The sequence below is a fragment of the Cibotium barometz genome, chromosome 6 (assembly GCF_041138505.1).
Source record: "Cibotium barometz isolate CiBa-2024 chromosome 6, ASM4113850v1, whole genome shotgun sequence".
NCBI lineage: Eukaryota > Viridiplantae > Streptophyta > Polypodiopsida > Cyatheales > Cibotiaceae > Cibotium > Cibotium barometz.
The window spans coordinates 31637386-31781564 of NC_141051.1; the positions used below are offsets into that span (position 1 = coordinate 31637386).

At 44.5% G+C, this 144179-nt stretch overlaps 1 protein-coding gene across 1 annotated transcript; it reads left to right on the plus strand.

Annotated features, from left to right (window-relative positions):
* Positions 1–19640: 19640 nt before the first annotated feature.
* On the plus strand, positions 19641–92728 carry LOC147637642 (pentatricopeptide repeat-containing protein At3g16610-like). The gene is made up of 2 exons (XM_086799467.1): positions 19641–20023; positions 89230–92728. The coding sequence occupies exons 1-2, from the start codon at positions 19917–19919 to the stop codon at positions 91916–91918; spliced, it is 2796 nt and encodes a 931-aa protein (XP_086655593.1). The 5' UTR covers positions 19641–19916; the 3' UTR covers positions 91919–92728.
* Positions 92729–144179: the final 51451 nt, after the last annotated feature.

Below are 144179 nucleotides of genomic sequence, written 5' to 3' on the forward strand. Positions count from 1 at the left end.
CAAAGGAAATCTACACTAAAACATTGAATTATCTTGGGTTGATTGCAGAGCTTGATGCTCTAGAATTTTTGCATCGATTCTTGGACAATCACCTTCGTGATGCATCTTGCGGATAACACTCATACAACAATCCATGAACTTGTGTGGTACCTTCTCGTGCTTCTATAACAAACACATACATTGCATGAATACAATATCCAAATGTTAAAGCATGATTTCAAACTATTCATATCCGACATAGTCTAAACCATCACAAGCTCCATGAGACATAGCAGTTTTCTAGTCAAAATTGTGAGCAATAGAAAGTGATGTTTCTATTGTCTTGTGAGTTTATATGCCTTAACTTTTGAGACTCATGTTACACGGATAAGTAATTTAAAATGGATGGCAACTTCATTTAAGTAATACTCCTCATCCTCGTCAAAGTAAAGTTCTCTAGAATGGTTTGTAATTTCAACATTATAATCCCTCAATTTTTATGGCTACTTTTTAAACAAGAATACCCATACTTTTTGAGTTGGAAGAGGAAAAAGAAAGCAAAATGTTTTCGTCATTGCTTGATATGTCTTCTTCAGTTTATTAGACATGTATGCACGGCTTTGAGTATCCATCCATTGGATATTCATCTTTAATTTCACATCTAGAAGAGTGTTCCATTATATTTTAAACTTGAAAACATGAAGCCTTAACTTGCAATCAACTATGGTCTAGAGAAATTGAAGAGTTGAAGTTTAGCTCACAAAATTTTTTTTTTGGAGAAAGATTGTAAAAATAAAATTAAAAAGAGAAAATCTACATCAAGCTTTTTATCAAGAAGCTTAACTTACACAACACAAATTACTTCTGACACTAATAATCATTTCAACAGAAGCTACTAACCATTTAAATAGAAGCTTGCATCTCTACTAAACCCAAAATGTAGTGGATAAGCTTAGTGTCCTTAAGGCTGTTTGTAATATCACTTGTGAAGTTGGTAGACTCATGTCCATCTTTTCCATTTGGATGGTTTCCAATTCTGTAATCTCTGCCATCAGTATCCTTCAGCATTGATCTCATGTGCACATTTATACAGAGCTTCAATCCTTGCATCAGATTAGATAGAGTTTCATAAACATATAGAAATCCTATTAGCCTCCCCCCTAGAAGGATTTCCTTCCAATTAAGACTTGAGGTATGGACAGGTAGGATGAGGTAGTTCAAAAATTCGAGAGCTGCCTTGTTTTTAGGGCAGTTAATGAACATCTCCATCTTGGGAAAGCTTGCATTGTGTATTGTGATGTATCTCTATGAAGCAACTGAGCCTAGTCTTCCCTAAAGTTGGATAAGATTCTAATCAACCACTTTATAATAAATCTATTAGCTACTTTCCCTAAGTTAGGCAGACCAAGTCCCCCCTTCTGATTTGGAGAGTGTATTCTTTTTTCCTAACATAAGGTGGGAAGGCACATCATTGGTATCAAATGCTTTAGCCAAAAGATGAAGTCAGTTTCACTCAGCTTAAGAATGTCTTTATGTCAAGCTTTGCTAGGAGGAGTGACAAATGGAGTCCAATGGCACAACTCAAGTAGCAAGAGCATGAGCCAGTGAGGGATTATGTCTCTCTTTGAAGCACTTGAACTCTTGGTGCAAGCTTCAAGAGAGGCTCACTGATGAACAATTATTGACGTGCTTTCGCACAAGCGAATATGAGACCCTAGAATGCATGACTATCTGCGATTGTCAAAACCTGCCAACATTGAATTCATGCCGCAAATTGGGCATAGAATTCGAGGATAACATCTTAGAAATTACCCTAGCTTGAGGACCATCTTTGGTGCATCGTCTGAAGTGTCGAGTCATTATGACTCAGACATTAGAGACATGCAGGTAGAAAATATGACGGACGATGAACTAACATCAATAATTCTTGAAAAGGTCAAGCTAAAATAGGTAAGGGAACCTCCTCGAAATGCACACCTTTATCCAAGGAGGGAGTTAGTCTGGTGCTCAATATGTAGACATAATCATATAAGTGGTAAATGCCCGCATCTGCATCCCAGACCATTACTCTATTGTGCACATTGTAGATGCCTTGGAAATCATGAGACATCTATGTGCAGGTAAGGTGCTTAGCTGCCCACCCACTGATGTCGCTAGCATAAGTACTAGACAAACTATAGAACTACTGGCATAACTAACCCCATAAATGGTACTACTGAACCTACACCTACACCAAGACAAGGATACACATAGGGAATTTACAGGGTACCCGACCTTAACACCACTTGTCCTGCCACCACAACTGCCTCTACCACTAAAGATTACCCTTCATGAATCAAGCTTTAGTGAAAGAAACGCGGGAAGAAAGTGAATATCCACATGAGTCTGAACTTAACCATGACTATTATAAGGAGCTGCACGATATTGTGCCCGATTTCTATGTTATGCAAGGAGCGACACCACTGCCCATGTTTCAAAACTCTACCTGATTTCTACGTTTCTACGTTATGCAAGGAGAAACACCAGTGCCCATGTTTCAAACCTCTACGTAATTTCTACGTTTCTATGTTATGCAAGGAGCAACACTAGTGCCCATGTTTAAAACCTCTATCCCATAGAAGGGGAGAGACATGAACACAATAACTCAAAGCAACACCAGTGCCCATGTTTAAAACCTCTATCCCATATAAGGGGAGAGACATGAACACAACAACTTCCAGGCCCCTAAAACAATATTTTCATTGTCAAGAACCTCATATGATAGCCTAGTGCGTCCACTCAAATTAGGTGCTCCTGCTTAGCTTCTTTGCAGCATAGCTCTAGCATTTACATGTACGAAGTATGGAGTGGACCACCTAATTAATGACTGTACATACAAAACAAGTGGGAAAGCGGTTACTTCCACCAATCCTGCAACATGCCTCACTTAATTAGTGTACAATCAAGACGTATTGTATCACCATTAAATTGTTGATGTGTGTCTAGACCCACCAAATGAACAAAGACAAGGCATCATTTTAAAAGGTAGGAGGAGACGACCAAAAAGAGTAGGCAAGGGTGAGTCAATGGTCCAGATCTAGGATGGTTTTGATGAAGGGATGATAGAAATAGGATGAATACGGTTGCGCCAAGAGAGTATCCCTATAAAAACAATAATCCCTAAACAAATGGCCCTAGAAAGAAGGCAAGTAACCCTAAAAGGAATTGGAGAATATACTAACGCAGAAAAAGAAATTAGGAAAATCAAAATAGCCAAGGGGTGGATTAGAGAATCCCAAGGAAAAAATGAGCAAAAGCTTAAAAAGCAATAAAACCCTTGAGGCAGTATACCCTAGAGAAGATTTGAGATGGAGAAGAGAATTGGAAATTCCAAAGCCATTTCAAGAACAAAGGGATGCGCAAGTGCTTAGCTCCATGAAAACAAGTCACAGAATGACCTCATGAACAAAATGTTTGAAATGCAATTGCTCACTATTTCTAGTGGGCAACCAAAACAAGTAATCACATTTTCATAAAGGAAGTTGGAGGTAGATCTTGCATCAGATTTCTATATAGCTTTGGCCTCAATCCATTTTATCAAATAATCTGCGATGACTATGATGAAACGCACCTAGTTCCCTCAGCGGTGGCTAGGCTAATGGGAGCCATAAAGCCTAAACATGCTTGGGTTCCCTTAGTGGTTGGGCTAATGGAACCATAAAGCCTAAACATGCTTGGGTTCCCTTAGTGGTTGGGCTAATGTAACCCTCAAATTCTAAACCTTATTTTTCAAATGGTTGTTTTGAGATTACTAGGGCATTCGATCGTTCTCTTGGACTTTCTTTATGAATGCATTTCCTCATGTTGCCTTCTTGACCCTTCTTGTAAAGCACTTTTTCTATCAATTGATGGGGGTCCACCTTCCTAATGAATCATCTAGCTAAATTCATTGGTCAAGGGAGTGACATCTTCACTCCATTCTAGTACATGGTCAATTTGGAACAGTGGAGTGTTAGGGAAAGGTAGTCGACATGGACATGCATATACTCCATTTGCACTATGATGGTGAAATTGAACTCTAAAAGAACGAGAAACCATTTGGTGATATGCCCCCTTGGTACAAGACTTATTCACCAAATACAATAATACTTAATGGTTCACAAAGAAAACAAATTTGGTAGCTAAGGAAGTAATGCTAATAATTCTTCACATCATACAACACCATGGCTAACCTCTCTCTTTCAATGCTTGTGTAATTGCATTTAGCATCATTGAGTTGATGGCTAGTAAAGGTCACATGGAAGTCCATGTTGTGCCACCCTGATTGGGCCGACACGCATTCAATCTTATTCTCATCTATAGAGATGTCGTTCTTAGAAAAACTCATGCCTCCATAGGATAATTAAGGTCTAGATGGAGATCTACAATATCTAGGAATGCAAGTAAGAGGATTGCCAAAGCTCGATCAGAACCATTTGTCTTAAAGGGAGAGATAGTTATAGTGCCATTGTAGAAGAGTATATTTCATGTAATATCAACAAGCTCTGACATGGATGGTCTACAATATGATGTGCATGTCAAAGACCAACCTTCTTGCACATGCCTTGATTTTCAAAAGAGAGAAACAGGGAATAAGGCATATCTAGCTTGCAAGCACATCTATTTTATATTCCTGGTTATCTTGGGCCTTGATGAGAATCAACATATGTTTGTGCATCAAGCAAACATTTCTAGCAGAGATCTTGCAAGAGTTCTGAGCTCAAGAAGGAACCATCCTTGAGGGTGGGGTACAAATATGGGGATGCTTTAAAAGACTCTACTTTTTGGAAACAATTGTCTACATTTTGATGATTGTCATGTACATATGTGAAAGAAATGTTGGCTACTGTTTCCTATAAAGCAACTCCAAGAGAGTTAGGTTCCCTTATAGATTATCATTTTTGCACACTTAAGCAAAGACATGATGATGTTAGATACTCCTTTTGATAAGTTAAATGCAAAGGGACTTAATCTATGTCTCATCTCAATGGCCATATTTATGTTAGAAAATCTAAAAGGTTTCTCTTTTTGATAAATTCTACCTTTGAGAGTTTCATTTTGTCAAACAAGTGTCATTTAGAGACTACATGATATATTGCCTTTCATTGTTTTTGTATTTGTTGCAAACATGATATATTACCTTCCATTTATCTCGTAATAATAGTTTCTTTCTTGATGGGTGGAATAAAAGCTCACAAAATTATCAAAAAAGCTCATGGCCCAAAGCTCGCAAAAATATCCCCCCTTAAATGTTAATTCTAGGTTAAACAAGGTGTCAGCTTCTTGCATAGTTGTACCGGCATCCTCAGATTCTACATGCATAGTTAGACATGCCTCTCTTGGTTGTGCTGTGGACGTGCCCTCAACTTTTGCTTGCATACTTGAACTTCTAGACTGTTTATTTTGTTCTTGTGTTTGTAACCTAAACCCTACTTGCATAAGAATTTTTATCTCCTCTTTGGTGATGCTTGTGTCCTCCTCTATAATCCAAATGCTTTGAAGCTCAGGAATATGCATAATGTTGCGATTAGGATGCCACATGTGTGTGACATCATCATTGCAAAAGTACTTCATCTGAGCTTTTTGCCGTCCTAGAAGTTTGTGCAACCCAAGTAGACTTATTTTATAAAAGAAAAGAATGTAATCTTAGTTTATACAAAAAACATGTGAACCTCTTGTAGGCATGAGCCTAAATACGTGAACCTAAATACATGAACTTGGACATGCAAGCCTGTAAACATGAGCCTGAATATGTGAACCTCTTGTAGACGTGAGCCTGAATATGTGAACCTCTTGTAGACATGAACCTGAATATGAACCTAAATACATGAACTTGGACACGCAAGCCTATAAACTTGAACCTAAATTGATGAACCTAGACGTGGACCTATAGAGATGAGCCAAAAAAAAGAGTCTAAATCCATTTTCAGACTTGATCAAGAAGCATTAAAAACCCTTGATGTAAACCTATTCTGGACTAATTATTAGAAACGATAATACAATCGTGCATCAAGCCACACTTTCTCAAACCCACCAAGACTTTAATCTCAATAGTAGAGTGCTCCCCTATTAATATGGCTAGAGTCCTTTGGATCCACCTCAAGCGAGGAGCCTTGGGTAGAAATGATAATGAAATACACATGTAAGCAGAGGAATAGTGAAACAACTAAAAACAGGAGCCACCATACAGTCCTTCGAGCTCTGAATTTGTCAACATGCACTATAAATAGCACCATAAACTTCATGAAAAAGACATTAAAATGCCCTCTTTTTGGGCAAAGCTCAAACAAAGAGGCATGAAGAATAGGCGCAAGAATCTCAAGGTTTGCTCCCTTAGAAAGTGGTTAAACTATGGCAGAATAACACCACAATGTTTTAAACATTTGTTGTCAATCTTGAATGTGGTTTATCCCAACTTGACCATGACCAATAAGCAGCCCCCACCAACAATTGTAATCAAGACATGTCTATTTTGCTATATCACCAAAGATAAGTGTTCCTCAATACATCCAGTAAAAATCACACACAATGCAAGCAAGAGTCGCACTCTCCACAAGAGTGGGACACAATGCAAGAGGAGTCCCACACTCCATAGGATCTATTTTTAGGCAAACCTTAGTATGATCGGGACTAGAAACCTTAAGATTCGCTCCCTTAGAAAGTGGTCAAACCATGCCAATGCCATAATGTTTCAAACATTTGGTGTCAATCATGAGCTGGGTTTATCCCAAGCTACTCATAACCAATAAGCAGCCCAACAATCGTAATTACAGCAATCGGGACATGTCTCTTTTATTGTACCATGATAACCAATAAGCAACCCGACAACCGTAGTTACGAACAATTATGACATGTCTCTTTTGTTGTACTACATGTATCACCAAGAATAAGTACTCCTCAACATGCCTAACAACATGCGTACACAGCGCAAGTAGGAGTCCCACTCTCCATAAGAGTGGGACATAGCAAGTAGGAGTCTCACACACCACAGGATCTCATTATAAGTGCACCTTTACCATGGAACCAAGTTCTAGTTCTTCTCCATTTGGAAAAGAAACATAGAATACAGGGAAGGATAAAGAGTGAGTGTCTAGGAATACCGCAACATAAAGGAACCCACAAGTGTATTCTCATAACGTGTCCTCATCCCCACAATGATTGTGCAGCCTTAAAGCCAAGGTGGGAGAGGAGATAAGTGCCATTGGGAACCACATAACTCACCCATACGGCAAGAAATCTCATACCTCTGATGAACCATAGGGTTTCATGCACCCACCGCCACACGTGAATACACTGAAGACATGTTGAGGATGGTGTTTGAAATGGGAAGGGGGGTTACATCGAACATAGCACCTAGAGACTCAAAGTTGGGCAAAACCAAGCCAATCCACATCTCAAGGATGATGAGCAAATTTTATGAAACTGGAGGTCCCCTTCAATGCCTAAAGAAGTTTGATCAAATTTGTGAGGCCATGGAATGGATTGACGATCCCACACAAAGATCTGTTCATTTGGACTTTTCCTTGAAGGCAAAGTAGGCTAGTGGTTTAGATCACTAAACCTACTTGAAAAGGGTAGTGATGAGGTCTTGAGACACACTTTCATTTTGGGGTTCTCGCCCAATGGAACCAGATGGAGCCTCATTGCGCACAGATCTATAATCTCACACATGAGGTTAGAACTACAATGCGGGATTACATTACTAGAACCAAGTATCTCCATATCTATAACCTTAAGTAGGAGGAGGGAGAAACAATGCAAGATTACATTACAAGAACCAAGTATCTCCATATGGGATGCAACACCCGTGCAAAATACTAAATAATTTATTACTCATGGATCAATTTTATGATCGACCTTAAGAGCAAGAGGCTTTGTGAACATCTCTAAATGTCTCGGCACTACATCTTTGATAATTGTTATCATGAGACAATAGACCTAGTAAACAATCCGCAAGAAAGGAGTCATCGTCCACGTGAATCTAGAGATAGGGGATGCACCATCCAAAGCCTCATTGGCAAAGGGTGCCCAACCAGCACTATCTAGATTCATCTTAGTCAAGGACATGAGAATGGACAAGTTGGCAAAGAATTCACTAAACCATTTAGGCCAGAAATGGTAAGGCCAGCCCCAGCTAGCATCCCAAGCATGACACTCACACCTATTCCCACAAAGATATATGGTTTGGGGTGGTTTGGTGCACAATATCTATCGAGAAATTCATACAAGTATAAAGTGTCCAATGATGAGGCCTAGACAATAACATTTTTATGCTCATTGCCAATGCCATGGGAACCACAGCTCATTGTTTTGGTACCAAGGAAACTCACCAAGGTGGATTCTGACACCACATGACAAATTCTCCCCATGCCAAAGCAACCATTGGCTTGGCCAATCCCACTGTAATCATTCCTTATTAGTAGGCATAAGATCTAGTGTCGACATATCCAAACCCCTTAGTGCAAGGTATGTACACACTACCCCAATAGTTGCCATATCCACCTCTGGTACCACCACCTCAACCAATTCCTCCTAGGACCACACTAGTACTACTACTCGGTGACCCTACCTCTAGAGAGAAGCCAGGAATAAGAGAGCTATGAATCTATTGACCAACAAGACTCATATAACAACATTGTGATCCCTATGGGTACCTTGAACAGGCTTCACCCATAGATTACGCCTCTCTCTTCGAAGCCACGGTGCAACAAAGAGCAAGATACTTCAATAATATGGTATATGGACAATTAGTGCAATGCTTTCAATGTAAAGGCCCACACACTATATATTGCAAAGTGCCCTACAAAGACCCTACCTACAAACACCATGCACCAAATCCCCCAAGTGCTCCTAGCACTTCAAATCATGTGCCAAATCCCAGCATAATTCCTTATGAGGCACAAGTTATGTGGATTTGACCATGCTTACAAGGATTGTCCCAACAGAGTGACGATCGCCCCCATGACATAAGCATCTACTACCACTTCAATGAGGCTTAACCAAGGAGGACTTATCTACACAACCCTCCTTAATGGCCCTTCTTAATTTTATCCCACAAGGCTCTAAGCCAAGATAAGGGCAAGGAACATCCAAGGCTATTATCTACACAACCCTCCTTAATGGCCCTTCTTAATTTCATCCCACAAGGCTCTAAGCCAAGATAAGGGCAAGGAACATCCAAGGCTATTAGGAGGACTTATCTACACAACCCTCCTTAATGGCCCTTCTTAATTTCATCCCACAAGGCTCTAAGCCAAGATAAGGGCAAGGAACATCCAAGGCTATTAGTAAGCAAAAATCCTAGGCTTCAACTTCGAAGTAAGGAGACAAAGAACTAGAGGTGCAAGCCCCAAAAGTTGTAATAGCCCCTAAAATGGCTAATGAACTAAAACCATGGAGGTTCAAAAGTAAAAGACCTCAAAGATCATAGGAAAACACACTACACAATCAATTGTCAAAGGCAATGACATCGTAACCATTTAAAGTGGTTCGAATGAGAGAGCTCCAAGGCTTCCCCTTTGTTTGCCAAGATAGCCACCATCAATCTTCCATACAAACACACCTTCCTTCTATGCATAGAATTTAATTCTAAAGAAAGTAACACTTTTTTAATAAAAGGAACTTATAGATTACAAAACTCTTCTATATAAACTCAAGGAGTACTTCAACCCCGTGTCGGAGAAAGAGAGAATGAAACTAATCCTGTGAACTTGTGAGGAAGAGGTAGAGCAAGTGGTCAAGTACGAACCACTAACCTCGCCTAAACAGATCCCACACCCTATCCCATAGCCAATGCTAGAGCTAATCATAGACATAATGAGGAAACCTTAGCGTTTACCATAGGTCTTAGACATGACCATTCGTAAGAGGCTCCATACAAAATGAGTTTCAAAGCCTCTAACTCTACCTCTGAAACCAATCCAACATTGCCCTATATTACTAGATGTAGAGGCTGCATACAAAATGAGTTTCAAAGCCTCTACCTCTGAAACAATCCAACATAAGTTCTTTTTTGTAACGAAATTTGCAACTTTGGAGAGACTTGTCCGATTGGATGAATGGGAGCTTAAGATCCTACACCACTGAACTTGAGGAGGAGGCAGACAAGCCATGCCTTGTAGAGCACACTCCCTCCATAACCAAAACCAAAGGATAACCAAAAGTGCCCATGAACAAACTGGGGTACTATTTTTAAAAAGAATCAAAATGAACATTATGTTGCCTATATCATGTATAAGGCCCTTATGGTCTCCATAATCTTAGAGGGTGTGCTACAGGACATAGCATGCCTCATAGATTTCTTGTCCTTGGAGGTCCGAGTTCCAATTAGTTCTCTTTTGTAAGGAAATTTAAAAATTTAGAGAGAATTTTTCGAGTGGATGAATGGGAACTTAAGAGCCCCCACATCATTGATGAAGAGGAAGAGCATGCCCTATAGAGCACCCTCCTTCCATAACCAAAACCAATGGATAGCCAAAAGTTCCCATGAACAAGCTAGGGTACTATTTTGAAAGCATCAAAATAAATAATGTGTTAGACTTCTAGATGAATGGGAAATTAAGAGCCCAGTTGAACAAATGAAAGAGGACTATGCCCTGTAAAGCACTCTCCTTCGATAACCAAAACTAATGGTGGATAGCCAAAAGTTCCCATGAACAAGATGGGGTACTATTTTGAAAGCACCAAAATCCAAAATAAAGGATGAGTTACCTGTCATGTACAAGGGCCTTACGATCTCCATGATCCTGGAGGGTAGTGCTGGTGTCAACATAATTTACAACAAGGACTGTTGGGAGGATTGGCGAAGCCCACCACTCGTAGGCAAGAAGCCTTGTAGTAAAGCTTTGCTGATAGGAGCACAACCAAACCCTTAGGCATCCTACAAGATGTAAAAATCAAGACCTTCGAACAAAGCATCCACCACACATTTGTGGTGATAGATTTTTAGAGAAGAGGGTCATACACAATGATCCTTGGAAAGCCTTACATGAGAGAAGCAAGGCTGGTTCATGATTTACAAACCAATCACATTTATATATGCAAGGCTAACTAGTCCTTGAAGATAAACTTGAGAGAAGCAAGGCTGGTTCATTATTTACAAACCAATCACATTTATATATGCAAGGCTAACTAGTCCTTGAAGATAAACTTGAAGACAAGAAAGACTCATCTCATGGGTCAAGGTATTCTTGCCAATGAGTTTGATACAACTATCAGAACTGCTTCGATCGACATATGTAAATGTTGCAACAAGTTATTAGATAGTAAAGATAAGATCCAAGACTACAAGCCTCTTCAAGAGCCTGACAACTCTAACGACTCGGTCCATTTCGTAGAAACCATGGACACTCCTCCACAAAATCTTGGAACAAGGGTTGCATGATTGGATAGGACAAAAATAACCTCCATGTTCATGCTTAGTGTAGCAACATCATTTTAGGAGCTAAAAGCGATTTCAAACCAAAAGGAGAAGCTAGTAATTCATCTAGCAAAAATAACCTCCATGTTAATGCTTAGTGTAGCAACATCCTTTTTATGAGCTGCAAACTTTGAACCAGGAGAAACTAGTCATTCATCTATCAAGGACTCCATAGAAGGATCAACTTGTGCATTGCCCATAGTCACCTGGCCAAGAAGGAGAAAACCACATTGAAAGCTGAAGAAGTGTCTTCTCCCCATGGAAATGGATCTTCATTGGCTTCCTTATGTTGAGGCCACAGATTCACATGAAACTTACACCCACTGACATTGGAACGCTAACCTACACAAGGTCACCATTCACACCAAGATAATGGAATATAAAGGTGGCAGGAAGCCCATGAGCTCCAAGCAAGTCAAGCTCTACCGAGACATGACGCAAGCTTAATAAGGTCAAGGTCAAGGTAGAGAAAGCAAAACTCAAAGAGCTCGCCATGCCTCAAGAGGAAGATTTGAGGCAAGTGCATGAGTACTTTAAGTCCTACGCCATCGAGAATAGAGTAGTACTCAGTGTGAGAAGGCTCAAAGAAGCCCAGGTTGGAGAGCCACATACTTCATATGATAGCCCCACCAAGGTTAAAGAAGTAAATTTTGTTGGAGTAGGTAAAGAACTTAAGCCAATATTCATCACCCCTGAGCAAGAAGGAGATTTGATAGCCTTGCTCAAAGAATTTCAAGATGTGTTCACCTAGAAATACACTAACACATGAAGGGAATTCTTTTGAAAGTGGTGAAACACATCATCCTCTCCACCTTAAAGCCGTAAAACCATCCAAACAAAGAACGTGCATGAAACCCAAGTACGATCAAATGGTCAAAGAAGAGCTAGATAAGCTCATTGACCTGGGATTTATGTACGAGATCAAGCACACCAACAAGTGGGTGTCGATAGTGATCGTTTGCAAAAAAATGAAAAGATTAGAGTGTATATCAACCTCAAAAATATTACTGCGACCACAGTTTGGGATCACTACCCCTTGCCTTAACAAGTTAGAAAGAGTCGCTGAAGCAGAAGCGTACAGCTCCTTGGAAAGATTCTTAAGCTACAACCAAGTGATGGCAATTGACCCAACTAACTAATATAAGACATCATTTGCTATGAAATGGAAAACTTATGCATATTGCATCATGCCATTTGGCTTGACCATGCCTTGTCACCTTTCAATGCTTAATGTGTACATACTTTGAAAGATCCTAAAGATATTCACTAACTGCATCTGCATACACACTGCAAGTGGAAGGAGCATCTTGCTCATCTTCGACAAGTCTTTGATAGATGCAGAGTCTACTGCATCTCGTTATTCCCCCTTAATTTGTTTTTTTGTGAGCTTTTTTTTAAATTTTTACAAGATTTTTTTTTCACTTGTCATAAACTAGAAAAAAAGACAAGACTTGTACAAAAAAGAATTGGACATATCCCTTGTCTTGATAAATTGAAAATTCACAAGCTAGTGTATGGTACATATACAAACTCAAACATAGCTCATAAATATAGTTGCACATCATACACACATGCCTTCTATGTTGTATCCTTATAAAGCATTCCAATAAGCTCAAATTACTTGCACATGTTATCAATGACATCATTTGTATTTCCATGACTAACATTCACTTCACTTCTTTCTTCCTTTGTTGACAAGACATACACGTCGGAGATGTCGGAGGGCACTGGCGGCGGTCGGAGATGTCAAAGGGCACTGGCGGTGACTACAAGTGGAGTGGTCGGATGTGTTTGAGGGCACCGACGATGACATTGATCGGAGCCATCGGAGGACACTGGCAGGGTCAGAATGTTCGGAGGTGACGCCGGTCGGAGCCATTGGAGGGCACCAGTGGTCGGAGCAATTGGAGGGCACTGGCAGTCGGAGTGGTCGGAGGGCACTGATGGTGACGATGGTTGGAGCTGTCAGAGGGCACAGGCAGTCAGAGTGGTCGGTAGAGTGTGAAGGACTTGGCTTCCTGTCCACAGTGAATGTAGACTCAAACATAAAGCACTATATATAAGAGGGAATTGGTCTGCCAAGCTACATGTAATGTACCATCCCTCACATCAGTAGTGTAGTTAGCTGCAAACTTCGAAACCTATAGGAAAACAACCTCTTAATGATGACTCTACATAAATAGAGTAGTGATTGAAGACATTCCATGTAAACATTATTCTGACCTGAAAGGAGAGATCACGATTAAAGACATTCCATTCCAAAACCTCATTTAAATCCAATAGCTCAACCCGCAGACCTGTGGGGAAGTCAACCCATACCAGGTTCACTACCTCTTGACTAGGTGAGCCATTGTATGATAGGTCCTTTGCATCCACATTGTCAAGAAGTCAGATATCCTGAAAGAAAAAATTATTTAATAACCTACATGTAATAGGATTAAGACAATAATTTTGGTGCAAACATGCAATCCTTACATGTCATGTTGTCTATTTACTAGTATAGACAAATCTCCTCCAAGCACATGTATGTATGTACAAAATTGCACACTTGCTTCAAGACACAGAATCAAATCATGAAGGTGACAAAGCCACAAGCCTTACTAATACTTTATAAATGAGGTATTCATACATGTTGACCTTGTAATCTTTCCTTTTTTACTTGCAAAGTCTAGGGCTTTTTTTGTACGACGCTCTCTACAAGAAGATGAAGCTACATATTAGAAGTAAAGACACTCAATAACTAATTGTAGAAGACCATAAAATGATAGCATGGAAACTTAAATCATAAAGTTTTATACCTGCTCTTGTCTTCATTGTTGCAGATCCCTCCTCATGAAGTTAGGGCTCATTCTCCCCTATTATAGCCTCCTCATTAATCTACTCATGATGATCTACATCTTGTTCATTTTCTTGGTGGGCTATCATATTTTCAATGAAGCCTTATACAAAAATTCATCTATGAAGAACATTAAGAGATGAAAATAATGGGTGGAAAAGAAATGGAGGTCTACGGATATGACACTCACTTGCATGCAAGTCATATTCCGTTAGATGTCGTTTTCCTATTGGGTAATCCACCCACCAAGTTTAAACATTGAGTTCCCATCATCGAGAAATACCAAAGTCCTTAAATCTAGGCAAGTATATGCTCTCATCATTGTGTAAAGATTAGTCCAAGCTCTCACAATATAGGGCATCACATGGAAGTTTTTGTCCCTCCACAACACCCTCATCCACCTACCATGGGTAGAAATGTGTTCATGAGTCACACAATGTATTCTTTTTTTATCAAAAACAAATTTCTTTATATATGAGAAATACCTATAAACCAGTCGTAGTGTCGATTTGTCTAGTTCGGGTTACTTGTCTGGCCCACAAACACTCCTCATGTCCTTCCATAGATTAGGGAAGGCATCACACATATGTAATCACTTTTGCTCCTTGTATAAGGTCTTAAATGTAGCACACAATGGAAGATCATGTTGCACACGTAGTTCTTCCACAAGTGTCTTTCCTTCATCAAGCATAAATCCCCAATATGTCTCTTTCTTTATGTACAAGCGGAACCTGTTAGTACCACTTAGTTGAAGAAGAGCAAGATCCTCTGTTCCATACATCTCCTTGGCCACTTCCTTGCATGCTCCCTTGCCCTTTTTCTTCTTGACATATTTCTTAGTGGTGATCAAGAGATGGAGGACCTCTTTTTTTAGCATCTCTTGATCAAGAGATGGATCTTTTTAATATAAAAGCACATATAATTAGGCATTCTAAACCAGAACAACACACATTCTTACCTCTTTGGAGAGATTAGTGAAGTACACAATATATGTAGCTTTTCCTTGGAAATAAGAGCATCACTCTTTTTTCAATCGTAAGAAAAAAGAAACTTGAAGAAACTAGTGCCATTTGCTGGATTAGAGATTGGGGCCATCTTGTAAGCATGATCCGTGAACTGAGTCTCTACTTCATCCCGAGCTTTGTTGTAGGATTTTGTGTACTCTTCTCGTGTCATTCACTCTTTATCCAAATGAGTGGTGGCTTTTTGCACAACAGTTGTAAATTCTTCATGTACGCACAATCATAATGAACTAAGAGAGTACTTATACGTAACAATGTCCCATTGATCAATAGCAATAGACACCACATACCTTCCAAATGAGTTGTGTGAGAATTGACGTTGGAGCATTATAAGATAGGTTGCTGCTTAACTTCGTCTCTAAGGCCATTTCAACCTCCACCCATTTCTTTTCCTCCATTAAGAGATCGAGTAGAGTAATTCCCCAATAATTGTGAAGAATGAGAATTTTCCTTGGAATTTATAGTGATATAGATTGTATGACGAGAAAATCCTCAAAGGACGTGAGTGGGTATGTCCTTAATGATTCTTCAAGCTAGTAACAATTTGCTAGTATAATGTAAGGTATACCTATCTCTATACTCACATCTCCAGGCTCATGTGTCCAGGCTCACATCTCAGGTGTCCAAGCTCATGTATCATGCATCTAGGCTCACGTCTCATGTTTCCAAGCTCACGTCTCGTGTCCAAGTTCACGTATACAAGGTTATGTATCATGCATCTAGGCTCACGTCTCATGTTTCCAAGCTCACGTCTCACGTCTCGTGTCCAAGTTCACGTATACAAGGTTATGTGTCTATACTCACGTGTCTAGACTCATGTTTTCTTGCGTGGGGCTATGGGCCTACGTGCCCTACTCGAAAGCCAGTTTACCATGGTTTTTTGTGATTTTTGAGATTTGATGAGAGGTGATTAAGGATACTAATCCAAGTTAATGGTGGTTATACAAGTGTTTTAAGTGTTTTGTGATTGTTTTTGATGGATTTGCATGCTAAGCTACCAATTCAAACAATACATGAAAAAATATGAAATGCATGAACACAATTGACTATCCAACTCTAATCCACCTTAATGGAGCTTAATGCCTATGTTTCCAGTGAATTTCACTCTTAATCACACACATAATTGCTAACCTATTTCTTGGCTTAATGCTATGAAATCTACGTCTCTTGGGCTCCAAAATCATATAAAAATCATTAATGAAATCAGGGTTTTTCCTTTCCAAGTGATGCTATTGGAATGCCCTAATGTAAATAAATTTCAAATCTAAATCTAAATCAACAACTAGACACATCGAATGACTCCAAAACCGTATGTTTTTTAGAATGCAGTATTGGGTGCTCCCAATAGCTTGGAATGAAAAGATAAATGGAGCTAAGACCTAGGTTTATATCTTCAAGTTAAGAGCTTACCTTAGTCTTGTTATGTAGCATGTGTTGTTGGGTCTTACCTTAGAGCAATGCATGCAACTTCCCTATGTGGGTTTGCTAGCTTGTCCGCTTTTGTGTTTTCACTTCATTGTCGCATTGGAATGCTCCTTTGCTAATGGGGCGAAAGGAGAGCTCTCTATGCCTAAATGGAGGTAACAAGAGATGGTCCTTTGCAATAGTTCACAAAAGGTGAGGGATGAAGGGAACGATAATGTAAGCAGAAAACCTATAACCAATGCAAGCTAATCCAAGCAAGAAGGGGGGGAGGGATAAAAGGGGAAGCTAAGTAAGCATAAATCCTACAACTAATCTAATCTAGCAAATATGTAAGATTCAATAGTATACATGCAAGCAAGGAGAGGGAAGAGGAGAGCTCACAAGTATTCTATTGCAAGCATGCATTACTTATTGCAAAAAATGATTTATATATAAGTGACTAGTTTTCACACTAGGCTGGGCAACCTCCATAACTACTCTTAAGCAAGTATATATACACGAAGTCCATAGACTTTCTCTATTTGACATTAACCACAAGGTAAGGCCGCTTATATGTTTCAATGCCATCTTACAATAGGTAAATACCCATTCGAGTAGGTAAGATGGCAAAGCGCCTTACGGTAGGTCAGACAAGTGAAACCATGTTAATCTATGGAGTGGTTTAACAGTGGGTAACATATGTGCTCTATTTTGTAAGGCCCCCTATATGAGGAGTAGCCACTATGGCATTTGAACACCCATCAGATCTTAATTTAGATAGTGGTAGAGCCAAATGTGGCCAGATGGTTAGGATATGGCTTATGTAGACTTGACACTCTACCAAGTAGGATACATGCTTGTGCGGGCTATGTGACCATATTTGTGAGCAAACCGAGGATACACTCACGTTACGAGAGGCCCATTTGAGGCTCTAGACAGTCTCAAATAGCCATGGGAGCTAGGCACAATCTATTTAGGACCGCGTCATAATCTAATATGGTCCTACACCGATGATATGGTCAGTTGGTCATTTTAGACGTCGTGGGTTGGTTGACATGGCCGACCTATACCCTGGGCTATACATATTGACTAAGTTTAGTAGCTTTTATTGATCACATCGAGTTCATTGTGTTCAAGCGCTCTTATAACTAGGACATCTTCCATTTAGATGATCTGTTTAGATGCCATCAAAGCTCCTTACTTGAAGCACACACGTGAGCTGCCTGTTGAAATATACAAGTGGATGGGTGTGTGCGGGAACGAGCCCTTAGCAAGAGGCTATAAAAGAGAATCTGTAAATGAGTGAGAAGTAGTGAAAAGGTGAGAGGTATCTACTGGGAGAGAATAAAGGGTAGCATGAGAAGATTTAGGATATGTAGAGATATTCTGGGAAAAGTGAAGAGGTGGAGAGAATCAAGTAAAAGAGGTGGAGTGAATCAAGGAGAAATTAGTGGGATTAGATGCTTGGCATCTTGTAGATGTAAACTCTATAAATTGAGGCATTGGCCTAAAGAGAATTTGCTAGTTTTTGAGTATCCATGCCTACATTAAGCTATCAGTTAATTGCTCACTAATCTCGTCTTAATCATCGTCTAATCTCTTTGTTAATGATATTGATTCTTGCATTTGATCCACCATAGCTCATCACTTTGCTTGCATTTTAACACTGCCAACCATTAGTTTTTGTAATTAAATTTTACAAAAAGTAGTAATATTATTTACTCTCCATTTCTTTCTACAATCCAATGCTTTGTATTGTGAATATCCTCCTTTCACAATTGTGTTTTCTTATAGTTCTCTTTTTCATAGGCACCTCTTTGTGACTTTTGAAGATATGCCTTTGACATAGAATAGACTTTAATATCATAAAGTCGATGTGGCTATCCCGTTTTCAGTGAGATAAGAGGCATCTTTAGGAGACCTCTAGGTTGGTGATGCGAGGATGTGATCATCATTAGGAAGGGGGTGATGCAAGGATGTGATCATCATTAGGAAGGGGGTGATGCAAGGATGTGATCATCATTAGGAAGGGGTGATGCAAAGTTACGATTATCATTAGAAAGGGGGGTGTGCTAACCACTCTTGTTAGCCTTGTCCTTTTCATAAGACATAGCACTATCTTTTTGTAATGAAAGTTCTTAATAATGTACTCAAGGGATGACTAAGCCAAGTAAAAGAGCTGGCATCCCCATAATGTGTGCTTAGATTGGCCTATGTACGGTTAACCAATAAGTTTGGCGCCCAACTAGTTATTAGGTGTGGACGTCTAAGCTTATCTCTCTCTTGTATATAAGTTAATTTCTCTAATGAGAAAGGAGAATTACCTTGAGTGTTGAATGAGAGTGTGCTCTTGCTTCCTTGTGCCCAAGTTCTCTTGCCCGCTTGCCTCTTTGTGTGCATGCTATTGCTTGTGTGTGAGTGTGTGTGTGATCCACTTGCCTTTGTGCCCTTCCTTGGCGTGCATATGAGTGGATGTGTGAGAGAGTATGAGAGAGGATTGGTGTCTTGAGAGGCTAGCATGGTCTCTTCTCTCTTGAGGCTCCCAAGTTCTACATAGACAACTCTCGCGGGGTGACAATGGGAGGTGGGTCCTGGTGTTAATGCGGTTGCCTCTTCTCCAAGATGACGGGTGAGCATCCAAGTTTCCCACGACATGAGAAAGGTAAGTGCACTCCACTTGGGTAGTCTTGTGCTAGTGAGTGTGGTGTGTTTGAGCTTTCCAATCCTCAGTCACATTTGCTTGCAAACACATGTTCTAATGCAACTTTGGGTTGTGGGGGAGTTGCATTAATCATCTTTGTTAACACAAGCACTTGATCAAGAGCCTTACATGTGGTATCTAAGTAAAGGGCTTTGGATTTTTTTAAAACAAATTTACCTTACATTTGGTATCCAAGTAAAGGGCTTTTTTTAAAACAGTTTTTTCTCTCTTTTTAGAGAGAGTTGGAGAGCATTAAATTTTGTAAGTTACCCTCGTATGACCTCATCGTCTTATAAAACATGGTTGCCATCCTTCAGCACTGGGATGCAAAGCAGAAGCACACGTAGGCGATAAATAGAGTGCTTGCAAAATATGAATGGACGGAGGAGGCACACGCGTAGGTGCTGCAAATGAGATAATAAGCAGAGAGGGGGAGATTTCTGAGACCATGGAAGATGCATGCATGCCTTCTCTATGTTCTCATCAAATTTCACCCCCTTTTTGTTCGAATTGCAGCGTAGTTTTTCTCTTGGTTAAATGCAGATGGAGAAGCTGCTGGTGGGTGGTTCTCCTCTCAAGCGTAATTTGTCTGAAGTCGGTCGGAATGGCCAATGCACAGGTGGATCGGGACATAAGCATAAAAGGTGGGCTTCAAGTTTTTGTGTGCACATCACATTGTTGCTCTATGTAGGTGTGATTGTTTACTTGATCAGGGTGCAATATTGACAGAAAAAGGCTTGATGGTTGGGTCTGCAAGCACATAGAGCTTTTTTTGAAGAGCACTCTATGCATCCATAGAGTTCATAAAATGCCCTATGCAAGCACATAACACCATATTAGATAATTTGGGAAAAGTCCCATTCCCATTTGCAAAATGGGATCATGGTGAACTTGTCCAAAAGTTTGTCAAAACCCCCTCAAGTAAAGATATTGAAGAGTAGAATCTAAATCTATGATCTCCGAAAAATTTGGAGTTGGTATGTTTAAGATATGTCCAAAACTATAAGGAGTAATTGATTCCCAAAATATGAGATTTTTCCTAAATTTCCTAATATTGACTTACATAGAGACTTTTAAAAGAGAGCTCTATGCATGCATAGAAAGCACTCTATGCATGCATAACGCTCTAAGAATGCATAGAGCTCATAGGGCATAGAGCCCTCTATCCATGCATAAGGTAGAGCCCTTATGCATAAAGAGCACTCTATATTGACTCATCATTCTGAATGGATCATATTCTGATAAGCTTAGTGAACACATCCTTAAATGGTTGAGCATACGGTGTTTATGCTTAGTGACCACATCCTATAATGGTTGAGCATACAGTGTCTATGCTTAGTGAGTTCCCTAAACTCTTTCATTATTACCACAACCTCCCCATAGATGATTCTCAAAGCCCCTCCCCACTCAAACAATTGGATGGCTCAACAGGAGCTACTGAGACGGAGGCTGTATGTAAAAAAGATACAAGGTTGCACCAAATGACCACACCACCAACTCTAGGTAATAAAGGGCCAAGAAATCAACCAAAGGACTTGGCACAGATTCTAGGTCCATTTGGAGACGCATGTGTGTCTTGCAACCCTAGGAAAGAGGGCATGTGGCAAACAACCTTCTAGACTCCAACAGCCCCACCCGTTATTCAAAGGAGGTCTGCACAAACATGGGCTAGCTGCTACCCATATAATACATACACAGGGTGAATCAATGTAAAAAGAAAACCTAGCCGTGTCAAGTGCACCATTGAAGGTATTCTCCAATATTTATTGTGGGCTTTAAGTAGGCCCACATTGAGCACATTTCTAAGGTGCAGGAAGCCACATGGAATTCAATATATTTCCATCTCTAGTATTATGCAATTTCCACTTCAGCTTTGCATGCAAAAAATCCTAGTCATTTACACCACAGGTTCTAATTTTGTGTAAGTTCTTCTTATTGAAAATATTATTGCCACATGTGGGTGTTGAATTGAGGGTATCTCACCTGACATATCTTGCACATGCTTTTTGTAGAGTTTTGATAGTAGCAAAGGATAGAGAGGGTTACAATTATATCGACAGATCTAGACCTGATTTTAAGGCCCTACAATTTTTTGGAAGTGTCCGGAAAATAGACCCATGGATGGAACACCTTTTGGGAACAATTTGGAGGCCAAATATGACTTTCTGGACATTATTATGTAGGTCAAAAAGGCAAAACCGACATGAACACAACTTTCCATCCTCTTCCTATATAAAGGAGGTCAAAGGGCATGGAAAGACAGATATCTTATTGATTTCTTAGGCATCTTTCAGGTGTTGGCAGCTCGAGGCACAAAGGCAAGCATTTGGAGAGCACGATCAAGCTGTGGAATCAACAAGCTTTTGTATGCACGTAGATTAGCATGCACGAGCCGGATCTAGATCGAGATCGAATATTATTGTACATATTCATGTTTTGGAATATTCAGTAGATTAGTCTACCTTGTCTTTTGTGTCACATGCGGAAGCTCTGGGAGTCTTCTTTCAACCCTAAACACCATCCTGGAACATGCTTAATGCAAAACGCATACAGAAGATAGAGAAGAGAGAGAGAGAGAGATAGCTTAGTATTTAGTATATTCTATAGTACAAAAAGACACACCTTGGCTAGCCCATGGCTGCCTCTCAAAAGGTGGTAAAACACCTAATCTATTGCTAATCTAAGACCCAGTCCTTGTTAGACTGAATGAGTCACAACAATGAGCAAAGATGCCTTATATAGGCCTTGGAAAACACCTATGGACTAGCCGACTTGCTGTTGGCCAAGTCCTGGACAAATAAATGTCCACATGCCATAGCCGACAAAAGATGGGTCCACTTCATGTGCTGGCCGACAGCCCATGGTTCTCTCCACAAGGTTTTCCCTGCCCATACAAGCAACACAAGCTCCTGATTTGGATCTATTCATGTTCTTTATCTGTTGGTCCTTCAGGAATCAGCTATGGGATCAGCCCTGCACATGTCTTGCACATGACATTTTGTGTGTTTACTTAATATGGGATTGACGTTAATCTCTTTTGCTTAGCTATAATCACAGACACGCTTCCGCAATGCCCAGTCACATTGGTATCAAAGCTTAGGTCAACCTAGGGCAAGCATTTTGTGCAGGTTGGATTAGAGCTTCTAAAATTAAGGTTTGCGTTTTAGGGTTTGCAGGCGCCAAAATTAGGGTTTCTCCATTTTGCATGCGTTCAACCCTAGATTCAGTGTGAAAAGTGGAAAAACCAAATTAGGGTTTTTGTTTTTAGCCTATTTGTGCATGTAGGTTAGGTTGCATGTAGGGTAGGATTTGCATGAGTTTTAGTGTAGTTCTAAACTAGGTAGGAAATGGCTTCTCTCAAGCATTTGCACAACAAGAACCTCACATTGATGGAGACCTTTGAAGACATGAAGAAAAGGCATTAGGGAGAGGAGAAGATTTGCAAGGAGGAATTTGCATCAAGGGTCCCTCCCAGAGCTAGAGTCTCGATGACTTGTGAGCTACCTGCAACGAGGGTGGGTCGACGTGCCAGCGGTGCTCATGGAAGCCAATGATCTGGACCCTCTGAAGTGAGCCCTTGTTGGGGAAAGGGTCAGACGTTTATGACATCCGATTGAGGAAATGAGAGTTGAACCCCTGCTTGAGCCTAGGACCGCCAAGGGAATGTCGTGATGTGTGAAATCTCCCCGCCACTGAGGGGGGGAGGGATCCTGGAGGGGGGTCCGCTAGTCGGTGGGGATGGCTGAATCGATGACAAGGACTATCTGCTTTATGCCTCTAATCTCTATGTAGTTGCCTGAAGATAGTCCACTCGCCAAGAGACTTGGCTGGGCCCAGACCATGGGTGAACGCGCACCTAGAGAGGGTGACCACTGGGCATCGTGAAGATGCGGTTCGAGATAAATGGTTAGTGGAGTCTCTCCTCGTCCGAGGCCGGGGGAGTTGTTGGAGGGTTGGCTTGAGGTGGCTTGAAGCTCTCATCAAACTGGCAACAAATCTATCCTCGAAGGCAGTGCTCAAGCCTCGGGATTGTGGTCCGGGCCCATCATAAAGGCCTTCTAGGACTCACCATCTAGTAGCAGGCCTCTGACAATAAACTTGCCCAGCAAGGCTTTGCTCTCCATCGGTCTATGATGCCCAATCTTCCACATGTTCGAGGCTGAATAATCCCAAGCCACGATCATGTTGCCGGCAAGGGAGAGGAGGGGTGCTCCAATACAAAAGCTTAGAAGAAGGGGCCAAGCTGCCGCTCGGCTAAGATGTTTGTTAAATATTAATTGTGATTAATGTGGGAGTAAACAAGTGCTAGGTGGTTGTGTAAACTAGCATTGTATTTAGGCTTTAGATAAAGCGGTTCCAATGTGTGTGAACAACCGCTATTGTGTATAAGTCTTGTGTGCGAACATCCTCTTAGAAGGATATTATGTAAAGTAGTGATGTGTTGGCAAAGTGAACCATTAGGGGCACTTCGCATCGTATTTGCAATATGGGGTGGCAGCATATGCTTTACCTTTGTAAAGGGGGTCTCTCCCATAAAAAAGGACGTGTCTCTGTAATGAATTTATACTCTTGTATTTCCCTTAATCCCAGCGGCAGTCCCTAGTTCTTCGGACCCTGGTGCTTCAGTTGGTGCAATCGTTAGCTGGGAGCTCGAAGATAAGCAGAAGGGCACCCTTGACCAGGAGTATGAGCACAACGAATTGCTCAAGAGCTTTGGCTACATAGGTGGCCAGAGAGTTGTCGTCTTGTTTGATAGCAGCAGCATGGAGGATGTGGTCATGGAACAGGCCACTCGGTGAGCTCGTTTCGTCTTGACTTCGATAGACAAGAAAGTTGAGGGATTTAGCACAGGCATGACGACAAGCATCAAGTTTGAAACTTAGAGTGCTGAGTTAGTCATTCACGACGTAGAGTTTGTGCGTGATTTTATGGTTGCCCCTCTTGTAGAAGCAGACATAATTTTGGGCATTCAATGGTTTCACAAGTTCCAGCCAGATATCAAGTGGAACAAGCACACTTTCGTGATTAATCAGAATGTGTCTAAAGTCCTAGTGACCATTAAGTGTGAGTTAGGAATCCCAAACTTTCCTCTCATAAGCCATTTACAAACTAAAAGGGAAATCAGGAAAGGCGCACAGTGTGCGATGATTTACATCCAGACTACCCAAACGGTGGCCGGGGCTTCAGAGAAGTACCGGGTTCTCCATGACAAGTTCCAGAAGATTTTTCTTTGGGACAATCTCCCTCCCCAGCTCCCTCCGTCCTGACCGAAGGACCACAAAATAGACCTCCTCCCAAGCTCGGATCCCCCGAGCAAGTTTCCATACTTCCTTTCCAAGGGAATGGAATCGGAGTTAGGCCATCAACTCCAAGAACTATTGCAATTTGGCTTCATACGTCCCAGTGTGTCGCCATTTGCAGCTCCGATCCTGGGTCTTCTTGATTGTGTGTCGATTATGGTGCACTCAATAAGCTGACTATCAAGAGTAAGTTCCCGATGCCTCGAATAGATTACATTCTCGAGAGGCTGACTGGGGCCAAGGTGTTCTCGAAACTCGACTTGAGAAGTAGGTACCACTAGGTGAGGATTGTTGAGGGGGATATCCCCAAGACAACCTTCCGTACGGAACGGGCCCACTATGAGTTTGTTGTCATGCCTTTTGGCTTGACGAACGTCCCAGCCACATTCAACCGCATGATGATGCGTGTGTTCAAGGACTTAATAAGAAAGAGTGTTCATTTTTCTAGATGACATACTAGTTTTTAAAGCTACCATTGAGTAGCATGACATTGATGTGAAGAAAGTCCTAAAGTTGCTGGAAAGTAACGAGCTTTACGTCAATGAGAAGAAGTTAGAATTTTATTTGTTCGAGGTTCACTACCTTGGATACATTATTAGTGCAGAGGATCCGACTTGATCTGGCCAAGTTGGTCGAGATGTCAATTGGAAAGTACCACGGATTGCTTTTGACATCCGATCCTTTGTGGGTATATGCCAAGCATACTCCACCCACATAGATAAGTTTTCTGACCTCTCGACAAACCTCACCGATTTGCTAAAAGGTGTCAAGACTAGAAAGCAACGGATTCGAATACTCCACAAGCGTTCGAGGCATTCAAGAACCTCAAGGTTGCTTTGTTAGAAGCGCCTTGCCTAGTGCTTGCCTCGTGGGATGAGCCATTCCAGGTGATCACCGATGCGAGTAACATCGCAATTGGAGGTGTATTACAACAGAATGGCCATCCAGTAGCTTACATGTCTCGTAAGTTACTGCCCGCAGAAAAGAATTACTCATCTTTACCGATTCCCAAGCCCAACGAGGCATGCAGTGATAGACTCAACCATGTGTCCAAGAGATAATGATATAGAGAGAGAGGGGAGAGAGAGAAGGGAATAGCGATCTTGCATAGTATACCACATTGAGCGAGGAACAGGATCCGCTCCTCAAGAACAATCCACAGGCACGTTGGCCAGGATCAATACAATCAATGAATACAAAACAAACAGATATGCCGATGTAGGATATCCAAGTCGATGTCGATGTCAAGGCACAAGATCTCTGATGCCGAGCACACCATAGGGATGACCCACAAGTATCTCTCACCGTGCTAGTACCAAATCTAATATCCAAATCGAAATCCAAGTCCAAGTCCAAGTCCAAATCCAAGTCCAAGTCTAGATCCAAGTCCAAGTCCAAGTTCAGATCCAAATCCAAGTCTGGATCCAAGTCCAAGTCCAAATTTAGATCCAAATCCAAGTCTGGATCCAAATCCAAGTCCAAGTTCCATGTTCATGTCCAAGCTTCATGCCCAAGCTATATGTCCAAGTTCCATTTTTATGTCCAAGCTTCATGTTCCATGTCCAAGTTCTCCATGTCCAAGTCCAAGAAACACTTGCTCATCCCATGAGTAATCTCCACAACTCCTATAGCCTTGTCCATGAAGAAAACTAGGGAAAAGCTCTTTCTCGTAAGAAAACTGATATTAAACCTGTTTGAATGGTTTTCGGGCGATAAAAACCTCCGAAAAGCAGTTTTTAGGGTTTTTGGAGTGGTTTTAGGGTTTCTGAAATTTTTGTTCGTACATGCTCGTACAATTCTGTCCGTACAAATCCGTACATATGTCTGTATCGCCCATGTATATGCCTATACAAGTCTAGGGCTAACCGTACATTTGAAAAGCAAGTTGGAGAAGGTCTTGATGGCGAAGAAGAAGCTCTCCATGATCATAATGATGCCCACACATACACTCCACGATCTCCTTCATGATGCTACAAGAGAGGTTCAAGCCTTTTTATACTTGAAGAGGGCTCTGCTTTTTGCCAAAAGCTTAACCAAGCTTTTGCTTTTGCCTTTTTCCCTTTGCTTTCCACTTTATAATAAAATATTACTCACTTTTGTCAAATTGGTTCTTAAACTTTTCTTTTCTAACTTCAAGGCCTTGCTTTTTGGCCCTGGAGTTGCTTTTTGAGAAAGTGCCTTTTAGCTTTTTAGTCCGCTCTTAGTCTCTTGTTTCCAATGGTGCCCTTGGCTCGTGGTCAACCTTGTTTGACTTTTTGCTTTTTCTAACTTTTTGACCAAGAATGGTGCTTTTTCTTAATTAAACCTTATGAACCCTGTCCCCATGTCTTCTTCCACCTTTCTGGTGTCCGGGCTTGGGTTTCATCATGTGAAATAGAGCTAGGAGGACCAAATAGTTACATTCCCTCCCTTTTACATCGTAGTTGTCCTCAACTGCGGACCCATTTGGTGAGCTTCTGCATCTGGTCTTTCCCCATATCTATGGTGTTATCTGCTCATCTGGCAACATCTCAATGTCTTTTCTTTGACCAATAGCTTTGTTCTTGATGGTACTTCATGGCCTCTTATATGTGTTAGAAAAAATAAATACACTTACCTCTTGCAAAAACTAGACACAAGCTAGTCAACAAACAAGTATGCATCATTCGTGTCTACTGGGTATTCCAGGTATTGGCCAGGTAGTCTGGAGCCTAGTGGACTATCACATGCCATAAATCCAAGCATTGTCCACGCATCAAAAACAACACACAAAGTCAAAGAAATTCAAACATACATCAGTATGCAATGCACAAGTAATGATCCTCCTGTTCATGGATTGTCTTGTCTGGTTTCATCGAAACCGTGTTGAGCCATCTGGCCACTAGGACCGCTCAGACTATCCTCAAGGCCATTTGGTCACTAGGGCCACCCGAGAGTTCTTCCATAGTCATCTGGGCCATCTAGTCGAATTGACTGCTCGACAATGAGATCCAATACAGTCATATGGGCCATCCGGTCGCAATGACCGCTCGACTGTGAAATCCAATACAATCATCTGGGCCATCTGGTCGCAATGACCGCCCAACTGCGAAATCCAATATAGTCATCTGGGCCATCTGGTCGCAATGACCGCTCAACTCTGCGAAATCCAAGATTTCTGGCATTGTTGCCGTCCAATGGATCATCTGGCATCGTTGCCTCCCATATACAAATCTTGCTTCTTGGGCTATTCGGCATCGTTGCCACCCAACTAAAGCATGTCCAAGTAACCATTATAAGCAGAATAATGATCAATTTTAGTTCAATACAATGAAGAGGGCTAGAGGTATAATCCCTCACTCTTGAATCTATCTTGAGTGCAAGATGTCCATATCTGTACTTCAAATACATTTGGACCAACCACTTTCTCAATGCTCATAAGCTCGAAGTATATCTGGATAGTCATAGGAGTACTCCTTTGGCATCTATTTCGTGTCCAATAGCAAATAACTCTCGAATTCCAAGAGGAACTTTTTGACCACTGTCTTTTTCTCACAGAATGAAAGTCAATCTATTCTGGTTCTTCCACCCCTGGTGGATCCTTCAATACCGGCTCCTCTTGTACATGGTTTCCATAAACTTTCATGGAAGGCATTATAAATTTATATATCCTCCAATGATTTGAAAGGTCCACCAACCGATGACATACATGGTTGATCTTCTTGGTATTCTGAAAGACCCGTATACCATCGCCCCTTGACTTTGGCAATCCAAAGATAAAATCCATAGCAATATTCTCCCATAGATCATTCAATGGGTGCAATAATCCTGCTGGTGTTTGTCGATCAAACTTGTCCCGACAAACTAAACATTCTCGAATCATAAAGTTCAATATCCTTTTTCATAGTAGGCCAATAGAAGTAGCTCTCCAAATCTTGAAGTGTAGTCAAGGTGTTTCTATGCCCCATGTAGAAAGGAGCATGGCACTCTTCCATTACCTTGGCCTCAATTCCTTGTGTCACACATAACCTGGGTTTGCATGATAAGAATATTCTGAAAGGTCCGTATACCATTGTTCCCTGACTTTGGCAATCCAAAGATAAAATCCATAGCATATTCTCCCATAGATCATTCAATGGGTGCAATAGTCTTGTTGGTGTTTGTCGATCAAACTTGACCTTTTGATGACAAACTAAACATTCTCGAATCATAAAGTTCAATATCCTTTTTCATAGTAGGCCAATAGAAGTAGCTCTCCAAAGCTTGAAGTGTAGTCAAGGTGTTTCTATGCCCCATGTAGAAAGGAGCATGGCACTCTTCCATTACCTCGGCCTCAATTCCTTGTGTCACACATAACTTGGGTTTGCATGATAAGAAAACCCTACTTGATGACATAAAAAATCACCAAAGTTCTATTCTGCAATCTGTTCCAAAACATCTTTGAAATCCTCTTTGGTAGCATAAGGATCCTTCATCAAAGTGAAATCCATATGGTAACACATAGAAACTGCGTGGGTCTTCGAGATAGAGCATCTGCTACTTTGTTGTCTTTCCCATGGGTAGGCATAATCTGAAAATGAAATTGGGCCAAATAACTAGCCCATCTTATATGCTTTTCGGATATCTTAGGTTGAGACATAAAATACCTAAGACTTTGATGATCTGTCTTGATAACAAACTCAACACCCATAAGATAGCGCTCCAAATCTTTAAAGCGCGAATGATGGCCATCAATTCTTTCTCGTGTGTGGGTACGGTCTTTTTGGCTCCTTGAAGTCTTCGACTCTCATGTAACGTGCGGAAGCTTTGGGGTAGATCGGTAACTTCAATGCTCAGAAATCAGCAATCGTTCACGACGAGAATAATGCACAAAACTGAAAATAGATGTGCAGAAAATAGAGAGAGAGAGAGAGAGAGAGAGAGAGGGAGAAGAGGACACAGTATTGGGTCGTGAATACCCTTTGTAGGGCCCCCACCACGAATGGTGTGTTTGCTTCTATTAGAATGATGCAAATCAGAAAATAAAAGATTGAACCTGGACCTTCTTGACTGAGGTAAACCTCTGCCCTTGACCTTCAGCCTTCACCCCTTGCGTTAGCTTCTCCTTGGCTTGTCTGGGCCCTTTGAGTAGCTTCAGCACCTTGTAAAGAGTCAGATGATTGAAACGCTGAGATGGGCTGGGTATTTATACCCTCTTTCACCTCCAGTCGGCCAACTAAACATAGGCAGCCAGCAGTTTTTTTCCCACGACTAGGTCCAATAGCATTTAATGCTAATAAATTCAAGTGTTTTCACACCAGCCTGTCCTGTCCACATTGCGCTTTTATGCTGGGCTGCTGGGCAGCCCTGCGCACGGACACCGGCAGCCAAACTAGGCTTGGGTGCCCAGTCAGCTGGCTGTCCCAAGGCCCTGGCCCCTAGGGCTGGCCGACCGCCCCTTCCAACCCCCAACATGGCTGGTGGGCACAGTTGGGGCCCTCCTGACCCCTTGGGGGTGGTTCTAGACCTCCCCCATGCCCACTCTATGAATGCACACCTAAGCCATGGGGTAGCCCCATTTCTACATGCAAAACCTACACGCTCTACACAAATGTCTGGCATCTGGCTGCAGACAGACCACATAGAGCAACTGACATCATTCCACAGGGAGACTCACAGCACGGATTGAAGCACCTGAATATACGTACCATACATCATCTTTATGTGGTGCTTCAACATTTTCAGACATGGCATTAACAACATGCTGCATAACAAACAACCTTTCATTATCGTCATTGTTTCTGCTCGAGGATGGATAGTTATTTTACTGTAATTTTCCATTTTGCATGTTAGCCTGCTTGTTATAACAATCTGCCTGCACATTTCCAGGCTGCGTGTGTAGGACAATGCACACTTGACCTTGGACGCATGTGCAAGACAATGCACACCTGACCTCGAACGCATGGAGTGGAACCCTGGCTGACTCGTCCCGGACTGGACTCACACGGGACCAGTTTTCCACCCCAAGTCCTGCAGCTTCTTGTTCAGATATGTCCACGTGGCATCCAAGTGCGGGATGCATGTGACATCCCCTTCTGCTGCTTAACTTGAAGAAAGCTGCATAGCCTCCAAATAGTTCGTCAACAAAGCCGGATAGTCGTCGAAGAACTTTGTGTCAAGCCATACCGCTTCGTGGGTCCCTCGGTCTTGAAACGTTGTGAGGAACTGTCTTTGTCTTTAGCCCGAGCCATGCTTGAAGCGGTGCAAAAGGATTTGTTCTAGAACCATCACTTCAGCTTCATCAATGATATCTGGTTCTGCTTCGTCTTTCACTTCTGAAGGGATCGGACCTGCATATGGTTTTAACCAACTAACATGAAACACATCGTGCATAGTCCAGCTCGGAGGTAGCTTCAACTTCATTGAAACCTCGTTAATCTTTCTCTGGATGGGAAAAGGTCCGAAGCTCCTGAATGACAACTTTGGGCATCGCTTGCCCACCTGTTTCAACCTTTGCTTGATAAACCCAATCACCTTCCGAAAACTTCATATCCCTTCAATCTTTGTTGGCTTGTCGAGTGTAGGCCTCTTGTGCTTTAGCCAACTTGTCTTTTACTGACTCCAAAATCTCCTGGTAAGACTCCGTCAATCTGTTCGCTTTAGCTACTAAAGACGAGGTTCTGGTCAATGGCGATTGGAATGGTCTTCCAACGCTGCTTCAGATGGAGTCCTACCAATAGCTGAAGAAAAGGAATCATTCAAAACAGCTTGAACTAAAGGCAAATATGATTCCCACTTACCTTGCTGGTTGTGGACTTAAGACTTTAGCACATCAATGGCCAACTGGTTGTAAATTTCTATCTGGCCATCAGTCTGTGGGTGAAATGCACTAGAAAAATTCAATTTAGTACCAAAGTTATCAAACAATGCCCTCCGAAAATGACTAGTAAACTTGGCATCTCAGTCGGACACTATGGTCCTAGGGACCCCGCCAATCCGGTACCAATGCCGAATGAACAAATGGACAACATCCTCAACAATCACATTGGCCCTGCATCATGGAATAAGCATAACAAATTTGCTAAATCTATCAACTATGGTCAAGTACTGAGTATCACGCTTACCCGGACTGGGAGGCAGATTCGTGACAAAATCCATCGATATATCTTGGAAAGGTCCCTCAGGAAGTGGTAAGGGCTATAACAACCCTATCTTCTTCCCACGAGAAGCTTTCACCTTTTGACAAATGTCACATTGTTGCACATGTGCAAACACATCTCGCCTCATCTTTGGCCAATAATATTGCCGTTCTAACTTCTCCAAAGTCAAATTCATGCCCCAATGACCACTAGTAATGGTATCATGGGCGTCATGGAGAAGAGTTGCCCTGAACGACTTCATGATACACAATCGGCCTTTGTAGAAAAGCCAACCTCGTGTATCAAAAGGTGGCATGGTCCTATGGCATCCAATGCCTATTCCCACTGTGTACCGAATTCCTTAGAATCCGCGTACGTGTGCTTCATGTTGTCTAGTCCCGTACCAACAAGGTCGAGTCTAGTGGTCCGAATCAAAGTTACTAGTCTCTTCCGGTTCAAAGCATCGGCTATTGGATTGGTTTTTCCTCGAAGGTACTTAATCATACCACCAAATTGCTGGAATATCTGGCTCCAGTGGTGCTGTCGGTTACTCCATTGTGCACTTGGCATTGTCCGAATCCAACGTAATGCCTGATGGTCAGTGCGAACCTCAAAGTCACGGCCATAAAGGAAATGTTTCCAATGTTTCAAGGCCTGAATAACTATGAGGAGTTCTCGATCGTAGATTGAGTAATTCTTTTCTGCGTGAGTAACTTTTACGAGACATGTAGGCTACTGGATGGCCATTCTATTGTAATACACCTCCAATTGCGATGTTACTCGCATCGGTGATCACTTGGAACGGCTCGTCCCACGAGGCAAGCGCTAGACAAGGCGCTTCTGACAAAGCCACCTTGAGGTTCTTGAATGCCTCCAACGCTCGTGGAGTCATTTGAATCCGCTGCTTTTTAGTCTTGACACCCTTTAGCAGATCGGTGAGGTCCGTAGAGAGGTCATAAAACTTGTCTATGTGGGTGGAGTATGCCTGGCATATACCCACAAAGGATCTTGTGGTACTTCCCAATTGACAATCTCGGTCACCTTGGCTGGATCAAGTCAAATGTCACGTGCAAGTACTTTGTATTTGTTTTCAGATTTACATCATTCTAATAAAGCAAATACACCATCCGTGGTGGGGGCCCTACAGAGGGTAATTGGGACCCAATACTCTGTCCTCTCCATCTCCCCTTTCTCTCTCTATTTTTCTGCACATCGTCTTTCAGTTTGTGCGTTAATTCCGTCGCGAAAAGAGTGCTGATTTCTGAGTTTTGAAGTACCGATCCTTTTCCGAAGCTTCCGCATATTACAGTGGTATCAGAGCTCACTTCAAGGACAAAGATTCAGCAAAGAAAACCAGAAAATTTTTTCGCTCGTGTGGATGGTTTTTAGACGCCGGTGGACTACCCCTTTCAGAGTGACTCCTGTCCCTCGAAGGACGGTTGGTTTTTAGCCTCCGGAAGCCTCCGGAAGTCTCCCACACAGATAGTGGATGGTCAGATTGCGTTCCGGAAAGGAATTGCATTTTCCCGCTATGGCGAACTTTGGCGACGAGAGAGAACCAGAACCATGGGACCAGAGTGCACGAGGCAGCCCAACGAGGGCACCCGGCTTGAGTGTACAAGACATGCTCCAGCAGATGATGCGAGCAATCGCAGACCAGACAACCAAGTTGGATGAACAGAAGGCACGGATTTTGGCTTTGGAGGAGCGTTCTCGCTCTCCAGCGTCGCGTTTTCCATCTCCTCCTCCCTCTCCTTCCGTATCCCAGATACCAGATCCTCGTCACAGGGACCCTCTCGCAGGGTCACAGCCGCAGCCAAGCTCCTTGCTTGAGATGCAGATGCGTGCATTGGAGATTCGACAACGCGAAGACGACGCCATGCGACGAGTGGAACACGAGCGTTACCTCAGAGCTTTGGACGCCAGATTGACACCGGCGGCGCCCTCGAATCATTTTCCCGAGAAAATGAATTTCAGTAAGTATAATGGTAAACTCGATCCCACTACTCTGTATTCATGGTTACATCAATTTGAAGCTTACTTTGCCGCAGTTAGGAAATCAGATATTGACAAAGTGATCTTAGCTAGTTGGTACTTGGAAGGTGAGGCCATCCCTTGGTGGACTCAGTGGGCTCATGCCCACACCAGATCAGGTATGGCAGCTTATGTGTGGGACGAGTTCGTCCGTGACCTTAAGCAGCGGTTTTTACCGCCCCACTACCTTGAGCGACTCGAAGACGAGTTCAGGGGTGCGCGTCAGAACGCGCAACCAGTCCTTCAGTTTGCCAATAAAATTTCGACCTTGTGTCTGCAATTAGGCTTATCTGATACGGACAAGAAAGGGCAGTTTTTGTATGGCCTGGACACGCAAATCCAATGGGAGGTGCGTATGTTTAGGCCAACCACCTTTGAGGACGCACTCTCGCTTGCGCAGAGTGCAGAAATGAAACACAATGGTGGCAAGCCCAAGACTTCCCAGCCGGCTTCTCCTAAGGCTAACGCCTCGGGGGGCAAAAGCCAGAACCAGACGGGCTCTTCCCCAGGACAGAGCCCGGGAGCCTCTGGCTCCAAGAACTCGAACAATGCATCTAAGCTTACTCCAGACCAGAAAGCGGAGGCATTCAAGACAGGTGGCAAGTTAAGTGCTGAGGAGCTTGCTCAGTACAGGAAGGAGGGTAGATGTTACTTTTGTCACACAAAAGGACATACTTCTCGGGATTGTCCGAAGAAACCTCCAAAGGCCGCCGCCGCCTCCACAGCTTCCGTGGTGAGCACAGCTCCCACACAGACCCCAGCGGCTACCCCTAGTTCTTCAACCCCCGGTGCTTCAGTTGGAGCAATTATTAGCCGGGAGCTCGAAGATAAGCAGAAGGGCGCCCATGACCAGGAGTATGAGCGCAACGAATTGCTCAAGTCCTTTGGCTACATAGGTGGCCAGAGAGTCGTTGTCTTGTTTGACAGCGGCAGCACGGAGGATGTGATCACGGAAGAGGCCGCTAGGCGTGCCCGTTTCGAGCTAACTCCGGTGGACAAACAAGTTGAGGGTTTAAGCACAGGTATGACAACGAGCGTCAAGTATGAAGCTCTAGGTGCTAAGTTAGTAATTCAGGGCATAGAGTTTGTGCGTGACTTTATGGTTGCCCCTCTTGTAGGAGCAGACATAATTTTGGGTATCCAGTGGTTTCACAAGTTTCTTCCTGATGTCAAGTGGGACAAGCACACGTTCCAAATCGATCGGAATGTGTCAAACACCCCGGTGACCATTAAATGTGAGCCAGGTATTCCAAACTTTCCGCTCATAAGCCACTTTGCAGGCTAAGCGAGCAGTCAGGAAAGGCGCACAGTGTGCGATGATTTACATCCAGACAGCCCAGACGGTGGCCAGTGCTTCCGAGAAGTACTCGGTTCTCCATGAAAAGTTCCAGAAGATTTTTCTTCGGGACAGTCTCCCTCCCCAGCTTCCCCCGTCCAGACCGGAGGATCACAAGATTGACCTCCTCCCAGGCTCGGAACCCCCGAGCAAGTTTCCGTATCGCCTTTCTAAGGCAATGGAATCGGAATTGGACCGCCAACTCCAACAATTGTTGCAAGCTGGCTTCATCCGCCCCAGCGTGTCGCCATTTGCAGCACCGATCTTATTTGTCAAGAAGAAAGATGGGTCTTCTCGATTGTGTGTCGATTATCGTGCACTCAACAAGCTGACTATCAAGAGCAGATTCCCGATGCCTCGAATTGACTATATTCTCGAGAGGCTGAATGGAGCTAAGGTGTTCTCTAAATTGGATTTAAAGAGTGGGTACCACCAGGTTCGGATTGTTGAGGGGGACTCCCCAAGACAGCTTTCCGTACAGAACGGGCCCACTATGAATTTGTGGTCATGCCATTTGGTTTGACGAACGCCCCAGCTACATTTAACCGCATGATGATGCGTATTTTCCGGGAGTTGATTGGAGTGTGTGTGTTCATATTTCTGGACGACATACTCATATTTTCAGCTACAGTTGAGCAGCATGACATTGATGTGGAGAAAGTCCTGAAGTTGCTGGAAAGCAACGAGCTCTATGTCAATGAAAAGAAGTCAGAATTTTATCTGTTCCAGGTACATTACTTGGGATATATAATCAGTGCTGAAGGCATTCGACTTGATCGGGCTAAAGTGGCTGAGATTGTTAACTGGGAAGTACCTCAGACCGCTTATGACATTAGATCATTTGTGGGAATATGCCAGGCATATTCCACCCACAAGGGAGTGAAAACAAGGAGGCAAAAGATTCGAATGACTCCACGAGCGTTGGAGGCATTCCAGAACCTCAAGGTGGCTTTGTCAGAAGCGCCTTGTTTAGCCCTTGCCTCGTGGGACGAACCATTTCAGGTGATCACCGATGCGAGTAACATCGCAATTGGAGGTGTATTGCAACAGAATGGTCATCCGGTAGCTTACATGTCTCGTAAGTTACTGCCCGCCGAAAAGAACTACTCAGTCTATGATCGTGAACTCCTAGCAGTTATACAGGCCTTGAAACATTGGAAACATTTCTTGTATGGCCGTGACTTCGAAGTTCGCACTGACCATCAGGCATTGCGCTGGATTCAGACGATGCCAAGTGCACAGTGGAGTGATCGACAACACCGCTGGAGTCAGATATTCCAGCAGTTCGGTGGTATGATTGAGTACCTTCCAGGAAAGGCCAATCCAGTGGCCGATGCTTTGAGCAGGAAGGGACAAGTATCTGCGATTCAGACCACTAGACTTGACCTTGTTGGTACAGGACTAGAAGACATGAAGCACACGTACGCGGATTCCGAGGAATTCGGTACGCAGTGGGAACAGGCACTGGATGCCACAGGACCATGCCATTTTCTGATATGCGATGGTTGGCTTTTCTACAAAGGCCGACTGTGTGTCATGAAATCATTCCGGGCAGCTCTTCTCCATGATGCCCATGACGCCATTACAGGTGGTCATAGGGGCATGAATTCGACTCTGGAGAAATTAGAACGGCAATACTATTGGCCAAAGATGAGGCGTGATGTGTTTACATATGTACAACGCTGTGACATTTGTCAAAAGGTGAAAGCTCCTCGTGGAAAGAAGATAGGGTTGTTACAGCCTTTGCCAATTCCTGAGGGTCCTTTCCAAGACATTTCAATGGACTTTGTCACAAATCTGCCTCCCAGTCCGAGTAAGTGTAATACACAGTGTTTAACGATTGTTGATAGGTTCAGCAAATTTGTTATGCTTATTCCTTGCAGGGCCAATGTGACCGCCGAGGATGTTGCCCAGCTATTCATTCGGCATTGGTACCCGATTGGTGGGATTCCTAGGACCATAGTGTCAGACGGAGATGCCAAGTTTACCAGTCATTTTTGGAGGGCATTGTTTGATAATTTTGGTACTAAGTTGAATTTTTCTAGTGCATTCCACCCACACACAGACAGATGGCCAGACAGAGATATACAACCAGTTGGCCTTTGATGTGCTGAAGTGTTATGTCCACGATCAGCAAGGTAAGTGGGAATCGTTTTTGCCTTTAGTTCAAGCTGTTTTGAATGACTCTTTTTCTTCAGCTATTGGCAGGACTCCATATGAGGCAGCGTTTGGAAGGCCCTTCCAGTCGTTGTTAACCAGGACTTCGTCTTCAGTACCGGAGGCGAACAGAGTGACGGAGTCTTACCAGGAGATCCTAGAGTCCGTTAAAGACAGATTGGCTAAAGCGCAAGAGGCCTACACTCGACAGGCCAATAAAGACCGAAGGGACATGAAGTTTTCGGAAGGAGATTGGGTATATCTTCGGATTATGAAGCAAAGATTGAAGCAGGTGGGCAAGCGATGCCCAAAGTTGTCTTTCAGGAGCTTCGGACCATTCCCCATCCGGAAAAAGATTAATGAGGTGTCTATGCAGTTAAAGCTACCTCCGAGTTGGACTATGCACGATGTATTTCATGTCAGTTGGTTAAAGCCATACCCTTCAGAGGTCAAAGACGAAGCGGAACCAGACATCATTGATGAAGCAGAAGTAATGGTTCCAGAATAGATCCTTCTGCACCGTTTCAAGCATGGCTCAGGCCGAAGACTACGACAGTTCCTCACGAAGTTTCAGGACCGAGGAACTCATGAAGCGGTATGGCTCAGCAAAGAATTTTTCGAAGACTATCCGGCATTATTGACGGATTATTTGGAGGCTATGCAGCTTCCGTCAAGTTAAGCAGAAGGGGATGTCACGTGCATCCCGCACTTGGATGCCACGTAGACATTTCTGTACAGAAGGTGCAGGACCTGGGATGGTGAACTGGTCCCATGTGAGCCCAGTCCGGGACGAGTCAGCCAGGGATCCATCTCAGTCGTTCGAGGTCAGGTGTGCATCGTCCTGCACATGAGTCCAAGGTCAGGTGTGCATTGTCCTGCACATGAAGCAGTGCCAGTCCGCGCTGTGAGTCTCCCTCTGGAATGATGTCAGATGTGCTGTGTATCTGGTTTGCAACTGGATGCCAGGCCTCTGTAGGCATGTAGGTTTGCATGTAGAGATGGGGCCAGCCCATAGGGCTACCCCAGTGAGAAGAACTTGCACTTGCATTTGTAGTGTGGGCATGGGGGAGGTGTAGAAGCACCCCCAAGGGGCCAGGAGGGCCCACATTGTGCCCACCAGCCAAGGCATGGGCTGGAAGGGCTGTCGGCCAGCCCTAGGGCTGTTGGACAGGCAGCCGACAGGGTTAGAAACCCTACCCAGCCAGTCGGCCAGGTGTGGGGGGCAGTCCCACACCCATGCGCATGGTGCCCAGCAGCCAGGATGCTGCCCCAGAAGGCTGCGCAGGCTGGACAGCAGTGTGAATACATGCACAGGCTGGACAGAAGGTATTTATAGTGTGAAAACACTTTATTAATAAAACTCAGTCGTGGAGCTCCCTGAAGCCAGCCGACTGGATGTTATGAAGAGTATAAATACCCCAGCCCATAATCCATGATCTCATCTCATAATTCACCAAGCGCTCCAAGCAAACAAGGGCCAGGACAGCCAAGAACATTGCTAAAGCAAAGGGGTGAAGGACTGAAGGTCAAGGGCAGGTTTTCCAGCCAAGAAAAGGTCAAGTACTTTGTATTTGTTTTCAGATTTACATCATTCTAATAAAGCAAATACACCATCCGTGGTGGGGGCCCTACAGAGGGTAATTGGGACCCAATACTGTGTCCTCTCCATCTCCCCTTTCTCTCTCTATTTTTCTGCACATCATCTTTCAGTTTGTGCGTTAATTCCGTCGTGAAAAGAGTGCTGATTTCTGAGTTTTGAAGTACCGATCCTTTTCCGAAGCTTCTGCATATTACATCAAATGTCTTCAGCACTAATTATAAATCCAAGGTAATGAACCTCGAATAAATCTTCTTCTCATTGATGTATGCTTTCCAGCAACTTCAAGACTTTCTCCACATCAATGTCATGCTGCTCAATAGTAGTTGAAAAAACTAGTATGTTGTCCAGAAATATAAACACACACTTTCCAATCAATTCCCAGAATACTCGCATCATCATGCGGTTGAATGTGGTTCGGGCGTTCGTCAAGCCAAAAGGCATGACCACAAATTTATGTGGACCTGTTCCGTACGGAAGGCTGTCTTGGGGATGTCCCCCTCAACAATCCTCACCTGGTGGTACCCACTCTTCAAATCGAGTTTTGAGAACACCTTAGTCCCATTCAGTCTCTCGAGAATATAGTCTATTTGAGGCATTGGGAATCTACTCTTGATAGTCAGCTTATTGAGTGCACGATAATCGACACACAATCGAGAAGACCCATCCTTCTCTTGACAAACATGATCGGTGTTGCAAATGGTGACACACTGGGACGGATGAAGCCAGATTGCAATAATTCTTGGAGTTGGTGGTCCAACTCCGATTCCATTGCCTTGGAAAGGTGATATGGAAACTTGCTCGGGGATTCTGAGCCTAGGAGGAGGTTGATCTTGTGGTCCTCTAGTCTGGACGGGGGGAGCTGGGGAGGGAGATTGTCCCGAAGAAAAATCTTCTAGAACTTTTCATGGAGAGCCAAATACTTCTCGGAAGTATTGGCCCCGTCTGGGCAGTTTGGATGTAAATCATCGCACAATGTGCGCCTTTTCTGATTGCTCGTTTGACCTACAAGTGGCTTATGAGCGGAAAATGTGCTTGTCCCACTTGACATCAGGAAGGAACTTGTGAAACCACTGAATGCCCAAGATTATAACTGCTCTACAAGAGGGGCAACCATAAAATCACGCGAATGACTAATTTAGCACCTAGAGCTTCAAACTTGACGCTCGTCATCATGCATGTGCTGAAACCTTCAACTTGCTTGTCCACCGAAGTCAGGACGAAACGGGCATGTCGAGTGGCCTGTTCCGTGACCACATCCTCCGTGCTGTTGCTATCAAACAAGACGACGACTCTCTGGCCACCTATGTAGCCAAAGGTCTTGAGCAATTCGTTGTAATGCCCAAGCCATGGCTTGGATCTCTCTATCTATCAAGAGATCAATTGTTCCACACGTCCGGTCATTCAAGACTTCACAGCATGCATGGGATATTCTTGAAACTATGTATCTGTCAGATACGCAGCGGAGATGATGACCAGATCTGAGAACACGAGAGCAAACGCAATGCAGAAAACAGCAGCACAAGAGAGAGAGAGAGAGATAGAGGCGTGTAACTCTGCTCTATATACACAAAGAAGATCCCGAAGTGATACAAATGTGACAAGGGACTGCCGGGGGGGGGGGGGGGGGGTGCATTTTATATGGCCCCCAAAGTGCAGTCGGCCTGTTTCAGAGGCAGCCAACTGGCACTAAACCTCCACGACTAGCCAAAAACCAGTCGGCCAGTTGTTGCAGGGGTGTCGGCCAGCTCATGTGGGAGGTCGTGGACTTGAAGCAACACAATCAGCCAGCACCAGCATGTACAAATGCAGTTGGCCAGCTTCAGAGGTCCTTCCACCACAAGGTTGCCACCCAAGCCACAAAAAATAGGGGAAAATGGGGGAAAAATACGGAGAGTGGGGAAAAATGAGAAAAGTGTATATGTATAGACGGGAGATGACTTCTAACACCCCCTCTCAGCTCCTGGCTGTGAAACCAACCATAGGGAGCTGGGGTGCTGCTTGAGAAATTCTGAGATAGCGACTTCGTGATGAAGAGGTCCACCGTACTGTCCTCCATCGAACAGAACTCTAGCAAGATGTCATCAGCAACGATCTGTTCACGAACAAAGTGCCTCTGGATGACCATGGGTTCCTCCAGTGGAAGCCCAATCCTGCAATGCAACCTCTGCAACCTCACCACCTCACAAGCAGCATCACAAGCAGCCCGGTACTCTACCTCTGTCTCGACGACAAGGCAAAAGATGACTGCCTCTTACTGCTCCATAAAACTGCTCCTGGGCTTGAAGTAGATCCCTCGAGTTTGGATCTCCTCCCCAAACTGAGTCACTCCAACCGTGGAGTAGGACTCCATCAATCAATCCCCCTCCTGTGTAAAAGAGTCCATGATCCTTCGCATGCCGCAGAAACCACAAGATACGCAATCCCGCCTCCCAAAGAGTCATCTGCAACCATGAGCTCAACTGCCTCATCAGGAAGCTCCCGTCCAATCTGGTGTCCAACAACCAAATCAATGAACCATTCTGCTTCCGAGTCAAAGAGGCATCACACTGCTCACAAGGATCAACACCTGTTACGGTGCAAAGCCAAGTCCTGGAAACCTGCTGAAGACCACGCAAGGCCTTCTGAAACCTGTCAACCACCCCCTCTGAATCCGGAACCACAAAGCCTGGAGAATGCACCTCCTTCTGCAAGTAATCAACTGCCACCTGCTTGGCTTTCCGAGAGGTCCCCGTGGAAAGAACATCCTCATCCTACAGGAGTTTCTTTGTCCCGAATACTACGAGACATTAGAGCATAAGTTACCTGTTCAGTTTCCTCTGATTGACGAACACAAGAACCACCAACATCAGTACTAGAAAGTTCTTGCCAACTGCTACCATCAACTGGCAAGCTATCCACCATCTGGTCCTGGAAAGCCTGCACCTGCAGCGTATCCACACTTAAGTCGCCATTACTAGACTGCCACTTATCACAAACCTGAGGACCTGGGAGAGAGTGCTGAAAGTTTGTAAACTCCATTCTCCACTCTGCCTTCCCAAACCACCTGGCTTGTTCCTTTGTCCCGAAGAGCAACAAAATGCTCATCAAACTCCACCCGTATGCCAGTCTTGCAAACTTGATGCACTGACAACAGATGAAAACCAAGTGACGGAAAATACAACACCTGGGAGGAATGCTTCCCACCTCTGCCATCGGGAACTATCTCCAACCTGCCCTCACTGTGAACTGGGATAGTGGATGTATCCCCAGTAAGAATGTGACCAGAATACCTGCAGAGATCCTGTAAATCTGAACAGGAAGGAGTCATGTGCCTGGAAACACCACTGTCTAGAATCCACTCCCGAGTATCCGTTGCGGAGAATCCTCCAATCTCCTCCTTGCCTGAAGAAAATGAAACATTGGTGTCCATCACCTCCAGGTGCACAAAAGCTGGAGTCTTCATGATTGCTGCTGAGGAATCTTCACCCTTCTCGGTCTTCCGCTTGGGACACTGCCTCCAATAGTGGTCTTTCTCGCCACAATCATTACAAGTCCTCTCTGCCTTTAGTTTCTCGCGGTCAGCGACGGACTTCTTCTCAGAAGGCTTCTCCGATGAAGCCTTCCCTTTGCCCGTGTTATGGCCTTTCGACCGTTGGCCAGTTAAGGCCTCCGAACCTCCACCCTGAGGAGGGTTCGTGAATTGTTCCTCCTGGTCCAAGACCATGGGCAGAAGCTCCTCCCACGTGATGGTGTTGTGCCTGCCACCACTGGTAATCAAAGACGAGTAAAATGCTGAGTACTGAGAGGGCAAATGCGACAGCAACGTTATGGCCATGTCCTCTGACGATATCTCCTTCCCAGCCTGAAGAACTTCCTGCTGAAGAGCCTGCAGCTTGTTACTATGCTCCAGCATCGTCAACGACTTTGCAGGGCTCATAATCCGCATCTGTACTTCCAAGGAAATCCTCTTCATGGGCGATATCGTGTTGTAAAGAGAAGCCAAATGCTGCCATATACCTCTGGCTAGCGTCATATGCTTTACATGATTGATTACCTGCGGTGTGTAATTGAGGAAGATAAACGAATGGACCCTGGCGTTGACACGATCCCATATCTGTGCCTGTGCCTGTGCCTCCCGGTCCTTTCGGATTGACGGTAACTCCCCTTGCTCTACTTCCGGCCGTGGAACCCCAACAACGATGAAATCAGCGAGGTCGTAAGACTCCAGAACAGATTCCATCATAACCTTCCATATGCCGTAGTTGTTCCCGTCCAAGTGACAGTCCACCGGGAACGTGGGGAGTGTAGGGATCTTCACATGCCTCTCCGCCATCTCTAACAAATCTGCCATTGCGGGGATGTACTCTGAAAAAGGGTGGGTGGGTGGGAACAAAGAAGAACTTACACCTACAAGTGGCTGTCCAGCAAATCAGCCCGCCGTCCTCTTGCTTCTCCTCTTCCCAAACAGTCCCGTACAGTCCACCAATCAGCAACACAACAATCCCCCTCTTGCTCACACAAATCCCAAGAACAATCAAGAGCCTAGGGCTTTGATACCATGTCAGAATACGCAGCGGAGATGATCACCAGATCTGGGAACACGAGCAAACGCAATGCAGAAAACAACAGCACAAGAGAGAGAGATAGACGCATGTAACTCTGCTCTATATACACAAAGAAGATCCCGAAGTGATACAAATGTGACAAGGGACTGGGGGGCCATTTTATATGGCCCCCAAAGTGCAGTCGGCCTGTTTCAGAGGCAGCTGACTAGCACTAAAACCTCCACAACCAGCCAAAAACTAGTCGGCCAGCTGCAAGGGTGTCGGCCAGCTCATGTGGGAGGTCGTGGACCTGAAGCAACACAATCAGCCAGCACCAGCATGTACAAATGCAGTCGGCCAGCTTCAGAGGTCCTCCTTCCACCACAAGGCTGCCACCCAAGCCATAGAAAAATAGGAAAAAATGGGGGAAAAATACGGAGAGTGGGGAAAAATGAGAAAACACCTAATAAGGGCGGGCACACCCACAATAGAGGCCCTGGTGTATATGTATAGACAGGAGATGACTTCTTTTTTTTTTTTCCCAAGAAAAGATCCTTTCATTAGTTATATAAAAACGCCCGTAGAGCTACAAAAGATCTCTCCTGCTCCTAAGAGAGATAGAGCAGCGAATACATCATGGCAGCCCGGGAGACTCTCCCTAGGTGCTGCAAAATACAAGCATCAGTACAAAGAACTGAGCGGCTAAATCATACAATAGGGGGGGGGAAGAGCCAAACAGGTGGCCTGTAGTGCCAACGGGGGGATCCCGTGTGTAAGGTGTAGAAAGGGCCACAGCGCCAAGTGGTGTGAAAGGCCTGGCGCCGTAAGATCGCCTCATCCGAGTCTCCCCGGATGCGGTCGTACTGTCCTCGCAGGGTGTGGATCAACTCCTGCCAAATCCCCCGTACAGTCTCTGCTGGTGGCTCCAATCTCCCCTCAAAGGCCGCAAAGCACCGGGCCCTCCAGGTGAACGAGATGGTGAGGTTGCTGAGGAGCTCCCATCGTAAATCCCTCTCCCGTGTCCAGCTGGCGGACGAGAAATCCGGTGCCGGAACCAGGCGAGGCTGGCCCCTAATAAATCTGATGGCCTGACTGCCCTGCTCCATCTCATAGCCCATAGCAGGCCCTGACGAAGTCGACCAAGCAGCGGCACCCCACGTAAACATACCCTCTGGAGAGAGGGGGGCCAGAATACGCAGCATCCGCAGCCAAATCTGCTGTGCCTGAGGGCAGTCCCAATGGTAATGTCGCTGTGTCTCCATAGGGTGGCCGCATTGGACGCAGACCGCCGGAAGACCGCTGTAAACAAGCCAAGTGCCAACTGCTGAGCCCCTGTGGGCGACCAGCCACTGAAAAGCCGAGATCCTGCAGGCCTGCCGACTAGCCCAGAGCCGAGCCCAGAAATCCTCCAGGAACTCCTGTGAGAGTCCCTGTAGTCGCCAATGCCCCGTTGCCGCTGGAGAAACCGTCCTCCTCGCCGTCAAAATATGCCGCCCCAGCCGAACAGTATACTGGAAAAAGGTGATCTCTGTGGCCTCAAGGGATGCATAAGGATCATGCCACTCGTACTCCCCGGGGTCCCACTGTAGCCGGGCCAAGGGACGCGCTGCATATGCCCATATGCGCCAATCCGGGAGCACATCAGCAGGGTCGGGGTCAATATGCCACTTCCGAGAAGCGGCGGCCACTACCCGAATCCTCTGAAAGGTGCACTCTGCAACCAAAGGCGACTCCACCTCCACTCTCTGGAGTCTGCCCTCATCCTGAATCTCATAGTAGAGGCATCTGCCATCCTCAGTGCTAGCTCTGACAGCAATCAGGATCTCCAACTGTGTAAAGGCTCCCATCCACCGTGGGGCCACTGGCTCGAGAGGCGTGAACCACTCCTCTGTGAGTGCCTGACAGGAGATGACTTCTAACAGTATCATGCAAAGAATGAGGTTGCATACCTCAAGAAAGAACTTGAGAACTTGGAGATGCATGAAGGTGACAGTATGTCCGATCATCTTACGAAGATCCAGGATCTTCAGGAGAACGTGCTTAATGTTGATAAGGTCATTCTTGAAAAGGAACTTGTATCCAGGACATTGCACTCATTGCTAAAGTCCCCGAATTTCCACACTTCTCTTACTTTTTCTTTGAGCTCTATAGTTTGAGGAGTTGGTGGGTTTGTTATTATAGGAGTAGACTGCGAAGAATATATCTTCCATCATGCGTGGTTGTCATGTGCACAGTGTGTATCTACCGTGTGCTACACGCACACAAGACTAGCTTCGAGGTTTGGGGAAGCTTGGAGCTAGGCAGGCTGATTGGCGAGCTGAGTTAGGGAAAGACTAACAGGCGGGCACCCAATTATGGGCGGGCGGGTGCCCAAGTGTGGACACCCGATGACCGGCCAAGAGCCTATAACAGGGTGGCCAAGGTTAGTCATTAGTCATATAGAGTCTCGCGTGATTTGTGAGAGCTCTATGGTCTAGAGCCTAGATCTAGTGCAGACGTGCACCAGCTTCACGCAACCGAGACCCGCGAGGGTAGCTTCATGGCGGTATGGGACGTCACGAGGTAGAGATTGGTCGGTACGTCAACCTAGTTAGCTCAGCTCGCGGCTCGGCGGGGACAGCCAAGACTGTGGGCTTGCCTACGGCTATCGAAGTTGGGAGGTGAGTCAGGCCTGCACCACCCTTCTTGTTTATTTGTTTGTTTGCAGGTTTCGAGTCTCGAACCAGGAGCGTTCTATGAGATCCTTTGGGGATTTGACAGTGGTATCAGAGCATGCCTCGTGAACGAGCAAGTCGGTAGGTAGAGAAGCTGAGGTCAAAGAAAGGAATGTGTTCAAGAAGCTTGCTGTTTTGTTTATGCATACTGTTGTTTTTTCAGATTAGTATGTGTTTTTTCATCAAAGAACCCGTGATGAGGGTGTAGGTGGTTTGGTAGGGTTGTTCAGTCGCATGAACAAGTCGTGAGAGAAAACAGAAAAAAAAAAAGCATGTTCGTCGCTTTTGGTTGAACGCGAGAGAGAGCGAGCGAGAGATGCGATTGATGGGCTAAGGGTGGTCGCATGCTGGTCGTGGACTACCGGAAGTAGTAGGCGCAGGCGTGTAGGCAGCCATGCCTATGCAGGCGGCCAGGTGTGTAGCCGGCCAGGCCTACGTAGGCGGCCATGCTGGCAGGCACCTAGGCCCCTAATGTTTAAAGGTGTTTTTTTTAAGAAAACAGAATATATATATATATATATATATAAACACAAAAGCAAAAGCTCAAGTTGCTTTTGGGGAAGGTTATATAAACCCCTTAAGTGGGCTTCTTGCCACACATCTCTCAAGTTTTCAAGCTCTCAAGCTCTCAAGTTCTCTCACACTATTCTTGTGCAAGATAGAATTTTCTCTCCAATTGCTCTCTTCACGATGTCAACCCAAGAATCCGAGTTGGAGTCCCTTGTCGATGGCGAAGGCTTGCCGGCTACGGAAGATACCGATGCCGATCTTTTTGACGATTATGTGTCAAAATTAGATTTCTGAGAGTTCAAAGTAGCTCTCAAAGCTTCTTCTTCGGAACGTCAGGCACAAATCGCCGCCCAGATGCAAGCCTTGCAGAACTCCATCTCTCTCTTGACCACTTCCCTATCTACTCTTTCGGGTATGGATACCTTGGCCTCTGCTTTAGGCCCCAACATTACTCCGGAACAGTTCGGGGGTGAGCAAAAGCAGCGTACCAAGGAGATCGTGGACACTTGGCTACATAAGTGGCAGGTCCATTTTTAGTTTCATCCATATGATGATGGAAAAAAGATCCAGTTAGTAGGAGGTTTCCTCTCAGGCAAAGCTTTGCTTTGGTGGAAGGAACTCAACCCTAAGCCAACGACTTGGGCACAATTCGAAGACGTCTTCAAGAAGGAATTCCTCAAGAAAGAGGATGATTATGATGTTGTTGCCCAGTTTACAGCTTTGATGACCTCGCAGCACCTCACTTATGAGGTCTACCTCCAGAAGTTTAGGGACTTGCAGATGAAAGCTACAAAGATAGATCCCACTACTCTTTTGGGGTTCTTCGTAGCCGGTTTACCAGACTCATACCGTTTACACGTTAAAAATAACAAATGCAAAACTTTGGACGAGGCCATTCATTCAGCTCGTATCTATGACGATAGAATGGTCTCCTCCAAGTCTAAACCCATTTACCGAGCAGGGGAACAAGCATAAAAGAAAGTTCTCCATACCTATGGCTAACACGACTGAAGGAAAGTCTTCGGACCAATCTTCGAAGAATCCAAGTTCGACACTAGCAAAGAAGAAACGACTCCTTAAGGCTTTGAAGCTCAAGAGGGAGGGACGTTGTTTTATCTGCGAAGAAAAAGGACACATGCATAATGAGTGCCCAGCAAAGACCAACGCAGGACCCAAGCCAAAGGCAGCTAACCAGTTGTCTTTGACAAGTGCGTCAGTTACTGTACTTTCTCACCCTAGTACATGTTCTGATTGTCTGTTCAACTCTAAAGTTTTTGGCTTGCATGATCTTCTCCGAGTGTATGGAGAAGTGAATGGCCATAGAATCCACATTCTTCTAGACCCTAGCAGCTCACACAACTTTGTTAACTAGCAAAGAATTACCGAAGATACTTGATTCGTTTCAAGATGTATTTTCTAAGGAACTGCCATCGGGTTTACCACCTGAAAGGGCAGTAGATCATCGTATTGACTTGATCCCTAGTGCTCATTCTGTCAGTATTCCACCTTACAGGATGAGCCAAGTTGAGGAAGATGAGTTGGCTAAACAACTCGAAGACTATTTGAGGATGGGCCAGATCCGTCCAAGTAAATCACCTTGGGGTGCACCTGTGTTGCTTAGGAGAAAGAAGGACAACACTTGGAGAATGTGTATAGATTACAAGAGATTGAACAAGCTGACAATTAAGAATCATTATCCTCTCCCTGGATCAGATGACTTGATTGATCGGTTAGCAGGAGCGAAATATTTCACGAAGATAGATTTACGTACTAGCTATCACCAGATACAAAGGCATGTCGAAAGAACCGCCTTTCAGACTAGGTATGGCCATTACGAGTTTCTCGTATTACCTTTTGGGTTAACCAATGCTTCAGCCACTTTCCAGCAAATGATGAACGTTCTTTTTCGTGAACATTTGGGAAAATTTGTGGTGGTGTTCCTGGATAATATTTTGATATATAATCATACTCTTGAGGATCATGTTCGATACCTCACGATTGTCTTATCTATTTTAAGACAGAATTGACTATATGCTAAGTTAAGTAAATGTGAGTTTTTTATGACAAACATCATTTACTTGGGACACAAGATCACTAGAGATGGATTGAGCATTGACTATGACCGAGTTCAGAAGGTTCTGGACTGGCCTATACCGCTAACAATGAAACAACTTTGTTCTTTTCGCGGTTTTGTTGTTTTTCTTCGGAAATCTGTGCGGGAGTACTCTCAGCTCACACTACCAATGACCGACTTGTTGAAAGGTCGTGGACGTAAGTCAAATCAGCCTATCACTTGGAATGACGATTTGGATATGGCCTTCAGACTTTTGAAAGATAAAGTCAAGGAAGCACCTATCTTAATATTACCCGATCCTTATGTTCTTGAAAGTGATGCCCGTGACTATGCCATTGGGGCTGCTCTATTTCAAGATGGTAGACCGGTTGCTTTTGAAAGTAAAAAGCTAGACGACACTCAATCTCGTTGGCCAACCCTTGAGAAGGAGCTTTATGCTGTAATTCACGCTCTCAAGATTTGGAGACATTATTTATATGGCTCCAAGTTTGTGGTATTGACTGATGATTGGTATTGACTGATCATCAGTCAATCAAGTATGTGTGTGATGCGGATGATTTGAGAGGAAGGAAAGCTCGTTGGGCTGAGTTAATGCAAGATTTTGATTTTGAGATTCGTTATCGAAAAGGGTCCATGAATAGTGTTGCAGATGCGCTTATTCGAATTAGAGAGGTGAATACTTTGTCGTTCACCGAGATTTCTACTGACTTATTTCAGTCATTGAGAGGGCTTTGCAGGACTGATAGTTATTTTGGTCCATTTTGGCAGAAGATCCAAGACGAGAGCTCATTGATTGACCAAGACTCAATGACTGAGCAGTCTACCATTCAGGCTGCAGGAGGCCAGTGGATGATTTAGAATGGTTTACTATTCCGTAATGACAAAAGTTATGTACCACAGATCCCGGACATTAGGTCCATGATTCTTAAGGAGTGTCACGACGCCCCTTCTGCTGGACACCTTGGGATACACAGGACGCTATCGTTAGTGAAACACACTTTTTATTGGCCAAAGATGAAAGGGTATGTAGAAGATTATGTTCTCAAATGTCAAGTTTGTTAAGCAAATAAGGCTGAACGCTTTAGACAGGCTGGGTTGTTGCATCCTTTGCAAATTCCAGGTAATAAATGGGAAAGTATTTCCATGGATTTTATTACAGGATTGCCAAGAACGCATCAAGGCCACGATTCTATTTGGGTTGTGGTAGATCACTTGACAAAAATGGCTAGATTTTTACCAACCCGAAATACTATTACAGCTGCGCAATTAGCAAGGCAGTTTATCGAGCAATTGTTTAGACTGTACGGGTTACCGCAAGACACAGTCAGTGATAGGGACTCTAAGTTTACGAGTGATTTTTGGAAACTTGTTTTTGAGAAGTTGGAAACAACTTTGAATTTGAGTTCCTCAGATCATCCTCAATCTGATGGCTAGACAGAAAGAGTGAATCAGATTTTGGAGGATATGCTTCGAGCATATGTATCCAAAAGACAGAGTTCATGGGAGGATTATCTTCCTATGTTAGAATTTGCATATAACAGTACTAAGCATATGAGTACAGGTTTTAGTCCTTTCATGCTTATGTATGGTTTTCAACCTAGATCACCTGTTAGAGTGGGATTCTCAGGACTTCAGCATGATGCAGCACGTAATTTTTTGCAAGATATGCAAGAAATGTTACAAGTTGCGAAGGAATCTATTAGAAGTGCTCAAGACCGAGACAGATTTTATTCTAATAGACATTGTTTACCCAGAGAGTTCTATGAAGGAACGATGGTGTATTTGCGAGTTCCGAAAGATTCTGAAACCGGCCTCTGATAGAAACCAGAGTGCGGTAGACTAGCAGTCACCCGTCCACTTGTAGTCTAGATGTGAAAACAAAACAGATTGGAGCTAGAGTGCCCAAATCTGAAAACAAAGCGACACCTGTTGGCCCCAAAGCTTGGCGCCCCTTGCGGTATTTCTTTATTCAATTTATGAATGGCTGAGTACAAGAAGATCAGCCAAGAGATTACACCTGCATGTCCAATCTGACGGCCCACAATTCCCTCTTAGCACAGAGGATCTATGCACACAGATCTGTGTTTCACAATAACACACTGTGCCTCCCTCTGATCAGCCAAGACCACTAAGCAGGGCAGCCATGAGCATTCATCTGGCATAACTCAAGTGCATGATACAACATCTCAGCACATACATACATGTACTGTCCAAACTCTGTCTCAACCCTTGTCAATCTGCCATACCCCTCCTCTCACAAGGGGCCAGATAGCTCATATCTACAACAGACATCAAGCAGTAGAAAGAGAGAGAGATGAACAGAAGCGGAGCTTACCAAATTCAGCTCGTGAAACAGCACTGGAGGAAGCAACGGTACCAATCTGTACTTGCAGACACTTGTTTCCACAACCCTGCTTCACACGTGTTTGTACTTGTCTGTACCCTCCTCCTTGTGTTCACTTCTATGCTGTCTTTGAAAGTACAAATCTGAAAAACAGCACTGTACTTGACTGTACTTGACTGTACGTGTCACTAGCTTGGACATTTCCCAGTCTGAAAGGGGTCTGGTGGACCAGGATGTTTAAATATTTGGAAAGTACAAGCTTTGGGAATGGGGGATTATCCTAGAATACAAAGGACCACACTCCTAAAATTTAGGAGAGTTGCTATTTTTGGCCCGACTCCGATGGAAATTCTGTTCGCGTCATTACATCTGGAATTGAGCAGATACCAAGAGTTGGCAAAGTGCCTATGACATAATGTGCAGTTGGGATATTTTTAGAGATAAAGTTTATGGAAGGACCCATCTCTTAGATTGGGACATGTGGCAAGGAGGTGGACCAAAGTGAGACAAGTGGCCTGACATTTGTTAGAAAGTGGATCAAAGTGAGACAAGTGGCCTCACACTTGTCACTTCAGCTATTGTGTGGCTCTCCACTTGTCATCGTAGCCTTCTCTTGCCATTTTAGCTCATGGGAGGCCCAAATCTATAAATTGGAGCCCTCTCTCTTCATTAATGGAGGCTGTCTTGCTGCACACTAGCCTCTACCACCGTTACAGGCTGCCCTAATGATGGCTACTCTCTTTCTCTCTCACTTGAAGGCTGCCCATGAAGAATACCGGCTGTTGGGGACTGTTTTGGAGGCTTCCATCGCGAAGAAATACTGAAGGCAAGGGTATTTAATCATTTATTATGATTTCTAGCCATTGTACTTGTTGTACTAGCATTTGTACTTGGTGTACTTGCTGTACCAATCCTTGTACTGGCTGTACCAACTTCTGTACTTGTTGTACCACCCATTGTACCGGTTGTACCAGCTTTTGTACTTGCTGTACCAGCCACCGTACCGGCTGTACCAACCACCGTACCGGCTGTACCAACCACCGTACCTGCTGTACCAGCTTCTGTACTTGTTGCACCAACCATTGTACCGGCTGTACCAACCATTGTACTTGCTGTACCGACTGAATGGAGAGTTGTGCTTGCTGTACCCTTTCTATTGCATGAAGACCCGTGGTTTTTGGGGAAGAATCAGTACCCACACAGAGGTATATGGATTATATTGTTGGCTCGGCATTTCTACAGCCTATGTTCCGGCTTGGTTGCCTCGTGTTGGGCTGTGTTATGGCATTTGTATATGGATAATCCGGCATCTCCCGTGGGGAGAGTAAGGCCCTCAAAGCTTGTACATGATATTATTCTCCTTGGGTAATAAAATACTCCAAGGGGGGGGGGGGGCATTCCGGCCTCTATGTGGTGTCACGTGTGCAAGCTCCATTTTCAGCATTTGTGGATGTTTTGTCCAGCTTTTATGTTTTATGCAAAAAGATGATGGATATGTGTTAAGGCTGTGGCCATGTTTAAATGTTTTAATATGCATTGATGGTATCAACAAGTGTGTAAAAGGCCCTAGTCCCCCGGGCACCCGCGTGCGAGTTTCATTGGTATCAGAGCATAGGCTTTCTTGGAAGCGGAGGCTTCCTTCTATCAATAAGGAAGAGAAAAGATCTCAAGTGGGGCCCACACTTACTAGACAGCTTGGTCTAAGGATTTATGAATTCACAAAATTTATCTTGGAAGTGTGGAGTTGGCTTTATGTGCACACGTTTAGCACTCTTTCCATATGGATATTGTGGATTATATTATCAAGCTTACAGGCAAGCTACATGGAGATACTCAGGATATCTTAAGGATATGGTGAGGAGATATTTCTTTTGGCTTCATGACCAACCTGCAAAGAAAAGCTAAGTATACTTTGAGTTGCAAAGTTGGTGCTTTTACTATTTACTATGAAGTGTTTTTGATGTTCACTAACCCTTGTATAGCCATGCAAGGAGAAACATGTTGTTGTTTGCCTTGAGATGGTTTCAGGGAAACATTGTTTATGGCTCCCTTTAATGGGATGAATTCTTTTCATGGCTCCCTTTATTGGGATGGATTATATCCATGGAGATTTCTTTCTTGGACGAGATTTATATAGATATTGGGCTTCACAAGCAATTTCTATGGACGAATCTGTCTGAGTTTATAGAGAAGAAATCTTTGGATATCTCATGGATATGATGCTTTTATGGATAAAGTCCACCTCTACTCCAAGGTGTGTGGTTAGCACGGAGTATGTGGTAAGAGTTATGGTATACAAGGATTATGGTATACAGGTCTATGGATTCTTGGACTTCTTTTCTAGGAATTTGGATCCATCCTCAAGTTTATGGATTATGTTTATGGCTCCCTTTTACTGGGATGGATTATTCTTTTTGGCTCCCTTTATTTGGGATGCATTGGACTTATGGAACTCATGGTTCACTTACCTTGTGTAGTGTTCTCTTGTCCTACGTGCTCTCTTGAAGATTGTTTCTACCATGTGTGGGTGGAACAATAGAGAGCAGATGGAAGGGAACATGGGCACTTCAAAGGGTAGTGACAAGCACAACATACCCTGTGTAGTGTTCTCTTGTCCTACATGCTCTCTTGAAGATTGTTTCTACCATGTGTGGGTGGAACAATAGAGAGCAGATGGAAGGGAACATGGGCACTTGAGAGGGTAGTGTGAGTTGGTGGCCGAAATACCTACAAACTATTGGTGGCCGAAATGCCTATAAACTATGTGTGACAGAAATGCTTATGGAACACCAGGTTATCTATGCCTGCGAGTGATTGTTTTATCTTGTTACTTGAGCCCACCTCTCATCCAAGGTGTGTGGTCAAAGTACCAACACGGAGTGCAAGTGGTAAAGTGGACATAATGGGACTTATGTCTATGCCAAGGGTCATGTGGACCGATGTCTTGTTGGCAGGAGACTTATTTTATCTCGCCCATTTACTTGGGACATGGATTATGATATCTGGACTTATGGGACTGTTTTGTCTCGCCCATTTACTTGGGACATGGATTATGATATCTGGACTTATGGGACTGATTTGTCTCACCCATTTACTTGGAACATGATTATGATATCTGGACTTATGGGATTGTTTTTTGTCTCGCCCATTTATCTTGGGACATGATTTTGATATTGGTATTATGGAGACTTATTTAGTCTCGCCCATTTCTTTGGGACATGGATTCTTTAGTTATATTGGATTTTTGAGACTGTCTCGTCTCGCCGACTCGATGGAACATGATTATACCTTGAATATATGGCTTAAAGCTTAAAGTTGCGGACAACTTTTAAGAAGCTGGGGAGGATGTCACTAGCTTGGACATTTCCCAGTCTGAAAGGGGTCTGGTGGACCAGGATGTTTAAATATTTGGAAAGTACAAGCTTTGGGAATGGGGGATTATCCTAGAATACAAAGGACCACACTCCTAAAATTTAGGAGAGTTGCTATTTTTGGCCCGACTCAGATGGAAATTCTGTTCGCGTCATTACATCTGGAATTGAGCAGATACCAAGAGTTGGCAAAGTGCCTATGACAGAATGTCTACCAGTTGGGATATTTTTAGAGATAAAGTTTATGGAAGGACCCATCTCTTAGATTGGGACATGTGGCAAGGAGGTGGACCAAAGTGAGACAAGTGGCCTGACATTTGTTAGAAAGTGGATCAAAGTGAGACAAGTGGCCACACACTTGTCACTTCAGCTATTGTGTGGCTCTCCACTTGTCATTGTAGCCTTCTCTTGCCATTTTAGCTCATGGGAGGCCCAAATCTATAAATTGGAGCCCTCTCTCTTCATTAATGGAGGCTCTCTTGTTGCACACTAGCCTCTACCACCGTTATACAGGCTGCCCTAATGATGGCTACTCTCTTTCTCTCTCACTTGAAGGCTACCCATGAAGAATACCGGCTGTTGGGGACTGTTTTGGAGGCTTCCATCGCGAAGAAATACTGAAGGCAAGGGTATTTAATCATTTATTATGATTTCTAGCCATTGTACTTGTTGTACTAGCATTTGTACTTGGTGTACTTGCTATACCAACCCTTGTACTGGCTGTACCAACTTTTGTACTTGTTGTACCACCCATTGTATCGGCTGTACCAGCTTTTGTACTTGCTGTACCTGCTGTACCAGCCATCGTACCGGTTGTACCAGCCACTGTACCTGCTGTACCAGCTTCTGTACTTGTTGTACCAACCATTGTACCTGCTGTACCGACTGAATGGAGAGTTGTACTTGCTGTACCCTTTCTATTGCATGAAGACCCGTGGTTTTTTGGGGAAGAATCAGTACCCACAGGGAGGTATATGGATTATATTGTTGGCTCGGCATTTCTACAGCCTATGTTCCGGCTTGGTTGCCTCGTGTTGGGCTGTGTTATGGCATTTGTATATGGATAAACCGGCATCTCCCGTGGGGAGAGTAAGGCCCTCAAAGCTTGTACATGATATTATTCTCCTTGGGTAATAAAATACTCCAAGGGGGGGGGGGGGGGGTTGGCCCATTCCGGCCTCTATGTGGTGTCACGTGTGCAAGCTCCATTTTCAGCATTTGTGGATGTTTTGTCCAGCTTTTATGTTTTATGCAAAAAGATGATGGATATGTGTTAAGGCTGTGGCCATGTTTAAAGATGATGGATATGTGTTAAGGCTGTGGCCATGTTTAAATGTTTTAATATGCATTGATGGTATCAACAAGTGTGTAAAAGGCCCTAGTCCCCCGGGCACCCGCGTGCGAGTTTCAGTACGGGCTGTTTTTTGCAGAAAACCAGAAGTAGCCGCCTGTTGATGTGCTGCTGGTCGCCTGTGCCGTCTGCAACAGTGTTGCCCAGCACCTGTTCTTGCACCAGAACTGGTCGTACAGTGTACCTGCAGAAAGTACAGAACTGTACTTGTAGTCGTACAGCCTGTACAGCCTGAATTCAACAGCTGCAGCTGCCTGTCTCTGTCCCACAGCTCTGTACCCTCTCTAGTTATCTGCGCCGCCTGTCCACAGCAGTACCTGCTGTTCGTACAGCACTGTACGGCTGCTGTACGGCTTGCTCCAGCACACAGTACACAGAAAACAGCAACAGCAGCCCTAATCAGCGGTCGACCTCTTCTCTTCAGCTTTTCCACGCATGTACACAAGCGCATCAATCCTCCACGACTCCTTTTTCCAAAAGCTAGAGAGAGGGGGAGGAGAGAGAAGCACTCACTCCAAAAGTGGAGTGGCCTCCTCCCCATAAAAATCCTAGGGCCCCAAACTTAAAAAGTCCCTAGGGGTCACTAAGGCCTAGGGGCAACTTTAATAAACATTAAAGTTTAATGTTCTAGTTCCCCCCTTCACACCTAGGGATGTCCACACATCTTTAACTCTGTCCGGGCACCCCCCATGTGAATCATTCAATATTCTGACTCTGCAACCACCATGCCCACACTTGTGCTGTTCCATTTTCACAGGGCCATGACATACCCCCCTCTTGAAAAATGGCAAGCGTCCTCGATTGCATTCTAGTGATGCATCAAAATATCCAAAGTGAAATATACAATACGGCAAGATCAGCGTCCCAATCTCTCTAAGCCATACACATGTATCAACATTCACTGCAAACCAATGGCATAGTAATAGTCCAAGTTTTTTTTTTTTCCGAGAAAAGATCCTTTCATTAGTTATATAAAAACGCCCGTAGGGCTACAAAAGATCTCTCCTGCTCCTAAGAGAGAGAAGAGCAGTGAATACATCATGGCAGCCCGGGAGACACTCCCTAGGTGCTGCAAAATACAAGCATCAGTATAAAGAACCGAGCGGCTAAATCATACAATAGGGGGGGGGAAGAGCCAAACAGGTGGCCTGTAGTGCCAACGGGGGGATCCCGTGTGTAAGGTGTAGAACGGGCCACAGCGCCAAGTGGTGTGAAAGGCCTGGCGCCGTAAGATCGCCTCATCCGAGTCTCCCCGGATGCGGTCGTACTGTCCTCGCAGGGTGTGGATCAACTCTTGCCAAATCCCCCGAACAGTCTCTGCTGGTGGCTCTAATCTCCCCTCAAAGGCCGTAAAGCACCGGGCCCTCCAGGTGAACCAGATGGTGAGGCTGCTGAGGAGCTCCCATCGTAAATCCCTCTCCTGTGTCCAGCTGGCGGACGAGAAATCCGGTGCCGGAACCAGGCGAGGCTGGCCCCTAATAAATCTGATGGCCTGACTGCCCTGCTCCATCTCATAGCCCATAGCAGGCCCTGACGAAGTCGACCAAGCAGCGGCACCCCACGTAAACATACCCTCTGGAGAGAGGGGGGCCAGAATACGCAGTATCCGTAGCCAAATCTGCTGTGCCTGAGGGCAGTCCCAAAGGCAATGTCTCTGTGTCTCCATAGGGTGGCCGCATCGGACGCAGGCCGCCGGAAGACCGCTGTAAACAAGCCAAGTGCCAACTGCTGAGCCCTTGTGGGCAACCAGCCACTGAAAAGCCGAGATCCTGCGGGCCTGCCGACTAGCCCAGAGCCGAGCCCAGAAATCCTCCAGGAACTCCTGTGAGAGTCCCTGCAATCGCCAATGCCCCGCTGCCGCTGGAGAAACCGTCCTCCTCGCCGTCAAAATATGCCGTCCCAGCCGAACAATATACTGGAAAAAGGTGATCTCTGTGGCCTCAAGGGATGCATAAGGATCATGCCACTCGTACTCCCCGGGGTCCCACTGTAGCCGGGCCAAGGGGTGCGCTGCATATGCCCATATGCGCCAATCCGGGAGCACATCAGCAGGGTCGGGGTCAATATGCCACTTCCGAGAAGCGGCAGCCACTACCCGAATCCTCTGAAAGGTGCACTCTGCAACCAAAGGCGACTCCACCTCCACTCTCTGGAGTCTGCCCTCATCCTGAATCTCATAGTAGAGGCATCTGCCATCCTCAGTGCTAGCTCTGACAGCAATCAGGATCTCCAACTGTGTAAAGGCTCCCATCCACCGTGGGGCCACTGGCTCGAGAGGTGTGAACCACTCCTCTGTAAGTGCCTCCTGAATATCATCCCTCATAATCAACCCCCCTCTGAAGTGACTCAGCCTCTCCACCTGGATCTCCTCTGGTAGACTGCAGAAAGCGTGCCAGTCTTCAAAACTACGAGCTGGGCCTGCCGCTAAAGGTCCCCAGGCTAGACGAGGCCGCGAGAACCCAGCATATGACCCTGCTCCGTACGAACCGCTGGGCTCCAGATGAGCGGCTGCCTGGCCCGCTCCTCAACACAAGAAGGAGGCCGCTGAGAGAGCCCCGGTCTCAGCAGCTCCCAAGCTCTCAGGATACTCAAAGCAAATCTGTCCTCCCATCCTCTACTGAGGCCTGTCCTCCTCATCTCTGAAGATCCAGCGAATCTCTGGTGCCCAAGTACCCCCTGCAGGGGGCGCCCGAGCCTGCAGTCGCTGCAAGAGGAGCTCTTTCCAAGGCTCAGCGCCTGGAAGCAACCCCCGAACAATGAGCTTCCCCAATAAGGCTCTACTCTGATCGACTGGATCTATAATGCCCAAACCGCCCTGAGCCAGCGGAAGTGTAATAACTGCCCATGCAACCTTTGCCCGAGCTGGCTGACCGTCCCGCCCAGACCACAAAAAGTGCCTGATCAGCCTCTGTACCTGGCTGATGCAAGAGCTCGAGAAAATCTAGCAAGACGTAATGTACCACATGGTCGCTAACAGCACCTGATTTGCCACCACCACCCTCCCAGCCAAGGATAGTCGAGCTGTACTCCAATACAATAGCTTCTTTCGAATGCTCAGAAGAAGCGGGGCAATCTGCTGCTCAGGTGACAAATCGAGGCCAATCTGGCATCCCAAGTACCGCACTGCTGTGCCTGGAGGAATCCATCTAAAACCGGGGTCCGGGCTCCATGCCGGAGTGGGAGCACTACTGATCCAAAAGGCCACTGTCTTGCGCCAATTGATCAATGCTCCCGAAGCTGCACTAAAAACCTGGAGCGACTGCTCAGCTCGAATAAGATTGGCCTCTTGGCCATGCAAAAATAAGCCCGTGTCGTCTGCAAACTCAGCATCAAGCAAATCCTCCCCCCGGACTGGGAGCTGAAGTCCTCTCAAACCAACCTCCTCTGCCGTCAAATACATACTCATAGCCTCCGCAAAGAAGAGAAAAAGGAAAGGGGCGAGAGGACACCCCTGACGGACTGATCTGGTCAGCTCAAAACTCGGCCCCCGTCCTCCTGCAATCAGCACCTGGCTACGAGCTGTGGAATACAGAGCTGCCACCCCTCTGATCCATCCTGGCTCAAAGCCCAGGCGAAGCATAGTGCCCTCTAAGAATCCCCAATCAACTCTATCGTATGCCTTCTCAAAATCGAGAAGCATCACGACCAAGTCCTCGCCAAGAAATCTAGCTCGGGCCATCGCCTCCCAGAAAGTAAAGATGTTGTCAAGGATACTGCGCTCCTTGACAAATCCTGTCTGAGTAGCATGAATCAACTCCCCCAGGAAGGGCTGGATCCTCAAACTCAAGGCCTTTGCTAAGACCTTGTAGACAGTATTGAGGATCGTAATAGGCCTCCAATGCCGAATGTCATCTAATACTCCCTCCCCCTTGGGGATAAGATAGATCAAACCCTCTGAAAAGCTCTGCGGCATCACCCCAGTGTCCAAAACATGCTGAAAGCCCCTGCGGAGGCCTGGCCCCAAAAGGTCCCAATAGTGCATGAAAAAGGCCGGCGTCAGTCCGTCCTCCCCTGGGCAACTATGTCGCGGCAGGACCCTCAAGGCCTCGGCAAGCTCAATCTCTGACAGAGGCGCACCTAGAACTGTACGCATATGGTCTGTGACCCTCCTCTGCACATGGGCCCACACAGTCTGTCTGCAAACATCTCGATCCTCAGTGGCTGGCTCCGCTGAAAGCAGGTCACTATAAAAAGCAGTGGCAATGGCTCTGATCTCCCCGAGCTCAGTAGCTACTGATCCATCCGGTCTACCAAGCTGGCGGACTCCTGCTCGCGCATGACGGGGTCCAGTGATCTCAAAAAACTCCCCAGTCACTCTATCACCAAGCTGCGTCCACTGAGAGGCCTGACGACGATAATAAAACTCATGTCTCTGCTCCTCTACCTCTCTAACCTCCTGGCGTGCCTGGCTCAACTGGGACGCCACCCACTCACATGCAGGCTGCTGCTCCTGAAGGCGCTGTAGCGAAGCAAGGCTGCGTCTCAGCCGTTGCTCCCGCTCGCGAATCTCTCCCAGTCGTGTCAAAGCTGCAGCGTGCAGAAAAGAGCTAAGATCAATGAGTCCCTGGGCACACTGGCCCGCTGCATCCTGGTCAGAGCACTGACTATCATGCCAGATCCTCTCAATGTCCTCAGCGAGACTGGGATCTGCAAGTACCCTCTCTGGGATCCTCAACTGCAAGCTGGGCTCCCGTGTCCCCTCCTCCAATGTCAATATAACTGGCGCATGATCTGAAAATGAGGTGCCAGCGAGAATGCCGACGGAGCCCCCTCGCTCCCCTAACCAATCGCCCACATAAAAGCGATCAATCCGTGATAGATTAGTCCCTCCCTGCCAGCGATCCGACCGAGAGAAACTAAGACTGTCCTGAGACCGGGAGAAAGCCCCATGCTGCCATGCATCAGTGATCCTCAGTGCCATGCAAAACCGGTCCCAAGCTGCAAGCTCCGTGCCGTGCACTGTAACATGACTGCCTCCCACCCTATCTGCCGGGTCCTCAAGCATGTTGAAGTCTCCCCCAACACACCAATGTGCGGCCTCTGGCAATGCATCTGTAACCTGAGTCCAGAACTCTGCTCTGGCACTAGCATGATTGGGCGCATAGATGTTGAGCACACCCAATAGCTCATCATGCATCCTCAGAATGACATACTGTGCTCTACCAGGCACAATGATCCCTCGATCCACAATGGCCTGCCGCCATACATCTGCAATAACCATGCATACTCCTCCCTGTCCACCCAAAGGACCAAACCCTGCAGACCAAAAAGTGTCCCATCTACCAGGCATCACCGAACCATATCTCCGGATCCTGCTCTCACCCAAGTGGTGCTCCTGCATCATCAAAATGTCAATGCTGCCACCAACCAGGCATCTCTGAAGCTCCTGCCTCAAGCAACCTCGATAGCGTATAAAGTGTGCTCCGCCAAGGCCCTATACATTCCATGAGATGATCCTCATGGATGCCCTGCTGAGGTGGATGCTGTCTCAGCCGTACGACGGGCCTTCGCAAGCGGCTTGGATGGAGAGTAGTCCCCATCCGAGCGGCTGCGAATCTGCCCACCCGGTGTACTGCAAGAATCCCGGATCAGGCGCCAGTGGCTGTGGCCCATGGCGACTGCCTCCTGCTCTGACAGAGAAACCTCGTGTATACTCACATATCCAGGGTCGCGTGCCAAGTCTGCCACTATGCGCACGACCAAATGCCGAATCCCTGAGGTATCCACACTCCCGGGATCCAAGAAAAAATGAGCCAACTCCCAAAGTCGGCCTATCACATCTGTCACCTCCAGATCGCTCATGTGGTGAGAAAACTCAACTGCCCGAGTCTTCAAAGTGCTGAGAGCGAGCTCTAGAGTCCACTCCCGATCACAAGGTCCACATAGAGGGAACGAGAAGGCCACCGCTGAGTCTAGTGCCTCCTCCCTGCGGGCCGGAGGTATCACTACATGAACTCGAATGGGTGCTGGCTCATGGGGGCCCTCTGCTCCAAAAAGCCGTGTAAAGGTATAATCAAAGGCCTCCGAGCGCTGTCTAATGCCAAGGCGACTCAGCCGACTGCGGATAGATGAAATCCGTGAGGCCCTAATCGGCATAGGTCTCCTCTGTGATGCTCGAGCGAGGTCAGTGCTCAGCGCTCTCCGGACTGCAGGTGAGCGCCAGGGAACTGCCAGGGTCTCCCGGGAAGGTGAGGCGGGCGGAGGGGGAGGAGGGGGAGGCGAAGGAGGTGGAGAGGGAGCCGCTGCCGAAACCGGAGCGGGGGCGGGAGGAGGCGAAGGTGGAAGCGAGGCGGTGGGAGGGGACGGGGGTGGGGGGGGTGAAGGAGGGGGAGCTGGCATCTCCTGGTCCTCGGTCGCTGCAGGGGTCTCCTCCTGAAGGGGAGCAAAGCTGTTCCTCACGGGAACCCAATGAGGCTGAGACTGTGGCTGCTGCTGCAGCGGTCTCTGGGCGTGCTGCTGTGGCTGTCTCCCTCGGCGGCGCCCCTGTCCAGGCTGCCACTCCGAGGTCTCTGTGGCCTGAGCAGGCGTCCCTGAGGCAGCCTGCCGAGCCGAATCTGTGGGCGGGCCTGTTGTGGTGAGGGTCGAGGTCTCCTGCGAGGGCAGGCCTTGGCCAGATGACCGACCTGCCTGCAAATGAAGCACTGGTTCGGGAGCCCCGAGAACTCCACTCTCTGATCTATCCACCCCCCCCCCTATCCTAGGTAGTTGAATGACCTTAGGAAGGGAGGAGATGTCAGACACCAACACTCTGACCGAAGGTAGCCCAGCTGCTCTGGCCACCACTGAAGCTGCTGAGGGGCCCGTCTCTAGTACCGAGCCTGGAGAGGAGCGGAAGATACTCCCGGCGGAGACCAGGGAAACAAACTGTAATATGGAAGAGGCGCTCTCCCTGCTCCGCCGCTGCTGGGTCAAATCCATGCTGCCAAGGTCTGAAGAAAGCCCGAGCACCCCTGATGTCCAGAGGACTCATGGCAAGGACCTTGGCAACGCTCTGGGCGGCCTCGAACTCGATCTGATAATGGCCCCAGCCCAGGAGCTGTACATCCAGGATCTTGCCCACATCTGCAAGAAGGCGAGCCTGAAGAAGATCCCTGATCTCCCCTCTGCTGGGGCGAGTGCCGACTATACGGCAGATGGTGGAATGAGCCTGGAGGCGTTCCACCTCTGCGGTGAGGCTCGCTTCCTCTTCCGGCGAAAGAGAAAGCCTGATGGGGATGTCCTCGGGGGCGGGCGAGGGGGCTGCGGATGAGTCTCTTTGAGACGAGGCGGGAGGAGTCTCCATTAGAGTCTGAAGCTCAGGCGAAGGCGAGGCGAAAGCGGAAAACCTGCAAGAAGCGGGTTGCACACAAAGAGGCGGAAGACCGGATGAAAATGAAGAAAAACAAAACCCCCTGGGGGTGAAAAACAACACGAAAGAGGAGGGAGGGGGCGAAAACGAAGGAGAAGCCCTAAGGGGGGGGGCGGCAACAACGCGAAAGGGAGGGGAGGCGGGGCGCTGCTGAAGGGAGGCGGGCGCGAACAGGCGGAGAGGTGGGGGGCGAACAGGCGACAAAGGGGAGGGGGGGCGAACAGGCGAAGAGGGGGGGGGGGCGAAAAGACGAAGAGGCGGCTAGGAGGGGGGGGGGACGAAATGGTGAGGAGGGGGGAGGCGCAGCAGCGAGGCAGGAGGGGGGGGCGCAGCGGCGAGAAGAAGGGGGCGAAGGCAGGCGGGGGGTGGAGGGCGAACAGGCGGAGAGGTGGGGGGCGAACAGGCGACAGAGGGGGGGGGGGGGGGGCGAACAGGCGCGCAGTGCAGGGTGGAGGCGGGAGCTTCAGCGAGCTGTCATAGTCCAAGTTGTATACCACTGTGAACCATACATATCCACAAAATCTCATGTGACTAGTACACATATATCATAGAAGTCCCATAAACAGATGTACTGTCAGCCTCAGTACCTTCGGGTGAGATAAAAACTGCACCAAGCGACCTCTAGATGTCATCTAAGCCTGTCTGTATCAAGGGAGTGGAGGTGCTACCCCCCTCTTGAGCATCAGGTAATGCTCCAGACCCATGCTCTGCTGAACCTGAATGAGCCACAACAAGAGTCGGCTCTAACTCAAAGGCATCGAGATAAAGCTGCAAAACCTGAGGTGAATCTGTTAAGTCACCTTCCTCCATCCACTTCGCATCCATCGGTGAATAGTTCTTGAACTTCACAAGATAGCGACGGGGAACTTTACCTCGTACCTTCCTTTCTTTATGTGCTAGTATCTGCTCTAGAATCAGAACCTCATCAAGTTCCTCAACTTCTGGCTGAGCCTCATCTGATACATCCCCACGGAAAGGTCTAAGAAGACTCACGTGAAAAGCATTGTGAATCCTCCAGTGATCTGGTAACTTCAAACGATAGGTTACCTCACCAATCTTTTCCAAAACCTGAAAAGGCCCATAATATCGCATGCTCAACTTAGGGAATAAGCGCTCTTTACCCTTCATCTTCTTGAGTCTAGCCTTTTCAAAGCGCAAAAGAACCCAATCACCCAATGCAAACTGTAAATCATGTCTGTGACGGTCTGCGGCTTTCTTTTGCTTCTGCTGAGTTTTCTGGAGTGCCAACTTAACCCTCCGATAAGCTTCATCCAAACTCTCCACATACTGATCAGCCTCAAAGATCCTATCCTTTGTATGCAAAATGGGTGGTACCTTCTTCCCTCCTTCCACAATCTCAAAAGGCGCCTTGCCTATCGAGCTATGTACAGTGTTGTTATATGCAAACTCCACCAAAGGAAGATACTTTTCCCATTGTTGCTTGTGCTCTGACACATAACACTTGAGAAGATCCAACACTGTAGAGTTAGCCTCTTTTGACTGACCATCTATCTGTGGATGAAATGACGATGAAAACTTGAGAGTTGTACCCATGTTGTCAAACAACCCTCTCCAGAACAAACTCGTCATCCGTGGATCACGGTCACTAATGATAGACGTAGGCAAGCCATGATACTTGAAGATGTTCGCCATGAACAACTTCACCATATGATCCACTTTGATCGTCTTACGCACGGGAATGAAATGAGCCTGCTTACTAAACCTGCAATATGATAGTCCAGATGCCATCATTTCCCGTTTGTGTCCATGGAAGATCAAATACAAAATCCATGGCAATGCTCTCCCAAGGTCTATCCGGAATAGGTAAAGGCTGTAGTAACCCAGGTGTCTTCTGACGGTCAAACTTTACTTTCTGACATACGATGCATTGCCTCACAAAGGCATCAACATCTCTTCTCAAGGTTGGCCAATAAAAGAAAGTCTCCACTGCTTTGACCGTGGCGTCAATACCTCTATGACCTGCATATGGTGGAGCATGACTTTCAATCATAACCTTGAGTTGCAATGGCCTGGTAACACATAGTCTGCCATGCATCAATAAAAACCCATCTCTGAGAGTATAGTGCTCATGCCGCTGACCCTCAGACATCTGATCATACAACCTTTCAAAGTCCTCATCATGGCATACTGCTCTTTCATTTCATCAAGCTCATGATGATAAGCAAGTGAAACTGCAGAGACCTGTGGCTTGCGTGACAAAGCATCTACCACTACATTCTTTTTGCCTTCCACATGCACAATCTGGAAGTGAAACATTGACAAAAAGTTTGCCCAACGCATGTGCTTCTCTGAAAGCTTAGTCTGCGTGAGGAAATAACGCAAGGTCTGATGATCTGTCTGTACAGTGAAATCAGCCCCAAGCAAGTAGTGTTTCCATGTAGAAAGAGCGTGAATTACAGCCAACATCTCTTTCTCATACACCTGTAAATGCTTCTTGGCATCTTGCAATATTCTACTCTCATAGGCTATCACATGTCCCTCTTATGAAAACTGCACCAATGCTACTTTCACATGCATCACACTGGACAACAAAAGCCTTTCGGAGGTCCGGTAACACCAATACTGGATCCGAAGTAAGCATTTCTTTGAGCTTTTTGAATGCTGTAATTTCCCGATCAGCCCATCTAAACGGAGTTGCCTTCTTCGTCAAAGCATGAAGAGGCGAAGCAATTTCAGCAAAGTGCCGTATGTAACGCCTGTAATAGGAACACAATCCTAGAAAACTGCGTACATCATGCACGGTCCTCAAAGCTGGCCAATTAAGTATTGCTTCCACCTTTGCTGGATCCATACGGACTCCATGCGCAGACACAATATGCCCCAAGAAATGTATCTCCTGCAAGAAAAACTCACTCTTCTTGCCATTAACAACCAACCTATGGTTTCTGAGTTCTGCAAACACAATGGCCAAATGCCTTCTATGCTCTTCCTCAGTTTGTGAATGCACAATCATATCATCAAAGAATGTGCCCACAAACTCTCTATGAGGCCTGAAAATCCTGTCCATCATTCTGTTAAATGTGGCAGGCGCATTTGTCAAACCAAAGGGCATAACCAAGAACTCATACAACCCAAACGTGGTTCGGAATGCTGTCTTATGCACATCCTCGGGTCTAATGCGTATCTGATGATACCCACTTTTCAAGTCAATACGACTAAAAACTGTGGAGCCCTGTAAGCGGTCCAAAATGTCATCGATCCTCGGTATGGAGAATCGATTCTTGATGGTATTCTTGTTCAGCGTCCTGTAATCAATACACATGCGCCAAGAACCATCCTTCTTCTGCACTAAGAGTACAGGTGAGCAAAAGGGTGATGAGCTAGGCTGTATCAACCCTTTATTCAAAAGCTCCTGCACCTGACTCATAATCTCTTCTTGTTGGGCTGCACTAACACGGTACGGCGGTCTATTCGGTGGAGTACTACCAGGAATCAGATCAATGGCATGATCTTCTGGCCTCTCAGGAGGAAGTTCTCCTGGCAATGACTCGGAAAAACAATCTTGAAACCCACATAAGAAATCAGTCCTGTCCTTATCTAACATAGACAAATTAGACTTAGACTCATCATCCTGTGCATCCTTTGCATAAATCAAGTACGCGGAAAGATGCTTTTTCATTACTGATGAAATCGCTGAAGCGGATACAATAGGAACAGATTCCTCTTTAAGTTTTACATCCAATACATGTTCTTTCCCTCTATGAGTCAGAGTGATTTTCCTATTGTAAGTATCCACCACCGCATGTACTCTGTGGCACCATGGCATCCCCAACAAAACATCACAGCCATCCAAAGGCATGATGAAGAACTCCTCGCTGTCCACATAACCCTGCAAATGAAGCCGAAGCTTCCCAATAATAGGAGTAACGGGTTCTGCATACCCTGGACAAGCCATATTTGCCTCATGTAACGGCTCCATCTCCTCTGCGCGAATTCCCAATCGGCCAGCCAAATCTGGTGAAATGAAGTTGGCTCTAGCACCTGTATCAAAGAAGATCAAGGCATTCTGATCTCTCACTGTTGGGGTAAAGGCGTTATGCCCACCCTTATAGTGTGTACAAGCCCATAAGTTATAGTACATAGTGCACTTAGTACTTTTAATGTACTAAGTGCACTATGTGTACTAGTGCAATATACATGTGTGATAGGGGAGTCACACACTCATGCCATCATGAGTTGACTTATCCCCACAACTCTCTCTCTCTCTCTCCCTTGTTGTTCTCTCTGTGTATGTCTCCCACATTAACCTAACCCTAATTCCTGTTTCTCCCACATAACTGGTATCAGAGCTAAGAGTTAAGCTCTTGAGTCCTGCCAAACTGCCCCTCTATTCCTGTGCTGGACAAGCAATTGGGGGCCAACCCATCACCAGAGCTGTGCGAACTCAGGCGATAGCACCACTGAAGCGAAAGCAGCGCCATAGGCGAGAAGCGATGAGCATCAAGTAGTCAATGGTGCGGTGAGCGTGGAAGGTCGCAGGCAGGCGTGTAACGAAGGGGTGTCAGCGCTGAACGTTAGACGGCGTAGAGCTACCGGTCGGAGGCGCCGTCAACGAGCGAACACGTACGAAGGCAAAACGCGTTGGTCGTCGGCTGGCGGGCGGACCTTTACGCGTGGTCGCTTAAACTCTGCCGTGGTCGTTTTTCGCCACACTCCAAACCTGTCAGGTTGACCACTTCACACCCGTCGTCTGTCATTCGCCTCAGCAGCAGTTGGCTCAGTTCCACCGAGACGTTCTGGGAGTTCCTGCTGGAAGTCGAAAGTGCTATTCAGTTCCACCGGCTTACTGTTGTGGTAGAAAGTGCTATTCAAGCGGCAGCCCTTAATGCAGCAAGCCCAATACAGCAGCAACATCAGCAAGAAGCGCCCCCTTCCCCTTTTTCTGCATCAGACTCCTGCAACAGCATCTGCAATCAAAATTCAGCCTGCAAATTGAAGAAAAATCAGAAATTACAAGGTATTTTCCTCAATTTTTTTTTGGGATTTGCAATTGAGCAAGTACAATGAACAATTGAGCAGATACAAGTGCCGAATTGCTCAATTTTGAGCAAAATTGGCAAAATTGGGTGACATTGGTCACAATTAGGATCAATTTGCAGGAAATTGGTCACAATCAGGATCAATTTGCAGGAAATTGGATGTCGAAATTTAGGGCTTTTGATGTAATTGTGCAATTAAGCACTCATACATGCTGTATGATGTGAAAAATCGCACATTTGGACAAAATTGCAGCAAATTGCAGTGCAAATCAAGGGGCTTTTGTGCCGATTTGGTTGATTTGCATGCAGGCACTCGCAGTTGATGCTTTGGGCAATGTGTTGATGCCTGACAAGCACTCAATGTGCCTGTAAATCAAGGGGCTTTCATTATTTGGATGTATATGTGGCCAGGGGGAAGCATCGCGAAGATTCTGGATGCCTTCATGTGCGCCAATGTACCATGTATGATCAGAAATTGATCTTAATTCAAGGGGCTTTTCAAGTTCGTATGCTTGTTGAGCTTGGCAAAGCAGCAGGCAAGACATTTATGCCTTGAATTCTCAAAAATCAGCTTGCAGTCAAGGGGCTTTTGCCCAATTTTTGTTCGGGACTGTTTTATGCAGTGTTCGGGACTGTAAAAGTCTGATTTTCACTCATTTGGACAGCCAGGAGAGCATTTATTGCTATTGTACCTGCTGGTACAGATTTGGCACAGCTTTGTGCAAGTTTTGACATGGCTGTACACTGTTTTGAGTGACCAAAAGGTTCAATTTCAGCTGCTGTACTTGCCGGTACAGGTTTGGTACATCACAGGTGAGCACTTGGTACTGCTGTACAGTACTTTGGAAGGGCAACAGAGCACATTTAAGGTGCTGTCCAAAATCTGCAGTAACCAGATTTTGGTGATTTCATCACATAAAGTGGGAGAAAAGTTGCATTCTTGCTTCCGCAGTGGGAGATAAAGCTTGGGAGAAAAACTGTGAGCACTTTGTGTGCTTTTGGTGCAGTGTTTGCACATTTTGCAGGGAGTCAGGCATTGATAGGTTGCATATTGCTATGGCAACCACAGGTGAGAGCTCTTCATTGCTTCACATCAAGAAGCTTGAAGGCTCGCATAATTATGATATTTGGCAAACCCAGTGCTACAATGTGTTGCTCCAGAAAAAGCAGCACAAGCCTATCAAAGAAAGGGGTGTGATGCCCGCTTCTCTTACTGCTGAAGAGTGGGAAGATATGGATGAGCTGGCAAGATCTACTATCATGTTGTCTGTGTCAGACTCATTACTTTTCAGCATTCGTGAAGAGAAGACAGCTTGGGGAATGTGGCAGAGATTGCAGGACTTGTATGCCCAACAAAGTGCCTCAAGCAAAGTGTATTGGTTGAAGAAACTCATAGGTCTTCAGATGAAGGAAGGGGCGTCTATGACAGCCTATCTAAATGAGTTTAATGGTATTGTCAGCTAGGTCATTAATCAAAAGTTGGCAATGGACGATGAGTTCAAAGCCACTTTTCTGTTATGCACTTTGCCAGAGAGTTGGGACACATTCAGGACAGCCACTAGCAATTCGCATGCTATGCTGTCATATGCAGATGTTGAGGGTGCTCTTCTTCAAGAAGAGATGAACAGGAAAAACAACTCTGTTGGAAAGTCCAATGCAATGAATGCACGTGGGAGATCCCAGCAAAGGGAAAAAAGCCAAGAAAGGGGAAGGAGCAAGTCTCGCTCCAAAAAGGATTTGGAATGCCATTATTGTGGCAAGAAGGGACACATTAAAAAGCAATGCTACAAATGGAAAAATGATCAAAAGGAAAAGGGAAAAGGCAAAGACAAAGAGAAAGATGAAGCCAAAGATGTAAAGCCAAAGGGCAAAAGTGGAGTCAAGATTGAAGAAATCAATGTGTCACATGCAGGTGGCAGTGAGGATGAGGTCCTATTTACGTCTTCACTTGATGCCCATTCACTTCTTACAGGTGGTCATGGTATGCACTCATGGATCATTGATTCAGGTGCCTCCTTTCATGTCACAGGTTGCAGAGACTTGTTTGTCAAGTATACTGCTGGCAATGAAGGAGTGGTTTATTTGGGTGATAACCATGCATGCAAGATTCTTGCCAGAGGTGATGTGAGGCTTGTGTTTTCAGATGGCTCACAGCTTATGCTCCATGATGTCAGGCATGTGCCTGAGATCAAGAAGAATCTGCTTTCTACTGGATAGCTTGATGATGTTGATTATGTTACCACATTTGGTAGTGGAAAGTGGAAAATTAGTAAGGGCTCACTGGTTGTTGCCAGAGGCTCTAAGGTGGACACTCTATATTTCATGCATGCAGGTGTTTGTCACCATGCTAATGTAAATGCAACCGAGCTGCCGGAAATCTCTGTGGCATAGCCGGTTGGGACACATGAGTGTCAAAGAAATGGAGCAATTGTCTCGTTTGGGTTACTTGCCTTCTCTAAAGTTTTCAAGTTTTCAGTTTTGTGAGCATTGTATATATGGTAGGCAACTACAGTGCCCCCACAAGAAAGCTTTTGGACAGAAAGATGCTCAGTTAGAGCTTGTGCATACAGATGTATGTGAGATGCCTCAGCTTTCTTTGGGAGGGGCAAAATATTTTGTGTCTTTTATTGATGATACCACACGCAAGGTGTGGGTTTATCCTCTTCGTTTGAAGAGTGATACATTCTCAGTGTTTCAGAAGTTTGTTGCTCATGTTGAGAATCAAACTGGCAAAACACTGAAGGCTTTGCGTTCCGACAATGGTGGAGAGTATATGTCCAAACAGTTTCAGGACTTTTGTGATGCTAAAGGCATCAAGAGGGAGCTCTCTACTCCTTATGATCCTCCACAAAACGGGACAGCAGAGAGGATGAACAGGACCATTCAAGAGAAGGTCCGTTCTATGTTGTCACATGCTGCATTACCTCATGGTTTTTGGGCTGAAGCTTTTATGACAGCCGTTCACCTTATAAACAGGTCACCTAACACGAGGCTTGGTGGGAAAGTGCCAGAAGAAGTATGGACAGGGAAGCCTCCGTCATACAAGCACTTGAGAGTGTTTGGTTGCGTTGCGTACGTGCACATACGCAGGGAAATGTGCACCAAACTTGATCCTAAGTCTCACAAATGCATATTCCTAGGATATGGTGACAGAGGTGAAATGGGGTATAGACTTTGGGATCCCATAAATAGAAAGATTATATGTCATGGCCCTGTGAAAATGGAGCAGGACAAGTGTGGGCATGGTGGTTGCAGGGTCAGAATATTTTATGATTCACATGGGGGGTGCCCGGACAGTGTTTAAAGATGTGTGGACAACCCTAGGTGTGAAGGGGGAACATTAAAACATTAACTTTTAATGTTTATAAAAGTTGCCCCTGGGCCTTAGTGGCCCTAGGGAACTTATTAAGTTGGGCCCTAGGGATTAACTTGGGAAGGAGGTTTTCTCTCTCTTCACTCTCTCTCCTCCCTTTTTGGGGAGTCGTGTAGCAAAAGGAGAGGCTTCCTTCATGCGCATGTATCCAAGCGTGGAAAAGCACAGGAAGGGGAGGCGACTGCTGAAGAGAAGTGTGCTGCTGTTTTTCTGAGGCAAACCAGCCGTACAGCACTGTACGGCCAGTGCTAGACTCTCTCTCTCTCTCTCTCTTTCTCCTCTACTGCTGGCGGCGCACAGGACAGTTGCTGTTTTTGCTGCGCAGAAGCTCCAAACAGGCTGTACAACCTGTTCTCCAGCCCAAACCATACTGTACGACTGCCGTACAGTGTACGGACAGTCAGATACAGTGCATACAGGTGCAGACGGTGCTTTTCTGAGTGCTGGACAGACCTGTGCAGGCTGATTCAGGCTGGTACAGAAGTGGACAGCAGGCTGTTTTTGCAAGTACAACGCCTGGCACGCATCCCGAGGCGGTACAATCAAGTACAGTGCTGATTTTCAGATCTGTACTTCCAAGGACAGCATAGGAGTGAGCATCAGGAGGAAGATACAGGCAAGTGCAAGCACACGTGTGAAGCAGGATTGTGGGTTCAAGTGCCTGCAGGCACAGATTGGTGCTGTTGCTTCCTCCAGAGTTGTTTCACGAGCTGAACTTGGTAAGCCTTGACTCTGTTCATCCATCTCTCTTTCTATTGCTTGATGTCTGCTACAGGTATGTGTTATCTGGCTCCTTGTGAGAGGAGGAGTATAGCAGATTGACAAGGGATTAAGACAGGGATTGAACAGCACATGTATGTTGAGCTGAGAAGATGTATCATGCTTATGAGTTATGCCAGATGTATGCCCATGGCTGGCCTGCTTTGTGAACTTGGCTGATCAGAGGGAGGCACAGTGTGTTGCTTGAGGACACAGATCTGTGTGCATAGATCCTCTGTGCTGAGAAGGATTTGTGGGCAGTCAGATTGGACTACAGGTGTAAACTCTTGGCTGGTTATTATGTTGTACTCAGCCATACATATTATTTTAATGGAATAAAGAAATACCGCAAGGGGCGCCAAGCTTTGGGGCCAACAGGTGTCGTTGTGTTTTCAGATTTGGGCACTCTAGCCTCAATCTGTGTTTTGTTTATCATCTAGACTACAAGTGGACGGGTGTTAGCTCTTACCGCACTCTGGTTTTCTATCAGAGGCCGGTTTCAAGGTTCCGTTGCCGGGACCAATCATCAACTTTCTGAAGGGGGTGAGCTCGTGGTTGTTTTGGAGAAAGCCATCGCTGAAAATTCAGCAATCATGTCTGATACAGAGGAAGAGTACTTCTATCAAGAAGAAGAAGAGCAAGAGACTTCTCCTGAAAGAGATGTATCTGAGGATATTTTTGCAGGAGAACAGGCTGCAGATGTTGAGCCTTATGAGGATGTAACACAGCCAGAAGATGTGCATAGTAAAGAGGATGATGATGCTAAGTTCAAAGATCGCTTGGCTAGTGTTATGGATACTTTTATGCAGCTCACACAGAGTGAGAGATTTGCTGAATTTTTGAGGTCTCGCTCAGAGCCCCGCACAGAGCCCCAGAAAAAGAAGAAGAAGGTTCGTTCGAAGAATCTTTCTCATGGTCATAGTGGTACCACTCCACAGGATCCATCTCCTGCCCAGTTTCCGAACATGCAGCATGCTTTTGGTGCAAACCCACAGAGTTCCTTCTATGGACAGCCACCTATTCCTCAGCAGAACATGCATCCAGGGTACTTTGGTGGTGGCTCAGTGTTTCAATCCATGACTGGGGGTTATCCTCAGGGAGGCATGGGTATGTATGGGCCTTTTGGAGCCAATTTTCAGCCTGGCATGCAAGGGAATATGTATGGTGGTATGCAGTCCGGTATGCAAGGAAATGTGTTTGGAAGCATGCAACCTGGAATGCAAGGCAATATGTTTGGTGGCATGCAGCCAGGTATGCAGCATGGAATGTATGGAAACATGGCTGGGATGTATGGTATGCCTGGTGTTGGAATGGGAAATGTTGACCCAATGATGGGTATGAATGTTGGGGGCAGCAATCTCACGAAACCACCTCCATATGATAATCTAACGCCTATGGGAAAGGCGAAGGATTACAAGGAAGGGGGAGCTGCAGTGAAGTTTGACACTTTCAGTGGGGCCAAGGATAAATTGAAGGCACTTACCTTTTTACAGCAGTTTGATGCTGCTTTTTCTGGTGGGAATTACACAGAGTCCTCGAAGGTGAGGAAAGCTGCCACTTTTCTCAAGGGCAATGCTTTGCAGTGGTGGTCTACTCTTCTTTTGCAGGGCATAGCACCCACCACATGGGTCCAATTCAAACAGGTTTTCTCTTCCGTATGGCTCACATCTACATTTGAGGTGGATGTTATGACAGCATGGCACAAGCTGGATGCTTCAAAGTGTGATAGTTTGGAAGACTATAACAAGAAGTTTTGGGAAGCTCTACTCCCAGTGACTTCTTATCGTGCCGTGCCATTATCTGAGCAGGTAGAGAAGTATTGTTGTGGGCTGCCCAAGGAGGTACGAGATTACTGTATAAAGACAAGAGTAACGAATATGTCACAGATGATTGAAAATGCTATGACAGCTAATGCGTTACTCACAGGTGGTTCATCTGGGTTTAAAGGCAGTAAGAAGTTGGGCAAGAAAGCTGAAAAATTTGGGCATGCTTCTCGTGATGCTAAAGGGTCTTCAGAGACAAAGTATAAGAAGTTGCCAATGCCCAAAAGGACTTCTGAGGAAAGACAGGCTTTGAGAGATGCTCAAAAGTGTTTTTACTGTACTGAAGAGGGGCATATGTCATTCAATTGTCCCAAGAGAACGTCCAAGAAGGATCCTGACAATAAAGGAGAGCCCAAGCCAAAGAAACCAAAGCCTTCTGCAGGTTTAGTTCCTGATCTTGTGGGTGAGCAGCTAAGTGGTGAAGCTACAGAGTTGTGCAGGGCATGGGGCAAAGTGAGAGATCAGAATGCTTTGATCTTCTTTGACACAGGTGCTAGAGCCAACTTCATTTCACCAGATTTGGCTAGCCGATTGGGGATTCGCGCAGAGGAAATGGGGCCGTTACATGAGGCAAATATGGCTTGTCCAGGGTATGCAGAACCTGTTACTCCTATCATTGGGAAGCTTCGGCTTCATTTGCAGGGTTATGTGGACAGCGAAGAGTTCTTCATCATGCCTTTGGATGGCTGTGATGTTTTGTTGGGGATGCCATGGTGCCACAGGGTACATGCGGTGGTGGATACTTACAATAGGACAATTACTCTGACTCATAGAGGGAAAGAGCATGTATTGGATGTAAAACTCAAAGGGGAATCTGTTCCTATTGTATCCGCTTCGGCGATTTCATCAGTAATGAAAAAGCATCTTTCCGCGTACTTGATTTATGTAAAGGATGCACAGGATGATGAGTCTAAGTCTAATTTGTCAATGTTAGATAAGGACAGGGCTGATTTCTTAAGTGAGTTTCAAGACTGTTTTTCCGAGTCATTGCCAGGAGAATTACCTCCTGAGAGGCCAGAAGATCATGCCATAGATCTGATTCCTGGTAGTACTCCACCGAATAGACCGCCGTATCGTGTTAGTGCAGCCCAACAGGAAGAGATTATGAGTCAGGTGCAGGAGCTGTTGAATAAGGGGTTGATTCAGCCTAGCTCATCACCCTTTTGCTCACCTGTGCTCTTAGTGCAGAAGAAGGATGGTTCTTGGCGCATGTGTATTGATTACAGGGCGCTGAATAAGAATACCATCAAGAATCGATTCCCCATACCGAGGATCGATGACATCTTGGACCGCTTACAGGGCTCCACAGTTTTTAGTCGTATTGACTTGAAAAGCGGGTATCATCAGATACGCATTAGACCCGAGGATGTGCATAAGACAGCATTCCGAACCACGTTTGGGTTGTATGAGTTCTTGGTTATGCCCTTTGGTTTAACGAATGCGCCTGCCACATTTAACAGAATGATGGACAGGATCTTCAGACCTCATAGAGAGTTTGTGGGCACATTCTTTGATGATATGATTGTGCATTCACAAACTGAGGAAGAGCATAGAGGGCATTTGGCCATTGTGTTTGCAGAACTCAGAAACCATAGATTGGTGGTTAATGGCAAGAAGAGTGAGTTTTTCTTGCAGGAGATACATTTCTTGGGGCATATTGTGTCTGGTCATGGAGTCCGTATGGATCCAGCAAAGGTGGAAGCAATACTTAATTGGCCAGCTTTGAGGACTGTGCATGATGTACGCAGCTTTCTAGGATTGTGTTCCTATTACAGGCGTTACATACGGCACTTTGCTGAAATTGCTTCGCCTCTTCATGCTTTGACGAAGAAAGCAACTCCGTTTAGATGGGCTGATCGGGAAATTACAGCATTCAAAAAGCTCAAAGAAAAGCTTACTTCGGACCCAGTATTGGTGTTACCGGACCTCCGAAAGGCTTTTGTTGTCCAGTGTGATGCATGTGGAAGTAGCATTGGTGCAGTTCTCATGCAAGAGGGACATGTGATAGCCTATGAGAGTAGAGTTTTGCAAGATGCTGAGAAGCATTTACAGGTGTATGAGAAAGAGATGTTGGCTGTAATTCACGCTCTTTCTACATGGAAACACTACTTGCTTGGGGCTGATTTCACTGTACAGACAGATCATCAGACCTTGCGTTACTTCCTTACGCAAACTAAGCTTTCAGAGAAGCATATGCGTTGGGCAAACTTTTTGTCAATGTTTCACTTCCAGATTGTGCATGTGGAAGGCAAAAAGAATGTAGTGGCAGATGCTTTGTCACGCAAGCCACAGGTCTCTGCAGTTTCACTTGCTTATCATCATGAGCTTGATGAAATGAAAGAGCAGTATGCCCATGATGAGGATTTTGAAAGGTTGTATGATCAGATGTCTGAGGGTCAGCGGCATGAGCATTACACTCTCAGAGATGGGTTTTTATTGATGCATGGCAGACTGTGTGTTACCAGGCCATTGCGACTCAAGGTTATGATTGAAAGTCATGCTCCACCGTATGCAGGTCATAGAGGTATTGACGCCACGGTCAAAGCAGTGGAGACTTTCTTTTATTGGCCAACCTTGAGGAGAGATGTTGACGCCTTTGTGAGGCAATGCATCGTATGTCAGAAGGTAAAGTTTGACCGTCAGAAGACACCAGGGTTATTACAGCCTTTACCTATTCCGGATAGACCTTGGGAGAGCATTGCCATGGATTTTGTATTTGATCTTCCACGGACACAAACGGGAAATGATGGTATCTGGACAATCATATGCAGGTTCAGTAAGCAGGCTCATTTCATTCCCGTGAGGAAGACAATTAAAGTGGATCATATGGTGAAGTTGTTCATGGCGAACATCTTCAAGTATCATGGCTTGCCTACGTCTATCATTAGTGACCGTGATCCACGGATGACGAGTTTGTTTTGGAGAGGGTTGTTTGACAACATGGGTACAACTCTCAAGTTTTCATCGTCATTTCATCCACAGACAGATGGTCAGTCAGAAGAGGCTAACTCTACAGTGTTGGATCTTCTTAAGTGTTATGTGTCAGAGCACAAGCAACAATGGGAAAAGTATCTTCCTTTGGTGGAGTTTGCATATAACAACACTGTACATAGCTCGACAGGCAAGGCGCCTTTTGAGATTGTAGAAGGAGGGAAGAAGGTTCCACCCATTTTGCATACAAAGGATAAGATCTTTGAGGCTGATCAGTATGTGGAGAGCTTGGATGAAGCTTATCGGAGAGTTAAGTTGGCCCTCCAGAAAACTCAGCAGAAGCAAAAGAAAGCCGCAGACCGTCACAGACGTGATTTACAGTTTGCATTGGGTGATTGGGTTCTTTTGCGTTTTGAAAAGGCTAGACTCAAGAAGATGAAGGGTAAAGAGCGCTTATTCCCTAAGTTGAGTATGCGATATTATGGGCCTTTTCAGGTTTTGGAAAAGATTGGTGAGGTAACCTATCGTTTGAAGTTACCAGATCACTGGCGGATTCACAATGCTTTTCACGTGAGTCTTCTTAGACCTTTCCGTGGGGATGTGCCTGAGGATGTATCAGATGAGGCTCAGCCGGAAGTTGAGGAACTTGATGAGGTTCTGATTCCAGAGCAGATACTGGCACATAAAGAAAGGAAGGTACGAGGTAAAGTTTCCCGTCGCTATCTTGTGAAGTTCAAGAACTATTCACCGATGGATGCGAAGTGGATGGAGGAAGGTGACTTAACAGATTCACCTCAGGTTTTGCAGCTTTATCTCGATGCCTTTGAGTTAGAGCCGACTCTTATTGTGGCTCATTCAGGTTCAGCAGAGCATGGGTCTGGAGCATTACCTGATGCTCAAGAGGGGGGTAGCACCTCCACTCCCTTGATACAGACAGGCTCAGATGACATCTAGAGGTCGCTTGGTGCAGATTTTATCTCATCCGAAGGTACTGAGGCTGACAGTACATCTGTTTATGGGACTTCTATGATATATGTGTACTAGTCACATGGAAATTTTTGTGGATATGTATGGTTCACAGTGGTATACAACTTGAACTATTACTATGCCATTGCTTTGCAGTGAATGATGATACATGTGTGTGGCTCAGAGAGATTGGGACGCTGATCTTGCCATATTGTATATTTCACTTTGAATATTTTGATGCATCACCAGAATGCAATCGAGGACGCTTGCCATCTTTCAAGAGGGGGGTATGTCATGGCCCTGTGAAAATGGAGCAGGACAAGTGTGGGCATGGTGGTTGCAGGGTCAGAATATTTTATGATTCACATGGGGGGTGCCCGGACAGTGTTTAAAGATGTGTGGACAACCCTAGGTGTGAAGGGGGAACATTAAAACATTAACTTTTAATGTTTATAAAAGTTGCCCCTGGGCCTTAGTGGCCCTAGGGAACTTATTAAGTTGGGCCCTAGGGATTAACTTGGGAAGGAGGTTTTCTCTCTCTTCACTCTCTCTCCTCCCTTTTTGGGGAGTCGTGTAGCAAAAGGAGAGGCTTCCTTCATGCGCATGTATCCAAGCGTGGAAAAGCACAGGAAGGGGAGGCGACTGCTGAAGAGAAGTGTGCTGCTGTTTTTCTGAGGCAAACCAGCCGTACAGCACTGTACGGCCAGTGCTAGACTCTCTCTCTCTCTCTCTCTTTCTCCTCTACTGCTGGCGGCGCACAGGACAGTTGCTGTTTTTGCTGCGCAGAAGCTCCAAACAGGCTGTACAACCTGTTCTCCAGCCCAAACCATACTGTACGACTGCCGTACAGTGTACGGACAGTCAGATACAGTGCATACAGGTGCAGACGGTGCTTTTCTGAGTGCTGGACAGACCTGTGCAGGCTGATTCAGGCTGGTACAGAAGTGGACAGCAGGCTGTTTTTGCAAGTACAACGCCTGGCACGCATCCCGAGGCGGTACAATCAAGTACAGTGCTGATTTTCAGATCTGTACTTCCAAGGACAGCATAGGAGTGAGCATCAGGAGGAAGATACAGGCAAGTGCAAGCACACGTGTGAAGCAGGATTGTGGGTTCAAGTGCCTGCAGGCACAGATTGGTGCTGTTGCTTCCTCCAGAGTTGTTTCACGAGCTGAACTTGGTAAGCCTTGACTCTGTTCATCGATCTCTCTTTCTATTGCTTGATGTCTGCTACAGGTATGTGTTATCTGGCTCCTTGTGAGAGGAGGAGTATAGCAGATTGACAAGGGATTAAGACAGGGATTGAACAGCACATGTATGTTGAGCTGAGAAGATGTATCATGCTTATGAGTTATGCCAGATGTATGCCCATGGCTGGCCTGCTTTGTGAACTTGGCTGATCAGAGGGAGGCACAGTGTGTTGCTTGAGGACACAGATCTGTGTGCATAGATCCTCTGTGCTGAGAAGGATTTGTGGGCAGTCAGATTGGACTACAGGTGTAAACTCTTGGCTGGTTATTATGTTGTACTCAGCCATACATATTATTTTAATGGAATAAAGAAATACCGCAAGGGGCGCCAAGCTTTGGGGCCAACAGGTGTCGTTGTGTTTTCAGATTTGGGCACTCTAGCCTCAATCTGTGTTTTGTTTATCATCTAGACTACAAGTGGACGGGTGTTAGCTCTTACCGCACTCTGGTTTTCTATCAGAGGCCGGTTTCATTATACGCAGCAATGATGTCATTTTTGATGAAACATGCATGTATAAGGAGCCTGCAAGGCAACAGGAGCCTAACAGAGTCATCTTTGATGATGATGGACATCATGGACAACAACAAAGGGCTGTAAATCAGCCATTACAGCAGGAAAACCAGCCCTTAAATGGTGCTGAAAATGGTCCAAATGGACAGCCAGATATGGCAGAAGATATCCCTATGGATATACCACAGTTAGAGGAGATACCGGGCATGATATTTCAGCCTTATGGCATGGAACAGGAGCCACCAATGGGTGATATGCAGGCTGGACAGCAACCTGCAAATGATGGTCATTGGGTACGGAGGTCCACTAGACCCTCCAGAGCCCCTGACAGGTTTGTTCCAGGGGTTGACTACTTGATGCTCACTGACTGTGGAGAGCCCTCATGTTATAAGGAGGCTTTACAGAGGGCAGACAAGGCTCTTTGGGAGCGTGCCATGAAGTCAGAGATGGATTCTCTGCATAAAAATGGAACTTGGAAGTTGGTGCATTTGCCTGCAGGCAAGAAGGTTTTGCCATGCAAGTGGGTATACAGGCTCAAAGTTGCACCAGATGCAAAGCCAAGATACAAAGCCAGGTTAGTGGCTAAGGGCTTCAAGCAGGAATATGGTGTGGACTTTGATGAGATCTTCTCTCCAGTGGTCAAAATGACCACACTTAGAGCTGTGTTAGCTTTGGTTGCGCATGATGATCTGGACTTGATTCAGATGGATGTGAAGACTGCTTTTCTTCACGGTGATCTCCGTGAGGAGATATATATGCAGCAGCCAGAGGGTTATGCAGTGAGTGGAAAGGAGAAGCTTGTATGCAAGCTGAAAAAGAGTCTTTATGGGCTCAAACAGGAACCAAGAGAATGGTATCATAAATTTGATACATTCATGAAATCACAGAAATTCAGGAGAAGTGACATAGATCACTGCTTGTACACCAAGAAAGCTTTGGATGGCAGTCTATTGATTCTCATTTTGTATGTTGATGATATGTTGATTGCCGGGAAATCTCGTAAAGAGATGGATGCCTTGAAGAAGAGGCTGCATGAAACCTTTGATATGAAGGATTTGGGTGATGCAAATCACATCTTGGGTATGCGGATACTTCGGGACAGAAATCAGCATGTGTTGTATTTGTCTCAGAAGGAATACATTGGCAAAGTTTTGCAGAGGTTCAATATGGACGGGGGGAAGAAGACTAGTACTCCTTTGCCTCCATATGTGAAACTCAGTGCTATGGACAGCCCACAGTCAGATAGAGACAGGGCTGATATGGCCAAGATTCCGTAGGCTTCAGCTTGTGGCAGTCTCATGTATGCCATGGTTGCTACTAGGCCGGACATTGCATTTGGAGTGGGAGTGGTTTCTAGATACATGGCCAACCCTGGCAAGAAGCATTGGGAAGCAGTGAAAGGTGTCATGAGATACCTGAAGGGCACACAGGATTTGTGCATTTGCTTTGGCAAACAGGATGCATTAGTGCATGGTTACACGGATTCAGATTATGCCGGTCATCCAGATAACCGGAAGTCTACTACCGGTTATGTGTTTACATTCACAGGAGGTGCTGTGTCATGGATATCCAGGATGCAGAAGTGCACTGCCTTATCTACTACAGAGGCCGAGTATATTGCAGCCACAGAGGCTTGCAAGGAGGCATTATGGCTATCTCGGTTAGTGGTTGATTTGGGCTATACAGGGGATATTCCATTGTTGCATTGTGACAGTCAGAGTGCCATCCAGTTGGCAAAGAACCCTGCCTTTCATGCAAAGACGAAGCATGTGGATGTGAAGTATCACTTCATCAGAGAGGTGATAGAGAACAAGCAAATTCAGCTTGTTAAGATTCATACGGATGACAACCCGGCTGATCTGTTGACGAAGAGTTTGCCTCCGGAGCGGTTTGCTCATTGTTGCAGACACTTGATGGGCATTGGATGAGGCCAGTCTCAGCCTTGATTTGGCCTTGTATATTATCATGTACATGCTGATTTTTCTTTTCCTTTACTTAAGGGCACTTTGCCTTTAAGTGGAAGGTTGTTGGGGTAAAGGCGTTATGCCCACCCTTATAGTGTGTACAAGCCCATAAGTTATAGTACATAGTACACTTAGTACTTTTAATGTACTAAGTGCACTATGTGTACTAGTGCAATATACATGTGTGATAGGGGAGTCACACACTCATGCCATCATGAGTTGACTTGTTGTTCTCTCTGTGTATGTCTCCCACATTAACCTAACCCTAATTCCTGTTTCTCCCACACACTCACTTTGCCCCATGCCCTGCACAACTCTGTAGCTTCACCACCTAGCTGCTCCCCCACAAGATCAGGAACTAAGCCTGCAGAAGGCTTTTGTTTCTTTGGCTTGGGCTCTCCTTTATTGTTAGAGTCCTTTTGGGACTTTCTTTTGGGACAATTGAATGACATTTGCCCCTCTTCAGTACAGTAAAAACACTTATGAGCATCTCTCAAAACCTGTCTTTCCTCAGAAGTCCTCTTGGGCATTGGCAACTTCTTATACTTCATCTCTGAAGACCCTTTAGCATCACGAGAAGCATGCCCAAATTTTTCAGCTTTCTTGCTCAATTTCTTACTGCCTTTAAACCCAGATGAACCACCTGTGAGTAACGCATTAGCTGTCATAGCATTTTCAATCATCTGTGACATGTTCGTTACTCGTCTTTATACAATAATCTCGTACCTCTTTGGGCAGCCCACAACAATACTTCTCTACCTGCTCAGATAATGGCACAGCACGGTAAGAAGTCACTGGGAGTAAAGCTTCCCAAAACTTCTTGTTATAATCCTCCAAACTATCACACTTTGAAGCATCCAATTTGTGCCATGCGGTCATAACATCCACCTCAAATGTAGATGTGAGCCATACAGAAGAGAAAACCTGTTTGAATTGGACCCATGTAGTGGGTGCTATGCCCTGCAAAAGAAGAGTAGACCACCACTGCAAAGCATTGCCCTTGAGAAAAGTGGCGGCTTTCCTCACCTTAGAGGACTCTGTGTAATTACAACCAGAAAAAGCAGCATCAAACTGCTGTAAAAAGGTAAGTGCTTTAAGTTTATCTTTGGCCCCACTGAATGTGTCAAACTTCACTGCAGCTCCCCCTTCCTTGTAATCCTTCGCCTTTCCCATAGGCGTTAGATTATCATATGGAAGTGGTTTCGCAAGATTGCTACCCCCAACATTCATACCCATCATTGGGTCAACATTTCCCATTCCCACACCAGGCATACCATACATTCCAGCCATGTTTCCAAACATTCCATTATGCATACCTGGCTGCATACCACCAAACATATTGCCTTGCATTCCAGGTTGCATGCCCCCAAACATATTTCCTTGCATACCGGACTGCATACCACCATACATATTCCCTTGCATGCCAGGCTGAAAATTGGCTCCAAAAGGCCCGTACATACCCATGCCTCCCTGAGGGTAACCCCCAGTCATAGATTGGAACACCGAGCCACCACCAAAGTAACCTGGATGCATGTTCTGCTGAGGAATAGGTGGCTGTCCATAGAAGGAACTCTGAGAGTTTGCTCCATAAGCATGCTTCATATTCGGAAACTGGCCAAAAGATGGTTCCTGTGGGATGGCACCACTATGACCCTGAGGAAGATTCTTTGAACGAACCTTCTTCTTCTTTTTCTCGGGTTCTGTGCGGGGCTCTATGCGGGATCTCATAAATTCAGCAAATCTCTCACTCTGTGTGAGCTGCATAAAAGTATCCATAACACTAGCCAAACGATCTTTGAACCGAGCATCATCATCCTCTTTACCGTGCACATCTTCTGGTTGTGTTACATCCTCATAAGGCTCAACATCTGCAGCCTGTTCTCCTGCAAAAATATCCTCAGATACATCTCTCTCAGGAGAAGTCTTTTGCTCTTCTTCTTCATGATAGAAGTACTCATCCTCTGTATCAGACATGTTTGCTGAATTTTCAGCAATGGCTTTCTTCAAAGCAACCACGAGCTCACCCCCTTCAGAAAGTTGATGATTGGTCCCGGGGACGGAACCTTGAAACCGGCCTCTGATAGAAACCAGAGTGCGGTAGACTAGCAGTCACCCGTCCACTTGTAGTCTAGATGTGAAAACAAAACAGATTGGAGCTAGAGTGCCCAAATCTGAAAACAAAGCGACACCTGTTGGCCCCAAAGCTTGGCGCCCCTTGCGGTATTTCTTTATTCAATTCCAAAAATATGAATGGCTGAGTACAACAAAAATCAGCCAAGAGATTACACTTGTATGTCCAATCTGACGGCCCACAATTCCCTCTTAGCACAGAGGATCTATGCACACAGATCTGTGTTTCACAATAACACACTGTGCCTCCCTCTGATCAGCCAAGACCACTAAGCAGGGCAGCCATGAGCATACATTTGGCATAACTCAAGTGCATGATACAACATCTCAGCTCATACATACATGTACTGTCCAAACTCTGTCTCAACCCTTGTCAATCTGCCATACCCCTCCTCTCACAAGGGGCCAGATAGCTCATATCTGCAACAGACATCAAGTAGTAGAAAGAGAGATAGATGAACAGAAGCGGAGCTTACCAAATTCAGCTCGTGAAACAGCACTGGAGGAAGCAACGGTACCAATCTGTACTTGCAGGCACTTGTTTCCACAACCCTGCTTCACACGTGTTTGTACTTGTCTGTACCCTCCTCCTTGTGTTCACTTCTATGCTGTCTTTGAAAGTACAGATCTGAAAAACAGCACTGTACTTGTATGTACTTGATTGTACTTGCTTGTACTTGACTGTATGGGCCGTTTTCTGCAGAAAACCAGAAGTAGCTGCCTGTTGATGTGCTGCTGGTCGCCTGCGCCGTCTGCAACAGTGTTGCCCAGCACCTGTTCTTGCACCAGAACTAGTCGTACATTGTACTTGCAGAAAGTACAGAACTGTACTTGCAGTCGTACAGCCTGTACAGCCTGAATTCAACAGCTGCAGCCGCCTGTCTCTGTCCCATAGCTCTGTATCCTCTCTGGTTATCTGCGCCGCCTGTCCACAGCAGTACCTGCTGTTCGTACAGCACTGTACGGCTGCTGTACGGCCTGCTCCAGCACAGAGTACACAGAAAACAGCAACAGCAGCCCTAATCAGCAGTCGACCTCTTCTCTTTAGCTTTTCCACGCATGTACACAAGCGCATCAATCCTCCACGACTCCTTTTCCCAAAAGCTAGAGAGAGGGGGAGGAGAGAGAAGCACTCACTCCAAAAGTGGAGTGGCCTCCTCCCCATAAAAATCCTAGGGCCCCAAACTTAAAAAGTCCCTAGGGGTCACTAAGGCCTAGGGGCAACTTTAATAAACATTAAAGTTTAATGTTCTAGTTCCCCCCTTCACACCTAGGGATGTCCACACATCTTTAACTCTGTCCGGGCACCCCCCATGTGAATCATTCAATATTCTGACTGTGCAACCACCATGCCCACACTTGTGCTGTTTCATTTTCACAGGGACATGACAGATTCCGAGACTTTACACAGGTCGATCTCCGAAATTATCCCCTAGATACTGTGGACCATTTTGTATTACACGACGGATTGGTTCAGTTGCATATGCATTGGATTTGCCTTCTCATGTGAAAGCTCATCTTGTATTTCATGTCAGTAGACTTAAGGAAGTACTGGGTGGAACATACCAATTAGTTACTCCTCAAGAAATCATAGATGTCGAGGACATGACATTTGTTCCACACGAACCTGAAAAGATTCTTGGATTTCGTGAAAGAAGATTGTGTAATACGCTTATCACGGAATACAAGATCAAGTGGAAGGATCGTGTTAAGGAGGACGCTACATGGGAGACATTGACTACTCTTCAAAGAGATTACCCTGGCTTTTTAGTGAGCTAAGGACTGAGCTCTTAGAGGAAGGGGAGTATGTCATATGCACAATGTGTATCTACCGTGTACTACACGCACACAAGACTAGCTTCTAGGTTTGGGGAAGCTTGGAGCTAGGTAGGCTGATTGGCGAGCTGAGTTAGGGAAAGACTAACGGGCGGGCACCCAAGTATGGACGGGCGGGCGCCCAAGTGTGGCCGCCCGATGACCGGCCAAGAGCCTATAAAAGGGTGGCCAAGGTTAGTCATTAGTTATATAGTCTCGTGTGATTTGTGAGAGCTCTATGGTCTGGAGCCTGGATCTAGTGCAGACGTGCACCTGCTTTATGCAGCCGAGGCCGGCAGCAGTCTCGAGGTCCGCGAGGGTAGCTTCGTGCCGGTATGGGATGTCACGAGGTAGAGATTGGTTAGTTAGCTCAGGCTCGGTGGGGACAGCCAAGACTGTGGGCTTGCGCACGGCTGTCGAGGTTGGGAGGTGAGTCAGGTCTGCACCCCCCTTCTTGTTTACTTGTTTGTTTGTAGGTTTCGAGTCTCGAACCAGGAGCGTTCTACGAGGAGATCCTATGGGGTTTTGACAGTGGTAGTGACCAGGTCTTTGCTGCCAATGACAAATGTAACATGGGTGCTTGCGGAAGCATGTTTATGAGTTGGTTGATTATCCTTAGTGCCTAATCAAAGACTTATGCACAAACAACTTCTTCATGCTCAATACACAGTAGAGAGAGATGACCTACTCTACCATGTAGTACTAACATGAAATATATATAAGTTGAATAGAGATACTCAACGGTAACACTACTCCTGAGTTCTCAATGACTCAATGATGATTGATTGATCAATGAATAAATATGGCTAAAGCCTAGACTCCTATTTATAGTGTCTAATGTTGGTGAGTTGGCTACCAACTCTACCAACCCTAATAATAATGTCCCATTAAGTGTGTTCGCACAATAACCCAATAACTCTGTCCACATTGGGCTGTTCAATGGGTGCCTAGACAATATTACAATGATTTGGCACAATAGCCCTTACAAACAGTAGTACGGGTGGTACAGATAGTACAGACAGCATGTATGTTTGCCGCACGGGGGTGTACAAACAACATGTAGGGATGTACTAATAGGTACGGGCGTTGTGCGGGTGTACGATGTATGGAAAATTTGGGTTGCTATTAGATTCAGACAAGGGAGGATAAACCTTGGGCTCTGATACCACTGTTGGGTTAGGCTTAACCCTTACGAGCAAGAAATAGCGGTAGAAAACAGCAGAGAGAGAAAGAGAGAGGGAGAAGTACTTGCATGTATAATCCTTTCACACCAAACATCCATGGAGAAAAACCCATAGGACAAAAGTGCCCCTGGAGTTGGTGCTTGTTCATATGCATCATATAAGCATATGCCCTCAAAAAGGACTCCTCTCTCCGCATTCTACATATTTTGAACAAGCCTTTTTGCAGAGAGAGAGAGAGAGAGAGAAATGAAATGAAATGTTATATTAACGTCTTCAAAAGGCCATAATGACCTATGAGACCAAAAAGTTACATCATGGTGGATCTGATACAATGTCTGGATAAAAAACCAGAAAATGAAAAATAAAGATGATACTACTGGCACCTAGAAAATGAAACTGGAACTGGAATGTAAAAAGAAACCCTTATAGGGTGTGAATATAGTGAGGGGGGGGTACGCTATGGAGGTGAGTGGAGTACAATGAGGGAATACAATATCATGTGGGACGGGGGGTACACTATGGAGGTGCCTCCATCTCATAATATGTGCCGCATCGGACGCTGGCGGATCTCCTCAATATCCTCTGTAGTCAGCACCCTGACTGGGTGTCCCGCATGTCTCGCAAGAATAATCCGAATCCGCCGCTGCAACCTCCGTCTATGCTGGGATGCCCTCTTCCGTAGTCGTGAGCGTTTGGACCACCCAAGCTCAATCGCACGATCAATCAGTGTACCGCTGGTGTGGGTGGTATCCATGTCCTGCCGCCGAGAGAGAGAGAGAGAGAGAGAGAGAGAGAGAGAGAGAGAGAGAGAGAGAGAGAGAATATAAGCGTCTACTATAAACCCAATGGGCCTATGAGACCAAAGTGATACAATAATGTCGATGGCATATCTCATTATGGAACGGAAAATAAAATACAAACAAAACATAGCTCTCTCATTGGGGTGATACAAAACTGTCCATGGAATCTCATCATGGAATACCAGGAACGTGGAACATGAGAGGAGCATCAGCCCCCAATAGATGGTATACCACTCTCCAAAATGGCAAATTCAACGAGAGAGAGAGAGAGAGAGAGAGAGAGAGAGAGAGAGAGAGAATGGCAGATTCAAGAGCTTCACGAAAGAGCCAGTCACGCTTATCAGAGACAACAGGGTTTCTGAGACCATTATGGTTTCCTTTGGTGTTAGCGGAGCCTTGTCAAAACAGCCAGTGGAGGTTACAGTTTGCAGTGAGGGTTTCTGATATCTATGGGTTGACATCATGCATGCAGTTGAGCCTTTTACTCCATTGCCTCGGCCATCTGCAGATCAGCCTTGGCTTGATTGGGCACTATGTAAATCTGGTGACTTGATATCACTTTCAGCTAACCAGGTCTATCATAAGCTCGTATCAGAGAAAGATTGGGTTTCAGCCAAGGCCAATAAGGTGTGGGGATTGCTCAAGTCTAAATCATGGTGGCAGAAAACTCTTATGCGTGGTTGGCAGTCTAAACTCCCTTACCAAGGTAAGGTTTTCATTTGGAGGATGTTGGTGGGAGGGTTACCTACACGGGATCAGCTCAGCCGTCGTAAAATTACATTGGCCTCTTGCTTCTTCTGCACGACATGCACTGAAACAGTTATGCATCTGTTCATGAGTTGTCCAGTGGCCTGTCAGATTTGGTCTTTTGTCTCTCACGTTTGGGAGGCGGTCTACTGTTTCGGCTCATCAGTGGATATTTGGGATTTGTCCTCAAGTCATTACTTCGGACAATCACCTTGTGATATTCCATTTCCTTAGATGGACAGGACTTTGGCATATTTGGACTACACGGAATGGGTTCATCTTTGATTCCTTGTCTGGAATACATGGGCACATTCTACGTATCCGCGGTTTGCTGCTTTGGCAGTTTTCTTCTCTCCTCTCAGCGCAGCTACTGGATGCAGATGTTATTTCGTTATGGTCTACGGCGGCTCGGCTGGCTCATCTTTGATGCTTTTATCTGGGATGCTTATTTGGCTAGGAGGCTTTCTTATTAATGTACAGGTTTGCATGGTCATGATCCTTTATAAAACACCATTTCACGAAAAAGAAAAGAAAAGAAAAAAAGAATGGCAGATTCAACCCGAACAACAGCAATTAACGCAAGTCAGTCTGAGGATTAGCTTCTTGCTCTATGCTGGTAGAAAGTTCAATTTTCAGCATATTCATCGCAAATATTCATCTTTGTTCACTCCAGTAACATACACTATGTCAGGTTGAGAGAATAAATCCTTCTGCTGTCATTCTCTTTGTTCTCTTTGTATATTTCAGTTGTGTGCATTCAAGGTGCTTTAAGGAAATCACACTTCTGTTAGAGCTATTATGAAACATAAGTTGCAAACTATCAACCTCATCGATTGATGAGATCGTTCTCTGCATACAGGTGGGTGACGCTTGATGAGCATGGTATGAATGCTTGCACCACCATTTTTGTTGCTTCTTTTTGTGGAGTAGTATCGAACAAAGAAGAGGACACTGATAGCGCCTCCAGAAACCTCCTTACATTGTTTAAGGAGGAGCGATTGAAGGATATGCTGGATCTCTTGGACCAAGCTAGCATTCAAGTCAGTTTTGATACGTATTTCTCTCTTTTGCAAGGATGCATCAACATGAAAGCCTTGGAAGAGGGACGGCAAGTTCATGTCCACATCGTCAAAAGAGGATTCAATCTTGGCAACCGCTTAAGGAACAGTCTTATCGATATGTATGCAAAGTGTGGGGATGTGCTTGCAGCACGTGAAGTCTTTGACCACATGTATGTGCGGAATGTGGTTACATGGACTATGATGATTGCAGGATACGCCAAGCATGGGCAAGCAGAGGTGGCTCTCGAGCTCTATTTGCAAATGCAACAAGAAGGTACACAGTCAGATGAGGTCACCTTTGTGAGCATCCTAAATGCATGTGCCACGTTAACAGTTTTGAATTTGGGGAAGCAGATTCATACTCAGTTTTTGAATAGTGGAATCAACCCGAACATTTTTGTAGGAAACACCATCATTGACATGTATACCAAATGCAGGAGCATGGAGGATGCATGGCAAGTGTTTCAAAACATGCCTAGACGGGATGTCATCTCATGGTCAGCAATGATCTTATGCTATGTGCAGCTTGAGAACTTCAATGAGGCACTACAACTCTTTGACCAAATGGAACTTGAAGGCCCAAAGCCGAACAAGGTCACATTTGTTGGGGTTCTCAAGGCATGCACTAGTCTGGATAACTGCAAAGTAGGCAGAAAGATCCATCGCAGCATTTTGGAGAATGCTTGTGAGTCAAATACCTTAATCGGGAACACTCTTGTCGACATGTATTCAAAATGTGGTTATATAGAGGATGCACAAGTGGTGTTTTACCGGATGGTCAGCCGAGATGTAGTCTCATGGAATGTAATGATTTCGGGTTATGCTCAGCAGAATGAGGACAATGAGGCTCTGAAGGCCTTTCTGCAGATGGATGGAGAAGGAGTGCAGCCAGATGCAGTAACCTTCATAAGTGTTCTTAAAGCATGTGCCAACCAAGATGCATTGCTGCAAGGTGAATGGCTTCATACTTCCATTGTTGTGAATGGCCTTGAGTTGGACCCATTTGTGGGAGGCTCGCTTCTTGACGTGTATGCGAAATGTGGAGCTGTGGAAAACGCCCGCAGGGTGTTTGATAAGTTGAACAAACAAGATGTGGTCCTTTGGAATACAATGATTGTTGGATGTGCCCAGCATGGGGTTGGGAATGAGGCTTTCAAGATTTTCTTGCAGATGCAGTGTGAAGGTACAGCACCAAATGAGGTCACTTTTGCAAGCATTCTCAACGAATGTGGAAGGACAACAGACATGGGACAGGGAAGGCGCCTTCATGCTTCTGTCATGGAAAGTGGCTTTGAAATGTGTCTTGTAGTAAAAAATACACTCATTGACATGTATTTCAAATGTGGTAGCATAGAAGCTGCTTGTAAGGTGTTTGATACGATGGCTATGCGGGATATAATCTCGTGGAATGCAATGATTGCGGGGTACATACAGCATGAACATCCCAATGAGGCTATTAGAATGTTTTGGGAGATGCAACGAGAAGGTGTAAAACCAACCAATGTCACATTTGTTATCATCTTGAGAGCTTGCACTGGCGTAGCAGCCCTAGCACAAGGTAAGCTAATCCATTCACTTATTTTGAAAAGTGGAATGAAACCAAATACCTTGTTGGAGAATGGTCTGGTTCACATGTATGCTAAATGTGGGAATTTAGATGGCGCTCGCCAAGTATTTGATGCAATGCAGGACAGAGATGAGGTTTCGTGTGCTGTGATGATCACAAACTATGTCCAGCAAGAGCGATATGAGGAGGCAATTAAACTTTTTTGGGAAATGGAAGAAGGTGTAAGGCCCAATGAGGAAGCCTACATGGCCATTTTGAAAGCATTTACTAATCTGGCAGCATTGGAACACGGCAAGATAATTCACACTAAGGTATCAGAAAGTGGACTCATTATGCCATCTATTGGTGTAGAGAACACTTTAATTGACATGTATGCCAAGTCTGGCAGTCTAGAGGATGCACAAGCTGTGTTCGATATGATGGCAGCTCGCGATGCAGCTTCATGGACTATGATGATCATCGGATATGCTCAACATGGACATGGTAAGAAAGCCCTCCAGTTGTTTGAAAAGATATCTGAAGAAGATTTGAAGCTGGACAACATAGCCTTTCTTGGTGTGCTTGCTGCCTGCAGCCGAACTGGCCTATTAACTGAAGGCCGCTGCTTCTTTAATGCCATGAGTCGCGATCATGGTGTGGCACCAAGAGCTGAGCATTATGCTTGCATGGTGGACCTTTTTGGCAGGGTGGGGCACCTGGAGGAGGCGGTCGAGCTAGTTGAAAAAATGCCTTTTCAGCCAACCAGCGTGGTCTTGACGGCATTGCTAGGTGCCTGCAGGATGCATGAAAATGTAAAGTCGGCTGAGCATGTGGGAGAAAATATACTTGAAGTGGACTCTGAAAATGTTGGAGCATTGGTGACGCTTGCAAATATACATGCTGCAGCAGGGCAGAAAAGTGGGAGTGAGAATGCGGTGTGAAGAAGATGCCGGGATACACTGTCAAGTTGATGAACTTGTATATGCTATGGATGTCACTGCACTTTTACATCCACGCATGCGAGAGTGCGCATCCGTACACACACACACACACACACACACACTGGGATAGTGGCATATTCTTGAACTTGCTAATCATGAAGCATAAGCAAACACAAATCTAGCATTCATGTAAGCTACGCTGGACTATATTTATTTCAAGCGACTCATGGATCCATGTGTATGTTGGACAGAAGTCTAGGCCTGATCTTGAAAATTGACTCCAGCCTCCTGAAAAGCGTGTATGGTTGCATGGAAATGTTTATCTGAACTCAAGGATATTTTGAAGACTACCTTTGGAGCTGCTATATGTGCCAGAGAGAGACATCATATGCTAATGAATGCTGCCGTTGTCTGGGTTATGCCATGAGGGCTTGAATATGCAGTGTAAGTAACACTTGCAGACTCTTGGATGTGCAAATTATTTTGGTCCATGCTATAAGGATCTTGGAGACCCTAGAACAATCCTCGAGTTATTTTTCTTCAATTTTGAAATCCTCTTGGCTACTTGCAAGTTTAGCTCTTGAAGATGTACAATTTAATGGTCAACCTAAAAGGAAAATCTGCCCTTGTAGTCTCAGCAAGTACAGAAGCTTCTCCATGTTGTTGTAAGATGTGGCATTTACATCCACATAGTTAACTCCCTTATCCATGTGTGTACTGACTGATTTGCATGTTGAAATGCCATATTACTTGCCTGCAATATTCTTTTGGCATAATTCACATTGAAAAATGTAACCTCTGATTACCAAATCCGTGTAATGTAAGTCATATGACATGACCCTGACATGACAATTGTTGAATAGTGTTATGGTGGGCTAATGCATTGCATACTTCCATCCTTTTCCTTTTTCTGGTCTTAAGATACCTTTGTTTCGTAACTGTTTTGTATATTCAGATATGAGTGTTTTGGCCTGTGCGTGTGCATGCCAGTTTGCACATTCGCACGCTCCAACTTTTTTTTGCTAGTGAGGAGAATGGATGGTTCTCGTACTCACGGAGAGAGTAAGTGTGTTTTTCATATGAGATAGTCCACATAGTTGACTCCTTTATCCATGTGTACTGACTGATTTGCATGTTGAAATGCTACAATACTTGCCTGCAATATTTTGTCCACATGCTTCACATAGAGAAATGAGAACTCTATGTTGCTAAATCCGTGTTCCAAGGAAGTAACATATGTCATATGACATGACCTAATATTACAGTTGTCAGATAGGGTTATAGTGGGCTAATCCATTGCATAACCCCATCCTTTTCCTTATTCTTGTCTTAAGATCGTTGGTCTGATGCTTGTTTTGGCCTGTGCGCGTGCTCATCCGTGTGTGCATGTGCGCATGCTCTAATACCTTGTTTGGATGGTGATCATACCAAGTGGTTGGTGGATGGGGAGACAAGGTAAGCATGTACAAGATTGTATTCCCCCCCACACCACCACATGCACACGCATCCAAAGAGCCGCAATGTCTTGGTCTCCTCAGGTGAGAAAAGGTCCCAGGCTCCAGGTGCAGAGAGAAGTGGCATATCACTCCTGCGTGACTTGTGGGCGCCCTGTAGGCACTCTTACCATCGGTGTGTGAAGTCCGTCCAAATGAGTGTGATGGTCTTTGTGTTTGTGGGGGGGCTGTGCCCTCTATGTACTTGTTGCGCACAGACCTTGGCTGCTGTGGTAGGCATAAACAGGTAAAGAGGCAGGGTCGGTCAAGCTTTTCCTTAGCCATGTGCAAGAGATGACGGCCTCCATACCCATCATGCAGGAAGGTATATAGAAGCTTCTAGATGACTTCATGGAGGGTCCCTATCCTATTACTTGCCTTACTAATTTTTGGCATTGGAGCCCAAACCATTGCTAATTATATTCAGTTGCTTGGTCACCATCTATTCTACCATCACCTCCTCGTCTCTGAGTGGTTCATCCCTTTAAAAAGTAATCAAAACTCATAACCTTAATCTAGCAAGAGCTTAATCAGTATTGGGTTCTTGATTATTGCAATAGGTTTAGCTAAGGGTTATTGACCTCTTGTTCTGAGTTGGCAAGGGCATCATCCCTACATACAGTGCAGAGTCAATGGTTAACTAAATTATCTTGCTAGTGCTCCTCCAATGTCCTCCCGAGTTTATAATCTCAAGCTAGTTTGCCTTATCTTTTGACTTTTAGTAGCTAAAACAATTGTTTGTCTCATGATTCTATAAAGGCAATTGGTATCTGCTGGTGAGGCTCTAGACTATGTGACACCAAAGTGAGTACCTGAATAATAAATTTCTTGTATTGCACAAATGAGTTGAACAATGAACACTAGTAATAGATTTGAAAAATTATTGACAAAGTTGCCTTGCATACTAAAAGTTCTAAACTTTTATTTTATTTTATTTTTTGTGTACCATCACATTATGATTAAGATGTTACACTAGCATATGAGAAGGAAGATCACATGACGTGGGGGCTTTATTTACCTACGAAAAGCATGTCTAACAATTTGGGATTTATTAACATAGAACTTTGGAAAGACATTCTACCTTAAACTATACCTCCTCTTCAGAGATGGAGCAAAATTACGGATACGAAGATTGAGAAAGCCAACCAGTGTGGAGGGGATGGTGATTTTCTATTCCGAAAGCTTTTGGAGGAGTGACCGAGCACACTGTGCGGACTGTAGTCTTACATGCTTGTTTTTTTCTAATTGTGGGGTATGGGTTTGCTTATTTCAGGTTTTGAAAGCAAGGATTCGTCTAATTGGAGTGATTAGTTCAAGTTTCGAAAGCATGAATCATATAGCCTGATTGGCTACATTTAGATAAGCTACGGCTTGCTTTAAATCATTTTTATAAATATAGTTAATCCAAGTAACTCCCTGTGAAGGTCTCCCCTCATGTAGCTCTACATTAATTTTGAGGTCCCATCACCGCTTTGAGGTAGTTCCCATCAAACATGCTTGGACTAAGCGAGAGAGAGGGAGATAAGAGGTGGAGAAGGGAGGAGAGAGAGAAGAAGAGAGGGGAGACAAAAGCAGAGAAGGAGAGAAGAAGATGAGGAGGAGAGAGAGAGAGAGAGAGGAAGAGAAGAGGAGAAGGGAGGTGAGTGAGAAGAAGAGAAGGAGGTGAAGAAGAGAGAGGGAGAGATGAGGAGGGGAAGGAAGGAGAGAAGAAGAGGAGGAGGAGAATCAGAGGGAGAGATAAGGAGGGGAAGGAAGGAGAGGAGCAGAGAAGAAGAGGAGGAGGAGAATCAAAGGGAGAGGACACGAGAGGGAGAGAAGAGGAGAAGAAGAGAAGGAGGAGAATTAGAGGAGAGGACATGAGACGAAGATAAGAGGCAGAGAATTGAGAAAAAGAGGATGAGGAGAAGACGGGAGATGGAGATAAGGATAAGAGAGGACAAAGAGAGAGAAAGAAAGAGGTGGGGCTCAAGGCGACAGTGCCTTGGCCCTTACAAAAATTAAAGGCCAAGGCAATGGCACCTCAGGCCCCCACCCCCCCAACCTTCTCCCTCTCTCCTCTACTGTATGTCTCTACTATATACATCATGTCTCTAATACTATATATATTTTTGGGCTATATATATATATATATATATGTGCCTCCTTAGATATGGGCGTGTTAGAAGACCGCGAATGAGATAACATCATCAATGAGGCCATTGCACTTGTGAAGGAGAAATGGAGCACGTATGGGGTCTCTTTAATGGGGCTGACTGATGGGTGGAGTGATATATGTAGCCATTCATTAGAAGGCATTCTTGTAGCATGTAGAGGGAATCCTCCCTACATAAAGTCTACAGAAGCTGGGGTGAGACAAAAAACTACTCATGTGCTATGTGAGATATAGAGTGAGGTTGTTGAGTATGTGGGTCCACAAAATGTGGTTCAATTTGTTTCAGATGGTGAGAGTACCGACAAGGCAATTTTGGAGTGATCAAGCACAGTGTGTAGATCACAGCCTTGCAGGCTTGTTTTTTCTAATTGTGGGCTATGTACATGATTATTTCAAGTTTCAAAAGTAAAAATCATATAGCTTGATTGAGTAGATTTAGATAATCTACGACCCTCTTTAAATCATTTTCACAAATAGAGATGATCCAAGTAATATAATAAAAACAACAGTGATTGCGAAGAGAAGGAGAGAAGAATAGGATGAGGAGAATCAGAGGGAGAGGACATGAGAGGAAGAGAGAGGTAAAGAAGAAGAGGAGGAGGAGAATAGGATGAGAGGACATGAGAGGGAAAGAAGAGGCAGAGATTTGAGAAAAAGAGGAGGAGGAGAAGAAGGGAGATGGAGGTAAGATAAGGATAAAAGAGAGGACAAAGATAGAGAAAGAAACATAATATAAAGGGGGATGATGTTAAGATATTGAGCTCAACTAGTGCTACCAGCGGATATTGATGACCCGCCTGGGTGATAGCTTCCACACTTATGCCACTGGCATGGTTGGTGAGATTATGGCTGATATGCCACCACTGGATGACAAGCTATGTTATAGCCACTTTAGTTATAGCATAGTTATATCGCCAGCTCATATAGTCAGATTCACACTATGGACCAACCATTGTATATTATTGTAGGAGAGTCCTTTCCTTTATGTATATACTCTTATCTTTTAGTTATATGGTTGTAGAGAAGAGAAGAAGATAGTAGAAAATTAAGCCATCCATCTTTCTCTTGTGTCTTGCTCTCTCTTATATGTGTGTGTTTTCTTGTAAGGAACTCAAGCTCTCCCTCTTCCCCACATTCTCTTTACGGTATCAGAGCTCCGGTTCCTGCGAGAGCTAAGGAGGCAAGAACAAGCAAGCAAGGAAGCAGTACATGGATAAGAGCATCATCATCTCTTCCCCTTCTTGTTTAGGTACAACAACTCGTCTCGGTACCTCTGGGAGTTACACATCTCCGATTGTGGAGCTATCTTCGCAGACTTGGAGGTACCTGTGTGGTACGCAATATTTTATACTCCAGTTTTATAGCCAAATTCATATTTTGGGTACATTTCAGTCTCTGTTTGGTCACTATAAGACATTTTTACAGTTTCGGGAAGTTATGGTAGAGAACTTTCTCTGGTTGAAATCTGGTTATTGTAGTGCAGTAGTGCATTTTTGGAGTGTAGACAGTGTTTGCACATATATTGTTAATATTGGGTGTATGTACATGTACTCTTTAGATTTGGTGACATATATGTTGTACTAAAGTATTGCTATAGGCACTCATAGAAGATACTACTGTGTTACATGTTGCATACATAAATGATCTATTTGTAGGTTTCTGGTTGTAGGCAAAAATGTCTAACGGACTCAATCGTCAGTGAGAAGCTAGACAAGAACAACTTCCATTCTTGGAAGTTCAGAATAACCGATTTCCTGATGGGTAAAGGATTTTGGCACTATGTTGAAGGAGACAATGAGGAGACTCTAGAGTTGTCCTCCGAAGAGAATGCCACTCCAGCGAATATAAAGGCATTTATAGACTAGAACTAGGGTGCAAGGAAAGTCATGTATTGGCTTTCAATCAATGTCATAGACATGATGATAGGACACATATAGGATGCCAACACTTCAGCGATTGCATGGCAGAATTTGGTGCCGATATTCTAGACCAACACAAAGGCAAGGAAATTGCAACTAAAACAAGAGCTGCATACTGTGGAAAAGAAAAGCATGTTTATCAATGAATATGTCTTAAAGATCAAGGGCATTGTTGAATCCCTTAGGTCTATCAAATGTATTAGTGGAAGATGATGATTTAGTGAGCGTATGTCTGAATGGGCTTGGCAAAGAGTAGTCGTGGTCAAGGCCAAGGTAATGGCTGACATTGAAACCAGAATTATGAACAACAACAGTCCAATGATTCGCAGCATGCAACAACAATCATACACAGGTGGAAGAGGCTAGTCTAGAGGCAAGAGGAGCCAAAGGGGCCAAGGTAATTGGCAAATAAATCAAAGTGCAAATAGCATAGAGTGCTATTATTGTGGCAGACTAGGGCACATGGTAAAGGACTGCTTTAAAAAGGAGAACAACACTAAAAGTGAAAAGTTGTAGCAAGGAAACTATGTATCATTAAGTAAACATGGTGGTGATAATAGAAGTGAGCAGATGTTTGTGGTGCAGCACATGTTGAGTTCCACAACAAGAGATGTGTCAGGATCTAAAGTTATATGGTATGTGGATTCTGGCACCTCTAGCCACATGACTAGTCATGGTAAGTGGTTTAGAGACATGTAGAAAATGGATAAACCAGGTTATGTAGAAACAGGTGATGATAGTGTGCATCCTATTGCTCTAATACTATCTACATTTTTGGACTATATATATATGCCTCTAACACTATATATACATTACATTTTTATTCATATTTCCCAATTGTCGCATCGTTCTCTCTCTTGCCGACATACCAGCTCCAATCTCTTCTCCCTTTCTTTTCTCCACCTCTGTCTCCTCTACTCTTTCCATCTCCCTTTCTCTTCTTATTCTCCCGTACTTTCTTACAATCTTCTCCTCCTTACTCACTCACTCTCTCTCTCTCTCTCTCTCTCTCTCTCCTCCTTCCTCTCTCTATTTACTCTCTCATCATGTCTACCTCTCTATCTTCTTGTACTCTCTTCCCTTCTCTCTCTATCTCTCTCCTTCTCTCTCTATCTTGACTATTTTTTTGCCCTAAAATCTCTAACTCTCACTCCCCCTCCATCTATCTCTCTCAACCTATATCTCCCCACATTTCTTCTTTCATCACTCCCTGTGCTACATCTCGAGAACCCCACTAGTTCAACACCAGGAATCATGGCCGCCTCAATCTCTTTCCCCACATCCGTCCTCACAATTCCTCTGGCCAACAGAAAAGCTATAGTGGATCTCCCCTTCTTAAAGCATCATACAAAACCAAAGGTGTTTTGATCCCTAGATAATGTTATTATCGTGGGTCTTCAAGAGGAGGAAGTTTGCATTACCATGGCGGAGGGAGTGCCAAACCAAGACAACACAAATTACATTTGGGATGCTTCCTTGACATGTGATGAGTACATAGTCAATGCCCATGATTAAACATAAGTAATGTCTTTGGATGAGTATGTAGATGTAGAAAGTCCAATCGCTAAAAGCAGGGGGGTTATCATGCGTCATTAATGTGGTGGACTTAGAGAGCCCTATCCTTACATGAGAGAGTAAGGAGAACCTATGGAAGGGGTGTGTCATTCGATAGGGCCATCAAGTAAAAATGTGTAAATAGAAAAAAATGGAAATGAATGCTATAAATCCCAAAAATGCCTAGAGGCTAAAGAGTGTGCCACTAGCGTGACACCATCTGGAGATGACACCTATCCAACACCTCCTCTTCAGGTCCAGATGGGAGGACCAACGCCAACGCGCTGAAGAAGATAATCCAAGGTAGGTCGCGGAAGAGGCTTAGTAAACAAATCAGCAACATTATCTTTGGTAGGACAATACTCAAGCTGAATGCAACCTTCAGAAATCAAATCACGAACAAAATGAAAATGAACATCAATGTGTTTGGATCATCCTCGAATAACTGGATTTTTGGCTAAAGCAATAGCACTCTGTGAATCTGAGTAGATGAGTGTCGAAGTAGATGAACATCCAAGGTGATTCAGAATTTGCTGAAGCCAAAGTGCTTCAGAAGTGGCATCAAGATATGACTTGTACTCTGCTTCTGTCGATGAAGAAGAAGTAATTCGCTGCTTTTGACATTTCCAAGAAACAAGTCCTTTACCAAGCATAAAACAATAGCCTGACATGGAACGCCTAGTATCAATACACCTTGCCCAATCAGAATCTGAGTAACCAATAAGTGTATCTCCACCTGCATAAGAAATGCCATACTCAAGAGTTCCATGAAGATATCGAAGAACCCTCAAAGCTGCCTGCCAATGAGATCGACGAGGCTGTGAAGAGAATTGGTTGAGAATACTCATAGCATAGGAGAGATCTGGCCGAGTGTTAACCAAATAAAGTAGAGAACCAATAAGTTGGCGATACTCTGTAGAATCAACCTCAGGGGAATCATCATCTTTGGATAATTTTGAATTAGGATCCATGGGACAAGTGAGTGATGCACAATCATGCATGCCATATTTCTCAAGCAACCTTAAAGTATACTTCTTTTAACAAAGAAGTATGCCAGAAGCAAATTGCCACACTTCTAAACCAAGAAAATAGTGGAGTAGTCCAAGATCAGTCATGGCAAATGATGTTGTGAGTTGAGTTTGAACCCATTTGAGAAGGTCCAAATTAGAGCCAGTGAGTGTCAAATCATAAACATAAAGCACAAGAATGCATATATCATCATCCACAATAAGCACATAAAGATTAGGATCTGCATGAGTCCTCTCAAAATGTAGAGAAAGGAGAAAACTGTCAATCTTCTGATACCAAGCTCGAGGAGCTTGCTTAAGACCATAAAGAGCTTTCTGTAATAAATACACATCATGTTCATGACCCTGTGCAATAAAACCTTCAGGTTGTGCGACATAAACTTCCTCCTCTAAATCTCCATTCAAGAAGGCAGATTTAACATCCATTTGATATATAGGCCCGGCATAGTGAGAACCAAGAGCAAAAACAACACAAATAGTAGAATATCTGGCAGTAGGAGCAAAAGTTTCATCAAAGTCTTCACCTTCTTTTTGAGCATAACCTTTAGCAACAAGTCGTGCCTTGTACTTATCAAGAGTACCATTAGAATGAAACTTGACTTTGAAAATCCACTTAACACCAATGACCTTTTTATGTGAAGGTCGTGGAACTAACTGCCATGTGTTATTAGATTCAATAGAAGAAATCTCTACTTGCATTGCTTCACACCAATGTGGTAAGGAAAGAGCTTCCTTAACCGTTTCAGGCTCAAACACATCACCAATATGAGACATCAAGGCAATATTTACTGAAGGGCGTGTACGCAAGACACGTGTAGTAGATTGTTGAGCATCTGAAAGTGATATACCTGAATCCTAAAGTAGAGAGCGAACCCATTTTGGAGGACCAGAAGTCCGTGTAGAATCCAATGAAGTAGTAGGTGTCGAAATGGATGAAGGGGATGAAGTAGGAACTGATGGTGTAGATGAGGATGAGACTGTAGGAAATGAGAGAGGCTCAAGCTCAAGAGATGAAAATGGATCTGAGAGAGATGTAGAAGGTGGTGACTCATCAAGACCAAAAACATGCTCATCAAAGATGGCATCACGTGAAAGAACAATATCCTCACGAGAGAAGGATCCCAAAAACGGAACCCTTTGGAGCGAGAAGCATATCCTGTGAATATTATAGGTTTGGACTTAGCATCAAGAGTCCTCCTCTTAGAAGAAGGCACATGCACATGAGCAACACAACCAAAGACATGAAAATGAGAAACAGTAGGCTTGTGGCCTGTGAAAGCCTCCTCTAGAGTCATGTCGTCCACTGCTTTCATAAGAGAGCGATTGAGAAGATAAACTGAAGTAGCTATAGCCTCACCCCCAAAGGAGGAAGGTAGCTTCACATGATGTAAGAGGGAGCGGGCCATTTCCTTCACCGTTTTATTCTTTCTTTCAACCACACCATTCTGCTGAGGAGTGTAGGGTATGGTGGTTTGTCGTTGTATGCCTTTTGAAGCTAGAAAATCCTCAAATGCTGTAAACTCACCTCCATTGTCAGTCCTGAGAAAAGATACCTTTTGACTTGCTTGATTCTCCATTTGGGCAAGCCAAACCTTGAAATGAGAAAGAGCATCAGACTTCTTAGGTAAGAAATAAACCCATGATTTGCGAGAGAAGTCATCCACAAGAAGCATATAATACTTGGATCCACCAAGCAATTGTACTTCCATATAGGTCCTGCAAGATCAGCATGAATAAGCTCAAGTATGCATGTGGCCCTATGAGTAGCCTCCTCTGGAAAAGAAGCCCGATGTTGCTTTCCTTGAGCACAAGAAGAACAAATGTGATGGTGAGGTTTCTGAAGCCTTGGTAGACCTGTAACCATGTCATGTGAGACAAGATGTTGCAAAGTAGCAAGAGGAACATGGCCAAAGCGGAAATGCCATAGATCACTATCTTCATTAGAAACAAGTGCTTTAGGAGAAGCAAATAATTGATGAAGATGAGACTCATGTGGTGGCAACTGTGCTGTAAAAGAGCTTATATGATAAAGCCCAGCATTTTGATAACCATATGTGCCACACAAGAAAGTGACTGTCTATCAATGATTTCAATCACTTCATCATCAAAGTAAACCCCAAGACCTTGGGTTTGATTTTTTTGCGAGCTTTATTTGGCAAGCTTTTTGGAGATAAGATAGTTTTATGTGAGCTTGTAAAGAAAAATGATACATTTTGGTGAACTTTTATATAGTGAGTATTTATGAAAGAGAAATAAATACATTCACATACATACATACATATATACATGTATATTCTCAAACACACCTACATACCTACATGCCTGCCTACCTACCTACCTTCCTACATATATACATACATATATACACACATTTGTACAATACATACATACATGCATGCATGCATACTCCCAAACATATACATACATGCATACATACATACCTACATACCTACCTTCCTACATATAAACACACATTTTATGTCCAAGAAACTTAAATATAGGCACAAAAATACCTATCTATGTACCTTTCTTCCAATGTTTATTTCAACACAAGTAAAAACAAGTATACCCGGCTCATATTTTCTTACAAAAAGATTGAGTTCACATTTCCTTACAAGAAGATATATGGTTGGTACAACTCCTTTACCATAGCGTCGCAAGCTACCTACAATAAGACTTTAGAGTACGTGACAGTATACTCCAAGATTGACTTCACATTTCCTTACAAGCGTAAGGACAAGGAGTGTAAGAAGTATAATGCAAATCCCTACAGGTATTAGCAAAGTAGGAGTACAAACATGAGAGGCTTGATTAAAGCTTAAGTAGGCACAAACATGAGAGGCTTGATTAAAGCTTAAGTATAGGCACAAACAGGCTTGATTAAAGCTTAAGTATAGACACAAACATCCTTGCAAGAGGACGTGATAGTATATTGTCCACTTCCTCTGGTGATAGTGTCGGTTGATGCATTACCATATCCTCATTCTTATGTAATCCCAAAACTCGCAAGAAGACAAAATAGATATGCTTACATGCAACGTAAGACTTTCCTCTAGATTCTCTTTGCATGAAATCAGGACATGTACACCAAGGTTGTACCTTGATGTGTATAAAATAGTCCTTTCCACTCTCACATGCCAAATGAAAAATAGAGTAGGGGGACGGCTGCATTGCACTCTCATTAAGGACTGTCACTGTCATAGCCTCGGCACTACCAATCCTCTTTTCTGCTTCTTTGGAAATCCAATGCCTCCACTTGGTTGATCTCTTTGTATTCTGTGTAGCATCATGTGGCCTCTTGTCACTTTCTTTGTTGCCCGCTGCTTGTGTGGAAATTTCTCCCACCCCCGACACAAAAGGTTCTTCATGAGTAATATCTAACTTGAACCCTGTCTTTACTAATTTCTCTACCTCTTGGCTGGTTATGTTGGTCCCAACATCCACTTTCCACATATCTGGGTATGATGGCTTGTATATTATGTTTGGATCTACATGCCATGTGTGTGAAACATCTGAAGGACAAAACCACATCATTTGAGCCTTTGGCCCTCCCGGACCAGGATGTCGTCGCTCTGAGTAGAAGCTAGGGGCAACAACTCCAATAGAGCTTCCCTGTATGTATGAGTTGCACTTAAGTCTTCCATCAATACCTCCCAAACATTTGACTTTTGAGTTCAATGGGGTTCGTCTAATGGCCCACATTGTGCGTCCAACGCTCTCTTCCTTTACATGCATTTGTCCTCCGCTCATTGTGCCATAATGTTGTTTAGGCTCTTCATGTCCGACATCTTTGTTTCCTCCAGTCATTGGACTTTTTGGTCCTCCCCTTGAAGCGTGACTTGCTGTACTGTTTGTTCTAGATCTATCTCCAAAACTTACTCTTCTTGTTGTTCCCCGGTTTTGACGATGTCTGCTCTGCATGACATAACCTGGACGATGTGAGCATTGGTCTACTTCCGTTGTTCTCACCCTCTTCTGTTGAATAGTCTCCTTATCTCCATGTAGAGGCCTTGATTCCTCATACATAGGAGTATTAGCTACTGTTTCATGGACCATGCGAGCCACTTGTGGTGGTGTCGATCTTGACCTTGCTGCCACCCTGTCCAGCAACTTGCTCAAGCTTGGTCCCTCACCTTTGTGCTTCCCCATCTGATATGCATAGGAGTATTAGCTACTGTTTCATGGACCATGCGAGCCACTTGTGGTGGTGTCGGTCTTGACCTTGCTGCCACCCTGTCCAGTAACTTGCTCAAGCTTGGTCCCTCACCTTTGTGCTTCCCCATCTGATATGCATATTGCTTTGCACTTTGTAGTAAAGCGTTTGCCATATCTGAAATGCATGCATCATACAAGCTAACCTTTTCCTTGTATCCTTCACCAGCAAGCCAACTCCCATGTACACTTTCAGATAAGTTTGTTCGAGGGGTTTGTGCTAAATCCACCGAGCTTAAGACCACCTGCACACAAGAGGTTTCATACATGAATTCACAAAATTGACTCCAATACAAATACATCCATACAACATATCATTTCTCCATAAAATTTCTCACCCTTGACATGAGGTTGCCCCAATGTGCTATTTGTACTTCCCACCAACTCATCCGCGTATCCATCACTGATAGTTTTCCCTCATGAACATGTCCATTTCTCCACCACTCACGAATCTCTTTACTTTTTAAGAAAGCTGACTCCTTATTGGTTGCCAATCTCCATTCTTCACACAAGTCAATATGGTGTTGTCGACTTTCTGCCTTCACGCATTGTTTAGCATGCTTCATCAAACTTTGTTTCCAATGGAATAAGCACGTTCGCTCCCTGTCCTCCATAATGTTGTGCGGACCCCCATTGAAAACGGTCCTAACTGCACACCAATTGGACCCTGCTTCATCAGCCATAAACCCATAGAAGTGTGCGGGTGCATAACCGCATTGCTCCATTGTGCTATTCAGCATTTCCCAAAATAGTACTTGGCTTTTTGTATCCTCCTCCTCCATTTCGCATGTGGCAATTGTCAATAGCTCTTGAACACTATAAGATTTTGGAGAGAATTTTTTTCAATCAGCTATCATTCAAGGTAAATGAAAGAAAGGAAAAAATTGAAGTACGTAGTCTCACCTTGGGTCGTAAACATGACAAGTCATTGTTGACCAACCAAAAACTTGATGAGTGTGATCAAACAAAACCCATGACTTTGACAAGTCACCTCCACTATCACACCGCATGCGATTCACCAAGTCCATGCCTGATGCTGGTCCTCGCAAAGACGTCTTAAAGACATAACATTTGTCATCAGGGCCACCTTGTCCTGGGAAACAGCTACCTTGTATAAATGAATAGCGAGATCTTCTCTATATAAGAAGGATGCTATCAAAGCCCTCTCCTGTTGGCATCAATTTTCTTTTCTCCTAGGATACAATGCGTCTAAACCTAAAAAACTAATTTCACAATAAAGAGAGGACCAAATGTAGAAAAATACTTCCAAATATAATTAAGTTACAGAATGAATACTCACCTCTGGTTTTCCACAAGAGGACTCAACTCCTCCAAAAAATTACAGAGCTCATGATCCCCAATACTTGTAGGTAGCTCATCATTTTGATTCATCATGGAGGAAAACAGCATATCCTTCACAATATCCATCTATATTTTTCGAGGACCTGCACTTCTCTGGGCTTTCAACACTTGAGAAACAAACATTTTCACGTGCTCCAACATTGACCTTGAAGTTCCTGGCTGAACTGGATGTTCATGCAGCCCAGTGTGAAGCATCATTCTTGTAATAGTTGTGGACATCACGAGGCATTACGTAATACACAATACATCTACACACTTGCACACAGTGTGCAGTTTTGCGACAAAAGTGACAAACTATTTTAGTTTTCTCATCCTCTGTCAGAAGTCCAACTGCAATCTTTTTTGTCAGATGTCCATGAAAGAAGGTGTTGTTATACCTTTTATTGTTCAAGTAAAAAGGGCAGCTGAGCCTATGGCACTCCAAAGTACCAACACAATAGCTAATACGCACGGTACAACTTACAGACATGTTTGATGTTATTGGACGTGTCCATAGGTGACCATCATATTTTTTCTCCATTCCATCCATATTTCCTATTTTGCCATATGTTGGTGGAAACTCTAGGATGGAATCACCATCATAATGTCTTGGCACCTCCTGGACTTGGATGAGTCGAGTAACTTTTTCCAACAATGAACGTAGAAGAGAAGGTTACTCCTTCTTACAAAGAACTGAAAGTATACTCTCTGAAGAAGCAATACATTCATCTTCAGAGATCTTGTGCTTTGAACCTTTTGGATTGCTTCTGCCTTCACCTGGTTGCAAAACAGTTGCTGAGCCATTCAAGTCACTCTCAGAGGAGGAGCTCGAGATATGAACATGGGTGTTTTGTGTCCCTAATTCTTTATCCACTGAACTCTCCAAATGTCGGACATCTTGGGCAATGTCATTAGCACTAGAATCAAGACTATCAGCAGCACAAAGAGGACTACATTGTAGCATATATGTTTTACTTCGAGTAATATCTACGAGGTAGTTTTTATTGCCCTCCATATCATAATGAGCGATGATTTCCTGTAGGCTTCCATCGGTCCTAGTAGCTTTCACTCTAGAAATGTATGGGCATGTGAAGAAGGCAAAAACCCTTGTAGATATCCGTGATGACAAGCATGGTCTGGTGGAGAAGTATTAAAGTTTGAGATTTTTTGCTACAGCCATGAAGCTCCCACTCAAAGGTGACAGTGTGCTCCATAGGGAAGGCAATACGAAGATGCAGAAAGGACAGGAGAGACGAAAATGTGAAATGAAAATATAAAAACGAAGGAACAGGTGGAGCAATCACGATTGAGAATGAAGGAGGTTGAAATGATAAAACAAGGTGAAGCAATCACGATTGAGAATGTAGGCGGTTGAAATGATAAAACAAGGTGGAGCAATCACGATTGAGAATGGTCACAACAAATTTTTTTTTATAAAAAATATACAAATATATATATGTATCTACAAATATATAAAAAAATACACAAATATATACGTTTATCGATTCTAAGTATTATTTTTATAAAAGGTTTGTCTCTTTGTAAATACACACACACACATGTCTATATTTATATTATTATATTGTATATATTCTAGGCTAAGAATCCCCCGACAGGGATATATGTATTTTAGTGTGTGTGTGTGTGTGTGTGTGTGTGTATTTACAAAGAGACTAGTCTTTTACTTATTTTAGGATATATAGATATATTAGACTATATATCTATTAGGCTACACACACACACACCACACACATTTATTAACATCAATATATATATGTACATATTTACATAGCCTAAACTATAAAATGTATGTGTGTGCAATAAAAGACGTATAGCTTAATACATTTTTAGACATATATACGTGTGTGTATATATGTATCTATCTTTAGGCTATGTATGCAATAAAAGACGTATAGCTTAATACATTTTTAGACATATATACATGTGTGTGTGTATATGTATCTATCTTTAGGCTATGTATATTTTAGGCCACACACACATATATGGTACATATTTAAGGGTACATGAAGGAAAAGAGGTATTTAGGGTACATGAAGGATACTCTCAACTCAGCAAGCAGGCGAACGCATACAGGAAAAGAGGTAAGTTCTTTTTCATTTCTTTTCTCTCTGCTCTTCTTTTTTGTGAGAGCTGGCGGCGGCGGCTTCGTTGGAGGTGTCCGGGTGGCAGCGGCTATGTTGGAGGTGTCCCGGGTGTCGACAGACACAGAGCCGGTGAAGAAGAAGCATGCATTGCGCCGCGTGGAGGAGGTGGAGGCAGAGCCGGTGGAGGAGGTGGAGGAGGAGCCGTTTGAGGAGGTGGAGGAGGTGGAGAAGGTGGAGGCAAAGCCGGTGGAGGAGGTGGACGAGGTGGACGAGGTGGAGGCGGAGCCGATGGAGGAGGTGGAGGAGGTGCCGGTGGAGAAGATGGCCCCGCTGGAGAAGACGCCTCCATTGCCGTAGCTCCAGCCTATCCACTCCCCCGGCAGAGCCGGGGGACTAGCGCAGACCATCACCCGACTCTGCCGGGGGAGTGGATAGGCTGGAGCTACGGTAATGAAGGCGTTGTGTTGGCAGGCGGACTTGTGGTTGCGGTGCTCGAGGAGGCAGAGCCAGTGGAGGCGGAGCCTGTGGAGCCGGAGCCGATTGAGGCGGTGGACTCGGAGCCGATGGAGAAGAAGATGGACTCGGAGCATGCCTTGCGCCCTAGCTCCAGCCTATCCACTCCCCCGGCAGAGCCGGAGGATGGTCTGCGCTAGAGCCGGGGGAGTGGATAGGCTGGAGTTACGGCAATGGAGGCGTGGCAATGTAGGCGTGGCAATGGAGGCGTGGTGTTGGCAGGCAGACTTGTGACTTTTCTATGAGCCTGGTACAAAGATATAGCTACATGGGTACACGAAATGCTGGTTGGTATTATCACAGATAGGAGGGCTACCAGTGGCTTTATGTTTTCTTTTAGGAGTGCTGCTATGAGTTAGAACAGTAAGAAACAACCAACAATTGCTTTGTCGAGTACATAGGCTGAGTACAGAGGTGCTGCTATGAGTTAGAGCAGTAAGAAACAACCAACAATTGCTTTGTCCAGTACATAGGCTGAGTACAGAGGTGCTGCTATGGCAGCTTTGTGAGGTAGCTTAGTTTCAGAAGCTACTTCTTGGTGATTGTTATGGGCTACCACACCTGGGAACTCTACACATTCACCTAAAGGATGAGCAATAGATCACAACTATCGTAGGGTACTTACCAATGCTTTAAACTTGAGTCCCTTGAGGCCTCTAAGCTCACTTGTTAAGCTCCACCTCCACGTTGTCACTGTAGAGTCACTCACATCGTCGCATAAGGCAATCACTCTCTCTCTCACACACAATCATAAAAGAGGAACAATGCTAGAATGCTCTCATTCCTTCAATCTCTCTCAAGACACAAGGGAGAGCTCTCTATAGCATAAAGGGGATTGTGTCTTTTCATTATGAGAAAATGCCCTATATACATTTGGCCCTTATTCACACTTGGGCGCCCAAAACTTACTTACTAGGCCTTGGGTGGTGAATATCTCATAATGTACAACTTTTATAGTACCGTTTCATGACACTTATTAATGTCCTCAATTGAGGATCAAGTATGTTAATCCAAAATGGGATTAACATTCCCCCCTTCCTAATGTAGGTTCTCTCTACAGCAGAACCTACTACTTAAGACCTAGCCACTGAACTCATGTTGATAGAAGTTCCTCCTAGATTGGAGCTTCTTGAGTGTACGTCGGAATGCCGAATGTGATCTCTAGAATCGTGTATCCACCATGTCTTCGAAAGTGATATGCATGTATCCCGGAAGACATTGAAGCCGGTGGTAATAAAGCATGATTCCCCTATCTGATGGCCCTTGGTTCATGTCGAACCGCAGGTTAGCTGCTTCATAGCCATCATAAGGCTCCTTTGGTTAGTCTATAAGCACCACCACTAATTTTAAAAATCTGACGCTAGCTATAATAGCGGGGTCTGAAATTCTATGCCATGCCCTGATCCATGTAAGTATCTGTGGTCTTTGTTTCTGAATGTGTGCAAATGTTGCTGGTATAAAGATGGGGAAGTTATAGCACACATGCAAGTCGCGGCTTCTAGCTTCCTGAAATTCGGTGTCCTTCTTTTAACTGGCATGTATAATGGATCGACCCGCAGTGTTGGTGGCACGCTCATGTACACTTGGCTGTATTCTGAAATTTCCAGGTACTCCTTTCTCCAGTCGGGGTGAATTCCAAAATCTTCCAGGTAGGGGTGCTCTTCAATGATGACTATTGTGGTGTAGCCACCTCTTGTGTGCACACGGTTTGCTTTCCTCCACCTACGGATATAGTAGTATAGCTGATCATAAATGTAACTATCCTTATCTCCAACAAATTAGCTAACTGAGGATTGGCCAACTTCGTGTGCTTTGCCACATTCACCCATAATGTGCCCTCTCCAGCCAATGGAAGTAGTTCTTCTAAGTCAGGTCGTAGGGCACAGAGAGGGTATTGTACACTATGTTATTTTGTTGGAGTGACTTCTCAATATGCTTCTGGCATGATTCAGCGTGTGGGCTCAAATGGAATAATCTGCATGAGTACCTTGAACATTAACTTTGGCTTCAAAAGAGGATTGCTTGCATGTATGAACCCCTCGTACTCTGCAAACTAACAAAGAATCCAAGATGGTATCATCAGTAAATGGTTCAAGATTATCTTGCGGGATGGTGTGTCTTACCTCTTAAGAGTGCCTTGTTGGAGATGGATGAGGTGCTAGTACCTCCTCGGGGACGAGAGTGTTAGTGGGAAAATCTATCTCGGGAGGATAAAAAGATGAGAAAATGCATTCAGCCTGGGATGTGTTAGTAGGTTGCGTGTTAGGATATGGATTAAGTAGCTTACTAGCGACATTAGAATAAACAGGGCAAGTTGATTTTGAAACTGAAGAAGAAGATTCTTCTTGACCTTGACCTGTGCTAGGGGGTGGGTGGCTAGAATTATGAGACTTAATAAACTCCCGTAAGTCTAGAATTTCTTCTTCGTTTATAGTGGGATACTCTATATGGGTAGCATCAAAATTTTATTGTACATTTGTCAGCATGGCTTCTAAATGTTTGTAGATATTAGTGTAGAGTTTTAGAATGCCAAAAGGATGATAGAGAGTGGACTCACATAGGTTTAGATGTTGGTGAGTGTTATATACCTCTAGCTAGCCGACTTATGACCCATTGGTAACTATGTGCTACTACTTCGTAGTTGGCGGGCGTCTCAAGAATGTCATCTGACAAACAGGTCTAATTTATCGACACTGTTCTCCAAAATTTCTAAGTTTTGGAGAATGCAACACCAACTATGAAGGTTTAGCACGATAGGATGTAGAGGATAGAAAAAGATGTCCTGGGGATTAGTCTCAATACTGTCACCCCTCAAAATTCCCATGATTATAGTAGGATCAGCGTCTCTTTCCGTATTTTGTTTGATTAATGTTAGTTCTCCTAGGCATATATCTTCAGATAGATTTATGTCATGTTGAAGTAGAGAGAGGGTTAGTGTAGACAAAAACAAAGAAAGAGTTTGAGGAGGGGCCCAAGGAGTTACTGGCAGCTGTCCCAACTCGGAAGCGCGATCAAGGAGGAGATAAAGATCATCAATGGGTTCCGACCACTGACTTCTTTCTTGGATTACGAGCTGATGCTCTAATTTAGGCGGGAGTCTGTGTTGCTAAGGAGGTTTGAAATTAACGTTTCTCTGACCATCCTTACAGCATCCAACTCTTCAAATCTTCGTGTTGTATCTTCTTGGGCTAGCTGGGCAATTGCTTCCCTTGCCTGAGCTTCGGTAATCTGTGGGAGTCTTTGGGCCGCCAACCTCTGAGTGTCTTGAAGTTTTTTTGTAAGTTGTGTCATTGTCTCTTGGTGTGCCAACTCATTTCTGTGTGCTTCTGCCTAGCTTCTTGCAGTTATTGTTTCATTAAGAGCTCTGATCTTCTCTGCATGAACCTTGTTGGTCTGTTCCCTTTCATGTTATTGATGGTTTGCCCTCTCCTCCTCTGCTTTGAGCTGTGCTGTTAGCTGCGTGATTTGGTGTTGCAATGCTTCTTCCTTGGCCTTGGCATTGGTTTGGAAGTCCTGTACTTGTTGTGCATGGAATGTCGTGAGTTCCTTTGTGTGGTTGACTTCTTTCTTTCTTTCTTTTTTCTGGAGCTGTTCCTTCGCTTGTTCCAATTTGGCATTCAGATCAGCAATCTCCTTGATCCTTTGTACTATTGTTTGGCTTAATACCATATTATTATCCAGTGCATTGTACCTTTTATCCTGTTCCTCTGTAGCTTTCAAACTCTTCATAAATGACCTCTTTGTGGGTTGTCTCTGCTGCTTCCAAGTTTGCCTTTAACCTTTGTACTTGTGCAGATGTATCTTTTACTTGCTTCCAGAGGGCAGTGTTAGGATCGTGGAGCATATGTGTTGTCAGCAGGAGGTGGCATCGCCAAACTTTTTGTTCTTGGTCCCACATTGTATTGGTGCTTGATTCTGTCTCCAGCCCAATCTGTGGTTGGTTGAGCAGCTCGTCAAGTCCTTCCACGTCTCCTGCAGCAAGAATTGTTGATAGTTGATGTTCTGCAGAGAGGCTAGCTAGGGTAGTCTTTCTTCATCTTCCAATCTTCTCCTCTTGCTTGGACTTGATGGCTCTGGAGTTCTTTATCTTTTACTTGTTTCCATGGGGGCCTCTGGTTCCTGTACTGGGGCTGCGCCAGCTGCTTCCACATCTTGTCTTTCCTCAGCTTATATTAGCATTGTTGGTTCTGGAGCTATCTCTGTTGATGGCGTGTCTGTTAGACTTGAGTCTTTGAGAGGAGATAAGTCTGTAAATATGAGTTATGCTGGGATTGTTTGAGGAGTGATTTGTTTCCAGGGTGCCTATCTGGTTTGGCTGAGAATATTCTCTTTAAGTGCCTCTTGGTAAGTGCGGATTTCTGTGGCCACTTCCTCCTCTAGTCTTTGTGACGACTCAGCAGCAGCAGCATCGGTAAGCACTCCCCTCATCTTTTTATATGTTCTCTTCTTGCGATCTTTCTTCATCTGCTTTAAGATGGCTTGCCCTTCGTGTACATCTTCAGCTATTAACGTGGGCTGGTCTGGTAGCAGTGCCAACTGCATATGTTCCTCCGGTTCAGGCTCCTTGAGGCTCCTTGAGAGGTCTTTTTGCTACATGATTAAGAACGTATGTGAGAAGGTATGTTCCTCCGGTTCAGGCTCCTTGAGAGGTCTTTTTGCTACATGATTAAGAACCTATGTGAGAAGGTATGGGTTATATATTTTAGATTGGTGGGCCTTCAAGTAGTTCTCCATATCCTTATGTAGATAGTATGCCCAATCTTCTTCTTTCTCTTCATGTACTTTTGCAATTCTATTGAGACCGACTCTGTTGTATCTGTATACTGGTTGGGGAGGGTGGTTTCTCCTCTTCCCCACACCCAGAATATCTCAGCCCTTCTTCCATGGACTCTTCGCTACTAGTTTTAGTAGTGGTCAGGTTTCTTAAAACACTCAAGTGTGTGCTTGCGGAATGTCATGATCCCACACTTCTTTGATAGGAAGATCCTAGGTGATTCGATACACTATCGTCAGCATAAGATCGTCTCCGATGAGTTTTCTAGATCTTAAGTGCATGTATGTATGATTTGATAAGCTATTTGTCAACCCAATTTGATTTTTCTTCCGATTCTATCGCTTTGTTTAAGAAGCCGTGAAATTGCAGAGAATGGTTCACGGCGTGAACGCTATTCTACACTTTCATGTGTTCAAAAAATTTTACCTTTCAGGTCAGACCCCCTCTTTTTAATATAGGTTTCCCTCCTTTACCGACCCTTGTGGCCTTGGTCTAACTAATCGTTGGATTTGGCCAACTCATGAATTTGCAGAGAAGGTTTCACATCGAGAAACAAGAAAGGGTTTCACGTCGTGAACAATCTCAACAAAAGGTTTCACGTCGTGTGAACGCTTTGCTGAACTTTCACGTGCTCAAAAATTTTAGCAGACTTCGGTGTCAGAGGTGTCAGGATAAGGTTGCCTATTTTTGGCAAGGCAATCCCGTGATTTCTAGCGTTAATTACGGCACTGATTTTATGAGCAATTCGCGACATGAAATTGCAGGAATGGTTCACAGCGTGAACGTTTTTTTACGGTTTCACGTGGAACTTCTCATGTCAAAAGTTGTGATTTTGGGTGCGTAACACTTATCCAATTAATCCCAAATTGACTATACCCCACCTAAAGAAGGGAATGCAAGTTCTTGGTTTAGTCAATGGTTCCTTATGTTTTTGATTTTATGAATTTTTTAAAAAAGAAGAAAAGCTGAACACCAACCTGCTCATTCATGTTGGTGCATTCAATGATGCATATATCAGAATTAACCAGGAAAAACAGTGAAGTTCTATCCTAAGACCACTCCACCACAAACATACACAACATCACAACATACACAACATCACAACCTATTTCTCACAATTTATTCCTACCACACACTCTAAGAGGATGGAAGAAACAAAGGTGTGTCCCTGGAACGGTGCCAAAAATGTTATGGGCTACCATACCTCCAAGAGGGAACTCTACACATTCACCTGAAGGATGAGCAATAGATCACAACTGTCATAGAGGGTACTTACCAATGCTTCAAACTTGAGTCCCTTGAGGCCTCCAAGCTCACTTGTTAAGCTCCAACCTCCAAGCTCCACCTCCACGCTGTCACTGTAAAGTCACTCGCACCGTCGCATAAGGCAATCACTCTCACTCTCTCACAACAAGCATGAATCACACAAACATAAAAGAGGAACAATGCTAGAATGCTCTCACTACTTCAATCTCTCTCAAGACACAAGGGAGAGCTCTCTATAGTACAAAGGGGATTGTGTCTTTTCATTATGAGAAAATTCCTTATATACATTTGCTCCTTATTCACACGGGTGCCCAAAACTTACTTACTAGGCCTTGGGTGGCCAATATCTCATAATGTACAACTTTTATAGAGCCATTTCATGACACTTATTAATGTCCTCAATTGAGCATCATATTTGTTAATCCAAAATGGGATTAAGATGAAAAGTTTCATCCTTGGTTGAAAATTTCTAAAGGAAGCAATGGGCCTAGTGTATAAATGATTCCCATGGTTGTTAATCCCATTTTGGATTAACAAAGATGCTCCTCCAATTGAGGACATTAATAAGTCTCATGTAAAGGCACTATAAAAGTTATACATTTTGAGATACTTGCCACTCAAGGCCTTAGTTAGTAAGTTTATTCATGCCACTCAAAAAGCGCATGACTCCACTACAATTCCATCCTCTTAGAGCTTCAGCTCCCATTATTCAAGAGTCACTAGCCTTTGCATTTGGAAGGTGCATTGTGAAGTAATTGTGTAGATAAGGTTTGAGTGGTAGAGAAAGAATTGCACGGGAAGAGGAAGAGGTCACAATGTATGCATCGCTTCCAGCTCCAGATTCAGCAAAAACTAGATGCACTTGCTTGCCCACTATAGATGTGTTGCCACCAAGAGAAACCCAATACATTGAATCGGGAAAACTTCCTACCATTAGTGCGCATGGTAGATGTGCAACCAAGAGAAGAGGAAATAGAGGATGAAGCCTCCAACATAAAGGGGTCTGGGCCACAACGACCCGCAACAACAGCACCCAACGCCTTAGGAGATACCGTAAACAAAAGAGATATATCGCTCGACGAAATGCCCTACTATGAAGTAAACCCACGGACACCCAGTGGTGGCTAAGATATCTCAAGCAGGTCACTAAGGTGCACAAGGAGTTTTCTAAGAATTGGGATGAGGAGTTGAGTAAGATAACCCTAGAAGAAAAACGAGAGAAAAAGGCTATGCCACAAGACCCATAAACGCCTAAACTCACTAAGACAGGATATAGAAAATGAAAAAAGGCTCTAGCTAAAGCCGAGCGTGAGGCAAAGAAGCTAATGGCTTGGACGAAAGATAAGGAGGACGACAAGCCAGACCTACTCTCAATGTTGGACCATTTCAAAACATACGTCATTGATGAACGAAAGGTGGTCCAATTGACTGGTAAAAGAGTAAAGGAAGATGGCCAATCCACGTCTTACGATGGTCCACCAGCTGAAGTTAAGGAGGTTGATATTGCAGAGCCAGGGGAGGATACCAAACTAGTCTACATTGCTAAAGACTTAGCTGTAGCTAAAGAAGAAGAGCTCATTGCTCTCTTACAAGAATTCAAGGACTATTTTGCTTGAAAATACACGGAAATGAAGGGTGTACCACCCAAGGTGGTTGAACACACTATCCCAATCATGGAAGCATCGAGACCATCCAGGCAAAAACTGTATTAGATGAATCCAAAATCTACGGTGGGGCAATTATAAAGGGGGAAATTGATAAACTCATGCTGTAGATTTCATCTATGAAATCGAGCACATAGATTGGCTTTCACCAATCTTGATTGTGCCAAAGAAAAATTAAAAATTGAGAGTCTATGTTGATCTCAAAAAGGTCAATGTAGCCACCATGAAAGACCACTACCCACTGCCATATACAGAACATGTATTAGAAATGGTAGCAGGTGAAGAAGCCTCCAGCTTCTTAGACAGGTTTTCAGGCTATAATCAGGTGTCCATAGCACCAGAAGAGCAACACAAGATGGCCTTCAATACAATGTGGGGGACATATGCTTATAAGGTTATGCCTTTTGGCCTCACCAATGCCCCAGCAACTTTCCACCAACGAACTGATGTGCACGGCCTTCAAGGACTACTTGCAAAAGTGGCTAGAGGTATTCATTGACAATCTATGTGCACACTCACACTAGATTGAGCACTTGGCTTGCTTGAGGAAGGTGTTTGAAAGATGTTGATTATATCATATATCCTTAAACCCTTTAAAGTGTCAATTCTGGGTCAAGCACGTGGTAATCTTAGGGCACATTCTGTCTAAAAATGGTATTTCCACTGATGAGAGTAAGGTAAATTTGATCTTGGAATTACCCCTACCAACCAACTACAAAGGTGTACATCAGTCTATGGGCCACGTTGGGTATTATCAACGCTTCATCATATTTTATGCTGAAATTGCCAAGCCATTGTATAAACTACTCATTATCTTTGAATGGACTGAGGAATGCCAAGAGGCCTATGATAAGTTGAAGAATGCACTGGCTCGTGCACCAATCCTGAGACCACCCAACTGGGATCTTGTATTCCACATGCACATCAATGCATCAAACTTATCTATAGGATGCGTATTGGTGCAACTTGAGGAATTCAAATTGGATTACCTAGGTTGCTTTTCCAGTCTCATCAACTGAATGATGCAGAAATAAACTACACCACCACGAAGCGTGAAGGGTTGGCCATGGTTTATGGTGTAAAGAAATATAGACATTACTGCTAGCCAACAAATTTGTATTCTTTGTGGACCATGAGGCCCTATTATATCTAGTGAACAAGCCTTGCACCACAAGAAGAATCACATGATGGTTTCTTCTACTTCTAAAATTCGACTTTACGGTCACGGTGAGAAAAGGAACATAACATGTTTTGGTGGACCATATGTCTAGAATTCCTAATGGAGAATCGGCAATAGGCATTGGACGGTGACCTTCCAGATGCTTGTCTATTCAAACTTGACATTGTACCTGAGTGGAGTGAGGAAATATTTGACTATATGGTTCATGGGTTCCCACAAGATCGACCCTTGAATAAAGATAAGATGCATCGGCTTATTAAGCTGGCCGAACCTTATCAATTGCTGGAGAATTATATAAGCTAGACAAGGATGATATCCTTAGATGTGTGCGTGAAGATGAGTTTGTCACACAATCTTAGAAGAAGCACACGTAGGAATAGCCAGAGGACATTTTATGGGAGAAGTTATAGCTCGCAAAGTGCTTCAAGAAGAACGATGGTGGCCTATGTTATTTAGGGACGCCATAGAGTTTGTAAAGAGATGCGAGGAGTGTCAACAATTTTCTATTCCACAACAAAAGGACATGATGCCACTCCCCCATATGATTGTGAGACAACTCTTTGAGGAATGGGGTATTGATTTTGTTGGACCCATAAGTCCAGCAACGCATCCGTCACACAAGCTCGTTATGTGATCGTTGGCTACAGATTATTTTACTAAGTGGGCAGAGGCGAGAGCCTCTAAAAGAGCAGATTCTCGGACTACAGCCAAGTTCTTATATGAGCAGATCATTTCCTAATTTGGCTTCCCCTTGAATTAGTCAGTGATGATCAGTGATGATCAGGGTTCACATCTCATTAATGAGGTGATTGAACAATTACTTATAGGATTCCTTGTAGTACACCGCAAATCATCACCTTATTACCCATAAGATATTATGTGCTATCTTGACTAAAACCTTGGAAGCCGGTTGCACGGATTGGAAACACTAGCTGATTGTAGCACTATGGGGCTATCGCACATCATATAAGGTAGTGTGATGGTATACACTCCCTTCCATCTAGCTTATGGCATTGATGTGGTAATTCCTACGGAATTTTTAGTTCCCAGCCTGCGAATTGCCATACAAGAAAGGCTCACTGAAAATGCATTAGACGAAAGGTTGGTTGACTTGGAAAAACTAAATGAAACCCAACTGATTGTCTCGCATGGGTTTATGGTCGTAAAACTACGAAGAAAACACTAGTTTTACCATAACTTGAAACAAAAAGAACTGGAAACGGGGGACCTTGTCCTCATATATGGTGTGGGAAGCACCAAGAAAAAGAAAGTAAAATACAGAGGGTTAGGACCTTTTAGAGTGTTCGAAATCACCCCTCAAAGAGTCAATCCAAATTGAAACTATCAAAGGGGTAGAAATGGAAGGGTATATAACGAAAGCAAACTCAAAAATATTATGGACCCCTAACCCAAGAAATTCTCACACAAGAGCATCTCCTAAAACAAAAAAAAAGAGCTAGTCAAGGAAAAGATCAAATAAGCTCAGGAGGAATCCAAGGCGAGGGAAGCCAAAGCAAAACAAAGACTCCAAGGGAGAATGCTACATGTCAACATGGCTTCACGCATCTTGCTTGACAAGGATGACTTGGATATTGAACTTGCATGAATTAGTTTAAAGGTCTCTACAAAGGAGGGCCACACGACAAGCATCACACTCATTGATACGGGGTCAAGTCATAACTTGATTTCCTATGAGACATGGTTAACCTAAAACAAATCCCCTAGAGGCAACTAATGCAGAGGTTTGAAGTGTGCATCCATATGAGACATGGTTAACCTAAAACAAACCCCCTAGAGGCAACTAATGAAGAGGTTTGAAGTGTGCATCCATATGTTACACATATAATGGGGCTTTTGAATATAAAAATCTATATCAGAAATAATCCCTTGGTTGGGAAGGTGTTTGTTATGCTAGCAGGAACAATGGAAGAGAAAATGCTTCTTGGTCGAACTTGGATTTACGCCAGTAATTGCCACATCCAATGGGCAAAATGATAAGTACAACTTAATAATGGCAAAGACACCATCACCATGTCATTATGGAGTCCATTGAATAAGGGGAAACATGTAGTGGAATGCAATATGGAATCTCCAATGCCATGAAAAATAGTAGGCTTTATAGAACAAGCATCCACATCGAAAAAGTCATCCCTCTCCAAGAGAACCTAAGCAAAGGCAGCAAAAGTATCTTGGCAAAAAAAGTGAGTTCCCAAGGACTAGATTCAAGCACAAGGATACTATGAGACATACAAGCCTCATGGGGGTAACAAAGCAAAACAGACATGCTACAAGCAAGAGACAAGGGAAGCCAGACAAGGATAGGAAGTTGTATTCAAACAAGCCTGCACACAACTTAACATTCAACAATGGTGGGTCCGAAAAGACTTACTAGCGACACAAGGCTGTGATTAGGGAAACGAAATGGTATGGGTACCAAAAACAAATCCAAAACCCAATTCCTCATGTACTTCCAGAAAAATAGAAGAGTGTCATGAGCACAGACATGACCAAGTCCCAACTAAATTAAATGTTGAGGATGCAACAAAGTTGATCTAGAAAAAGAAACATACTCAACCAAGTAATCAAGGGAGAGTGACACTACAATGTCATCCACCAAGGAGGAAAAGATGAACCAAGCCATGGACCAGGGTGAGAAAGATGTACACTCACATGCACAAGAAGCAAAACAGGTTCACCGGACTTTGGTGGATGTACTCCTCCACTGGATGGAGGGAAAAATCAAAAGTTCTCACTCAGAACTTATGCGGTTGCAACAACACATACCCAAAGGCTCCAAAGGAAAACATTGGTTCCTGTTGCATTAAAAGGAATGAGGATGATGAAGGCTACCTAGCTCCAACAACTGGGTACAAGGTAAAAGGGTATGCTTTTCATGCCGTGAAACATGTTCATTTGTTTCATGTGTACACCACTACTCCTCAGAATGCATGACATATTGCCATGGAGTGTTTGAGCATATAGAAAAAAATAGGGTATCAATATTTTCATGTATAAGGATACAAGCTGTTTCACGTCGTGAACCGGTTTAGGCTAGTTCACGTTGTGAAACGCTCAAGACTATTTCACGCAATGGTTCACGTCGTGAACCGACTCATGCCACTTCATGCCATGAAATGGTGAAAAAACCTCCACGAATTGCAGGAAAACACTTGGTATACCCAATTAAGATGGTTGTCGGGGGTCGACGGCTACATGATAAATACATCTTTTTTTCTGTTTTTGTCATTTTTTATCTCCCAACTTGCTTCGCTGCTTGGTATCCTCATCTGGATTGCGTGTTGATAGTGTGCTTCTTCCTATTATTACTTGTGACATCGATTCCCAAGTAGGAGCTCTTCACACACTTTCGATGGTTCCATTCATTTTCATTACATTAGTGGGAACCATGGTTTCATTCATTTCATTAAATCATCTATGGGCTGCCGCACACACATTCACTGCATCTATGTCGATCTTGTTTTCATTCATCTTGTCATCCATGTTTTAACCATCCAAATCTCATCGTAAATGCATACGGGTATGACCCGTGAAATAGCAGTCTGCTATTTCATGAAGTCAATTGAAAATCTCAGGTTTGGGGACAATACAGATTGCTAAAATTAGATTGACTACAACATAGGCTATCATAAAACATAGGTTGTACTTTTACAAATTAACGCCTGCACTTTCACGAATTAACGTATGCTACTTCACAGATTAAGCCTTTCATGGCTTAATCCCTTCACGTCTTTACACTTCACGTGCTTACACCTCACGAATTAAATCTTTCACGCACAACTCCTTCACGCACAACTCCTTCACGCTCGGCCATTTCATGGCCTGGTACTTCATGATTTTTTAGGACTAACTTTCGACAAATACTAATTCACACACATCCCTTCTTGGTTAATTTCTCACCACACTAACACTCTTCCCATCATACACCCATGCAAATCATTGACACATATTTATAAAAGAAAAAAAAGCAGGCCTGCGAGCTCTTACTAGTCACAATGACTAATGTATTCTCACATGTTACAGCTGGCCTCCTCCGCTACGTCCAAACCACAGGTAGAGGGGAACCCGGCCGTAACTCAAGCTAGTACCATAGGGTAACCAGCTGAAAAGAGGAAGAGAGCACCACATGGCACCAAGCTCACCTACCTTGGGCCATATGCACAGACATTCCAAGGTACAGTCATCCAAAAAGACATTCAGATAGCTCATGGGAAAATTATGTTCCAGTACCACAGTCCTAAGTGTTTGAGGATCTTAGATAGATTTCATGAAGAAGCTAGAGAAAGTAGGCCTTGGCAGAATGGCAGAGATCCTCCCCCACACCATCAACCCAACACTATGTGTGGAGTTCCTAAAGACTTATGACAGAAACACCAAACAGAGTTCCTAAAGACTTATGACAGAAACACTAAGCGGGGTACAATCATAAAGGTAGATGGGTCCACTGAGCAGGTCCTCATCACCAAGGAAATGATCCGGGAATCTCTGCAGCTACCCCCACCCATACCAACACATCTCCATACCATTGATCATTTTCCCACGAAGGATATGCATAACAGGGTTTCTTTCAACTCAAATGGAGCGGAATACGAGAACATAAGGGATGAAGTGGATGAAAAATCTTGCAAAGCAATCTCAATGCTCATGCAAGTCAAGCCAGTGGTGGACAGGTATAACAGGGTCCCTCTCAACTGAATGGCAAAGGTCCATGAGGAAAATCAAGAGGACTAGGCTTGTTACATCTACCACAAGATGGAGAACTACCTCAAGTCATATCAATCCAAGGTGTGTAATCCATATCTCCTCACCAAAGTACTTAGTCATGCAACAAATCTTCCCATCACTCAAGAGGCAGGGGTATCTCAGATTGAAGGATCCTTGGAAGCATCTACACAAATTTCAGAAGAGCTGTCAACAGCAGGGATAGGTGGTCTTAAAAGAGACAAAGGAGCTCATTCAAGAGCTAAAGGGAGGTAATAAATCAAAGAAAGGTAAAAATATGCGAGGTAGCCTAGCATCTTTTCAACAGGTTTTGGAGCAAAAGGAGGCCAAAGATAAAGAGAATATCAGCTTAACAGAAGGAGAAAATTCTGATTCAACACATCAAACACCACCCTCCAGTCCTGCTCTCAAATGGTATTCACAAACCTTTCACCACTCTGTGACTCTATAATCTCAATTCAACCCACCTCCGTGAAAATTGGTGCAACACAAGTTCCAGCAGCGTAACAAGTGCCATAAAAGGATCAGGGTGAAAGGAATGAAGAGGCCACCTCAGCACACTCAGAATCTCAAGAAGCTTAAGAATCTGAGAAGAGGAAGAGACCCGACGAGACCACAAGTCCCAAAAAATGAAGGTGCTTGGAAGCTAAGGGAACAATTGAAGAAGGATTATTCTTGCAAAATCTTAACACTCATCGCTTTCTTAAAGAAACCATGGAAGGCCTCCATACGCTACTGGTGCACCAAACAGAAGGCTTGACCTCCACAAGTGCAGATCTTTGGACCCAAGAGCAAAGAGTATGGAGAAGTCACTTGCTTACCACTTACATGTTGCATGACAGGAATGCTGTGCTATGGAAATAGGTTCAGGAGTCCACAACCAAGTGAAAGCACTTAAGGAGTAGATAGTAGTGCAGATGCCAAACATAGGAAAGTGATCCTAAAGAGCTTAAAGGCATCCGAGGAACAGAAGGCAAGACTGCACACCTTGGAAGGTAACAACATATTTATTAGCAAGACCGTAGTTCATACCACCAAAGAAAACAAGGAGCTCAAGGCAAGATAAGAACAAGCCAAGGTCCAACTGAACAAAAGGAAGTGGCATATACCAAGGAGAAGGAAGCACAATATACAAAGAAACTAGAGGAAGCACATGCCACATTTCAAGCAAAGGAAGATGAATATACAGGACAAATCAAAACACTCACTGAGGTAATTACTCAAGCAGAAGAACATAGAGTGGCAAACAGAAAGAGAGTAGATGAACAAAGCACATGTTGAGAAACTGAAGGCCCTCAATGAGGTGATCACTGCAAAGTCCCAAGAGAGATAAGATGCTGGTTATCCATCAACAGGTGCTTGAGAAAATACACTAGCAACTGACTACAAGACAAAGCTTGGTAGAGGAGCGGCAAAGACTACTTGAAGAAGCTAATGTTCAGGCTTTAGCTTCCAGGATTGCAGCAGAGGAAGCAGATAGAAGATATGCAAAACTGGATGCTTCTCAAGATGTGCGGGAAGCCGCCATCTCCACACTTCTCACCACCAAATACTCAAGAATACAGGATCCAGAACGCTAGCTCGCCCTCCAACAAAGATCCCAATGAACTGACCAACTAGATGAATTATGCCAACTCATCGGGAGATAGGTTCATTTGCCAGTAACTCCTTGGGCCCCTCCTCAAACTCTAACATTCTTTTTATCTACACTAACCCTCTCTCTTCTTCAATATGAAATTAACTTAACCGAAGACCTCAGTCTAAGAGACTTAACCCTCATTCACCAAAATACAGAAAGGGATGCTGACCCAACCATCATAATGGGAATCCTACGCGGGGGGATATAGTTCTAACTGACCCACTGATATTTTCTTTTTTCCCTTACATCCCATAGTGCTAAAACTTCATAGTTGGTGTTGAGTGCTACAACAGTCAGACATCTTGGATGCCAGTGTTAATAAACTTGACCTATTTCTACCAGATGATATCCCAATGACACTAGCCAACTATGAGGTGGTTGCATGAAGTTACCAATGGGTTATAAGCCATGGCTGGACTAAAGTATATAATAATCATCAGCATCTAAACCTCTCCGGATCTACATTATATCATCCTTTTGGTATTATAAAACTTTATCGAAATATCCATAAGCATTTGGAGGCTATGCTCACTAATGTGATTTTTAATTTTGATAAAGAGCATATATAATATCCTAATATAACCATCGATGGTATAAGTAACCTCCAAGAATTTATGAAAACTTACAAGCGCAGCCTCCCGCCCCCAAGTTCCGGAGAGGGTCAAGAAGAAACACAAGGAACCTCCTCATCTTTTACTTATCCCGTGTTCTCTTCCATTGCCAGTAAGTTATTAAACCCCTTTCCTAATGTATCTCCAACTAACAAAACTACATCCTAAATATCACAAAGTCAAGTTGCTCTGTGAGTGTTGGCAAATTTTGTTGATTCATTCACAAAACTTCTAGTAATCCTCGTGCTTGGATAACAGTGAAATTAATCTTTGATGCATGCATGAAATGGCCTTTAAAATATGGTGTGTAAATGACTATGCCTTCGATTATCTTATTGATATTCCAACTCTTGACGCTTTTTATCTTATTCTAAAGTGAGCAATATGGATTGCAGGTCTCATTTGTGGAAACGGGAATTTCCCAGCATTTAATTCACTCAAAGAAGTGGTCAAAAATGGCCTACGTATTGTTGTGACTACATTTGGATCTGGAATTCTATGCCATGATGCTCGTATCCATGTGAGCAGTTACTGTCTTTGACTTGTTATATCTTGGAATGTGGATGTGAATAAACTTACTAACTAAGGCCTTGGGTGGCTAGTATCTCAAAATGTACAACTTTTATAGTGTCTTTACATGGGACACTTATTAATGTCCTCAATTGGAGCAGCATCTTTGTTAATCCAAAATAGAATTAACATCCCCCCTACCTGATGTAGGTTCTGTCCTTAGAACCTTTACCTAGGTTAAAAGACTTAGTCGCCGAACTCGTGTCTATAGAAGATGCAGTGGGACTGAAGCTTTTTAAGGGTTCTTTGGAATGTTGAGCGCGATGTCCAGAACTCGGTGTCGACCATGTCTTTGAGCACATGCATGTATCCTAGAAGACACCTTAGGCGATGATGATAAAGCATCATGCCTCTTTCAGTTGGACCTCTGTTTATGTCAAAGTAAAGATGATCTGCAATAAATCCATCATGTCTATCTTTTGGTTATCGATGAGGACTACGATCAATTTCATGAATCTCATGATAGCTATTGCATCTAGATCTGGAATTTTGCACCATGCTTGAATCCATGTGAGCAGTTGCTGTCTTTAACTTGTTATATCTTGGAATGTGGATGGCGAGAAGTGCGGAAAGTTGTAGTAGACATGAGAATCCCTTTTCTTTGCCTCTTAGAATTGTAGTGGACTCAAGCGCCTTTTGAGTGGCATGAATAAAGGATCCATGCGTTGTGTTGGCAGGGAGCACTGGTACTGATAACTATATTCTGGGACTGTGAGATACTCCTTTCGCCATTCCAGCTGTATGCCAAAATCCACCAGGCGGGGGTTGGTATCATCTGTGTGGATAGCCGTGTAGCCTCCCCTTGTATGTACTAGGTATTGCTTGCGCCATGTTAACCCATTCCTAGGGTTAACAAGAGCTACCGCCATTATCTTAAATTAAGAAGTTAAGGTAGATACACCAAAAGATCATACATTCTAGATATGAAGCAATGGTGTGGATAGCCGTGTAGCCTCCCCTTGTATGCACTAGGTATTGCTTGCGCCATGTTAATCCATTCCTAGAATTAACAAGAGCTACCGCCATTATCTTAAATTAAGAAGTCAAGGCAGATACACCAAAAGGTCATACATTCTAGATATGAAGCAATGGTGTCCAAATCTACAACTTGGACGGGCGCCCGTAATGGTCCGATGGAATACTTAAGGTGATTTCCACTTCAAGAGCATGTGGTAGCAAGTTAGGATGAAGTCCCAAGTGATGTACTTCATGGATATATTATGAGAGTAGTCATTGTAATAGCATTAGGCCTCTTATGAGCCCAAAAGTGCCCGCCCGACCACGGCTTAAGTGAGTATGAACACTTATGGCCATGTATATAAGTGAATATCTCTCATAATATAAGGATACTCTCCAATAGAGTCTTGCTCTTGCTAATCCTCTTGCTAATGTCTCTCTCCAATGCATGCTAGTGAGATGAGTGTGAGTGAGTGATGTGAGGTGCGAGGAGGGACGAGTACACGTAGTGCAATGCGACGGTGTGACAACGCTCGTATGAGATGCAGTGGAATTGCTTCTCAAGGAGTTGGAGAGCTTGGAGATCTCAAGGGTTATGAGTTCAGCCATTGGAAAGATCCTCACAACAATTGTGGTTCACTAGGTAATCTCTTGTTGGATGTGTTTCAAGGAGGGTTAGGGTGAGCCATAACACGCCATCCATGGAAACAATAGGTGATCATAAATGTGACAATTCTGATCTCTAGTAGATCAGTTAATTGTGGATTGGCTAGCTTGGTGTGACGAGCCACATTTTCCCACAATGTCCCTTCTCCTCCCATCGGTAACAACTCCTCTAAATCGGGCATTAGAGCTTGGAGAGGGTATAGAATGTAAGGTTGCCTCCTTGACTCCATGGTCGAGTATGCATCCGACATGATTCTTTTGGTAGGCTCAAATGGTGTGATTTGCATCAACAACTTGAACATTAGTTTTGGTTTTAAAAGTGGGTTGCCTGCGCGGATGAAGCCCTTATATTTTGAGGTTGTCAAAGACTCAAGAACATTTGCATTAGAAAAAGCTTGGATATCATCGTGAGAGTGATGGTCATGTACCTCATTGATCGGCCTTGGTGGAGATAGAGTTAGTGCCGACATCTCCTCCAGGGCGAGAGTGTTAGTGGGAAAATCAATGGGGAGAGAAGAGAAGCAAGAGAAAATGCAATTTGCCTCTGACTAGGGATAATAATTATACCTTCTCTGTATATAGCCCATTTACTTACCTTGCATGTTTCCATGACTAGGGATAATAATTATACCTTCTCTGTATATAGCCCATTTACTTACCTTGCATGTTTCCATGACTTCTACCATGCCAATTTTCCTTTGTTTAAGCTATAATGGTGTTAGATCTTCCCCAAGGTAGACCTTGGGAGTGAGCCCTTTGAGTTTCCCTTGTTTTTGTTGAAGGAAGGTCTTTCGTGTTTGTGATCTTTGAACTTTAAGAGGAGTGGCCTCTCTAGTCGAATCTTTGCCCCACCCTCTAAACAACTGTGAATGGTGTCCCCTCTATCCCCATCATGCCACAAAGTCTTAGTCCATCCTCTTTGGGAGATCCCCCCATTGGAAGTCCTTTTCCTCTTACATTTAATTCCTTGGACTGCCTTCTTTTCTCTTCCTCAAATCTTGCCATTATAATCTTGTTTGTCTGAATTAGCCGATGCTTCTTTGCAACCTCCACCCAACTAGGTTTTAGCTTTCTTGAATCTGAGCTTGCTCTTCCTTCATGACTAATTTAGTAGCAACTACCTCTTTCTTGGTGGCTACTACTTCTTGCTAGATTTGTTGCGTTTTTGTTATCATTATTTTCTTAGCATCCTCTAGCTCCCTTCATAACTTCTCATCATTGGCCTCTCTTAGCTAAACAATCTCCATTGCTAGGGCTTCTTGTACTGGTATTTTTCCTTCCTCTCGAAGGAGTTGTACGTCTCCTTTGCATTTAGCCATGCATTTCATAAAGCATTCCTCTTTGAAGCATTCCATTTCTTGACACATTTGGGTATGTAATTCTATCTTGAATGCCTCTAGGTCCTTTTCAATTTCCTCTTTCCACAAGGTGCCTTAATTCTTGAGGTTTGTTAGTTGTTTCTCATGGTGGTTTAGGATTCTGCCCATGTTCTTTTTTTGGCCAGCCACCATGGAGCTCTTCAAGCTCGTGTCCACAGAGAGAGAGAGAGAGAGAGAGAGAGAGAGAGAGAGAGAGAGAGAGAGAGAGAGGAATTAAACCCTAAAAAGAAGAAAAAGAAACCCTAAATTATAGCAAAACCCTAAAATATAAGTAGAAACCTTAAAATGCAGGGCAGCCATGGTTTAGGAACCCTAAAGTGTAGAATGAAACCCTAAAGTGCAAAAAAAACTCTAGAGGGAAAAAACTATCCATTCTAAGAAAATGAAGGGTTTCCTGTAGTTTCACATATCCACCTGCACAACAGATAAATTAAGCCTGTAAATACTTGAGAATGATTGAATCACCCAAAAGCAGGGTGTTTCGAAGCTTCACTAGGACTAAATGTTCATAAAAAATGATGGAAGAACACATCAAAATAGCTCACCAGAATGTATATAAAAGTAAATAACCATCCAATTGTGCTTGTTGTGATGCAAGCGTGCCGAGAGTGTAGAGAGGCTTGTTCAGAGGCAATCTTGGGCAAGCGACATAAATCTAGAGATTTAGGAAAACCCAGCTTTAGTGTTTTTTATTTTTTTTCTTTTGGGAGAAAGGAGTGGGGGGGAGGGGGCACGGACCCAACCATTTGACAAAAACCCGAGCATACTGAGTAGATACCTAACCATTACTACCCAATTCCAAAGATGCCTCTTATGATTCTGAAAAAGTTTTGATCAACAAAGCAACATTATCTTCAAACCTCATATTGAAGTAGAATGTAAAATATAAAGACCTGAAGTATGATTGTTCTCCATATTGCAATAGCAACTATGACATTGCCTGCATGAACTATTGAATAAACCATGGAGTCGAGCAATAAGCTTTGTTTGTGGAATGAGCACAAAAATCTAAACCTCCCATGTATGCATGCATGCACAATCGCGCGCGTGTGTACGTGTGCACCCACTCCTCTACATGTACATTCCTAGTATGACACACTTTTTCCTTCATTTTATATTTCCTCACTTGTATGCATGCATGCACAATCGCGCGCGTGTGTACGTGTGCACCCACTCCTCTACATGTACATTCCTAGTATGACACACTTTTTCCTTCATTTTATATTTCGTCACTTTTCTTCTTTTTTCCATATTATAAAAAGGAAGAGTTTCACGAAGATGCTACGTGGCAGAAATTGGGAGGCTTGGGCATGTAGTTTGGAGGTTCAAAGAGCAGTAGGTGCCTACTCGTTCGAAGACGGGTGAGGTTACTCGTGTACTTTATTTTCACTTGTCTACTTACGAATGATAAATAAACTTTGGTTCCTCATCCTCTTGCCTTGCCACAACTATTCTTCACATGTGGTAATGAACATTAGTTACATGCCTCAAGTCTCCTAAGAAATATGTATCTTGTTTTTTTTTTTGGGAACAATAATAGTTATGTATTTATAAACAATTGCCCTTTACAAAAAGATCCTCTTACAACTCTATTTTTTGGGAGGAAGAAATATGTATCTTATATTCACTAGTCTAATAAAGTTTAAATTTTAATTTAAGCTTAACCATACAATAGTTTGCCTTAAAACAAGTGGGGTGTTTGGATATTTCCTTAATTCAGCTTTTTGGGAATTCTCTAGTGGTCATAAAGTCCCGCAGTACTTGGGCTCCTTCGGGAGTCATATCATAGGTCTTCCGGGGCAATGCCTTAAGGAAGTAGCGAAAACCATCTCTGTGGTTGAATGACAAAAGCATTTCTCTATTCGAGTCTCATAACAAGTGTGCTCATCTCTAACCTAGGATCGAAAAACAAAAACAAAAATCTAGTGATCATATTGATGGCACCAAAATTTTGTTTCGCATTAATTAATTAAATCCAAAAGTAGGACCTTAGTGATAGTGACAGGTTAATGAATTGTAAGGTTTGAATTAATATGGTCTCTTCTAGAGTGTTCGTGTTCTAGATGCTTCTCCTGTTTTTGGGAGGACGGAGGCAGTGTGAAGCTCCTCCTATTTTTGGGGTGGTGCTTTTGGGTAAGAGAAGGTAGGAGAACACAGCAAGGGACAAACCTCTTTCTCTCTCTCTCTCTCTCTCTCTCTCGGTCTGCCACGCGCGAGTTGTCTCTCTCTCCTAGTCTTTTGCCGTGTGAGTTGTGTCTCTCTCTCTCTCCCTCGTGGTCTGTTGTGCGAGTTCCCTCTACCGTAGTGGTCGAGGCATTAATTCAGGCCAAAGGCGACCCTTGAACTTTAATACTAAGGTTCCAAATTAATGCCCGGTGGGCATTAATGAATTAATGAAGGCCTCGAACGGATGTGGTAGTTAATAAATTAGGATACTGCTAGCTGGCACTATGCACAAATTCTCCGCCATTAGTATGCCTCATACCTAGCCAAGGCTAGCTTCTCCCTATTGCCACCTACTGTGACTCCCTTCAGGCTTCAATGCCCTGAGAGGTTGTTCAACGACTTCCCTCTCTCAACTCCATGCAAAGCCATTTGGCAGTTTACTGACTACAAGCACAAAGACCTTCAAGATGCTCGCAGGGGCGCATTTCCTTCCCCTTCCTCGGCCCCTTTGGGCATTTGCTGCCTTCGAGCTGCTTGTGAGCTGCTTATCCTTGGTTTAGCTTATTCCCATGCCCGGTAGTAGCTGTCTAGCGGAACTTTGTGACTGGGACAGACTCCACCAGCGATTTTTGCATCAATATCGTGCTGCTCATTTCAGGTTAACTTTTGAACTCATTTTCAACTGCTTTTACAGAGAGTCTTTACATCGCTTCTGTTTTCTTGCAGAGTGAGCTGCATCATCTTCGGAAACAGCAGTGTCCTTTGCTTTATGCGTTTAATCTTTAAATAAATTAGTATTTCTTTGTCTTGCCAGCTTTCGAAGTCTATGATACCTTAATTTATTAAAAGGTTAATACCTAAATATGTTTAAGACAATTTACCTTAAACCTGTCTAAGAGATGAGACTTATGCATTTTCTCAATTGTATAATCCTTGTATGGCTTTGAGCCTTTCTCTGACTAATAGGTTTACCAGTCAGTATGACTATATAACCATATGACTACAGACAATGAGGGGATAGCTCAAGTGGTGAAGATGTTTGTCTAGGACCATGAGTTTTAAATCCCCACAAGCTACTTCCTCGACGGCATTGCCTATGGGCAGTGAAAAACAATAACTACGAGAGGATCTTGGGCCTAAGGGTAGTTGGGAAGGAAAAAAACTATATGACTACACTTTTAGTGTGGAAACCCCAAAGTGGAGCAGAGGTTAGAGACCACAAGAGAGCTTGACAGCCAGAGCGCTGGCCTAAAGCAACCCCCTCTACAACTCATGCATGCCTCCCTGTAGCATAGAAGAAAGTCCCCTCCACCCTCCTCCCCCCACCCCATGTTTCACGCGGTGCCCGAAGCCCTGCCTTCTCTTCAGCCAACTCCACCCTGGCTTTCTTTTTCCAGCTGCTGCGAGTCGTCCTCTATCCTCAGTGATCTCCTCTACCCTCACCCCTGTGTGTTTTGGTTGCCCGTCTCTGCAAGTTCCCCCCCCCCCCCCCCCTTTTTCTCGTTTTCTCAATCTGATGCCATGAGCGACTGATCCTCTCCCCATGTAGCCACTAAGGGTGCCCATACTGCTGTTCTGGCCATAGTTGAGGGAATCGGGGAAATGGAACTGGAAACGGAAATGGAAACAAAAGCGGATATGGAAATGAAAATTTTGGGGAGAGTCGAAACAACGGAAATGCCACATTGGCAAGGAGGGGCTAAGGGAGGGGAGGGGTTGAAAGTTCACGATTGTTGTGATCCCATTATGACATGAATTTTATGGTTTATAAGAATAAAAGGGGAATAAAATGGTTATCAGTTGTTGTAGTGTGACATTTTCTTACTAGTTCATGTTGATTTGGGTGGAAAGATCTCCAAAACGTGTGGTGTTGTGGGAAATAGCAAGTTGAAATGTTTTGAGCAGCCGTTTCGGGGTGACCGAAGCATGTTTCAGCCCCCTACCTACCCCGAAACACGTTTGAACCCTCAAAAACAGCCGTTTCGGCCTTTTTTCCATAGCTATGGTTTTGGCTGGACTATCCCAAGGTGTCACTCCGATTCATCCCGAAATTGGACCGCCACATAGTGGATCACTGCAATGCTAGACCGTCCCACCGGACCAACCTGGAGCATTTGGTGGATAGTGAAGCACACCACCATCGGTTACATGAGAGGTGCACACATTGGCATTGAAGGCACTGCACTGCACTGCCACTCCGATGGTCGATGCATCTGCCAATGATCGGAAATTCCATCGAAGGTCTGTCATTACAAAGGGCATCTACTAGATATTAGAGATAGGAAATGCCACCAACTCCACTGTAACACGCGGAAGCTCGGGGATCTTCTTTCAGCCCTAAACACTCCTGGAAAACCATCTGATGCAAAACGCGGATATAGAGAGAGAGTAGAGAGAGAGAGTAGTGCTGGGAATTTAGTATATTGCTATAGTACAAAAAGGTACTTGTCTTCAGTCACAGGCTACCTTGAAGAAAAGGTGATAACACCCAAAATTCTATCCCCCTATGGGACTCCTAATGACCCAATCCCTAGAGGATTGAATGCCTACAACTATAAGCCTCCTAGCCTATTTATAGGCCCATGAAATCCTTGGAGAGCTGGCTGACCAGCAGTCGGCCAGTAGCCTTGTCATAAAATCCATAAAAACGTAGAGCCCCTTTTTGTGGTCAGCCGCCTTGTCTTCTTGATGCGCTTCAGTGCCTTCTCTCTCTGGAATCAGCCGACAGCTCCCTGGAATCAGCCGACAGCATCCTCCTCCATGATCCCCATGCCCTGCTCCAAGTCCACCACAGATTCTGCACCTGAGGCTCCTAAATTTTGGTTTTACTGAGCTTTTACTGGCTGCCCCCTTTTGGACTAGCCCTGAGAAGGTACATGGCATTGATCATGCACATGACATCCCCCTCTGCTAAACTTGATGACGGGAATCCAACCTGCTCTTGGATGACTGTCATCATCCCAATCCTTTCCCGAAGTCCCTCTGTCATCCACCCATCCTTGGCAACCCTTTTCTCTGAAAGCCCGGCCTGTTCTCCAAACCACTCTGTCTCATACGAAGATCTATGCATCTGTTTCATCTAGTCCACAATCCATTCCTGCTCTGACCCTGAACACTGTCTTGGTCTTCATTCCTGAGAAATGAGTCTGGCACTCTCACATCACCCTTGGAGGATAAACCTCCCTTGGGACCGTTGCCCGAGAACCTATCTGGCTCACAGGACTGCCATCCCCTCTGGCTCTGTAAAACACCACCAACAAATCTCCTGGAACTCTTCCCAATTCTGTGTTCCTTGCCTTGGGCTTCGTATCCGTGTACTTTCCTGTACCTTGGACCTGTACACCATCATAAGGGATTGATTCAGTGTTTAGCTTTGCTGAGCTTGATGCTCTGATACCAATGTAACACGCGGAAGCTCGGGGAGTCGTCTTTCAACCCTAAACACTCTTGGAAAACCATTTGATGCAAAACGTAGATATAGAGAGAGTAGAGAGAGAGTAGTGCTGGGAATTCAGTATATTGCTATAGTACAAAAAGATACTTGTCTACAGCCATAGGCTGCCTTGAAGAAAAGGTGATAACACCCAAAATTCTGTCCCCCAATGGGACTCCTAATGACCCAATCCCTAGAGGATTGAATGCCTACAACTATGAGCCTTCTAGCCTATTTATAGGCCCATGAAATCCTTGGAGAGCTGGCCGACCAGCAGTCGGCCAGCAGCCTTGTCATAAAATCCATAAAAATGCAGAACCCCTTTTTGTGGTCAGCCGCCTTGTCTTCTTGATGCGCTTCAGCCCCTTCTCTCTCTGGAATCAGCCGATAGCTCCCTGGAACCAGCCGACAGCATCCTCCTCCATGATCCCCATGCCTTGCTCCAAGTCCACCACAGATTCTGCACCTGAGGCTCCTAAATTTTGGTTTTACTGATCTTTTACTGGCTGCCCCCTTCTGGACTAGCCCTGAGAAGGTACATGGCATTGATCATGCACATGGTATCCACGCCTTGCAAGAATCATTTAAATGGCTCTCATTTCATCCTTGAGGACATCGTGCAGGCCCTTAGCTCATCCTTGAGGACATCCTTCATCCCACTTCCTTTATCCTTAACCTTAACATCTGGGTTCGACGAGTCAATTCATTGAGTGTTGTAGTCACTTGTCATCGTTGACTATGTATCGTCCTACTCTTTGTGACCATTGTTGTGTGTGCACGGTACAGTAAAGGGCATGTAATAGTGTCTTGGAGTAATGCAAGTGTTGTTTACAATATTCTTGTCATTATGTCGTACTCATATTCTAATCTATCTATTCATGTGCATTGTGCCGTGAATATTGATGACTGTACATTCTGTCCAGAGAAGAATCACCACTTTAGTGTGCCAGGTAATCAACCCTATTGTTGCAGGTACTGGCTTGTGCGATGGGACACTTGAAACTTGGAGTCCTGCTACCTCGCCTCTTATCTTAGTGTCCACTATATGCCCAAGACAAGCTCTCATGGTAGTCTGGTTGGCCAACCAAGAGTCCTCTCTCAATATGCTACTATAGTTGCAAGAGGTTCAATTACGTACCACCCAAGGACCCCCTCCCTGAAAGAGTGCATAGAGCGGAAGCAGAGTGGCACTAGAATGTGCTGAACAGAGAGTGTAAGAGAGAGAGAGAGATGGAGCAAACTATGCTGAATATACTGAACCAAAACAGTCCCAAGCAAGAGACACTGTTAGTCTCATAAGTGAGGGAGTAAAATATGTAAAAGACTGAATGAGAAATGAGAGGCCAGCACCCACTATTTATAGTGGGGAAGTGCTGGCCGACTGGAGCTCATAAATAGGCCAACTGGAGCTATTGGACATGGCCGACTGGAAAAATGCCAGAATGGCTGGGAAAAATCCCACAAAAATAGTAAAAAAGGGGTGGCCAGCCCACAAGCAAGGGCCATACGAAAGGGGACCAAATGGGCACCATAAAAGAGCAGAAACTGGGGATGAAAGTGCTAACACCCCCACTCAGCACCAGATGCTGAACAAACTCCGAGAATCCGAAGATGAGGAGCCAAGGAAGCCTGAGAAACCGGCTTGGTGAACAAATCTGCAGCATTCTCTGCGGAAGGACAATACTCCAAACGCAAATCTTCAGCAAGAACCCGTTCACGAGCATAGTGATACTGAATCTCAATGTGTTTCGTACGAGCATGAAACACGGGGTTCTTGGCGATGGCGATGCAACTCTGATTGTCACACCAAAGAAGAGTAGATCCAGTAGGAGGACAGCCAAGCTCCTCTAATATTCTCCGCAACCAAATCGCCTCACATGCAGCATAACAAACTGCACGGTACTCTGCCTCGGTAGAGGAAAGCGCCACAGTAGGCTGCTTTTTACTGCTCCAAGAAATGGCTCCAAACCCAAGTGAAAAAAAACACAACCAGTGGTCGAACGTTGTGTATCTGGATCTCCAGCCCAGTCTGAGTCAGACCATCCAACGAGAGTGCGTCCTTGGCCATAAAAGATGCCAAAATCCAGAGTGCCACGCAAGTACCGAAGAACTCTGAGAGCACATCGCCAATGCTGCTGACGGGGTTTGGATGAGAAGGAACTCAATAAACTGATTGCGAAGCATATGTCCAATCGAGAGTAGGTCAACCATACCAAACAACCGACGAGAACCCGATACTATCCCTGATCAGTCCCTGGAGAAGCATCAAGTGAAGAAAGCTTCTCACCAATACCCATAGGAGAAGATACTGGTTTGCACCCAGTCATCTGAAATCTGTCGAGAATCTCCCGAGTGTACTTCTGCTGAGAGAAGAAAATGCCCTTCGAGGTCTGCCAAATCTCAAAGCCAAGAAAATAATGCAAGAGGCCAAGATCCGTTATCTCAAACTCTGTCTCCAAAGCATCCATAACAGAACAGATCCGCACAGAATAAGAACCTGTAAAGATGAGGTCATCAACATAGACCACAATGATATCAATCAACCCCCTCTCAAGGAGGATGTAAAGGTTCGAATTTGCATGAGAACGGTGCAGGCCGAGCTTCTGAAAGAACTCATCAATCTGCAGCCGCCTCAGCCCAGAAACGTCGAGGTAATGAAGAATGCTCAAGCATAGCACGGGCCATCTCCATAATGGTCTTATTCTTCCTCTTGGCAACTCCATTCTGTGATGGAGTATATGCTGTAGTAAGCTGTCTCTGAATGCCATGTGTCTTGCAATATTACTGAAACTCCAGGGATGTGGACTCACCCCCTCCACCTCGGCTTTCCAATCACAGAAGTGATGAAAAGTCTCATCCTTGGTCTTCTGAAAGAAAACCCAAGTATATCTGGTAAAATCATCCACCATCACGAGCATGTACAACACCTTACTCAAAGACACGGTACTCATAGGACCACATAAGTGATGTCGAAGATCTGTGTGTCGCCTCCTTCGGAAAGGTGGCTCGGTGTTGCTTTCCCTGTAAACAAGAGGAACAAGCAGAAGACGGAGCCTTGATGGTCGGTAATCCATCAACCAACCCATCCTTTGAAGCTCGCTGTAGAAGTTGATAGCTCAAATGGCCAAACCGAGCATGCCAAAGAGCAGAAGAAGCACCAGAAGAAAGCAGAGCGGTCAATTTGTAGAGGCCACTATCTTGGACTCCCTGAGCCAAGATGCTACCAGCCGCCTTATCACGAATGGTAATCTCATAACGAGAAAAGATCACCTCCGCACCCTGAGCTGTAAGAGCACACACTGACAAAAGGTTAAAAGCCAAATCTGGAATATACAGAACGTCAGAGAAGTACCTCTTGTCCTCGTCAGACCGGAAGATGGGGATAGTGCCATGACCATGCACTGGCACAGAAGAAGAATCACCCAGAGTGATCTCGCCTGATCTGGCAGTGAAGTCCTCGAACCAATCTCGATGGGGTGTCATATGAGCAGTAGCACCGCTATCAACAATCCAAGACCGTGACTGAGAAGTCACAAGAGCAAGTATATGCTGAGTACTTGCTAAGAGAAGAATTCCATCATCCTTCTTGGGTTGAGACACCGCCGTTGAGGAAGAGTTCTTTGCTGCTTCATCACGCTTCTTCTTGTGACATTGGGATGACTTGTGACCCTTCTTGCCACAATAATGACATTCAGTGTCCTTATTCTTTGAAGATTTGTTGTCTTTATCCTTATCGGAATCCTTGGAGTTCTTGTCAGAACCCCCTTTTCCTTTCTTTTGTTGAGTCTTCCCTTTATCTCGTGCTGCCAAAGCTCCATCAGGGCCACTGGAGGTGCGAGTCCGCTCCTCAAAGCGAGACTCAATCTGCATGCATAAGTTATAACGGAGGGGAGAACTTCCTCTGTAACTTGGTTGAACACAATGCTAATCAATACACTTAAATACACTAAGATTTGAAGGACACTTGCTCAAATACAAGAAGTAAATTGCTGAATTGACAAGAGGCACACAATGAGCCGGAACGGCCGACCCCTCCCTTGAGTAAATTGTATTACTATTGGAGAAATTCAATACATAGTTTCACGGGCATCCATTGCCAAATCCTCCATGCCAATGCATATGAAATTCAGCATTTAGAAAACAATGGTATGTCGATGTAGATCACCAAGGAGCTGCCTTGATGCCCGGCCCGACTTCAGTGCCCATATTCTCTACCATTGGCACTATGTTCTACCAAGCAAGGTAGCAACATCTTCAAGAGCACATAGGACAAGAGAAATACTACACAGGGCGGCTAAACAAGGAGTCCTGTCCTTCTACTGAGTAAGTAATGACAACACATTGTCCAATTAGCTTACCAGTCTTCATAGAAGTTGTTGCAAGCGGAAGCCTTCGCGTTGGAAGCTTTAGAAGTGTTGATATCTTCGATTTGCCGCAATCCTTCGTGACAAAAGTCTTCAAGAGGATGAACGGAACCCTGGGAAAGCTTCCCCTATGGTTCAACTTGAGAAAGGAAGGCTGAAATTAGGGTTTTCAGCAAAAAGACCAGAAATTACAGCAAAAATGAGAGCTGTTTTGCTGAATTGCAGTCATTGGGAGTGAGTAGGAGAGTGATTAGCACTTGGAAACACTCTTGGAAGCTTGGAAAACACCCTAGCAAGTTGGGTATGGCTATGGAGAGCTTGGAAAATGGAGAGAAATGGTGGAAAAACAGAGTTTTCAGCCTCCAAAAATCCTCATGAAGAGAAAACACGAATTTCTCTTAATAAGTAAGTGAATTGGGGTCCAATCAGGTGAAGGGACATGGGGAGATGCCCATTTATGAGTAAAAAGGGAGGATCAGGTCCTGGACATTGAGTCTTGTCCGCCTCGGGACTTCAGTGAGTGTGAACTTGGAAGCGGTCATAATTTATAAGTGACTTTTGGGCGCCCAAACTTTAATGAAGTGGGAACGTACTCACTTATAAATATTGGCTAAGTCCTAAGGGCTATTTGAGCCTAGATTGGGTAATACTTACCACCTGTTCACATGCCACACAACCATGTCAGCAGACAGTTTCACACGCACGGTTCACGGGCGGGCGTCCCCTTACCCGGTAAGACCAGGCGTTTCCAAGCAAGTATACGCAATACCAGACCCAGTGGAAAGCCAATCCTCCAGGCGTTTCCGGGCATGTACACAAAGGCACAAGTCCCAGCGGAAAGCCAAGTCCTCCACGCGTTTCCGGGCATGTACACAAAGGCACAAGTCCCAGCGGAAAGCCAAGTCCTCCAGATATTCCGGGCATGATAACATCAAGCCCCAGCGGAATATCATATCCAACTATACAGCATGACACGTGTCAATCACGTGCATAGGCATATTCCATAAGCCATGGACACTAATCCAATATGTACATAGTGTGAAAGCAAGAGTGAACCATTCGGGTGGCCAAATGGTGACATCCCCCCCCTCCCCCCCCCCCGCTTCTAAACAGTTGTCCGCAACTGAAATGCATCCAAATATGTCTGAACCACATGCGGGCAATCTTTGAAGAACTCTTCATCTACCCATTTAGCATCAATGGGAAGATAGTTCTTAAACTTCACAAGGTAACGCCTCACAACTTTGCCTGCAGCAAGCTTGCATTCCTTGTGATACACAATCTGCTCTGGCTGCAAGATTTCCTCAGGCTCATCCACTTCTGGTGGATCCTCAATGACCATTTCACTGGGCTCCGGCCCTACATACTTGCGAAGAAGACTCACATGAAAAGCATTGTGTATGTGCCAATGACTAGGTAATGCCAATCTGAAAGCCACTTCATTGATCTTCTTGATCACTCGAAAAGGTCCATAGTACCTGGTTGCAAGCTTAGGATATGCACCCTCTTTGCCAGGCCTCTTTGCAAGTCTTGCTTTCTCAAATTTCAGCAATACCCAATCATTCTCTTTAACATCCAATTGCCTTCTATGCTTGCCGGCAGCCTTTTTATGCTTGTCTTGTGACCTTGCAATGGCTGTCCGCACCTGAGCAAAAGCAATATCCAAGTCTCTTACATACTCATCAGCTGCAAATATCTCATCCTTTGTGCGAAGGATGGGTGGCAAAACCACCTTACCATAAACAATCTCAAACGGGGCCTTTCCCGTAAATGCATGCACCGTGTTGTTGTATGCAAATTCCACAAGCGGTAAGTACTTCTCCCAAGAAGACTTCTGATCCGCCACATAACATTTCAAGAGATCCAACACGGCTGAATTTGCAGCCTCACTTTGTCCATCCGTTTGAGGGTGATAAGCTGATGAGAAGTCCAATTTGGTGCCCATATTATCAAATAAGGCCGGCCAAAAGAGACTTGTAGTCCTGGGATCTCTATCCCCTACAATGGACTTCGGCATTCCATGATGTTTGAACACTTGTGCAAGATATATTTTAACCATATGCTCAGCTTTGATGGTCTTTTTGATCGGCAAGAAATGAGCTTGCTTGCTAAACCTGTCCACAATTGTCCAAATTGCATCATTACCCTGTTGGGTACGTGGCAAGTCCATAATGAAATCCATTGTAATACTTTCCCATGGCTGCGTGGGAATAGGCAATGGCTGAAGCAAACCTGGTGCCTTTTGCCTATCAAATTTGACCTTTTGACAGGTGATACATGCACGTACATGTGCCTCTATGTCCTTCCGCATACCTGGCCAAAAGAAATACCGCTCAATCATGTGCGTAGTAGGCATTATGCCTCTATGACCAGCATATGGAGGAGCATGGTACTCATCCAAAACCTTTTGCCTCATGTCAGACACCACACATAGGCAATTATCTTTCATGAGATAACCCTCTTTGATCACATATGAGGCATGTGCATGACCAGCCATCAAATCAGCCCAAATAGTGGCAAAATCAGCATCCGTATGATACAAATCACGCATGGTAGACAAGTCCCCATGAGAGGCAACCGAGGTAGCTGCTACATACGGCTTTCGTGACAATGCATCGGCCACTACATTCTTCTTTCCCGGGGTGTGCAAGATCTGAAAATGAAACATAGAGAGGAAATTGGCCATCCTCATATGCTTCTCTGACAATTTAGTTTGAGTAAGAAAATATCTCAAACTCTGGTGATCTGTCTTCACAGTGAAATCAGCCCCAAGAAGGTAATGTTTCCATATAGTAAGTGCATGAATTACAGCCAAGAGCTCTTTCTCATAAATGCCAAGAGATAGCTCTGCATCATGCAATCTACGACTCTCATAAGTCACGGCATGTCCCTCTTGATTAAGGACAGCCCCTATGCAATTTCCAGATGCATCACATTTCACACAAAAAGGCTTTTGCAAATCCGGAACGATCAACACTGGACCATGAGTAGTTGCATCTTTCAATTTGAGGAATGTATCTCTCTCTACATTAGTCCATTTGAACACGGCCTTCTTCTTTGTCAAATCATGCAAAGGAGAAGCAATCCATGCAAAGTGCCGAATGAACCTGCGGTAGTAAGAGCATAATCCAAGAAAACTACGGATCTCATGCACTGAACTCAATTCGGGCCAATTCCGAATTGCATCAATCTTTGCAGGATCCATCCGCACTCCATCTTTGGACACAATATGCCCAAGATAATGTATCTCTGACAAGAAGAACTCACTCTTCTTTGCATTTATGAAGAGTTTATGCTTATGGAGCTCTTCAAAAACAATAGCCAAATGAGCTTTATGCTCTTCTTCGGTCTTCGAGAAGACTAGGATGTCATCAAAGAAGACACCTGTAAATTTCCTGTATCCATGGAATATGCGATCCATCATTCTATTGAATGTAGCCAGGGCATTTGGAAGACCAAAAGCATAACAAGATACTCATAAAGCCCAAATGCTGTCCTGAAAGCAGTTTTGTGTACATCCTGAGGCACTACACGCACTTGATGATATCCACTCTTGAGATCAATTCGGCTAAAGCATGCCGATCCATCCAACTTGTCAAGGATGTCGTCTATGCGTGGAATCGGAAACCGATTCTTGATGGTAAGCTTATTCAAAGCTCTATAATCCACACACATACGAAAGGATCCATCCTTCTTTTGACCTAAGAGGACGGGTGAACAATATGGGGAAGAGCTTGGCTGAACCAAACCCTTCTCAAGAAGCTCATTTACTTACTTCATGATCTCCTCTTTTTGGGATGCACTTACACGATAGGCTGGCCTATTAGGCGGTGAGCTACCCGGCACAAGATCAATGCGATGATCTTCCGGTCGTAAAGGTGGTAACTCATTTGGTAACTCATCAGCAAAACAATCAATGTGCTCTTGCAAAAATTTCAGCCTATCATTACTAAGAGTGTGTTTACATGTACATTATTTTTCTTAACATGATCTCGTACAAAAATCAAGTACGCAAAAACACTCTTTTTCATTACTTTCTTAATTTGTACATGAGATACAAGGGGAATGGTATCACCCTCTTCACCAGCATCAATTACATGTTCTCGGCCTTTATGCATGAAGGTGATCCTGTTAGTCTTGTAAGCCTTGCACGGATCAATACGTATATGCCAAGGCTTTCCAAGCAATACATCACAGCCATTCAAAGGCGCCACAAGAAAATCCTCATGATCCACATAGCCTTGAATGTGTATGCGCAACTTGCCAAAAATAGGCATGACCTGCACTTCTCTACCAACAAAGGCAGCCCCTGCTTCAATTTGAGGACCCATGTCCTCCACTTCAATACCCAAAGCAGCTGCCATCTGAGTGGATATGAAATTCTCCGATGCACAATCATCAAACATGAACAAAGCGGGTTGATCTTTGAGCTGTCCCCAAGCTTTACATACAACCCTATCTTTGCTATCATGTGAAGTGTTGCCCTGCACATCCGGAACCATATGCACATTAGGCTTCGGTACATTAGCATTTTCAGCTTTGTTCTTCTTATTTGGGCATGCTCTTGCCATGTGCTCAGTGCTGCCACAAGTAAAGCATTTGCCTTCACGCATATATTGCTCCTTCTTCTCAGCACTAAGACCAAAGTTTGCCGGCTTATAAGGGCGCTTGTTAGCAAACTTATTTTCAGCTTTTGGACCTGATTTGACTTGGTTTTGGTCCCTTTTAGGTGGCTGTCCATCATTTTGCAGGTTTTGGACAGCCCTCTCTTTGCCTTGAAATGAGGGTTTAGCCTTATTGGATCGACTCAATTTGAGTTCCAATTGCTCGGTGGCGGTGGCGGCTGCGATTAATTGGTGTAAGGTATGACCAGGATACATTTGTAATCCCGCTTTGTATACGGGTTGCAATCCCGATTGAAACCTTCTCTTCCTTTCCGCCTCGGTGACATGCATAAATGGAGACACCTCCAAGAGCACTTTCCAAAACTTTTGTACATATGCATTTACCGATTCCCCCTCATTTTGCTTTACCCAATCCCACTTCATTGTTATCTCATTCAATGCATTGGGAGGCAAGAATTGAGCATAGAACCTCTCCTTGAACTCTTTCCATGATCTAACAGGATTCGGTGAGAGCTTCTCCGTGAGCCACCAATGGGCAGCAGTGCCTTTCATGAACATGCTTATCTGCCGGATCATGGATTTCTGAGTGAAATCCTCATCACTGAAAGCAATATCAAACTGGGCAATAAAAGCAAGTGCCTTTGATGCATCATATTCTCCATGATATGTGTCAAACTTCACAGATTTGTCTCCGGCTTTGAAGTCACGAGACTTTGATGCATGTGTGTGCATCTCAACATGTTTTCCCCCATGTTTGTCCATTGGGACAGCTCCTGTGAGACTGGCATCATTTTTGGACCAAAAGGTGATGCATAAGGCATAGATACATGTGCCCTGTAAGCATGAGGCATGGCTGGCCCCTCAACATGCATTGATACATTTTCAGCCATAACTTCTCCCTCACGAGCACACTCGAAGGCATGAGTGGCATGAGAGATACGCGGAATACCTGCACCAACAGAAAATTGCAGCCCATGTTGCATGTGTTGTGCATGTACATTTTCAGCCGGCAATGGCATTTGACATACATTTTGACCACTGCCATAAACATTGTATCCTTCACGGGCTACATGAGGTATTCCTGCATGGCGTGAAGTCACTGATTGTTCCTCTCCCATCGCATGGAGGTTTATCCTCTTAGACATAAGTTCTTGTTTGGGTACTTGTGGGGATTCCAAGACATGTGGGATGGTTGCCTTTTCTACATAGGCATCCTCGGTACGAGCCAAGTATGCACGTGTTGCATCCCTCGGTTGCATGTGCAACTCTTGAGCAATCATTGCTATTGCATGATCCATATAAGATTCAGCTTTCTTGGCCTTCAAACGGTCATGTACCAATGGATCCTCGCGGCGATAGAGATTCAATTCTTCTTGTTGTGCATGGAGAAGAGCCTGCATACGAGTAAGTTCAGCCCTCAAGACTATGGACTCTTCTTCTTGCATCTTCTCTTTGCCACGGGACGGCTGTCCCGCATATTCATGTTCCCTATTGTGCACCACATGAGTTTGCTCATCCTGTAAAGCATTGGAGGCATGCATTTCATTGTCCCTGCCTCTTGTATTAGCATCTCCAACATTCATTGTATGGCTGTCCATAATGTTCTAAGTGTAGAGATAGCTAGTGTTCACGTTGATCGTCTCTCACGATAGAAGTGAAAGAGAACCGTATGCTCTGATACCAATGTAACTTGGTTGAACACAATGCTAATCAATACACTTAAATACACTAAGATTTGAAGGACACTTGCTCAAATACAAGAAGTAAATTGCTGAATTGACAAGAGGCACACAATGAGCCGGAACGGCCGACCCCTCCCTTGAGTAAATTGTATTACTATTGGAGAAATTCAATACATAGTTTCACGGGCATCCATTGCCAAATCCTCCATGCCAATGCATATGAAATTC

Bases quoted from the DNA above. Each gene is read 5' to 3' on its own strand.
- LOC147637642 (XM_086799467.1), top strand. From the start codon at position 19,917: ATGCAGATGGAGAAGCTGCTGGTGGGTGGTTCTCCTCTCAAGCGTAAT. The intron at 20,024-89,229 runs GTGGGCTTCAAG...CTCTGCATACAG, and splicing joins TCGGGACATAAGCATAAAAG to GTGGGTGACGCTTGATGAGC.